The sequence below is a fragment of the Toxorhynchites rutilus genome, chromosome 1, assembly GCF_029784135.1.
Source record: "Toxorhynchites rutilus septentrionalis strain SRP chromosome 1, ASM2978413v1, whole genome shotgun sequence".
NCBI classification, from domain to species: Eukaryota; Metazoa; Arthropoda; class Insecta; order Diptera; family Culicidae; genus Toxorhynchites; species Toxorhynchites rutilus.
In genome coordinates this window covers 111,400,829-111,545,007 of record NC_073744.1, presented here as the reverse complement: position 1 = coordinate 111,545,007, position 144,179 = coordinate 111,400,829, and the positions used below count along the sequence as shown (strand labels likewise).

The window sequence follows — 144,179 nt, the reverse complement described above, 5'->3', positions numbered from 1 at the left end:
TTGGTCGTGCGAGGTGTATCTGGTCGCCAGATCGAATTTAGAAAACTCCCTTCGGGCCCGAGGAAGACAGCCCAATGTGCCGGTGAGAGATGTGTTGGCTCGGTTAGACCTTGATTACATGTCCCATATATATGTTTTCCTTAAAGCTATAGATCTTCGTGTGTGATTGTCCCTACATCCTTATACCCTCCTTTCCTTCCTTTGCGGGTAATTCGTCCCCTTGCTATAAATAGTAGAATAAGTTGAAATGTAAACACACTATAGATATACGAATAGATTTATGAAATGAGTGTTCATCAACATTGTTACAATTTCCTTATATCCCATCCTTCTCCTAAAAATATGTCACCCTCCTAAACTCGAGTACACCGCGAGTAATCGGTTTTCCACCTTACTAACCATAGATGTAAGAAATTTCTTTATATATAGAGTTTTAAAATTATATTTAAGAATTCGGCTCCTTGAAACTTAAGTAACTGAGCCTGTAAAAATAAACGAATTAATAAAAAAAAAACTAACCGGGCAATCAGTGGATCCCAGGTTTGCGTGCGAGACACCGCCGCTTCCGACGGCGGGTCGGCGGTGTACTCGGATCACGTCATCTTGGCGACTTAGGCCGCCTCGATTCCTTATCCTCGCCAAATGGGGACTTCGTCCCCCTTACATTGTCCTCAGAATAAATTTCGAAAAACGAGAGCAAGAGAATAAATTTATAATAGAAATGTGAGGCATTTATACACATGATGTTTTTCCCGCGCCAAATATTTCTAGCCTACTACACTTTTTCTAAGTGGTTGTTTCTGTTGCAGTTGTTTACTGTGGCGATTTATTCCGGTCACGGTATAAAACTACCCTAAAATTTTGGTTTCATTCTAAACATTATAAGAAAATTGGCATGACATTTTCGGTGTAGCAATAATTTCGTCTTCGCCCTTTACTACGATCATTCTTAAGAGAAATTAGAGGGAGCGAGAGTTCGAAGAAGAATGAAAATTGGACAAAAACAGTCAAAAAGCACACACCCAAAGTAGCCTCATCAGTACGATTGCTCCAAGTTCTGAACTTTAACCATCACATAGGACGTGTGATGAAATGAATAATGTATCACAAATCGAAAAAATCAATTCTTTTCATTTTAACTTTAAACAATGGTTCAATTATAATTTTTTCACATTTTAGCGTAGCATGGTACAGCCGAATCAATGAAGTCAAGTTAATATATTGAATAAATTTGATTTTATCTCAGTTTAATCATTGGCATACAGCTCTAAACATCAGTTAAATACACTCTATGATTAGTATAAATTTAGATAACTTAATACCGTTATTTCCAGTTGAATGAATATGCATAATCTTACTTTCAAAAGTAACCTATGCAAAATACCTCAAATCAATTACAATCCATTGGATGCACTTATGGGTAAGTAGAGAAATAGTTCAATTATACTAAACCGCGAGCTTAATGAGGCAATTAGACCTGACATCAAAAAAAAGTGTGGCGAATCACACGATGAAGAACAGACATACCTATTGGCAGACTTCTAAATATAACTAACAACAGAGCATTGCAATAGCATCCAAGAGTGGTTTACATCATAAACGCACATAATTTCACTTTCGATGAGCGAACACCCCTCAAACTTCTGCATTTTTTTCCTCTCACTTCACGGCTCAATTTCGTGCCAGACACTTTCCAAAGCCAGAGCCCGCCAATGAGGCAAATCAACATCAATAATTCGAAAAGCGTCGGAAGCTAACGCTAATTGGGTATTTCGATGGTTTTTATTCTGTGACCAATCGCATTGTGTTATTGATGTTTTAGTTATTGCACTGGGTTATGTCGAAGAACTATTGCCTTAGTAAGAAATAAAAAAAATGAATAGCTCTAAGATTTTGTAAAAAGATTTCTAAATTAGTTAAAGGAAGGAAGACGTCGTTAATATCCAATTGAACTTCACTAGTCTAACCAGGCACAATTCACGCTTTTGGAAATTTCAGTTGCTTTAATTAAAAAAAAATATGTATCCATAATGTAAAAATGACAAAAAAAAACAATGTAATTCTGCACCGCTAGTGACGTGGGATAACAAAGTCTCTTGCTCTATTTTGAACGCCACCAATTTTTGTAGCTCCTATTTCATACCCGAAAAGATAATAAAACATAGAACAAGACCGTAAATCTATTACACTGTTACGATTTACTCTGGTGCGGCTGCTCTCAGCCCCCGAGGATATAATTTGCTGGTTCCGGAAGGGAACGCAATCAAAGCCCCTCGGCCTTATCTATGACCGTACAGGGGTGGACGCGAAAGGCCTCTTTTGGGTCCTCGGGTCTCAGGGTCGTCGTGTGAGTTGTGTGGGAAAGCTTTCGGATTTGGGTTAGCGAAAAGAAGTAATTTTCAGGTTAATGAACAATATTTATTGACTCACGGATCCTTCTCCGGTTACTGGTTGATATCGGTCTTCTACTCGATTGGTGGCGGGTACTGGCGGGTGGTGTTCGGTTACGGCGTGGTCGGGAATGGCGTCGACGAGGTGGTGGTCGATGTGGGATAACGGCGATCGGCAGCTAACGTGATGTGAAGTGGCAACTTCCTTGTCGTCCTTGGTGGTTAACGAGATGAGCGTGACGAAAAACCTCGTGACAACTGGCCTGCGTAGCTCCTTTACGGTGAGCCGTACCAGCACGGGGCTGATGAGGGCGAGACAGGCAAACTCTTTTCGCTGGTCCTTGGCGTTTAGCTGAACACCTTGATGATCAGCGACCAGTGTTATTTTAACCGGTTTCACCGCTTAATATGTCGGATTCACAACGTGGTATTACACACCGAAATAATAGATAGACTTGAAATAAAACTTAGATCGGTTCGATCGGTCTGCACGCTTCCTCGGTCGAAACCCAAGAGCCCTCAATTCCTTTCTCGAACCTCCTCCTTTCCTTCTTCCCGAATTCTTCCGTTCCAACCATTCCACTTTCCTACCATTCCAACCTGTCATCTAGTCCTGCTCATCGTAGCCACCTAGTGGTTATTTCCACCCAACCACCCATCATGGCGGGGATTCAAAATTTAATAGGGTTTTCCCGTTGGTTTGGGATCCCCACACTTTGCTGTCGTCGAACATTGTTTTTTCTAATTCGACCACCCCTCCCGTAAACCAAATAGTGAGAATCAAATTTTCCTTTTTTATGTGAGGTTCTAATTGTAACAATATATGGTTACAATCCGCCTGTGGTCGATGAAAAAAAGAAATGAAATATTTATTTTTTTTCTAAATAATAATCTTTTACAATCTCATGTTACCTTATATCAACAAAGATGGTGCGTTCAAGCAATTTTGACCTTCAAAAAAAACAAAAGCGAGTCGATTCAGAACAATAATAATCATTCATACAAAGAGGACACTTCACGAGTACTTCAATAGTCATGCACAAATCTAATGAACGTAAATCTAATCGAGAAATTACATCAAGTTTCAACTTATCCGTATAACACACCAAAATTTCGGACAAACAAACGATATTATCTGCTTACTCCTAATTTTCATCTTATTCGCTACAAAATTTACCTAAAACTAACATGCACTATTCTATAAATTGAAACGCGACGTGAATTTGGTAACACATAACCGGACCACCGTGATCCATTATTTGTACGACACTGTGGTGATCGGTCCAGAGCAATATCAGTCATCTCGATTCTCTAATCAGTCGGCTACTACCTACGCTACCGATCTTCACAGGAACGATTTATTCTGCTCGAATTTTGAGCTATTCGAGTTCTTCGTAATTGATACTCGGTTTTCGATTGCATACTATCTTGATTCGCGACTCTTATATTAGTAGTTGGATTTCGACCAGTCTTTTGTCATTTACCGAACTACGTGGGAATAGACGCGCGCGCTATCGATCTGGTCCAGTCATTTTTTCCCTCATGTGCCCTCGAGGATATTTACCGTGTTACGTTTAATTCCCCGATGATGGTCAGTATCTACGAGCCCCGCGGTTGGCTTGTAGAACCGTCGGATGCCGAGGAAAAGAGAGTTTGGTAAGTATCCAAAGAGTAATTGTTCTTTAGGCGAACAGGCATGAGCTTAATCCATAAACTCCATTGTTCTTTTCAGGTCATCTATTCAGTGACTTAGAACGGTATTGGTCAACTTAACAATTGAACGTTAAATCTTATTTGTCTCTTCATTTTAGGATTTGCCTGCTGGCTTTAATAAATTCGCCGGTCAAATGCCTATATTGCGACCGGAGAAATCAGCCAACTCATAAGAAGAGTTTCCATGCCTAGCTATCACCGTGCAAGGTACATATTGAGCACCTAATTTAGCGTTATAATGCTCTTTAGCATTTGATAATTTTGTGTTGCGCTTATACACACTATCGCCAACATTAAATGGTTTGCCGTCCGTCGATGGCGCAGATTGTAGTTATGCGACGATATCTGGTAAGCCTTCTTAAGATTTTTAGTAACGATTTCGAAAATTCGGGGTCTGGTTTCCCTGATTCGGGTAACTCTAGCCTCCAATGACTTTTCGTCTTAATTTTGGAAGCCGTCATAATCCTTTCCAGAGACAATGACCTCTTGAGCTCGGGTTACGAAGAACGGTGTGTACCCTGTAGCGGAGTGTACTGTCCCATTTATGACTAACTCGATCTCGGACAATTTTGTGTCCCATGAGCGTTGATCGTCGCGTGCGTAGACACGGATCGAAGTGTTTATCGAGCGATTCACGCGCTCAACAGGATTAGCTTGCGAGTGATATCGGGACGTAAGCCAGTGTTTCACTCCGAACTCTTCCAGTAGAGTACCAAACTCTTTAGACACAAAAGTGCTAGCGTTATCAGTGAGCAATATCGACGGGACGGAATTGCGGAAAAACCATTGGTCCCGTAACACAGTCTTCAATGTAGACACCGAAATGCAAGGGAAAGCGTGTAGTTGAGTCCATTTGCTGAATAAGTCTGTTATAACGAGGATATACTGTTTTCCTGAACGTGACCTTGACAAAGGGCCTATATAATCAAGAACTATGACCTGCCAGGGTTGGTTCGAAAGGCGTATATCTCCCATCAGCGGAGTGGTTGACGCATTTGGTGGTTTTATCTCCCGGCAAACATTACATTTTTGTACATGTTGCCGGACATCATTGGTCATTTTCGGCCAATAATATTTTTGTCTGATTTTGGAAATTGTTTTGTCTATTCCGATGTGCATAAACTCATCATGGGAAGATTTTGACGAAGGACTACGTCTAACCGGAAGATATAGGGGGTGAAATGGAAATCTAGGCACTGAACAAGTAGGAAAAAATGCAAGATTTGGAACGCTTATAATTCGAGCATTTCTCAATAGATCGCAAAGGTTTTTGCATCAATTGATAGGAAATATATCTACGCATCTATCATAACGAATAACATTTCATTTTTCTTGATATAAATAATTGAATAATTGTGAAATATCAAGCATTGTCAAAATGCACTATGTGCCCATTTTTGATTGGTCCATTTTATGCTCCTCAAATCGTACCGACCAAAACGGGCAACCAGAGCAGCAGCCAAATAGAATGAAGCACGATTGGAAAGGAAAAAGAAAAAAATGAACGAAACATTGGTCGCAGTCTCACACATGCGTAATTCTCGAGCCAGCCAGTCAGCTTAAAAATCCCCGCTCCGCTGCCGTAACGACCATCATTCTTTGTGTGGACACCGACTAGACAACATCGTTGCTGGACGGGCTGGACGGCGAGGGATCGAGTGCCTTTCTCAAGGCAAGAGGGCGGAGGTGGTAGCGCTGGAGTAAAGTAGAGTAGATTTTCAAAGGGCCTTTCTCAAGGCTAGAGACGAATAAACTGCAAAAGTTTAAAGTCTCTATAATACAAGACCTTCCTTCCGTAACGATCATTCTCATTCAAACCGTACACCACATCGGTTCGCATCACAACACATCAACAAACCAACCCAAGCAGCCATGTCTGGACATGGTAAAGGAGGAAAAGTGAAGGGAAAGGCAAAATCCCGCTCAAACCGTGTTGATCTGGAGTTCCCCGCAAGGGTAGCTAGGCCGAGCGCGTTAGTACCAGTGTACCAGTCCACCTAGCCGGCGTTATATAGCTTCGGCTGCCGAAGTGATCGAGTTAGCTGGCAAAGCTGCTCGCGACGATAAGAAAACCCGCATTCGGAACAGAACACATTCGGTTCGGTGGACATCAAGACAACAGGCAGTTGCAGCGAGTGGCGAGTGGCAAACGCAATCGCAAAACGGCATCAGGTAGCAGAAGAAAAAAGTTTGTTCTTTATCTTCTTCTTCTTCAATGGCACTAACGTTCCTAGAGGAACTTCGCCGTCTCAACGTAGTATTACTTGCGACATTTTTTTTTTATTAGTACTTAGTTGAGATTTCTATGCCAAATAACACGCCTTGAATGCATTCTGAGTGGCAAGCTCTAGAATACGCGTGATCACAGTGCAAGTCGGAGGAAATTTCTTTGACGAAAAATTCCCCCGACCAGAACGGGAATCGAACCCGAACACCCGGCATGTTAGTTATGACGCTAACCACTCGGCCACGGGAGCACTGTTCTTTATACAAACTGCTTTGGTGGCAAATCCAGAACAAGGCGGCATCGAGGGCGTTCGAAATGGTTTTTTTCAAAACCACGAGTACTAAGTTTTCTAAATTGGAACCATTCCATAAAACAAGGCGCTTTTCAGGGCCATTAAACCTTCCAACAAAGAGTTTAGGAAATACAGTTCAATGCTTTCTAAAACAATATCCAAAATAATAATAAAACACAAATTGATTTTTTCATAATTTGTTTGCCAGGATATGATGAGTATGTGAATTTGGCAGTTGTTCTGAGCTTATTGATTTTCACCAATTCTTAAATTGCTTCTAGATTGAAAGTACAGTAATTTACACTTATCTCGACATTTAGCTAATTGGTCGGACCAGTAATGCGACATATTTAGTTGGACATTTTTGTAAACATAGAGTTCGGGGTCCAAATTATGACCCCACATTGAAAGTCGACACTGTACCACTGTCATCGCAAATGTTCAATTACAGGTTAAAATTACCTCCAATCCGATACTGAATGGTGATAATGCGACGTGCCATTGAATGTAATTTACTGTAAAATATGTCACAAGCTGGATGGGAAGAAATTTTCCAACTGTGAAAGCTGTGGCGAGTGGCAAATGCAATCGCTAAACAGAAAGGTTTAGCCGAACAAGATGGGGATATCGAGTGATAACAAAACAATAAACTCTTTAGATTGAAGATAATTTTGTGATCCTCAAAAGGACCCTTTTTAGCCTGCATGTGAATCCAACGAGCGAACAAATCGTAATGAATGTATTTTTTTGCCATCGCTCCTTTTTAACGCTCATTCGTTCGTCTCGTTGGACTCGCCCCTCTGGCTGAGTCTGCCGATTTGTCTCTATCCTAGAGTATAAAACACCCGGACCCCAAAAAAAATATCTTATTTTCTTTCAAACCGTAAACCCGTGTGGTTGTACGGCATCGGCATCGGCATCGTGGACGTAATAAAGGAGGACAAGTTAAGGGAAAGGCAAAGTCTCACTCGAACCGTGCAGGTCTCCAGTTCCCTGTTGGTCGCATTCACTGATTGCTCCGCAAGGGTAACTAGGCCGAACGGATTGGTGCCGGAGCACCAGTATACCTAACAGCGATTATAGAGTTTCGGTCGTCGGAGTGCTCGAGTTGGCTTGCAAAGCATCTCACGACAATCAGAAAACCCGCATCAAGAACAGAGCAGCTTCGGTTCGGCGCTCATCAAGGCAACAATTAGTTTCAGTGAGTGGCAAAGTGTTTCTCCGGCACGTCGCATTAAATGTAATTTACTGAACAACATGTCACAAGCTGGATGGGAAGAAATATTCCAACTGTGAAAGCTGTGGGGAGTGGCAAACGCAATAGCTAAACAGGAAGGTTGACCCGAACAAGATGGGAATATCGAGTGATAACAAAAACACAACACCAAAGGTTCTTTTCAGAACCATCAACATATTCATAAAGTGTAACCAGTAAACTAATCCATTTTTCAGGTAGATAGGTCACGTAGGAGAAGAAAATAAAACAATATATTTAAAATATATATTTAACAAAAGCTGTCCCCTTTGTATAGTCCTACGTCACTCCGGTTATGTCCCCGACATTACCCACCCGTCTTTTTTTTCCAAAATATATATTTTTATAAAGGCTCATATGGCGTTAGCCTCACGGGGCCGGGAGTTCAATACTTTGACAATTTTTCTTATTATCTATGTTAGTAATATGTAACCGATTACTCGCGGTTGGCTCGAGGTTAGTATTACAAGTGTTTTCGTAATTGGGATGTTGCTGTCTCCAATGCTCTGTACGTGTGCCCGACACGGGATACTTCCTATTGGAATGCAGCTGACCATTAATCAGCAACGCCCACCTAGTCTGTACCTCATATCTAGCGTGGTGCGTCTTTCTCGACTCGAGGAATCCATCATCGAATGGTCACTAGCCGGCGCAATCATCAGTTCGTGTAGAGTTGTCATGAGCGGTACAACCTTTGGCTCTTGTTGAATGATCAGTGGACTGCACAACCTTTGGCCCGTGTGTCTGTAAAGAGTGTGTATGTATTGCCGCGACTAAGTAAAAGTTTATCGATCGGATAGGAGGGATATGAAACGGGGACACAACGAAGGAAACATCATTAAACGTTGACATCGGCGTTTCTGAGGAACAGGTATAGATGAAGCAGAAGATCAGGATCACGGCTACCTAAGATATCCCGGACGGGGATCTCCGATTGCCTTGTCCTTGTCTGCCATGGGAAGATGAAATAATTGATTTTCTAGAATCGGGACTAGGGACGATTTTCCAATCGAACCTGTGATCAGAAGGATTATTGGTGAAAACGTAGTTCATCAGCTGATTATCCTGAATCCGGAAGTCAGGATAATCTTCAGGGGCTTCACACACCTTTCGTTTCAAGGTGTGGTACCAGGACGATTCAGATTCCAAGGAAATTGCGCATACCCTTCGCGAAAGTGCATCCGGTACCACATTTTCCTTGCCACGACGATAAATAATTGTAATATCGAACTGTTGGAGGTTTAAGCTCCAGCGGCTCAATCTGGAAGATGTCTTCCATTTTGTTCGTATAAATGTCAAAGCTGAAGAATCGGTTACGAGTACGAAATGACTTCCTTCCACGTAACCGCGAAAATGCTCAATTGAAAGAAGGGCGGCCAGTCCTTCCCTCTTTGAGGAGGCCAAGCCCCAACCTCTTTGAGGAGACGAACGTGATTTTCAAACGTCTCCGTGACTATGACGATATCATCCAAGTACACGAAGGCGTTTGGTTCCAGCACACCCTGTCCCAGAACTCGGTTCATCAGTCTGACCAGTGTAGCTGGGCTATTGATGAGACCGAAAGGAAGTCGGGTGAACTGGAACATTCCCTTCCCCTGCACACTGAACGCACAGTATTTACGGGAGCCACGGGCCAATGGGATCTGAAGGAAAGCTTCAGTCAGATCAATAGTACTCAAGTAACGGGCCCGTGGTAATCGACCAAGAATGCGTCCAGGGTGGGGTAGAGGATAAGCGTCACGTACGGTTCGCTCATTGAGTTTCCGAGCGTCCAGGCATATTATTATCATTATTATTTATTCACTCTCATAGCGTAAGACTGCAGTCTTTTTGGTGCTATAAAGTTATGAAGTATGGTATGAAGTGCGTTGGTAATTTGTAAAATAATAACAATCCTTCTAATACTACAAACTAACTATTTCTCGACCGATTGAAATAATCCATACATTGCTTCATGAACACGAATGATGACTCTTGATTTTGGAGATTACAGGGAAGTGAATTCCATAAAACAACACCTCTCACAAAGAATGTTGTGCCATAGAGCGACGAATTGTGGGCGGGTATCACGAACCGCCGAATTCTTGTACTTCGAAATGGCTTCAATTTTTCATATAGATATGCGGGTATTCTTGTTGTAATCATTTTATGTAATAATATACAAGATCTAGCTTCAATAAAATTGTGGAATGAATATCCTAAGAGTGAGTGTTGTAAGTGTGAGACAGAATCCATTCGACCCAAATTAAAAATAAATCTTACGCAAGAATTTAGTGCAACTCTGAGTCTGTCTTGAACTCGGATTGCAGCACAACTAATTAAAAAATCACAGGATATAAAATGTGGCAATATGAAGCTTTTAAATAATTTGAGTTTAGTCGAATAATGCAAAACGTGTTTTTTTGAGTGCAATGTTCGAAGACATGAATAAACTCTACCACATTGACTCAGTATGTGCTTATCCCAATTAAAATCGCTTTGTATAATAAAACCTAAACTTGATGCGGAATCTACAAAGCTAATTGTTTCGTTGCCGATGTTTATGTTTGGAAATTCTTCATTCATATTACGTCGAATAAACAATGCTTGCGTTCTTTTAGCATTGAGTTTCAATAAATTTTGAAATGACCACTTTCTTATTGCTTCAAGGTCTTCATTAATTATGCCACTAGTTTCATTCATATTTCTATTATTACAATTGAAATATAATTGTACGTCGTCTGCAAATAAATGTATGGAAGAGTTCCTGATCACACTTGGCAAATCATTGATGTAGAGACTGAAGAGAATTGGGCCTAGAACAGAGCCCTGAGGAGCACCAGAATAAACTGGCAAAAAACTGGATAATATCTGATTACAAGAAACTGCTTGTTGACGGTTGACCAAATATGAATGGACCAAAGAAACTGCGCTCCTGTTGAAATTGAAAGTATTTTCCAGTTTGTGGCACAGTAAAAGATGCGAAATAGTGTCGAACGCCTTAGAAAAATCTAAGAGAATTAACACAACCCTATTGCCTTTATCTAAAATAACACCAATGTCATCACAAATTTTGAACATTGCAGTTTTAGTGCTGTGGCCGGAACGATAGCCAGACTGAAAGGGCGATAATAGATTATTATTGTGAACATAGGAACATATCTGGTTCTTCAGCAACCTTTCGAAAACTTTGGACAATGCGTTCAAAATGCTGATAGGGCGCAAATTGTCTAATGAAGCTAAATTAGACTTTTTTCGGAATGGAATTATTTTAGACATTTTCCATAATTTGGGATAAATGCACGTGTCAATAATTTTGTTGAAAATGCGAGCTAATGGTTCTAGTAGTAAAGGTAAAATACTTTTAATAAAACTAATGGGGATATCATCGAGACCAACAGCATTCGATGTAACTTTGTGTACAGCATTAATGATTTCGATTATTTGCAACGGTCTGAAACAAAAGCTATTGTGATTATTGGCACTGGAATTGGTCATAGACTGAATAGGCGATGAAAAATTTTTCTGAAACGATTCATTAATTTCATTTGGACTGAAATTGCATTCAATATTTGAAGAAGATTTTCCAAGTCCCAACTGTCGAATTTTCCGCCAAAAGTCTTAGTTGAGTGTTGTAGTAATCACGCTTGGCTTGAGCAATTAATCGATTAGCTGTGTTTCTTAAAACTTTGAATCTGTTAAAATCATGGTTGTTCTTAGTTGACTTCCATTTTCTGTACATACGGTCTCGATCGATCAGTGCTATCTGAATTTTAATATTGAACCATTGATTTTTCATTTTGTGATTTGTCTTTGCTTTACGCAAAGGTACACAAGCGTCACGAATGCATTTCAAACTATTATTGAACATTCCTACCAAATCATCTGGATGACTAATAGAATAAAAATGGTTCCAATCAAAATCGTTAAATTTGCTAAGAGCTGCATTTAGATCGATCGTCTTGTAATCTCTATAGAAAAATTCCTTATTAGTCAATTGTACGTCATAATTCACTGATGCATATATCATGTCATGATGTGAAATGTTGGGAACACTGATTTGACCAAATCTTAGTACATTTTCAAAATTATCAGTGATCAAAAGATCTAGCTGGGAAGACCCTGTTGAATGGAAAAAAGTTGGTTCTTTTCCAACATTGAACAAACATAGTGATGTGAGCGTAGCATGAAAACGTTCAGTTTTTGGGGTTCGATTCATTAGATTGGTGTTAAAATCGCCGATTAATAGTATGTTGTTATGTATACTTTTAAAAGAAGTAAGCTTTTCGTGAATAAGTTCTGAGCAGTCGAGATCAGGATGGTTGTATATCAATCCAATGAGTATGATATCATTGAGGGTAGATAATTCAATGAAAATGAATTCTGTATGTTTTTCACGTATTTCGACACAAGAAGATTCCAAAAGTTTATACTTGAAACATTTTTTCACATATATCATAAGTCCACCACCTGTTTTTCCAATTCTATCGCTTCTTATAGTGTTATATCCATCAATTGTTATTGTATCATTACTTCTCGATTCATTCAGCCAAGTCTCACACACACAACCAACATCTACACTGGACACACTCAATATTTGACTAAACTCCTCAAATTTTACCATTTGTCTGGCACACATACTTTGCATATTCAAACAGCACATCGAAAGCTTATTTTGAATGAATGCCGATTTTAGTACAATTCCTGGCAAACAAATCTGTGGAGAGGCATTGTCGCAATTGGTACTAGCCATAGTCGGAAACAAACATGTTCAAAAAGCAATGTAACATAAATAATCGGTCAGGAATTGAACTATAACATATTACAATAAACATTTTCTAACTAGCCATTTGAGGCGCAAATGGACTTGAATCAATATTAGCACAAATTTCTATTATATGATTCTTTACAATCGATTAAACGCACTATTACACAGCGAAAAAAATTAACTAGTCATAACACACTAGCCATCAATGGATCCATTGTAACTTCATTTGAATAGAAACAGCATCAGTCATTCACAGCAGTGACGTCCATCCAGAACCCATCCAGTGCGCATCGGCAGCAGCGGCAGCAGCGGCAGCAGCGTCAGCAACGACAATACAGCAAATGACTTTTAGGAGAGGAGACAATGGATTGTTTTAAGGATGGATTGGAAGGACCGAGAGCGCTTGGAAGGAAAGGTGAACATGTTTTAAAACTGCATAACTTTTAGGAGGGGAACAATAGGATGAAACAAGGAAGGAATCAACAGGAAAACAAAATCTTAATAGGAAAGGTTTATTGAATAATCTTCATCAGCTGATCCATGGTTTCGACACAACGGTTCTCACTTTCTGGATTCCTTTTAACACAGACGATTCCATCTCGAGTGATCACTGAGTGCAGCTTGCCATCCTTCTTCGCGGAGAGAGCCTTGCTTTTAATCGCCCTATCAGCAACAGCTAGGTTTTCGTTTACGAAAAACCTGTCCTTCGATTTGAATCCCAGTAAGTTCAGCGTTAACGATCTTGATCTCATGTACTTAAAATAGAAGTCATTGCGTTGATTTGAGATGGCGAATTGCAGCAATATTAAGTACGATTTCCCCGGTTGCATGGTAGCCTTGTGTAAACGACGAATATCCACAGCCGGAGCAGCAGCGAAAGTGAGTTCCAGAGCATGGCAGCATTTCTCAAAATATTCCATAAGATTTTCGCCCTGCACGAATGGTACTCCACTGATGAGAAGATCATTCAGATTCAGCGAACGTGTGAGATTTTTTTCGGTGTGCTGTATACTCTCTTTGTTATGGTTCACACAACAGCTTAAATCGGCGACAGATTTTTCCAATATACTATAAACTTGTTCCAGGTCCTTCTTAATTTCCATTTTGAGATTGTAAATGCAGCGTTCATCTGTTTTGAGAGTTCATCCTTCGTGGCGGAAAGCTGCTCGGATATTCGAGTAGCTAACTGGGAAATGGTCATATCATCGTTCTCACTGTTTGCCGCTTCATCAGGTTTCATATTGGTACCGCATTTAACGACATTTCTCCTTGTGCTCATGTTGGCTGAGATGATGAGATTCTTTGAGGTACAATAGGCGGGATTTAATTTGATACTCTCAGCTTTTTGTTGATGTATTATTCAGGAATAAAACCAGCTCGTTTTAACAGATTTACAGCGATATCTGGTCGTGACAAAACTTTCACAAGACGACTGATTTTACACTTGACTGACAGAATCACACTTGAAGAAACATACAACAGATTTCCACACTTTTCAAGCTATTTGCGCCAGCTACCAAAATTCTAGCTGCACTTCATTACCACCATATTGTCTAATACTACCAGAGGATTTTCGAACTGGTACGATATTTAACGACCATTCTGAGTTTGATTCCTCGATAATTCCTCGAGCAAGAAGGCGGTCTATTTCTGCAAATAAACCTTCTTGTATCTTTGGTGCAATCGGATATGGATACTGTCGAACTGGTTTAGTAGTAATAAATTCAGGTGCGAGCACAATGTCATGTACAATAAGCGGAGTAGTATCTAGCCTTTCAAGAGTAGCAGTTTTAAAGCATTGCTTAACCTGTTTAAGCACTGTTTCTTGTGTATTTGTTAATTTTGTCCGACCCTCCTCATCTCGGATCGGGCTATGCTGTTTCGCCGAAACAGTACAAGTTGAAATAGATGGACGGATGCCATATGTGCGCCAAAATTCTATGCCACAAATGCAATCGATTGCTAAATTTGGGACGTAAAGTGTGGGCAACACTTTGACTTTGTCCATGAATGTGTATGGAACTAGCACTTCTCCAGCAACCTCTAGGGATACGCCACTAGCAGTGACGAGTTCAAACGTATCAACAGGTTCACGAATACGTACATTTCTGAATTTGTTGAACACATGTGAATTAAACATTGTGCGATGGATTCCACTGTCTAACAGTGCAGAAACCGAAACATCAAAAATATTAATGTTACCGTGTGGACGCTCATCGTCATCATCTGGGGAGGTCAACGTGATTTTATTGACCTGAGTTACGACATTATCATGGTGGGATTCTGATTTATCACTTCGCAAGTTGTAAAATTGTCCAAGTTCCGGGCAAGGGTCTCTTTCATGGGCGGAGGAGTCCAACGACTTTAGGATTCCCTTTCCAAAATTTTTATACAGTAGGGACAATATTTGTACACTACGCCAGGAAAAGCGCAGATCTCGCAAAACAGCCGCTTCGGTAAAGTACATTCTAAAGTTTTATGTTCCTCTCCACAATTGAAACACTCACCTTTTGACGGAGGTCGATAATTTTGTAGTAATCTACCAAACGGCCTCTCAGATTCTAAATATGATTTCTGTTTAACCTGATCCGGCTTCGGACTAGGTTGACTATTTAGGTTTGTAATCATTTTTCGGGGGTTTGTTCTGAATGTTCGGCTTGTGGTTATTTCCAGGCTTGGAATATCGATTACCATTATTTTCCATTTGCTGATTTTTGTTGTAAAAAGTTTTTGATGGCTGTTGGTTATTTCTACCACTGTTCGTTACAACACAAGCTTCCTTTTTGTGGTTTTCAAAAACTCTAGCGAAGGCCGACGAATCAGCGGCGTCGAGATCATGTCCTAGCGCAACAAGTTGAGCTAGAGTGCTAATACTTCTGCCTACCAGCAGCTTACGGAATTCGTATCGTAAGTTCATCTTTAGTACTTCTAGTTTGTCTGTCTCGGACATTGGTTGAGACATACTACGGAACAGCTTCTCCATTTGAAGATAGTACTGTTTTTTTTTTCCAAAATATATATTTTTATAAAGGCTCATATGGCGTTAGCCTCACGGGGCCGGGAGTTCAATACTTTGACAATTTTTCTTATTATCTATGTTAGTAATATGTAACCGATTACTCGCGGTTGGCTCGAGGTTAGTATTACAAGTGTTTTCGTAATTGGGATGTTGCTGTCTCCAATGTAGTACTGTTGAAATGTCTCGTTTCGTTGTTGTCGATTCTGATAAATTTTTACACGCAATACCGCGTCCAAATCTGGATGTCGGAATGCTTTTCGGAACTCTTCGACCAAATGGTCCCAGTTCCGCAACCGATTTTGACTGCGCATAGCAGTGTACCAGTTCAGGGCTGGGCCATCAAAGAGATGGATGGCTGAATCGAATAACTCTGCTTCTGAAACGTGTTCGGAAAGAGCCATTTGATTCACGTTCTCTAGGAATTCATTCATTCCTAGACCTTGATCATCAGCTTTATACTTCTGAATCTTCCACTGAGAGACCGGTATTACCTTGCGCTTTGGAGAAATAACGGGCAACTGGCTCCTTTGAGGATAATTGTAAAACTGGGGCATCGTGGAGGGAGGCCAAGGTGCCGAAGCGAATGAGACGGTTGGTTCTGTTAAGGGCACTCGAGGAAGGTCCCACCACTGCGATGTTACAGTGTTGAACTGATGGTTCGATGTTGACTGAGGATTGTTGAAATTAGGTGCCAAATTACTCGAAGAGTTAGTGGACCACTTCGGGTACACACTGGGTGGGTTGTAGTAATCACAACGAGAAGGAAATTGCTCCTGGGCAAACAATCCATTCATTGTGGATGTCGCGAGAGTTGCACGCGGTGCCGGAAACGGGATGGCTTGACTCACCGCTGTAGTATCAATCATCGTTGATCGAGGGAGTGGTTTCGTATATGTACTTCGCTCGTTAGTTCTCATGTTAAAAAAAAGGATCTTTGAAAGAACAAGGTTCTCGGAAAAGTTCAGAAATATTATTTTTTGGTATCGGCGAGGGAGGCTTTCGAGACTCCTGTAACTGAGTTTTCAGAAACCGTAGCTCCACCGACAATTCTTTGAATAGATCATTAACGTCTTTCATCACCGACGTAAACTCATCCTTGGTGATAAAATTCGGTTTGCGTTTAGGAATTGTTCCCGTGTAGCGTGGTTGTTCGGACTCTGTCGTGGGAGGTAATTCATTCTCAGTAGGAAGGTTAGGAGTAGGATTTGCCACAGCACTTTCCTCTCGTTCACTACCTGAAGGTAAATCAACATCTGCGAAAATATTGTTTTCGTTTCCGAAGTATTCACTGAACAATGTTATCGTTTCATAGTACATTTCATTGCAACTCGATAACAACTTCTCATCAGGGCAATGATTTTTAATCATTATTAAACGATGGCCTAAAAGGAGTAATCTTGCTTTGCAGTGATTACTATTTTTAGAATTTTTGACTAAAATTTGACCGATTTCGTCCAAAACTTATTGACAATATTCTATGTCCAGTTCCGGGTCGTGATCATACCGTAACAAATACTCATGTTTGGATCTCTCATATTTCAGGATTTGACTCAATCTACGGCGACGTTTACAACGGGAATCATCATCAGGAATAACGACGTCACGAAGAAGCAACTCGTAACCGAGCTCACCCGCAGTTAAATGATCGATACGAAGTGTGCGGTACAACGCACAGAAATCTGAATCCGAAATACGTGACATTGTAACGTTCAGTCACGTAATTCGAATGTGAAAATAAATACGATTCGGGGTGGGAGTTTAGGTTGGCGAAACAATTATTCCGACACGTTTGTGTATCCGAAAACACCGGTATTTATACGAAAATTTGTGAAACTGTATGGAATTTCTTTGAAAGGACACTTTATATCCCGCGAAATCAATCCGAAAATATCTACTCGTTCTGGTTTTCTTCGATTGAAAGGTTAATATTGTTGGTCAACCACGTACTTTCACTCACGGTCGCGAAATCTTTATAACACTTTCACCATCTTTGTCTCAATTTTTTGACGTGGGACTACGTCTAACCGGAATATATGGAGGGTAAAATGAAAACCTAAACACCTAAACACCTAAACATGCAGGAAAAAATGAAAGATTTCGAATGCTTATAGCTCGAACATTTCGTACTGGATAGGAGAGATGTTTGCATCACTTGATAGGGAATATTTCTACGCATCTATCGCAACTAACAAAATGTTGTTTTTCATTAAATAAACAATTGAATAACTGTAAAATATTAGGCGTTATCTAAACGCCCTAACTGCATCGTTTTGATTGGCCCGATTTACGGTTTCCCTAACACAGCCATCAAAACCAAGCAGCCTTGGGGAAATCGGCATTGCAAATACATGAAAGTAGGGGGACTTTTGTTCTCATCGAAAAATGTTCCCTAACACAGACTTTAAAACCAAGCAGCGAAATCGGCATTACAAACACACGAAAGAGCCAAGAGGCGAATGAACTGAAAAGTTTAAACCCTCTTAAAGCCAAAAAGAAGAAGAAGAACACACGAAAGTAGGGGGAGCTTTTGTTCCCACCGAAATGTGTTCCCTAATAGAGATTTCTAAACCAAGGTGCCTGGAGAAATCGGTATTTCAAATTCATGCAAGTCGGGGGTATTTTTGATCCGACTGGAATGTGTTTCCCTAACACAGACTTCAAATCCATGGAGCGTGAGGAAATCGGCATTGCGAATTCATACAAATCGGGTTGGTTCGACAACTCGCAAGCAGATCGGACAAGTTTTTAATCGATCCAACAAAGGTGTTTTTTTCACATCGAATAATAGTGTTCTTTTTCACCGGTTGCGCTTGCGAGTGGAGCGAAGTTTAAAGTGGTGCGCGCTGAGGATCCAAATCAGACACATTCATCACACACGCCACACAGCCGCGGCAAGTAGAAATTTATTTTTCTTTTGTTTCCCTATCATTCCTTCTACCTTCTGTGCACGATTTACACCATTGTTCAACTTTGTGTTAACCAAATCGGCAAACGTTGGCATTAGGGGTGATCATTATTTCTTATATACCGTTGAACTTTTATTGGAATTTTTTTTTCATTTTATCATTTTATTTAACATAAAATAAATTGAATTTAATATTCGCATCATAACCCTATAAAAAATATTTTTTTCACTTATTTATTTATTTTGATTATCATTATATTCTGTTCATATCGAACAGTTGACCGATTTTTTTGATATGGCTGAGGGCGGGAAGGATCCCCCATCGACGCTATTAAATATTTCCGATACCGATCCTCCTCCTGAAGAGCAGGAAGATGAAGCTGAAGTTGAGGAAGAAACTTCTGTATATGAAGTTGGAAGTTCCGAAGATGAGGACATTGACGAAAAACAGGATTTTCCAAAAGAATACCATGAAGGCTCCAAAGGCCCATTCATTGTATACTTTAGACGAAAATCTAAACCTCTCAATGTCATTCGTATCTCGAAGGAACTTACTCAGAAGTTTTCTGCAGTTACCGAGATTACACGGATGGGGCCAGACAAACTACGAGTTGTCGTCTCAAGCAGGACCCAAGCGAACGAAATCACGCGCTGCGACCTCTTTGCGATTGAGTATCGCGTATACGTGCCCTGTTGCAACGTCGAAATAGACGGCGTAATAACCGAAAAGGGTTTGACTCGAAAAGAGATTATCGATGGTGTCGGTCGCTTCAAGAACTCTTCACTAAAAACTGTGAAGATTCTTGCATGCGATCGACTGAAATCTGTGTCACAAAAAAATGACAAAAGGGTTCTCAATCGGACAAACTCTTTTCGTGTGACTTTTGAGGGTTCCGCCCTTCCAAACTACGTTGCAATAGGTGCACTTCGTTTACCTGTTCGGTTGTTTGTACCCCGGGTAATGAAATGCAACAAATGTATGCAACTCGGTCACACGGCCGCCTATTGTTGCAACAAAAAACGTTGCGCAGATTGTGGAGAGAGCCATGATGAGAATCCTTGCCCGAAAGAGCGCAAGTGTCTTCATTGCGGCGGGACTCCTCATGATCTTCCTCAATGCCCGGTGTACAAACAACGAGGGGAAAAAATCAAGCGTTCCTTAAAGGAACGTTCCAAGCGGACTTATGCAGAAATGCTTAAGAATTCCGTTCCAACGACTCAGGACAATCCCTACTCCATTCTGCAGAACGACGAGCCTGTTGCTGACGCTCCCAATGCAGGAAGTTCCGGTACATCGCAGGGTGCCGTCAGGAAAAGAAAAATTACTTCTTTTCCTTCACTCCCCAGAAAGACGACCGAAACTTCCCAAGTTGGAATGAAAACTCGAATTGAACGTGCTGAGAATAGACCGAAGCAAGTACCTCCTGGTTTAAGCTGTTCTTCCACGCACCAGGGGTCCTCAACACTTCCCGGAGCAGCACCCACCCGGTCTGTTCCATTTTCGCGGTCGAGGCAACAGCCACAATCTGGTTTGCTTGCGCTTTCTGACCTGGTGGACAACATTTTAAATGCTCTAAATATAAATGACCCTCTTAAAAGCATAGTATTATGTTTGCTTCCGATTGTGAGAACATTTTTGAAAGAAAAATGTGGTTTTTTAGCAGCGTTCATTTCCCTCGATGCCTGATTCAGTGCAAGAGGTCAAGGATTTGACAACTGTAATACAGTGGAATTGCAGAAGCATCATCCCTAAACTAGATCAATTTAAATTTTTAGCTCATAGTTCTAACTGTGATGTATTTTCCCTCTGTGAAACATGGCTTTCTTCAGCCGACGAGCTGAATTTCCACGATTTCAACATTATTCGCCTCGATCGAAATGACTCGTTTGGTGGCGTACTATTGGGGATCAAAAAATGTCACTCCTTCTATAGAGTCACTCTCCCATCGATGATAGGCATTGAAGTTGTCGCTTGCCAGACACAAATCAATGGCAAAGACTTCTGCATTGCCTCGATATATATTCCTCCAAGAACCATGGTCGGCCGCCATCAGTTTTTTGATATCATCGCGGCATTGCCGGAGCCGCGGCTAATCTTAGGTGACCTCAACTCCCATGGAACAGCATGGGGGTCACACTATGATGACAGCCGTGCCACGTTGATTTATGATCTGTGCGACAACTTCAACATGACAGTTTTAAATACAGGGGAAGCAACTAGGATAGCCAACCCTCCTGCACGGGCAAGTATGCTAGACATATCACTTTGCTCTTCTTCATTATCCCTGGATTGCACGTGGAAGGTAATCCAAGATCCCCACGGTAGTGATCACCTGCCAATAATTTTATCGATCGCCAATGAATCAGGTTCTCGTGAGTCAGTCGATATTGCGTATGACCTCACGAAAAATATTGACTGGAGAAAATTTGCAGAAATAATATCTGAAGCACTTGTTTCAATGCATGAACTTCCTCCACTCGAAGAGTATAACTTTATATCGAGTTTGATTTACGAAAGTGCACTTCAAGCTCAAAAGAAACGTGTTCCTGCTACCACTTTCCGACGTCGTCCTCCATCACTTTGGTGGGACAAAGAGTGCTCAAAGGTCTACCTTGAAAAATCATCCGCTTTCAAAAAATTCAGGAAAACTGGATTAGTGGAATGGTTTCGAAAGTACCAAGCTCTAGAAGCCAAACTAAAAGGTCTGATTAAAGCAAAAAAGCGTGGATATTGGCGGAAGTTCGTCAATGGTTTGTCAAGGGAGACAGCTATGAGCACTCTTTGGAATACGGCTAGGAGAATGCGTGGCCGGAACCATACAAATGAAAGTGAGGAATACTCTGACCGTTGGATTTTCAAATTTGCAAGAAAGGTTTGTCCCGATTCCGTTCCTGCACAAAACGTCGTACGCGACATTCCGCTCCAAGGCGATTATGAGAATTTTTCGATGGTAGAATTCTCAATTGCACTTCTCTCATGTAACAATTCAGCTCCAGGGTCGGACAAGATTAAATTCAACTTATTGAAGAATCTTCCCGACTTGGCAAAACATCGTTTGCTGAACTTGTTCAACAAGTTTCTGGAGCTGAATATAGTCCCGCATGACTGGAGACAAGTGAGAGTGATAGCCATACGGAAACCCAACAAGCCGGCTTGCGATCACAACTCGTATAGGCCGATTGCAATGTTATCCTGTATTCGTAAATTGTTAGGGAAAATGAGTCTACTTCGTTTGGACAAGTGGGTCGAAACGAACAATTTGCTGTCAAATACGCAGTTTGGCTTCCGCCGAGGTAAAGGGACAAATGATTGTCTCGCGCTGCTATCTTCTGAAATCCAAATCGCATTTGCTCACAAAGAACAAATGGCTTCCGTTTTTCTCGATATCAAAGGGGCATTTGATTCAGTTTCCATGGAAATTCTCTCAGAGAAACTTCATAATCGTGGACTTTCACCAATTCTGAATAATTTCCTGTACAATTTACTCTCAGAAAAGCACATGTTTTTCAATCATGGCAGCTTGAAATCTTCTCGTTACAGTTTTATGGGCCTCCCACAAGGCTCCTGCCTAAGCCCCCTCTTGTACAGTTTTTACGTCAATGATATAGATGATTGTCTAACTAGAGATTGCACGTTGAGACAACTTGCAGACGATGGAGTTATTTCCATCACGGGTACTAATCCCGCCGTTCTGCAAAATTCCTTGCAAGATACCCTGAACAACCTGTTCACGTGGGCTCTCAAGCTGGGTATCGAATTCTCTACGGAGAAAACTGAAATGGTCCTTTTTTCTAGGAAGCACGAACCCTCCCAATTCCAGCTTCACCTATCCGGCAAAACGATCAAGCACTCGATGTTTTTCAAATACCTTGGAGTATATTTTGACTCTAAATGTACCTGGGGAATACACATTGCGTATTTGAAACAGAAATGCCAGCAAAGAATCAATTTTCTCCAAACAATAACCGGAACATGGTGGGGTGCCCATCCAGGAGACCTCATTCAGTTATACAAAACAACGATATTATCAGTGTTAGAATATGGCAGTTTTTGCTTCCGATCAGCTGCCAGGGTTCATATTCTCAAGCTGGAGAGAATACAATATCGTTGCTTGCGTATAGCCATGGGGTGTTTGCATTCGACACATACGATGAGTCTCGAAGTTTTTGCAGGAGTACCCCCGCTTACTCTTCGGTTCACAGAATTATCCTACAGATTTCTCATCAGTTGCAAGATCATGAATCCATTGGTGATTGATAACTTCGAAAATCTACTCCAACTGACTCCTCAGTCAAGTTTTATGTCTCTATACCATGAGTACCTTACCCATGAAGTGCACCCTTCACCGGGCATCTCCAACCAAGTTTGCTTCCCATACTTTTGCAATTCCTCTGTTAATTTTGATCTGTCCATGCGACAAAAGATCCATGGAATCCCAGATCATCTACGCTCCGATTACATTCCGGAGATATTTTCGGCAGAATATGGGAAAGTTAGATCTGATAAAATGTTCTTTACTGACGGTTCATGCATAAACGGGTCCACTGGCTTCGGCATCTTCAATGAAAATTCCAGTGCCTCTTTCAAACTCAAAGATCCTTGTTCCGTGTATGTCGCTGAACTGGGTGCGATATATTACGCATTAGGGATCATTGAAACATTGCCCATCGACCACTATTTTATTTTTTCAGACAGTCTCAGCTCAATAGAGGCAATCCGCTCAATGAAAGTTGATAAACGCTCATCTTATTTCCTAACAAGAATAAGACATCTATTGAGTGTTTTGGTCGAAAAATTATTCAAGATTACCTTAGCATGGGTTCCCTCTCATTGCTCGATTCCGGGGAATGAGAAAGCGGACTCGCTAGCTAAGGTGGGCGCTTCAGAAGGCACACTTTTTGAAAGGCAAATTACTTATAACGAATTTTTTCACATTCCTCGTCAGGACACACTCGTTAGTTGGCAGCGCATGTGGATTGAAGATGAGTTCGGTCGTTGGTTACACACGATTATCCCTAAGGTTTCGACGAAAGCTTTGTTTAAGGGATTGAATGTCGGTCGTGATTTCATTCGCGTGATATCTCGGCTTATGTCCAATCACTACAACCTAAACGCGCATCTCTATCGAATTGGGCTCGCAGCAAACAATCTTTGTGATTGTGGCGATGGCTACCACGACATCGAGCATATTGTCTGGTCGTGTATCCGGTTCCATGCTGCTCGCTCTCAGCTCTCTAGAGCACTGAGAGCAAAAGGCAGACAATCGGATATCCCCGTCCGGGATATCTTAGGTAGCCGTGATCCTGATCTTCTGCTTCATCTATACCTGTTCCTCAGGAACGCCGATGTCAACGTTTAATGATTTTTCCTTCGTTGTGTCCCTGTTTCGTATCCCTCCTATTCGATCTATAAACTTTTACTTAGTCGCGGCAATACATACACACACTCTTTACAGATACACGGGCCAAAGGTTGTGCAGTCCACTGATGATTCAACAAAAGCCAAAGGTTGTACCGCTCATGACAACTCTACACGAGCTGATGATTGCGCCGGCTAGTGACCATTCTATCCTGGATTCCTCGAGAAGACGCACCACGCTAGATATGGGGTACAGACTAGGGGGGCGTTGCTGATTAATGGTCAGCTGCATCCCAATAGGAAGTATCCCGTGTCGGGCACAGGTACAGATCATTGAAGACAGCAACATCACAATTACGAAAACACTTGTAATACTAACCTCGAGCCAACCGCGAGTAATCGGTTACATATTACTAACATAGTTATAAGGCAAACATTGTCGAAATATTGAACTCCCGACCCCGTCAGGTTGACGCCATATGAGCCTTAATAAAAATATATATTTTGGATAAAAAAAAAAAAAAAAAAAAAAAATCGGGGGTATTTTTGTTCCGATTGAAATGTGTTTCCCTAACACAGACTTCAAAACCGAGGTTTCTGGGGAAATCGGCTCTGCAAATAAATGCAAACTGCGAGTACTTTTGTCCTCGCTTGCCTTTGTGCAGAGTGGAATATGTCTGTCCTAACATGATCTTCTAAACTTAGGAACCTGGGAAAATCGTGCAGACACTAGAAGCGAATGAACTTCCCAGTTTCAAGCAAATTCGAGATTCGGGAAGTATGTACACTTTTGGGATGTAAACTTCAGAGGGAAATGTAAAATAAAATAATCGTTTGATAATTTTTTTTGTCTTTATTGGAAAGATTTTCAGCCTTAGGCTGGTTCATCAAACGTTTGATAATTCTTCCGTACATATATTTTGTTCTAGTCATCATACCAAACGTAAAAGGTCCGTCATTAAATTTACTTGTAACGAAGAACAATCAATCACAATAAATGAATTGACTTTACATGGCATTTGTTCATTTTTTTCACTCACAGAGCAAATATATTGAACTCAATTGAATTTGGAAACTGTTTCATTCAATCAAGAATTTAATCAATACAAACGAATGATTGCTAAGCTAAGGTAGTTCCACGTCAACCTTGCGGTTATATCATAGATATAACCCACTCATTTTTTTTTATAAGATTTTTTCTTCACTTCACACTGACCAGGGCGGATTATTGTTCACTAGGAAGCTAATATTTCGTGAAAATTTGATTTTCGCGAAAGATTCCCCACACCTCGAAAAAAATATTCTAGGAATATTTTTCTCTGAGAAACAATTCAGTTGTTGTTTTTTAGTTGGGCGCCAAATGTTACGATTTACTCTGGTGCGGCTGCTCTCAGCCCCCGAGGATATAATCTGCTGGTTCCGGAAGGGAACGCAATCAAAGCCCCTCGGCCTTATCTATGACCGTACAGGGGTGGACGCGAAAGGCCTCTTTTGGGTCCTCGGGTCTCAGGGTCGTCGTGTGAGTTGTGTGGGAAAGCTTTCGGATTTGGGTTAGCGAAAAGAAGTAATTTTCAGGTTAATGAACAATATTTATTGACTCACGGATCCTTCTCCGGTTACTGGTTGATATCGGTCTTCTACTCGATTGGTGGCGGGTACTGGCGGGTGGTGTTCGGCTACGGCGTAGTCGGGAATGGCGTCGACGAGGTGGTGGTCGATGTGGGATAACGGCGATCGGCAGCTAACGTGATGTGAAGTGGCAACTTCCTGGTCGTCCTTGGTGGTTAACGAGGTGAGCGTGACGAAAAACCTCGTGACAACTGGCCTGCGTAGCTCCTTTACGGTGAGCCGTACCAGCACGGGGCTGATGAGGGCGAGACAGGCACACTCTTTTCGCTGGTCCTTGGCGTTTAGCTGAACACCTTGATGATCAGCGACCAGGGTTATTTTAACCGGTTTCACCGCTTAATATGTCGGAATCACAACGTGGTATTACAAACCGAAATGATAGACCTGAAATAAAACTTAGATCGGTTCGATCGGTCTGCACGCTTCCGCGGTCGAAACCCAAGAGCCCTCAATTCCTTTCCAATTCCTTTCTCGAACCTCCTCCTTTCCTTCTTCCCGAATTCTTCCGTTCCAACCATTCCACTTTCCTACCATTCCAACCTGTCATCAAGTCCTGCTCATCGTAGCCACCTAGCAAGATGCTAAACTATAGGTGTTTCGTTCTTGACACTTTCATGACAATACGTGAGACGAGTTGCGAGACGTAGCTTTCTGCATTGTTTACTTTTTGTTTGGTTGTGTCGTTATGGTTTCATATCAACTCGCTGAGGAAAACAACTGAAGAAAGAAATAAGCAAATATATATTCGTGAAAAATAGTGTACTAGAGCTGCAATGAGGTATTTATATTACATATTATTCAATAGTTTTGGGGGACAGTGAGGATTTGAAGAGCTTGTGAGTGTGATTAAAGTGCTATAAGTCTAAGAAATCTGTTGTCCAACTCCTCCACAGATAATCGTTCATCTCGCGGTTCTCTATCATGCCAAAATTATATTGTGAATATCTTATTTTCTTCAGATGCCGTATTATTGTGCAGTAAAAGGATGCGGAAACAAGGTCCGCATAACGAAAAACAACCCGGACATTGTTTACCACACTTTCCCCCGAGATGGAGATAGACTTCATAAATGGATACTTTTCTGTGGCCAATCGAAGGATTGGAAGCCTCAGAAAAATCAAGGTATATGCTCACGTCATTTCCATAGCAGCAGCTACGATGACCGACATCAAATGCGCCATGAACTTAATGGTACGAGAAAATATAGGATGTTGAATTCCAAAGGTAAACCTTTTTTCTGTAGATTGCCTCATATGTATCAGTCATTGCATGTCGAACCGATATAGTGGTTCTCCGATTTTCGTGGAAAGTGGTAGATTTGTTCTTTATTGTAAAATATTAGACCCGTATTTTCTTGTTTTTTGATTAGGGCTGTATGGTATACGTTGCAAATCGTGAATATTGTCACTGGATTAAGGACATCGTTAAACTTTTGACTAGTCTCTAATCGATCCTGCGTCGCAATAATAAGAAATTTCTCACTGTGCAATTTTTCGAAATGACTGGTATACTCATACTCATCATCAGTGCGGAAATACTCTCGGCATACAAAGCAGCAGCGCAAAGAGGGGTCCAAATTATGTTTCAGCGTATGTTCCACCGTAGTCACATAACGAATTTCCGATAGAGGTCGATTCGCCACTACCATCTCTTTAATTTCCTTCAAAACTTTGTCGTTTGGTAAAATTGCATCCTGCATACGCAGGAACTTGTTTTGCTTTTTGGAAGTCAACTCTGAAAAATCAACAAATATAATCATTCTTCAGCGGAATAAACATATCAAACCGACCGAACGATTCTATTTCATGCTTTTGCCCTGGTGATAAAACAAGAAAAAAATTAACACTCTTTTATATGCTCAATAAAACCACATACGATTAAAACGCTGCTGCATAAATTTATTACTAGTGTGCTCCATCTTCATTATTTGAGGCAACTAACTTTCAGTACTACTCGACCGATTCAGATGATCAACATATCAGATTAAAGCCAATTAGCTTTTCCTTCGAAAAAAAGTGCGTTTGCAAATAGTTTGGATTTTGTTATCGTAATTGTTGATTATATTTGATATTTTTTTCATAGCTTCGGACTAGAGGGCGCTATATTTTTTTATATTTTTTCTTGAAAGCTTTTTTACATAATATATCCTAAAATCGAAGATGTGATTTTTTTCGGGCCTGATTCTCGAATACACTACGAATACACTTCACGGTGGAAACGGAATGAAACGTATTCGCGATGACAACGGTATGGTGTCGACATCTGGATACGAGATTAGTTTCCCACTAAACTTATCATTATAATATCAAATTATCTTCAGATGAAATTTTTGTATGAGATTATTATACCACATGAAGAAAACAAAGTTTTCCACTCACATTAAACACCAGTTTGATACGAAGAAGTTAATTTTCATTAATGATTTTTTATTTGAATAGTGCTCATTCTGCCTGAAAATTCATCACTATCTTCAACACTTCACTAACTCGTAAAACGTAGTTCAATGGCGTGCCGTTTATTTCGTTTCCACCGTGAAGTGTATTCGAGAATCAGGTCCTTCGTTTTTGAGTTAAAATTTTTCAAAGTTAACCGAAGGTTAAAAAAAATCGAATTTTTCCCCCTTTTCTCCACTGCAAAAAATCATAACTTTTGAGCTACTGGACCGATTCAGATGATCGACATATCTAATTAAAGCCAATGACCTAGGTCATCTGAATCGGTCCTGTAGTTCAAAAGTTATGATATTTTGAAAAAAGTTTTTTTTTATATCTGTATTATAGTGATTTTCAACTCATTTGGCTGGTTCGTCACTTTTACTCCCATTTTTGGAAGAATGTCGGGAGTGAGAATTGAACCCGTGACCTTCAGCGTGAGAGGCATGGATGTTACCACTACGCCAGATCGCCTCCACATTTGAAAAAAGTCATTTTTGGAAATAAGACGAAAACGTTATTTTTTCGGACCACCCTAAAATGGAAATGAGCACCCTAATGAAAAAATAAAAAATACTGATCAAATATTCTGCGATAACAATACAGCCACTTTTCGCGAGAATCTGATAACCACTATATCGGTTTGACATGGAATAGTGGTTCTCAGATTTTCGTGAAAAGTGGTAGATTTGTTCTTTATCGCAAACTATTAGACCCACATTTTTTATTTTTTCATTACGGCATTTCCATTTTAGGGTCCTTTTTTCATGTATTTTTCTTTGTGTCTTTTTTCATTTTCGAGTTATGATTTTGCGACACTGAGTGGTGCCTCGACATGTCGCATTAAATGTAAATTACTGCATATTGAGCTTATAATTACACTATTTTAGCTATTCCTACAATGCAATCTTCGAATTCGTTCGCAACCCTGGATGATGTGTCTATTGAAGAACAAGATGTAATCGCGTTTGACACTTGTGAGTATATCACGCGTAAATGAAAGCATTATTTATTATAGAAAAGTACTCATGCTCAACATTTTTTATACTAGGTCTACAACAATCTAGATTTGAAGAAAATGGTTTGAAGAGTACCAATATGCTTTATTTGGAACTCAACGAAGCTTTGAGTACAATCGACGAACTCAAAAAGAACATAAAGATACTAGACGAGTATAAGCAGCAAGCAGTAGCACACATCACGGAATTGCAGAATACATTACAAGAAGAACGCCAGCTCGCTCAAAGAAATGAAGAGCAAATTGAAACATTGAAAAATGCGAATATGATTTTGTCGTCAACAATGGAAAAACAACGCAAATCATTCAGCAAGCATTTGATGGAACTTGAAAAGAAAAAGAAAATTTGTGAAACAGAACATATCGATAAACCTGACATTATTGAACGGTTATATGAAATGTTGAACGGTGTATTGTCGAAGAATCAGTTGGATGTTATACTTGGACGAAAGCAAAGACCACGTTGGACTTCCAATGAAATCTCAACAGCATTCGCCATTCGCTATATGAGCAAGCGGTGTTATACGTTTATTCGTAAAGATTTGCATATTCCGCTTCCGGGACTAACCACACTCAATACCTACGCTAACCAATTGGATCTTCGTAGTGGCATACTTTCCGATATTCTACGTTACATGTATGTTGTCGGCTCGGACATGCAGGAAAGACAATTGGCATGTATTATTACATATGACGAGATGAGCGTGCGTCAACTCATAGAATATGATCAAAGGGCTGATGAGGTTATTGGGCCATATAAATACGTCCAAGTATTGATGGTACGTGGTTTATTCGCTAGCTGGAAGCAAATTTTGTTTGTTGCGTTCGATCAACCGATGACGACTCAAATCCTTCAGAAAGTAATATGTGAGCTCCACGCTATTCGTTATAATGTGGTGGGGATAAATTCAGATAACGGACCCGGAAACACTATATTGCGAAAAAATCTTGGAGTATCTATCGATAAAACGTATTTTGAACACCCAGTCACAAAAGAAAACATCTATGTCTTCGGAGATAGTCCACATAATTTAAAATTATTAAGGAATTGGTTTGTTGGCGAAGGAATTATCTGGAAAGACAAAATAATTAATTCACGATTAGTAAGGATTCTCATTCAAGAGAGATGTATTTGTGAGCTAACACATATTTTCTCATTGAATACTGGACACATCGATCTGACTGCTGTCGAAAAACAGAACGTAGCAAAGGCCGCGCAACTTCTATCGCACACTACAGCAACAGTTTTGAAACAGCGTTTCATGCAAACGAGTGAGGAAGAAGAAGCTGCTCTCGTTGCAGATTTCATTGAAATTTGTAACAGCTGGTTCGATATTTTCAATTCGCGCAGTCCTTTCGCTGCAATAGAATTGAAAAGATCATACTCCGCAACTGATAACCAAATCGAAGCTTTGGACCGAATGCTACAAATGCTACAAAATTGTCAGCCGATTAAAAAAAGTGGTACAGTTTGTACGTCATTAACAACGTTTCAACAATCAATAATTATTTCAATAAAATCATTAAAATGTTTGTTCACGGATATGCAGCGAAAATATGATATTAAATTCATATCAACATTTAAGGTAAACTGAACTCTATATAAACTCTATATAAATCCGAGAATTATATGAAGCCTTTTTCTGAACTGTATTTATTTTCAGTTGAATCAAGATTTGCTCGAGAATTTATTCTCTCAGATACGTTCCAGAGGAGGACTCAACGACAGACCAGCACCGCTAGACGTTTTACAGCGGCTGCGCCTCATCATTCTAGGGAAAACCCCCGGAATAACTCAAAAAAACGTCAATACTTATGACAAAAAACATGGTTCACACACAGAAGTAGAAGATGAATACATTACCACGATGTTGTTCCAGAGGGCACAAGTAGATATATCAGAAAATTCGGATCTACCTGTCTCGGAGGATATTTCAAATCAGCCATCTGATGAATGTAATGAATCAGTGATTAATTCTAATAACTCTTTTAAACAAATATGTTATATCCTACAGTTTCCATTATAACATTCGATAACACGTCGAGGGAGCAAGAGAACAGCGATATGTCTCCACCAGTTTCGTTTATGGAAATAGACCAAGAAAAAGATGGTTTCGTATATCTCCTAGGTTGGGTCGCACACAAATTAAAAAAAACACACCAAGATCTTGGAGACAAAACTGCCAATCTATCGAGCCGTCATGTACCATCTTATTTGGCTAATTTATCATACGGTGGATTGACAGCCCCCTCTAGCATATTCCAGGTAGTAGGTATAGAAATGGAAAAAATATTTGTTTCTAGCCTGGGTAGTAATGGTTTCAGATTTAAAGAAAATGTACTGTCAACAATTGTTGAACGGATTATCGAAGCTTATCCGAATTTCGATATCACTGTGGTTAGAACATATATTAAAATTAGAATAATTGCCAGAATACGTTATTGTAATCTTCAATTACAAGGATTAACAGAACCTGGTCGCAAACGAAGAAATGAGATCGAAACGAGGAAAGCATCAAAGAAATATAGAAGAATGAATGCACTGTAAAGAGATCCCTATATATTTACTAGACATAAAACACATTACTAAACCTAGGGAAAAAAAAAACATTATTTTGTATAACAGGGTGTTGAATCAAAATCCGAAAAAAAAATCCCTGATATTCCTTGATTTTCCAGTAATTTTTCAGAAAAATTCCTGATGTAGACTAGTAACCAAATTCTCTACTAATATTCTAGCTGTAGTTCCTGAAACATTCAGTTAGCCTAAACAATGAAATTTAAGAACGTCTATCGATATCTGCCAATAAATGTATTGTTTATTGTTTTTAACTGAGTTAAATGACGACTGAGAAGATTCGTATAGGATTTAAAAAATGGATAATACAGTTCAAAGTTATCTTGAAGAAGTCTTAAACACTAGTACAGATTGAGTCATTTTCATTTTTAATCGGATCAATTTCATAAAACTGTTACGATTTTAACGAAATGCTTTATCTTGCAATCTTTCGACTCCCTTCCGTGCGTTTTTGAAAATTTCCTTCGCTATACCTCTAGAGATTTCGCTTCTGCTTTTCGTAGCCGTTTCAATAACGTTGATTTTTATGACGATAAAGGAAATGAGAATTTCTAACTAGTTGAATTGACTAGCTCAACTTTTTATTAATGCTGTCCTTCCAAAGTGAAGTATAGCATCATAAACATGTCGCATAGCACAACTCTTTCCTCCCACATGTTTTCATAAAAAACATTCGCTATTAATGGAAAAGCCCTCGCAACGATAGGGTTTCCACACGAGAGACAGAAGACCATTTTTTGGAAAAAATTTCCGTAAACCTATCCTTTCCAAAAATGCTCCAGTCGTTCATTTATCAGATCATAGTGAGCAAACTTGTTTTTGTTGCTAGCAATCATAAATCTGCTGGAGCTTCTCTGATACGTTCAAAATCCGTCAAATATCAATAGTCAAAAACTTCTCGAGTCGTTTTCCCTCCAATTTTATATCGGAATCAATGACGGAAAGATAAAAAATACATTAACGCTTCATAAGCGTTGAAACCAGTGCTTCACATCCCAGACGAAATTTTAAGCTTTATCTGTCGTAGCTGGTGAGTTTTTAATCCAATCAATCCCTTGATGAACTGTGTAAAATGTTCAATCCAAAATTACCCAAATTCAAGAGTTTTTCTTCGCCATTTTGAAAGACCTGTTGCAGTTCGCGTAATATGACTAATTCACGTTGATACTGACACAAGAAGAAGTTTGTTCAAATATATAATTCCCATGCCTTCTTTAAAAGTTGCAAGTTGATATCTGATGCTTGAGAATGTCCCAAGAACATTGACGTCACATAATGATTTACCACCTTCTTCTCTTCTTCATCCCATAACCTGACGTTCAAATCTATTTGCAGCCTCTTTGTAGTCTTGTTCAAAGACTGGGTGAAACCAACGATAAAGTATAACTTGCAAAGTTCCATCGAGCTCAGATTTAGAATTCGGAGCAAAGCCAAACATCATCATAAAGCTCATTTTTATCACGCCCTAGTTAAACCTTCTCAGTTTTCTGGCTATCATGAAACATTTTTCTCAATAGAACCATGTGCGAAGTGATTTGTGACACATAATTGTTTCCTGACACTACAGGATCTCAAGCATGGATGATTTTCGAGCATGAATTTATCTATAGTATTCGAAGAAAAAAAAGGAAGAGAATTGTTTGAAGCTGATACTGCTGTCAAATGACAGTAAAAACAGCGCGAATGTAAAAGCCATTTACTTTTGCGCTGTTTACACATCGGAAGGACTAAGTTCACTTACAGGCAAATGCAAACAACATATACTGAAAAACCTAAAGAGAGCCAAACTAGTCAAATACAACTTTTTTGGTATCATTATATTTCTAATTATAGCTATAATCAAAATTCAAATTCGCGGAATTTGATTTTTTCCAGATTGGTGACGAAATTTCCTGACATTGTTTGAATTCCCTAATTTTCAAGGTTTTTCAAGGTCGTCGACGCCCTCTATAAGTTCATTGATTCGGAAAATCTGAAGTAAATCAAAACCTTTGCCTTTGTACGATTATATGTACCTAATGACTAATTTCTACTCTAGATTTTTTATCATGTCCTAATACACGTTGAAGTAAATGAAATTAAATAATCCAGTATATCCCGCTTACTGTCTTCTGAAGTGAAGACAGTGACTGTGAAGATTGCTTTTGATTACACTTTTCAGTAGTTCTGCTTTTTTATTCAACATTGTTTAAGAAGCCATACCAGCTGCTACTGATTATTTTCCTGTAATATATGGAAAATTAGCAACACAAAAGTAAAATTAATTCAAAAAGTAAACACGAACCTGTTGCAATCATCGTCAACCTCCTTGTGCTCTAGCATTTGAGCAAAACCAATTACTTTCAACAACTCTTTCCGGATCTTCTGGCGTGATCGATAGTCGTGATTCCAACAGTTTATTTCACCTGTAATATATTAGCAACACAAAAGTCCACTAATTTGAAAAATAAACACGAACCTGTTGCAATCATTGTCAACCTCCTTTTGCTCTAGCAAAACCAATTACTTGTAACAGCCCTTCCGGATCTTCTGGATCTGGTAATCTCGCAATCAGCGCTATTTCTTGTCACCGTCGCCGTAAGTACTTTTTTCCCCGCCGATAGGATCCAAACAGAAGTACATCTTGCTTGGAAAAAAAGCATTGAATGCGCGGCTAGAAGCTAAAACATACTCAAAACATCCTTCTGCACTGTTTTTAATTCGACCGCTGATTGTAGATATCTGAAAAAGTAGAAGCAATTATGAGAAATTGTTATACGAAAAAATCCAGAAAATTACCTACCTACAGTAAAGCGCGAGCAGCTATTTTGCCGACGAATGCATTTGTCACCAAAAGATATGATATGTTTTGTAAACAAATTTGTTTTTTCACGAGCAATGGCCGAACAGCAATTTTGACATTGCGGTCCACCTATAGTATAGCACCTTGGCCACCTAGTGGTTATTTCCACCCAACCACCCATCATGGCGGGGATTCAAAATTTAATAGGGTTTTCCCGTTGGTTTGGGATCCCCACATTTTGCTGTCGTCGAACATTGTTTTTTCTCCTTCGACCACCCCTCCCGTAAACCAAATAGTGAGAATCAAATTTTCCTTTTTTATGTGAGGTTCTAATTGTAACAATATATGGTTACAACACCCATACCTCGCTTTACGGCTTAGATACGTTCCAAAATCGTCCGCAAAGCGAAAAGCCGTGTAAGGAATCAACTATTCTGATACAAGTTCATACAAATTCAGTCGGATCGGTTCCAATTTTATTTGTAACATGGATTCTAAATACACTTTACTTTTTTTATTCCAATATTTTTGCCGATTTTTCCCTGTAATCCATTTTGTGCCAAAATGATGCATTGTTATACAAATTGAAGGTTGAATAACTTGTGGTTGGCCCATAGCAATAATGTTTCCGTGGTCGAGTGGTCAGCGTCCCACGTTATCACACCAAGGGTTCGGGTTCGATTCCCGTTCTGGCCAGAGGATTTTTCGTCGTCTGACTAGTATTGTGGTCACGCGAATTCTAGAGCTTGCCACTCCAGAATACATTTAAGGCGTGTTATCTGTCATAGGTCAACAAACATCAAATGGCATCACGGAAAAAACGTCGTAGAAAATTACCCAATTGGGAATTTTCTCTTAAAAATTTGGGCAGAAGTAGTTTAGAGTGTATTATTTACACTGTATGTTTATCACTTGCAATTTTTCGAAAATTGGAAAGAGACGTCATCCGAAAAGCAACGTCGCGAACTGATTTTGCGCAAACACCTGGAAAATACTCAACTCTCTCATCGGGACATCGGAAAACAACTCGAAATCGTACAGTCAAAGGTGAATAAACGTTACTACGAAACTCTGAGCATCGAACGGAGAAATGCGGTCAGAACGGTTGTTCCACCAGGATCACAAGCGTGTCGTTATAGCGTTCAAGCGGAATCCCAATGTCATGGATGTGGCCTAAAATTTGAATCTGTCCATGTTTTCGTTCAGAGATCCAAGGACCGCTAGACAATACATACGTACAAAGTTCAGAAGGCTCCAAATAGTGACGAACGGCAAAATATGGTGAGAAAGTCAAGTGCCCGGAAACTGTACACCCAGATATTAACGAAGCCTCGTTGTCTCATCATCACTTCCGGCATCTTCCAGGGCTACTGGAATTTGGAGCACACCTTTAATTCTGCTGTCGTTATAAAACTGCGTATTCCATGATCTTGAATTGATTATTTATGAAAAATGTAAATCCAAAATGATCGCCATCACAAAATGGGACATTTTTTTCAATTCATCGATATGAGTATCAAACGAAAGGGCTTGACTAGTAGAACATACTTAATTGTGAAAAACCACATTTTAAATGTACTGTTGAAAAATCAATATTTTTATGTCGTCTATAGTAAGTTCTTCTAACATATCGTCCAGGTCTTCACTTGCGTATAATTCCTATAACCTTAATCGGAACTCGATGAGATAATACTCAAAACTTTTCTTCTAACGCTTCGTCATCACTACTTTTCTCGCTTTCAGATTTACTATTACGCCGTCTAGTGAACATTTTAAGGACGAAAAAACATTTTTTTTGGAATGAACAGGAGCTTATCCGTAATACGCAATTATTATTCTCATTCTCATAAAAACGAAAATTACAACTTGCTTCTTCTTTTAGCTTTTTAACTACCAAGCGCAAAGAACAAAGAAAATGGAAACCTAAACACAGAACACGTAGGAAAAAATGCAAGATTTCGAATGCTTATAACTCGAACATTTCTTACTGGATCGGAAAGATGATTGCATCAATTAATAGAGAATATTTCTACGCATTTATCGCAATTAATAAAATGTTATTTTTCATCAGATAAACAATTGAATAACTGTAAAAAAAAAGTTAAGCGTTATCTAAACGCCCTAACTGCCTCGTTTTGATTGACCCGAATTACTGTGTCCCCAACACAGCCATCAAAACCAAGCTGCCTTAGGGAAATCGACATTGCAAATACATGGAAGTAGGGGGACTTTTGTTCAAACCGTAATGTGTTCCCTAAAAGAGATTTCAAAACTAATTCGCCTGGAGGAAATCGGCATTGCAAATACATGCAAGTTGGGGGTATTTTTGTTCCGACTGAAATGTGTTTCCCTAACACAGACTTCAAATCTATGGAGTGTGGGGGAATTGGCATTGCAAATACATGTAAGTCGGGGCATTTTTGTTCTGATTGAATTGTGTTTCCCTAACAAAGACTTCAAATCCATGAAGCGTGGAGAAATTGGCATTGCAAATTCATGCAAGTCGGGCTTATTTTGGTTCCGACTGAAATGTGTTTCCCGAACACAGACTTCTGAACCAAGGGGTCTGAAGAAATTGGCATTGCAAATTCATGCAGGTCGGTGGTATTTTTGTTCCTACTGAAATTTGTTTTCCTAATACAGATTTCAAAACCAAGGTGTGTGGAGAAATCGGCTTTGAAAATAAATGCAAACTGCGAGTACTTTTATATTCGCTTGCCTTTGTGCATATGTTTCCCTAACACGGTCTTCCAAACTTAGGAACTTGGATAAACGTGCAGACATTAGAGGCGAATGAACTTTCAAGTTTAAAGCATATGTAGTATAAAAAGTAGAAGTTGTTGATTCATGCAAGCCGGGGGTACTTTTGCACCCGCATGTTTTGTTTTGCACTCCGAAAAGCGTTTTCCTAACACGGACTACAAAAGCGGGTACGAACACACCTTTTTCGCTCGGTTATTCAAGATTACATTGAAGGATATGCTTCCATATGTTCTGCTCACTGACTACGCATACTATTTGATTGTTAGGAAAAATGTTGATAACCATTTGCTGCGATAACGCCTATTGATTAAATAATATGTGTTCGATGTACATGTCAAAATCGAAAATGAGCGCCTGAAGTTCATCAAATCAAGCAAATTAGCGTTTCGAGAATTACGTACACTTGAGAGATGCAAACTTCAGAGAGTAAAATAAAATAATCGTTTGATAATTCTTCCGTTCACCTATTTTGTCCAAGGCATCATACCAAACGGAAAAAGACTGTCATTAAATTTACTTGTAACGAAGAAAATAATCTATCACAATGCACGAATTCACCTTACATGGCATTTGTTCAATCTTTTTACTAATAAAGCAAATATATTGAATTCAATTGAATTCGGGAATTGTTTCATTCTATCAAAAATTTAATCAATACAAACAATTGCTAAGCTAACAATACATATGATTGCGTTGTCCTTCCCCCCCAGCGCAAACATCGAGTAAAATAAAAAGAAACGCACCTACTTTATTCGATAAATTGTATAGTTGTTTTACTATCTTCACTATTTATGAAATATTAAAAAACTAATGGCATAAAATATAACCTATCTAGCAATAGCAATGTTGCGTAATATGCATTTGAACTCCCTTAATTTTTTGTTACATTTTTCGTAGAGTAACTCCCCTATATTGAAATCAATTGACGTAGTCCTACGTCAATAAAAAAATACATATTTAAATATAGTCGATTCATATTACTTTACATTTTGATGTTCATATTGGTTTGAATTGAAATAACAATTTGTTTATTCTTGAAAGCCTACCTTCCTCCAAATATTATTCAATATTTATCGATAAATGTTATTTGGTGTGATAAAATTTATAATATGTTTAGCTTTTTTGTATCCATTCAACGTAAAGCATTGATGGTATATTTCAAAATAATGTTCTATTAATATATTGGATCTGATTCTGTTTCTGTCATAATTTATTGTTTGGAAAGTCTCTCTGAATCAATCATAGCATAGTCATTGAACTAAATAAATTTAACTGACTGTCACTTTTTCATCATCCACATTAACCATGGATATGGGGCTCATTTTCGGATTTCGATTTTACCTCAGCCTTGTTCATATCCTCGTACTGACTTCTTAATAAGGTTCCCGACGAAAAATAGTTGATTAAAGGCCTCTTATTTTCTGCAATTAGTCACTTCTATCGATTTATTTAAGGAATTACACCATCATCTATTGTTTGCGAAAAATTGATGACTATACATGACATTGACGGTTTACATTCTATTGAATTTCAATTCGAAATCTGAATAACAAAGATATCATTCACTATTTCGAAAGTTAACTATCTCTCAGTACTATTTCATAGTGGCAAAGACACAGTCATTCTCTAGTTTAAAAGTCTCAACAAAGAACAAAGAAACAGAACTACTCCTTGGGTAAATCCAACAAAAAACAGCGAATGACATTGCATAACACGTGAAGTAATCAGCACGAGAAAGAGACTTTGCAGTTCAATCATGCTGAACCTTTTTTGGTATTCGGATAAGTAATGCGAAAAGAATTTGCTCTTTTTTCGCGTGCAACGCCCAACTGGTCCAATGTTCGTTATGGTTTCCATGTCGGCAAGAATTGCCCTGGGTGAAAGGTTCTTTTATTCTGAAACAGTAAAAAGCCGCAGCACGACTGCTGCTGGTTGAGCTTGGCATGGAGATTTTCATAATTGCATTTCAACCTATAGGCGACAGTGGTTGCATGAAAGAGCACGACGTCAACTTTTTTTGAGAGATCGATACGGAAATACGCCCGCCACCTCGTCTATCAAGGACAGTAGCTTGGAAAGCATATAGCAAATATGCTCCTACGAATAAATTTGCAACAATCGCGTCGTTCGTGGTTGAACACTGCATGTTTCAGACGGGAAAATATGGGCCAATTGAGACCGGTTTGTTTGCTAGAGGTGTGAGTTGTGTACTTAAACTATATTGTGTGGTCGATGGTTCGAGGGTGAATGTATCATGAACAGCAATGTTCTTGTGATACCAGAACTTATTTATATTAATACAAAAACTCTATTATATGTTCTGTAGCTTTTGTTTATTTTTCTCTTTTTTTTTATATATCTACATTTCAGATGATATTGTTTGTTTTGTTTGAAATCACTCCGTATTGTTGGTCAAGCTATTAAGTATAGTCAATTTTATCTTTTTTTTCCTCTGAATAAGTTCTCACTGTAAAACTCATTATTCGAAATAAATAGAAGTAGTAAAACATGGATAACTCTAGTGGAGACGATCTGGGTTTTTTTTTTTTTTTGGCAGACTTATCTCACTTCTTAACTAGGCGAACCTAGCCAGAATTTTCACCTGCCCCCGGGCTTCTGAATGCCAAAGGGGGACTAGGCTCTGCGGAATGCACGTATCTGCATGCTCGTGCTGTTTCAGTCCTGACCGAGAAATTGTCGGACAATCGCGCAGGTGCTAAGGATGACCGACTTTTGGATGCCGGCCAATTCCTTCTCCATATTCAACACCTTTAGCGCTTCCAGAAGTGTCTTCGGGACAATTCCAGTTCCAGAGAGAACGACTGGAACAATTCTTGGGACCTCCCTTAGCCCCCACAGTTCCTTGAGCTCCACGGCCAATGGTCGGTACTTGCAGATTTTGCGACCGTGGGTCTCCTCCAGATTCTGGTTCAGTGGAATAGCGACATCGATGATGGTGACTTTGCGGTCGCTCTTGTCGTAAACCATTATATCTGGGCGGTTGTGGTGGATCGAGAGGTCGGTCAGAACAGTGCGATCCCAGTACAGCTTGAAACGGTCATTTTCCAGGACAGGTGCAGGCAGGTACCGGTAGCTTGGTACGTTGTCTTCCAGTAGAGCACATTGGAGCGCCAGTTGTCGATGAACAATACGGGCCACGTTGTTGTGGCGCTCGGTGTAGGCTGCGTTGGCCAAAACGGGACAGCCTCCCATAATGTGTTCTATGTTTTCACCTGGTTGATGGCACATCCGGCAAATGTCATCAACGTCTTGATGCCAGACGTACCGCCTGCAGTTTCTCGTCGGCATTATCCTGTCCTGGATGGCTATCATGTCGGCTTCTACTACTGAAGAGAGTTCACCACGCGTTAGCCACAGATTAGATGCGGCCTTGTCGACGTGTGGCCGATCCAGTTGATGGGGGTGGGCACCATGCACTGCCTTCTGCTTCCAAGCTGCAATCTTCTCCTCCACTGTCTGCAGATTGCAGTTGAGTTGGTACTCCGCTTGCGCCAAGTGCAGAGCGCTGTATCCTCTGTCGGCGGCGCAGACAGCCCGGTATAGCGCGTTTTGGTTGGCGCGTTCTGCGAAGTACTCGCGCAGTTGTCGTACCTGGGCAACACACAGTGCAGAAATGTCGACGATTCCAAGTCCCCCTTCTTTGCGTGGTAGTGAAACTCTCTCCAGTGCCGATTGAGGATGGTGCATTCCGGCCTCTTTGAATGCTTTCCTCATCCTCCTCTCAAGGTCCTCTAGGTCAGTTTTGCTCCATTTGACTACACCAAAACTGAAGGTCAGCAGGGGAACCGCGAATGTGTTGATCGCGCGTACCTTGTTCCCCGCGTTGAGGAAAGTCCTCAGGACACAGTTCACTCGACTCAAGAACTTGTCTCGCAGCTCCGTCTTGATGTCGGAGTGGCGAATCCCGGTGAGCTGTCGGAATCCAAGATATTTATAGGATTCGCCACGAACCATGTCTCTTATAAACTCGCCGTCATAGACCTCGTAGCCTCCGGATTCGGTAAGTTGTCCTTTCAGCAGGTGGACACAGCGACACTTGTCGAGGCCGAACTCCATACAGATGTCCCTGCTTATGTCTTCGACAACCCGGATAGCTACACCTAGACGCTGACGTGAATCAGCGTAGACCTTGAGATCGTCCATGTAAAAGGTATGGGTCACTTCTTCGTGGGCGCCGTCGCCATACCTTATTTTATAGCCATGACCGTTTCTATTGAGCGTCCTACTGAGGGGGTTCAGTGCCAGACAAAACCAAAGCGGGCTGAAAGAGTCGCCTTGGAATATCCCCCTCTTTATCTGCAGCGTTCTAGACTGCAACACATTTTCCCCATCACTAAGGTGCAGAGACGTGCTCCACTGCCTCATCGCATGCTGCAGGAACCTAACGACGACGGGATCAATTTTGTAGAGCTCCAATACCCGGACGAGAAACGAGTGAGGTATGGAGTCATAAGCCTTCCTGTAATCGATATAGGCCATGCTTAGGTTCCGCTGATTATAAACCGACTGGCCGACTATGGTTGCGTCGATGATGGCCTGGTCTTTGCAGCCATGCGTATTTTTTCTGCATCCTTTCTGCTCTTCTGCGATGATATGGTGTTGTTCGCAGTGGGCAGAAACTTTGGCGGTTATGATGCTGCTTAATATCTTGTACAGACTCGATAGGCACGTTATCGGCCTGTACTTTGATGGGTTCAATGTGTTGCTGTCTTTCGGGAGGAGGAATGTGACGCCACGGGTGGCGAATTCAGGGAGGTTGTGTGGGTCACGTAGCACCTTGTTGAAGCACTCAGCTATCTTTTGATGTGCGACGGTCAGCTTCTTGTGCCAGAAGTTCTGAACACCATCGGGGCCCGGTGCTGCCCAGTTCCTCAGGTACCGCGAGGCTTCGCGGACATCGTTCTCTTCGACGATGATAGCTGGCATCTCTCCAATTTCACCACAACTCTCCTCCTCCCGTCTTAACCACATTTGCCCGTCGCGATGTTGTACTGGGGTCTCCCAAATACCAGCCCAGAAGTTCGTCACATCGCTAATATCTGGCAAACCTTCGCGGTAGTCGGGCTTCTCGTCGCTAATGTGGTCGTAGAACGCTTTTTCGTTATCTCTGAACATCCGATTTTGTTCCTGGCGCTTTGCAGAGTCAGAGTAACGTTTCAGCCGTTTAGTTAGGACGCTCAATTGCTGTACCAGTGTGTCGAGTTTTTCCGTCAGCTGGTGAGCTCCCAGCTGGCGAAGTTCAGTAGGCCGCACGATCACAGCAACTTGGCGACATAATTTCGCCGATCTGCTGCCTCTTTTGTACGCCATCAGTCTTCCAATTGCGGCGCGCTTGTTTAGGATCCGTTGCTCCAATCTCCTTCGCCATGGAGGCTCACGCCTTTCACGGAGATGTTGGAGCAGTCCGCCTCTTGGCCTAATACGGTATCCTAAACTTTTGGCGGTCGCCACAGCAGCACAGTAAACTTTCAGTTGCAGCTCCTCCATGTTCTCAGCATCAACCAAGTGCAGCGGAAGAACGTGCTCGTTCATGAGCTTTACTGCACTTGTCAGCCTGCGGGAATGCTGCAACTTCGGGATCCTGGGGCGCGACAATGGGTCTGTGTCGCGGAACTGTGAGATCGCCTCGTCGTAGTGGAAGACCAGATCGCGTAGTAGTTGTTGATCTGGCTGTGGGTCTTCCGGCTCAGGGGGTTGTAGTACTGTGGCCTCCACTGGTGCTGATTCGCGTGCCCCACTCGCGAATGAATTGCTCAGCCGTACTGAACTTCGTCTCGACACATCGCTTGCTCTGTTGTTCCTGGAGCTTATTTCTCTCTGCACCTGCTGCTTGATCTCGTCGATTTGCGTTTGGGAGAGCATGTTGTTGCGTACTATCGCTCTACGCCTCGCGTTCATCGCGTTCTGATCAAGCCTCCCGACGAACTCTGGATACGCTTCCTCGAACATTGTTAGTATTCGAGGGCGACCGCTCATGTCCGTCTCCAAAGCAGTGCAGATGTAATAGGCGCGGATCACGAATTCATTCATTTCGTGTGTCCACATGATCCGGCGCCTAGTGGTACCCACAAGTGTGGACGACTGTCGTCTGGCAGTCGCAACACGTCTCGTAGGCGCAGCGTTTCTTGGGTGATGTCGATGGCTGCTGTTTCCGTGTGGCGGTAGCTCTTCGGGTTGAACCCGGCTGGTGGCCCGCTCTTGCACATCGCCCTCCAGCCGCTGGCCGCTCGCTCTTACGCCCGTTCCAGGACCAGCTCCAGTTCGGGGACCCTCCTCGGGTGATCGCATTCTAATTATTCTTCGTGATCGTAGCTCCATTTTATTGGGTGTATCTCCTTTGCCCGGGAGACAGCGGGTTGGCAAGGCCTCCATGACCCGGGAGGCCTTCCCCGGGAGAGATATAGCGCTCTGACTCGCTCGCACCCCCTCACTTAGCCACTTTCGACACCCGTTCTCGGAGCCAAGACCAGGTGTGTGTTTCCAGTTCACGCCCGATCTAAAAATGTCGTCATATGATCTTCGTGGAGGCGTGAGATAGGAACATTTGAGACCAACAGGCAGGCTCCTACCCTATGTTGATCCCCATTTGAGAACTAACTTTTTTTTTTTGGCAGACTTATCTCACTTCTTAACTAGGCGAACCTAGCCAGAATTTTCACCTGCCCCCGGGCTTCTGAATGCCAAAGGGGGACTAGGCTCTGCGGAATGCACGTATCTGCATGCTCGTGCTGTTTCAGTCCTGACCGAGAAATTGTCGGACAATCGCGCAGGTGCTAAGGATGACCGACTTTTGGATGCCGGCCAATTCCTTCTCCATATTCAACACCTTTAGCGCTTCCAGAAGTGTCTTCGGGACAATTCCAGTTCCAGAGAGAACGACTGGAACAATTCTTGGGACCTCCCTTAGCCCCCACAGTTCCTTGAGCTCCACGGCCAATGGTCGGTACTTGCAGATTTTGCGACCGTGGGTCTCCTCCAGATTCTGGTTCAGTGGAATAGCGACATCGATGATGGTGACTTTGCGGTCGCTCTTGTCGTAAACCATTATATCTGGCCGGTTGTGGTGGATCGAGAGGTCGGTCAGAACAGTGCGATCCCAGTACAGCTTGAAACGGTCATTTTCCAGGACAGGTGCAGGCAGGTACCGGTAGTTTGGTACGTTGTCTTCCAGTAGAGCACATTGGAGCGCCAGTTGTCGATGAACAATACGGGCCACGTTGTTGTGGCGCTCGGTGTAGGCTGCGTTGGCCAAAACGGGACAGCCTCCCATAATGTGTTCTATGTTTTCACCTGGTTGATGGCACATCCGGCAAATGTCATCAACGTCTTGATGCCAGACGTACCGCCTGCAGTTTCTCGTCGGCATTATCCTGTCCTGGATGGCTATCATGTCGGCTTCTACTACTGAAGAGAGTTCACCACGCGTTAGCCACAGATTAGATGCGGCCTTGTCGACGTGTGGCCGATCCAGTTGATGGGGGTGGGCACCATGCACTGCCTTCTGCTTCCAAGCTGCAATCTTCTCCTCCACTGTCTGCAGATTGCAGTTGAGTTGGTACTCCGCTTGCGCCAAGTGCAGAGCGCTGTATCCTCTGTCGGCGGCGCAGACAGCCCGGTATAGCGCGTTTTGGTTGGCGCGTTCTGCGAAGTACTCGCGCAGTTGTCGTACCTGGGCAACACACAGTGCAGAAATGTCGACGATTCCAAGTCCCCCTTCTTTGCGTGGTAGTGAAACTCTCTCCAGTGCCGATTGAGGATGGTGCATTCCGGCCTCTTTGAATGCTTTCCTCATCCTCCTCTCAAGGTCCTCTAGGTCAGTTTTGCTCCATTTGACTACACCAAAACTGAAGGTCAGCAGGGGAACCGCGAATGTGTTGATCGCGCGTACCTTGTTCCCCGCGTTGAGGAAAGTCCTCAGGACACAGTTCACTCGACTCAAGAACTTGTCTCGCAGCTCCGTCTTGATGTCGGAGTGGCGAATCCCGGTGAGCTGTCGGAATCCAAGATATTTATAGGATTCGCCACGAACCATGTCTCTTATAAACTCGCCGTCATAGACCTCGTAGCCTCCGGATTCGGTAAGTTGTCCTTTCAGCAGGTGGACACAGCGACACTTGTCGAGGCCGAACTCCATACAGATGTCCCTGCTTATGTCTTCGACAACCCGGATAGCTACACCTAGACGCTGACGTGAATCAGCGTAGACCTTGAGATCGTCCATGTAAAAGGTATGGGTCACTTCTTCGTGGGCGCCGTCGCCATACCTTATTTTATAGCCATGACCGTTTCTATTGAGCGTCCTACTGAGGGGGTTCAGTGCCAGACAAAACCAAAGCGGGCTGAAAGAGTCGCCTTGGAATATCCCCCTCTTTATCTGCAGCGTTCTAGACTGCAACACATTTTCCCCATCACTAAGGTGCAGAGACGTGCTCCACTGCCTCATCGCATGCTGCAGGAACCTAACGACGACGGGATCAATTTTGTAGAGCTCCAATACCCGGACGAGAAACGAGTGAGGTATGGAGTCATAAGCCTTCCTGTAATCGATATAGGCCATGCTTAGGTTCCGCTGATTATAAACCGCCTGGCCGACTATGGTTGCGTCGATGATGGCCTGGTCTTTGCAGCCATGCGTATTTTTTCTGCATCCTTTCTGCTCTTCTGCGATGATATGGTGTTGTTCGCAGTGGGCAGAAACTTTGGCGGTTATGATGCTGCTTAATATCTTGTACAGACTCGATAGGCACGTTATCGGCCTGTACTTTGATGGGTTCAATGTGTTGCTGTCTTTCGGGAGGAGGAATGTGACGCCACGGGTGGCGAATTCAGGGAGGTTGTGTGGGTCACGTAGCACCTTGTTGAAGCACTCAGCTATCTTTTGATGTGCGACGGTCAGCTTCTTGTGCCAGAAGTTCTGAACACCATCGGGGCCCGGTGCTGCCCAGTTCCTCAGGTACCGCGAGGCTTCGCGGACATCGTTCTCTTCGACGATGATAGCTGGCATCTCTCCAATTTCACCACAACTCTCCTCCTCCCGTCTTAACCACATTTGCCCGTCGCGATGTTGTACTGGGGTCTCCCAAATACCAGCCCAGAAGTTCGTCACATCGCTAATATCTGGCAAACCTTCGCGGTAGTCGGGCTTCTCGTCGCTAATGTGGTCGTAGAACGCTTTTTCGTTATCTCTGAACATCCGATTTTGTTCCTGGCGCTTTGCAGAGTCAGAGTAACGTTTCAGCCGTTTAGTTAGGACGCTCAATTGCTGTACCAGTGTGTCGAGTTTTTCCGTCAGCTGGTGAGCTCCCAGCTGGCGAAGTTCAGTAGGCCGCACGATCACAGCAACTTGGCGACATAATTTCGCCGATCTGCTGCCTCTTTTGTACGCCATCAGTCTTCCAATTGCGGCGCGCTTGTTTAGGATCCGTTGCTCCAATCTCCTTCGCCATGGAGGCTCACGCCTTTCACGGAGATGTTGGAGCAGTCCGCCTCTTGGCCTAATACGGTATCCTAAACTTTTGGCGGTCGCCACAGCAGCACAGTAAACTTTCAGTTGCAGCTCCTCCATGTTCTCAGCATCAACCAAGTGCAGCGGAAGAACGTGCTCGTTCATGAGCTTTACTGCACTTGTCAGCCTGCGGGAATGCTGCAACTTCGGGATCCTGGGGCGCGACAATGGGTCTGTGTCGCGGAACTGTGAGATCGCCTCGTCGTAGTGGAAGACCAGATCGCGTAGTAGTTGTTGATCTGGCTGTGGGTCTTCCGGCTCAGGGGGTTGTAGTACTGTGGCCTCCACTGGTGCTGATTCGCGTGCCCCACTCGCGAATGAATTGCTCAGCCGTACTGAACTTCGTCTCGACACATCGCTTGCTCTGTTGTTCCTGGAGCTTATTTCTCTCTGCACCTGCTGCTTGATCTCGTCGATTTGCGTTTGGGAGAGCATGTTGTTGCGTACTATCGCTCTACGCCTCGCGTTCATCGCGTTCTGATCAAGCCTCCCGACGAACTCTGGATACGCTTCCTCGAACATTGTTAGTATTCGAGGGCGACCGCTCATGTCCGTCTCCAAAGCAGTGCAGATGTAATAGGCGCGGATCACGAATTCATTCATTTCGTGTGTCCACATGATCCGGCGCCTAGTGGTACCCACAAGTGTGGACGACTGTCGTCTGGCAGTCGCAACACGTCTCGTAGGCGCAGCGTTTCTTGGGTGATGTCGATGGCTGCTGTTTCCGTGTGGCGGTAGCTCTTCGGGTTGAACCCGGCTGGTGGCCCGCTCTTGCACATCGCCCTCCAGCCGCTGGCCGCTCGCTCTTACGCCCGTTCCAGGACCAGCTCCAGTTCGGGGACCCTCCTCGGGTGATCGCATTCTAATTATTCTTCGTGATCGTAGCTCCATTTTATTGGGTGTATCTCCTTTGCCCGGGAGACAGCGGGTTGGCAAGGCCTCCATGACCCGGGAGGCCTTCCCCGGGAGAGATATAGCGCTCTGACTCGCTCGCACCCCCTCACTTAGCCACTTTCGACACCCGTTCTCGGAGCCAAGACCAGGTGTGTGTTTCCAGTTCACGCCCGATCTAAAAATGTCGTCATATGATCTTCGTGGAGGCGTGAGATAGGAACATTTGAGACCAACAGGCAGGCTCCTACCCTATGTTGATCCCCATTTGAGAATTTTTTTTTTTTTTTTTTTTTTTTTTTTTTTTTTTTTTTTTTTTTATAGAGGTGAGGAACGCTCTTCCAGCCTTATCTGGGAAGGGATAACCCAGACGTCGAGGGGGATCGCACCCACAAAAACCAAGCCCTCTACTCGTAGCCTCATTCCCCCCGGGACCACATCTAGGCGACTACTTCAGGGGGCGGCTGTGCTCATGCACTTCACGAGTTTTCAACGCTAACTAGCGTTGATCCTTCCCTTTTTCTCTATACATCTCATTTACGTTTCCGTTGTACTCCGCCACGCACATCCGCAGCACAGGCTTCCTTTTACCCGTCGAGACGTGTACCGATTAGGAATTGCCCTCCAGCTTGACGCGCAACCCGTCACAGTCACCCTCGCGGGGTTTCTCACCTGTCGAGACGTGAACCGATTAGGAAGCGCCCTCCAACTTGACGCGCGCCCCGTCACAGCCACCCTCGCAGGATTTCTCTCCCAACGGAGCGCCGATTAGGCAGTGCCCTCCAACATAACGCGCACTCCGTCACAACGACTCTCGTGGGGTACTACACTTTGCAACAGCCCTCGCATTTGTTCCTCTTCTATGGTCAGGGGTTATTACTACGCTGGTCGGCCCTCCACTTCCGCTGTAGCTCGGACATGATGTGTATGATTACACTGTTCACAGCGTTCCAGGTGCCCTCGTCGCGACACATTTTCTCTACTATGTTCCCGGCATGAAGGGCAGGCAGCCCCTCGCGTCTTGCGGTGAACCTGGGACACACAAATACCACGTGTTCTGGTGTTTCCTCCACATCTTCACACTCCGGACAGAGTGGCGACGTTGCGTGCCCGAACCGGTGCAAATATTGCCTGAAGCAGCCATGTCCAGACAGGAACTGTGTCAGATGAAAATTCACCTCCCCGTGCTTCCTGTTCAGCCAGGTCGATAGTACCGGTATGAGCCCATACGTCCACCTGCCTTTCTCCGCCGTGTCCCATTCCTGCTGCCACTTCAAGAGTGATTCTACTCTCGCTGTTTTCCGGATACCCCTGATTTCCTTTCGTCTGTAGCACTCTCTGTCTTCCGCCAGAGTGATGCCAATAGGGATCATGCCGGCGATAACGCAGACTGCCTCCAACGAGATCGTCCTATACGCGCTCGCAACTCTCATCGCCATGAGCCGAAACGTACGGTCCAGTTTTCTACGATTCCGGTGGGTTTCGAGAGCCGCCGACCAGGCTGGTGCTCCGTACCGCAGTATGGACGAGGATACAGCAGCCAGGAGACGCCTTTTGCTACTGCAAGGTCCTGCGTTATTCGGCATTATTCTCGCTATCGCGCTAATGGACTTCTCTGCTTTCTCGCAGACGTAGTCGACGTGGTTGTTGAAATTCAGCCGGTCGTCGATCATAACTCCCAAGTATTTCAACCTACGCTTAGAAGTTATCACGTGTTCCCCGACTGTGATTTCCGCTCGCTGCACGGCTTTGCAGTTACTCACCAACAATACTTCCGTTTTATTATGAGCAATCTGCAGTTTCGCTGCTTGCATCCAGTTCTCTACTGAGACGATGGACTCGATTGCAAGCATCTTCACCTCTTCGAGTGTCTCGCCTGCCACTGTGAGAGCGATATCATCCGCGAAGCCCACGATCTCCACGCCTTTGGGAAGCTTCAGATTCAGTACTCCGTTATACATTACGTTCCAGAGCGTTGGGCCCAGGATAGAGCCTTGTGGTACTCCGGCCGTTATATTCAACGTTGTCTGCCCCGTGCTCGTCTCGTAGACTAGGACGCGGTTCTGGAAGTAGCTTCCTAGAATTCTGCACAGGTACCCAGGAACCTTCATACGGTGTAGGGACTCGGCAATGGCTTCCCAGCTAGCGCTGTTGAAAGCATTCCTCACGTCGATCGTTACTATAGCACAATGTCGGTCGCCCCTCCGCTTTTGCTGTGACGCCTTCTCTGCCTTTTCAACCACTGTCCGGATAGCATCAACGGTGGACCTACCTTTCCGGAATCCAAACTGCATCTTTGACAGACCATGGTCACTCTCCGTACATTTCGTCAGTCTGTTGAGGATAATCCTTTCCAAGAGTTTCCCAAGAGTATCCAGCAGGCATATAGGCCTATAGGATGTTGGTACCCCCGGGGGCTTTCCTGGTTTTGGCAGCAACACTAACTTTTGGATCTTCCATTTCTTAGGAAAGTGACCATCATCCAAGCATTTCTGTAGCACTATCCTGAAAATGTCCGGGAACGCCTGAATCGCCGTTTTCAAGGCCGCGTTGGGGATTCCGTCGGGGCCGGGCGCTTTGTTTACCTGCAGTCTCTTCGCCACTGCTACCAGTTCTTCACTGGAAACTTGAGAACGTTCGGTAGCTATTTCGGCGTACGGTGTCGGTGGCCATATCGTAGGATCATGCATCGGAAATAAACCCTCCACAATGACCTTCAGCTTCTCGGGACACGATTCGACGGGCGTCACAGGTCCTCTGATCATCGCCATCACGACTCGATACGCGTTGCCCCATGGGTTGGCATCTGCATCTCGGCACAGCTCCTTGAAACAGTTCGCTTTGCTCAGTGTAATTCCCCGTTTCAAGGCGGCTCTAGCTGCTCGGTACACCGTATTTCGTTCCTCTCTATCAGCGCTATTTCGTGCTCTCTGAACGCGTCTTCTGGCTTGAAGACAGCTAGCGCGAAGGTTGCGAAGAGAGTCGTTCCACCAGTAAGCTGGGCGTCTTCCATTTTTTGGTACAACTTTCCTCGGCATGGTAGTGTCGCATGCTCTCACCAGTAGATCTGTCAACTTTTCTGCGTTCCAATCTGAAGCTCCGCCAGCTAGACGAAGTGCTTCGACGAAAAGGTCATTGTCGAAAGCATTCGTCTTCCACTTCCGCTCACAGCTTGTTGTCCTCCGAACTAGCACGTGGTTTCGTTGACCGATTCTGTACCGGATCGCCTGGTGATCACTGTGCGTATACGACTCGCACACTTTCCACTCCGTACTCGCCAACAGCGACGGACTGCAAAAAGTAACGTCGATGATGGATTCGCGCCCATCTTTCCGGAAAGTGCTAGTGGTACCTTCGTTTAGTAACGTTACTTCCAGCTTTGCTAGAGCTTCCAGTAGACTGTACCCTCTGATGTTGGTGCATCTACTTCCCCACTCCACAGCCCACGCGTTGAAGTCGCCTCCAATGACGATCGGTGTTCTGCCGATTAGTTCCTCGGTCATTGCGTCTAGCATCTGGTGGAATTGCTCAGTTGTCCATCTCGGGGGTGCGTAGCAACTACACATGAAGATTCCATTAATTTTGGCGATTACGAAACCTTCATGTGAACCTCCAACCACTTCCTGGATAGGATATCTGCCCATCACCTGTATTGCAGCAATCCCTAAGCTATCCGTCGCCCAGCTGCCATTATCACGGGGTACTCGGTACGGCTCCGCTATGATTGCAACGTCGCATTTTGTCTCTGTTGTCGACTGCCACAACAGTTGCTGAGCTGTGTTGCAATGGTTCAGATTGATCTGAATTATCTCCGTTACTGCGATTCTGCTAACGCCTTCTTATACGAGGGACACTTGAAGCTTCCTGTCGCATGGTCGCTGCCGTTCTCTGGTTTGCAGAGCAAGCATTTCGGTTGCTTCGTGCAGTCTCTCGCAACATGCCCTTTCTCACCGCATCTCCTGCACAGTTCAGACCTGTCGGGGCCTGTGCAGCTTCTTGCCTGATGTCCAAAGCCCATGCACTGGAAGCATCTCTCCATCCGCTTGGCCACCCGGGGCACCATCTTCAGCGAGCAAACCGACCAGCCAACTTTTATTTTGGTCGTTTCTACCATCTTATTGGCTGCGACTGTTGAGAGCCGTATCGACGCCGTCTGCGTGCCACCATACGCCTTCCTCATACGGATCGTCATTGGTGTATTGTCCAGCTTACACTGTTCTATTAACTCGCGCCTTAAGGGGGGACCCCGGTCTGGAAAATCGAAAAAATCGAATTTTCTTTTTTTGCATTTTTGGGAAGCTTATGCCCTCAGAAATGTTGTCCTAAAAGGATTTTTCGATATTTGATTTCGTTGGAAAATTACAGCCAAAAGTATGAGGTGACCTCAAGAAAAGTAGCAGTAGCCGTTTTGCTAGCTTTTTGGTTGCTCTCATACTCTCTCGAACACATACATACATACGCACACATACACAAACATACACACACATACAAATACACACATACACATACACATGCAGACTTATACACATACACATACACATACAGAAACACACATACACAGTTATAAATAATGGAGGATGTAGAAGGGTGAAGTATCAGCTGTTTTGCCGATTAGTGAAAGATGGTAATTTTAGTTTTTTCTGTACATACATATATTTATTTTGTTGGAATTGTATTTGTATTTGTGTAGGGAGCTTTCTAAATTGGTGTTGGTTATGCTGTTTGTTGTTGTTCAGTTGTTCACTCGCTTGTGTTTGACAGGTATAAAAATAGACAGTTTTACAAATTTTGCCTAAACATGAGTCCGAAAAGTGTGTATCGCGATACGAAAGGCTCAAGAATTGCGAGACCACACCGTGTATCCTTAAAGCGAAAAAATTATCCAATAAACAGATATGGAGGAAGAATCGAGAATACAAGTCGATCGGCGAAGAAGCTAAAAGCACCAAAGTTGTCTGACATTGCTGTGAATGATTCTTTCGGGTATCGCATAATCAATTTTTTGACAGTTTTTTCTGTCGTTTCGAAAGTTACGAAATGTAAAAAATGTGATGGAAATGTAACATTTTCCGAGGAAAGTTGCCGCGGACTTGGATTTAAACTGGTGATCAACTGTCCGTCTTGTAAACCAACATATGTTTTTTCGAGTCCTTTAATCCGTGGAAAAGCATATGAAATCAACCGCCGAATCACCTTCGTATTTAAGTTACTGGGACTTGGCTATGCTGCGCTGGAAAAGTTTTGTGGACTAATGGATCTCCCAAAGCAAGTCGCGGAGAGCACGTACGACAATATCAGTTCCTACATTTTCAAAGCAGCAGAAGTTATCGGTGAAAGTTCTATGGAAAATACAGTCGCTGATGAAACAAAAATGAGTGGAGGAAGCAGAGACATCACGGTTTCTGGAGACGGCACTTGGAAGAAACGTGGGTATTCTTCACTATTTGGAGTGTCGTCCTTGATTGGGTATAACAGTGGAAAAGTGGTTGATATAAATGTAAAATCATCGTACTGTAAAGAATGCGAGACCTGGAAGAAATTGATGGGAAGCCCGGAATACGATTCGTGGTTAGAAGATCACGCGAACCACTGCAGCAACAACCACGAGGGATCAGCTGGAAGAATGGAAGTTGACGCGATTCGGGAGATGTTTCTGCGCTCCGAGGAAAAGTACTCCGTTCGATATACTAATTACGTTGTTGATGGTGACAGCAAGACTTACAAGGGAATTGTCGACAGCAATCCGTATAAAGGCGTCAACATTGTAAAGAAGGAATGCATAGGACATGTACAGAAGCGAATGGGAACTCGACTGCGAAGTGTTAAAAAGAACAACAAAGGCCTGGGAGGAAGAGGAAAGCTGACCGATAAACTAATCAATGAATTGACAGTTTACTACGGTCTAGCAATTCGACGCAATTCTGACAGTAAAGAGGAGATGAAGAAGGCGATTTGGGCGACATTTCTTCACAAAGTTTCGAACAACAGGCATCCACAACATGACTTATGTGATAGTGCCTGGTGCTCATATCTGAAAGCAAACGAATTGAACACATTGAAGGATTATGATCACCACGAACCTTTGCCGAAAGATGTGCAGGACGCAATTCGACCAGTCTATGAGGACCTTTCGGCAGACAATTTATTGCAACGATGCGAAGGGGGGTTTACGCAGAACAATAATGAAAGCCTCAATTCAGTTATTTGGTCAATCGCTCCAAAATCCAAGCATAGTGGCAAACACACTGTTGACTTCGCTAGTTATACAGCAGTTAGTTTGTTTAACGATGGCTATATTTCTGTTTTGAAAATGATGAAATTAATGGGAATGCTGATTGGACCGAGCTGCCATGCGTTATATTTGCAACTGAACAAAAAAAGAATTTCCAAGGCAGAAGTGAAGAAATACGAGAGCAGTAAGATTGCTCGACAAATGATTGCTGCGGCCAGAAAAAGTGCTGCGGACAGCTTCCTGGAGGCCGAAGGCGAAGTGTATGGAGCCGGAATAGCTAACTAAAAGTTGATCATTTCTAAAAGTGTATTATTTTGTGTTACAAATACATTAATATTCCTCAAACATATGTTTTCCGTTTCTGATCCGCCATTTTTCATTCGCCATTTTGCATCCGCCATTTTGTTTTTTTTTCATAAATTTGTAACGGACAGGTATTCAGCTACTTAAAGAAAAAAAGAAACTCATTTCAATATAATCTACTTCATTTATTGCAACGCATTGCTGACCGAAAACTTGAAAAAAACTTTAAACGCGTTTTTCTCGAAACCATGTTTTTTCAACTGGTGGTATCGATATCTCAGGATCTACTCGACCGATTTGGCTGAAATTGGCATCTAAAAATGTAGAAATGAATTATCTAAAGTGTTACATAGCCGTGTTTTGATATTTCATTTTTTCGATTTTTTATGAATTTTTAAACAGCGATTTTTTATGAAAAATTACGTATTTTTAACAAAAATGGCCGCCATTTTGGAAATTTTTCGAATTTTAAAAAACCTCTATGTAACACTTTAGGTATTGTCCTAAGGATTCAAAATATTCATTGGAATTCGTTCTACGACCCCCCGTTTCTTCAGAACCGATACCACCAGTAAGGTATCTTTTTCAGACAACATCTACGCATCCAGCTCTAAACAGCGTAATAATCATTATTCGTGCACTCAAAAAATGGAAAAAACATCTTCAAATATACCTTCAACAATAACCAAAATACCCGAACACTTCACTTTATTCCTAACATCCGAAAAAAAATCATGAAGATTCATCATTTTTCGACCTTCCAGACAGGGGTCCCCCCTTAACTCCTCGTCTGTCGTGATTTCGTCGAGATTTCTGCATTCGACCACTGATTCCTGGGATAGAGCCCTCACCTTCGCCTCCTCACCGAGCGACTTCGCAACCAGTTCCTTGAAGGCTGAACTTTTGACCGCCGGATCCCTCTTGAGCTCGAAGAGCATCTCTCCTTTCTGGGTGCGCCTGGTTTTCACCACATTCTCTCCCAGTTCTTTCAACTCCGGATCGTCTCTCACTTTCCGCAGGAGTGATGCGTAAGTCACTCCTTCCTTCACCTCGACGATCAGAGCATCTCCCTTACTTCGCTCGCGTCTGGGCCTGGTTTTTTTTGTCTCCTGCACACCTTTCTTCTTTTCTTCTTTCTTCTTCCGTTTCTCCGTCTGTTTTTCGACAGTTCGCCATCCACTGCCTTCACCTTCCTTTTTGTTTTCCAGGTTGTCATTTTTAACCTTCTTCAGGTCTTCTTCATCCCCTGGGGTATCCCTCTTCCTTTTGTCCGATCGTGGGTTTCGTGGCGTCTTAGGCGTCTCCTGTATCTCGACGGACATCTTCTCCCTTGCTTCAGCGAGTGCTTTTTCAACAACCTCTGCTCGCGTGATCATCTCCTTCTGTTCGCGGTCAGCAGCCGTAACGGCGGATTTGATGCTTGTGACTAAATGTTTGATCTTAGTATGGACATTGTTTTTGTCCTTAATGAACTCGTAGAGCTCGTTCACTTTTTTCTTGACCTCCATCAAGCTTGACCTCCCGACCTGCAGCCCTTCTAAAGAAGTGGTGGTGTTGGCTTTATGCACTTGTATCAGGCTAGTCTCTCCTTGTTGTGGATGCTGTTGGTGTCCTATAGGATTCGCTATGGTTGTCTGGTTGCGAATTGGTGATCTCTGGAGCTTACCGCTCCTTGCGAACACGCTCGCCTCTCCCGTTGGTGTGTCTTCATTACCGTCGTTTCGTCTGTTGAATTGTTCGATGATATTCATGTCTGTTGGGTCCCAACTTCGGGCCGCTATCTCCGCTCGTTGTACATAGTCGCTATCAGTGATCCCATGGTTGTCTATGCAAGCAGTGAGGCCATGCAGGGGTTGACACGGTCCTTCATAGGGACCGTGTTCAGAGCCAGATCAGCGCAAGTCAGGAATGTGACATCTGACGCCTAGTACCTAGTGCCTGAGCCTAGACGAGCATTGAACGTACCCGAAGACTTGCCAAGTTATTACCGGGACGGGGGCAATCGCACTATTAGCCTACACGCCGTTTCAGGAAGGTGTCACCCTTCCTTACTCAGGGAACAGGATAGCACGACTGTCAGCCTTTAGCGTCGTGTTGAAATCGTTTCCGTATCGTGTCCGTTTTCTATGTCGTAACCAGTATGTCGTAATCAGGATCTTACTGGCGTCAATCCTGATGTGCTTGGCACTCCTTTCGTGGCTCCTGTACACGGTATTTCCCCCGTGCAATCTCCAATAGGCTTTACCGCGCCCTTACTCGCGTTGTCACCCGATTAGTCGCCTCATACGACAGGGACAGGGACCAAGACCCGAAGTGCTATTCTAGGCCGGCAACTCCACGGCCATATCTGGGTTAGTGGATAACATCCGTACGTCTCACGCTAAAGGTCACGAGTTCAATACTCACTACCGACATACTTCCTTCGTCGAATTTGCCACAGTTATCAAAACAACTTCTATAAACTAGTTCTAAAAAAACTTTTTCAGAAAATTTTTTCGCTGGGGGTCTGAGAATTGTGTATAACGTACCTTTATTCGCTTCGCTAGTTTTTGAATAAATTAGATGGCATTGAAAGGGGGTCTCCGTAGCCACATTGGTTGCGCGTTCGCTTAGTAAGCGATCGATCGTGAGTTCAAAACTCAGGACCCTCATTGACCATCTTTGTGTTGTTACAGAATAGCTTCGTCCACGCAACAATCATCAACGATGGAGATCGATCCACGGTCGAAATAAGATCGATTCATCCATACAACTGCTCTGCTCTGCAAGACACATCAGGCTGCTGTTCTATAAATAACTCAACAATGATCAATCAACTGTCTCCGCTGTCCGGTGGTCCAACTGGATAATGGAAGAACAGACAGAATACTCTTACGCCTAAATGGCTACTGTGTGAATGTACCATATGTAATGGTATAGAAGGAATACTGGCGAACGGCAACTGTGTAATGTGCTAGTTATAGATATGATAACCATGTGAACATGTACACGATTAAAATTCGGCTCTGTTACAGCTGAAATGCTAATGAGCCTTAAATAAATAAATGGGATAAAAAAAAAAGATGGCATTGATTGGTTTATTCTGACCTACAAAATCAAAGTTTGACGGCTGTGTGACACTAGTAAATGAAGTCCGGTTGAACTAATATTTTGCATAGGGAAGTTTTTCGTGGGAATCAACATTTTTAAGAATGTTCCGTTTGAAAATCCAAAGGTCACTTTTTTCCCATACATCTATTGCGTTTTTTGCATTTTGATTCAGATGATCGACATATCAAATCGAGTACAATGAACTAGTCTTCTTTGAAAAAATATTACATTTGCAAAAAGAAAATGGATTTCGTTTTAGTACTTGTGGAATCGAAACTCAATTCAAAACTTTGAGCGCTTTGAGGCACTCCTAAATCATATCTGATTAAGTTGAAAATTTGCACAGGTCATTTTTTGGGTCAATAAACAAAATGTACATGGTATATGGTCGGTTTTTGAAATTAGACTGACACGACCATTTTATATATATATATATATATATATATATATACATATATATATATATATATATATATATATATATATATGTATATATATATATATATATATATATATATATATATATATATATATATATATATATATATATATATATAGTAGGGTGGCAACGAAAATGGTCTTGTCTAATTTCAAAAAAAGACCTGTGCAAAGTTTCGACTGTTGCGTTGCACACAACAGCACACAACACAAGCACACAACAAAGTGTATAACCGGTCCGGTTAGAATGCAGAATATCTACTAAATTTCATTTCCTCGAATGAATGAGAGTTCGCAAAAATCACATCACTCACCACAGTGCAATTAAATTCATTTATTGTTTTCAACTTACAGTTACAGTTACTTACTGCCATACAAATTAAACACAAATTTCTACATTACTCGGGAATTAATCAAGCTAATGAAACCAAACTAGGCATATTGAGGTTTTAGGGTGCAATAAATGTTTTTAAGGAGGTTAGATACTCCTCCCCCCTCTCTAAGGGGGGGCTGCCATACAAATGAAACACAAATTTCTGCACTACTCGAGAATTAATCAAGCAAATGAAACCAAATTGAGCATATTGAGGTTTAAGGATGCAATAAATGTTTCTATGGTGGTTAGACTCTCGACTCCCCTCTCTAAGAGGGGGCTGCCATACAAATGAAACACAAATTTCTGCATTGCTCGAGAATTAATCAAGCAAACAAAACCAAATTTGGCATGTGAAGGTTGTAGGATGCAATAAATCTTTCTAAGGTGGTTAGACACTCCTCCCACTCCCGGGTGGGCTATCATACAAATGAAACACAAGCTCTGCATAACTCGAAAACTAATCAAGCAAATGGAGCCAAATTTAGCATGTGAAGGTTTTACAGGGCACGAAACGTTTCTATGGTGAATACACTCCTCTTACCTCTCTAATTCTAAATTTTGGGTGGGACGAAGTTTGCCGGGTCAGCTAGTTCAATAATAAAAGGAGATGACATTATAAAAAATCTAAGTGGAGCCATACTTTTTAAGATAAAGGGGTGGTCCAAATCACCCCAACTTACACTAGAAAGCTTTAGAAAGCAAAATCAACAGTAGAGTATCTTTTTCTCAGCACTTTTCGGTAAAAAATAAGTTATGGTCTCTACTAATTTAGTTTCTGGGAAAAAGTATAGAGTGTACATATTTTCAATCTGATAGATTGATCCTGCTGGTGGATGGATAGTCAATGTTAAAACAATAGATCGTTGATGAGAACGTGCAAATAATTCAAAATAAATTATTTCATAGTTATGTTATGAAGAGCTTATTAAGGTTTCTTTTCTATATTCATCTATCCCTTTATTTGTATTATAATCACGAACAACTTTAGAATTCTGTAGAATTCTGGAACGTGCAGCTGTTAGGGGGAATTTATATTTTATGAGCAAAAACTCACAATTGAAAATTCGAAAGTTTGCGGTGCGTGTATGTTTGCATAAACATTCGACATAGTGAAAAACTTGCTTTGTGACCAATTGTACTAAAAAACAAAAACCTTTGCAGCAATGTATTATTTGCACGCTAAACACCAAGTATAAGGTTATTGCCAGTACGACTTGACACGCTCCCGAATTGGTTTCTCAGCCTCAGTACATTCACTTTCATCATATTCGCTAAATAGTTTGCGAAGCTGATTTTTTTGACTTTTCCAGAGTTAGCACTACCACCTAGTAGGCCATTCTCTAATTGCCAAGTGGATCAATCAAACTTCACATTTCACGTCTCAAGTTTCCCGTTCCCCTGGCATACATTGGCACTAGCATCACAACACCAACTTTAGCTTAACACATGAGAAATAGTTCTGCAGGGTGTGTTTCGTTGTTTTATTACTTAGTGCATATATTAGAGAATGACCGGTCGATGGGGTGATGTTGTACCACCCGTGAACTCAGTTTCGGTTTGCGGGTCGTTTACGTTTCATTTCACAAGTTTGTTCGTGTTTATTGGAGGTTTGTTAAATTTATAGTTTATTTTAGCACTTCATTTCATGACAGACATGACAATTATTTCTTCATATTCAACAATTTTAAGGTTTGATTCAGTTAGAATCCGGAATTACTGTTCATTTTAAAGCAGCGGTCGTAGTAGGCGTAGTAAGCGTTTGTTTTGAAAAAAGTTTTGTTTAGTTATTTCGCTTAAAATGACTGAATCGGCCGTACATGATGTGCTGAAATGTTTCCGTGAACGTACAACTGTTGTTCGGATGGATCAGGTGACGCGTCGTAGTGGACCTCACTATCGGAAGCTGAGACTAAAGGAATTGTGAACAATTAAGACAAACCCGGGACTCTCGGACTACGGTATTGTCAAAAACATAACTCTATCCAAAACACCATCCGGAGAATCTGTATGCGAAAATGTTATCGTAATTTCCGTGCCTGTAAGTAACAGGACGCCGAAGCAAAATTTGGTGTTTAAAAGACGCGCTCGAAAGTTGTACAGCAAGGTATTGACAAAGTACGTAAGATGCATGGCGATGGATAACGAAACATGCGTGAAGATGGACTTTGGACAGCTCTTAGGCCTGAAATACTATAAAGCCACTGCCAGAGAACATTTTTGCTGATAAATTTGCCAGCATTTTTTTTTTTGATTTGGAGAGGGATTTGTAACTGTGGACAAAAACCAAGGTTCTCGTCACAAACAAGATGATTGACTGAAAAATATAGAGGGAAGAGTGTCTGTAGAAACATCTCCTTCCGTTTATTAAGGTAAAGGCTCCGGTAATGTTTTGGACGGATTTGGCAAGCAACCACTACAGATGCTTCGGTGGTACCATGACAATGGAATTAATTACATTGATAAAGACCTCAATCCTACCAATTGCTTCCAATTCCGTCCGATCGATACATATTGGGCAATTGTCAAGCGGAATTGAAGAAAGTTGCTAAAGTCGGGATGCTGCAGAAATTAAGAGGTTGTGGAATAAAACGGCCGCTAAGGTTAACCAACAGAGAGTCCAAACTTTTATGGAGGGTATCCAAAAGAATAGTACGAAAATTTATCAAAACTGTAACGGATTTTTTTTAAATCTGAAAAGGACAATAAAATAATATTTTGACGTAGGACTACGTCTTTAATTTCTATACAGGGGTGTAAGTTCAAAGTTTCGAAAACGAAAGCGTAACACCGGAGCAGTGGCGTCGACTGGAGGGGTGCCGAGGTGGCGGATCGCCCCCGGGTGCATGATTTTAGGGATGCAAAATGAATCAAATTTATATGAAGAAATTGGATTAATATTATTTCTTACTGGGGGGATGCAAATCGACTCTTCCGCCCCGGGTGCGACACCTACTCTTCTCTGGGTGCAAATGTGTCTACTTTTCTGGCGAAAGGAGGGGTGTAAATAAACTCTTCCGCCCCGGGTGTAAAAGCTTCATTCGACGCCACTGCGCCAGAGCAATCAGATTTTGAGCGTCAATACCTCCTCAACAATTGAACGAAATGGTATGATAAACTCTTCATTCGAAAGATAAAATATCTACGCGTTATATGCTTGTTACTTTTTGAGCTTGAGCTTGAGCTTGGGTAGACTGTACAATTCGTAGTTGCTCTCCGTGATTGACCTGAACCAGCTAAATTGCACAAAGAACACACTGAATGACGCTTGGGACTAGCAAATCATTCTCATTGTGCAAGTCTCGGTTATTCGAGTTTTAGTAGTCAATAACGATGCCGGCCACGTCCTCACGGTCACCAGGGGAAGAGAAGGAATGTTAGTATGTTATTCGCCGCCCGAAGGTTAGAAGGGTTGCTCTGTGGCGTGGTTTCCTAGCGATTATAATGGAAGGGATAGTTGTTAGTGGGAATGGATAAGAAGAATCAGGATTCACTGTGGTGAGTGATGTGATTCTTGCGAACTCTCATTCATTCGAGGAAATGAAATTTAGTAGATATTCTGCATTCTAACCGGACCGGTTATACACTTTGTTGTGTGCTTGTGTTGTGTGCTGTTGTGTGCAACGCAACAGTCGAAACTTTGCACAAGTCTTTTTTTGGGTCAATAAACAAAATGTACATGGTCGGTTTTTGAAATTAGACAAGACCATTTTCGTTGCCACCCTACTATATATATATATATATATATATATATATATATATATATATATATATATATCATTCTCATTATGCAAGTCTCGAGTCCCTCAAAATCTGATTGCTCCGGCGCAGTGGCGTCGAATGAAGCTTTTACACCCGGGGCGGAAGAGTCTATTTACACCCCTCCTTTCTCCAGAAAAGTAGACACATTTGCACCCAGAGAAGAGTAGGTGTCGCACCCGGGGCGGAAGAGTCGATTTGCATCCCCCCAGTAAGAAATAATATTAATCCAATTTCTTCATATAAATTTGATTCATTTTGCATCCCTAAAATCATGCACCCGGGGGCGATCCGCCACCTCGGCACCCCTCCAGTCGACGCCACTGCTCCGGTGTTACGCTTTCGTTTTCGAAACTTTGAACTTACACCCCTGTATAGAAATTAAAGACGTAGTCCTACGTCAAAATATTATTTTATTGTCCTTTTCAGATTTAAAAAAAATCCGTTACAGTTTTGATAAATTTTCGTACTATTCTTTTGGATACCCTCCATAAAAGTTTGGACTCTCTGTTGGTTAACCTTAGCGGCCGTTTTATTCCACAACCTCTTAATTTCTGCAGCATCCCGACTTTAGCAACTTTCTTCAATTCCGCTTGACAATTGCCTCATATGTATCGATCGGACGGAATTGGAAGCAATTGGTAGGATTGAGGTCTTTATCAATGTAATTAATTCCATTGTCATGGTACCACCGAAGCATCTGTAGTGGTTGCTTGCCAAATCCGTCCAAAACTTTACCGGAGCCTTTACCTTAATAAACGGAAGGAGATGTTTCTACAGACACTCTTCCCTCTATATTTTTCAGTCAATCATCTTGTTTGTGACGAGAACCTTGGTTTTTGTCCACAGTTACAAATCCCTCTCCAAATCAAAAAAAAAAAAATGCTGGCAAATTTATCAGCAAAAATGTTCTCTGGCAGTGGCTTTATAGTATTTCAGGCCTAAGAGCTGTCCAAAGTCCATCTTCACGCATGTTTCGTTATCCATCGCCATGCATCTTACGTACTTTGTCAATACCTTGCTGTACAACTTTCGAGCGCGTCTTTTAACCACCAAATTTTGCTTCGGCGTCCTGTTACTTACAGGCACGGAAATTACGATAACATTTTCGCATACAGATTCTCCGGATGGTGTTTTGGATAGAGTTATGTTTTTGACGATACCGTAGTCCGAGAGTCCCGGGTTTGTCTTAATTGTTCACAATCCCTTTAGTCTCAGTTTCCGATAGTGAGGTCCACTACGACGCGTCACCTGATCCATCCGAACAACAGTTGTACGTTCACGGAAACATTTCAGCACATCATGTCACTTTAAGCGAAATAACTAAACAAAACTTTTTCAAAACAAACGCTTACTACGCCTACTACGACCGCTGCTTTAAAATGAACAGTAATTCCGGATTCTAACTGAATCAAACCTTAAAATTGTTGAATATGAAGAAATAATTGTCATGTCTGTCATGAAATGAAGTGCTAAAATAAACTATAAATTTAACAAACCTCCAATAAACACGAACAAACTTGTGAAATGAAACGTAAACGACCCGCAAACCGAAACTGAGTTCACGGGTGGTACAACATCACCCCATCGACCGGTCATTCTCTAATATATGCACTAAGTAATAAAACAACGAAACACACCCTGCAGAACTATTTCTCATGTGTTAAGCTAAAGTTGGTGTTGTGATGCTAGTGCCAATGTATGCCAGGGGAACGGGAAACTTGAGACGTGAAATGTGAAGTTTGATTGATCCACTTGGCAATTAGAGAATGGCCTACTAGGTGGTAGTGCTAACTCTGGAAAAGTCAAAAAAATCAGTTTCGCAAACTATTTAGCGAATATGATGAAAGTGAATGTACTGAGGCTGAGAAACCAATTCGGGAGCGTGTCAAGTCGTACTGGCAATAACCTTATACTTGGTGTTTAGCGTGCAAATAATACATTGCTGCAAAGGTTTTTGTTTTTTAGTACAATTGGTCACAAAGCAAGTTTTTCACTATGTCGAATGTTTATGCAAACATACACGCACCGCAAACTTTCGAATTTTCAATTGTGAGTTTTTGCTCATAAAATATAAATTCCCCCTAACAGCTGCACGTTCCAGAATTCTACAGAATTCTAAAGTTGTTCGTGATTATAATACAAATAAAGAGATAGATGAATATAGAAAAGAAACCTTAATAAGCTCTTCATAACATAACTATGAAATAATTTATTTTGAATTATTTGCACGTTCTCATCAACGATCTATTGTTTTAACATTGACTATCCATCCACCAGCAGGATCAATCTATCAGATTGAAAATATGTACACTCTATACTTTTTCCCAGAAACTAAATTAGTAGAGACCATAACTTATTTTTTACCGAAAAGTGCTGAGAAAAAGATACTCTACTGTTGATTTTGCTTTCTAAAGCTTTCTAGTGTAAGTTGGGGTGATTTGGACCACCCCTTTATCTTAAAAAGTATGGCTCCACTTAGAATTTTTATAATGTCATCTCCTTTTATTATTGAACTAGCTGACCCGGCAAACTTCGTCCCACCCAAAATTTAGAATTAGAGAGGTAAGAGGAGTGTATTCACCATAGAAACGTTTCGTGCCCTGTAAAACCTTCACATGCTAAATTTGGCTCCATTTGCTTGATTAGTTTTCGAGTTATGCAGAGCTTGTGTTTCATTTGTATGATAGCCCACCCGGGAGTGGGATGAGTGTCTAACCACCTTAGAAAGATTTATTGCATCCTACAACCTTCACATGCCAAATTTGGTTTTGTTTGCTTGATTAATTCTCGAGCAATGCAGAAATTTGTGTTTCATTTGTATGGCAGCCCCCTCTTAGAGAGGGGAGTGGAGAGTCTAACCACCATAGAAACATTTATTGCATCCTTAAACCTCAATATGCTCAATTTGGTTTCATTTGCTTGATTAATTCTCGAGTAGTGCAGAAATTTGTGTTTCATTTGTATGGCAGCCCCCCCTTAGAGAGGGGGGAGGAGTATCTAACCTCCTTAAAAACATTTATTGCACCCTAAAACCTCAATATGCCTAGTTTGGTTTCATTAGCTTGATTGATTCCCGAGTAATGTAGAAATTTGTGTTTAATTTGTATGGCAGTAAGTAACTGTAACTGTAAGTTGAAAACAATAAATGAATTTAATTGCATTTGTATTTTTCAAAAATTATTTTTGATTATTTTTGATTATTTTTGCATGCTACGTGGAGTAATATGCAGGGCTCGACATAGTCATATTCAACTGAAGATAGTCAGCGAACTATAAAACAGGAAGTGGGTTATATCTATGGTATAACCGCAAGGGTGACGTAAGACTATCGTTGATTTAGAGATCATTTGTTTGAAGTTGAATCCAAATCCATTCTGAATGAATGAATGAATATTTAGGAGACTTCGAAAACGAGAGCGTTACGTTGGAGGCACAAGGTTTTATGCATCCAATATAGGATACGAAAAACCTTGTTCTGAAGAATAATCTTCAGAAGCTAACCTGCTAACTGTACTTGATTGACAAATCACAAACCCAAATGTATTATATGGATATTTTATGGATAGAAAACATTCAAATAAACTCATTCACATGAATGTAATTTTAAATTCCCAGAGGAACTGGCAGATTATTTTCAGTAACGATTAGATATTTCCACATTTTCCTCGATACTGGAAGCCCACTAGTGGTTAATACTAACTCGATAACCACCTGTTAATAGTGCTTGATTGAAAAATATTTGGTCACAGTGTTACATGAATAGAAAACATTCAAATAAACTCTTTCACATGAATGTATTTTTAAATTCCCAGAGGAACTGGCTGATTATTTCCCAGCAATGATTAGATCTTTCCGGAACTTTCTCGATGCTGAATGGCATCCAAACGGAAAGAATTCTGCGCGTGTATGTGTCGATCCTTCGCCGTCCACCTCCTCCAGCACGTTAGGCAACGATGTTGTCTTGTCGATGTCCTCACGAAAAATGAATGTGTCTCACCACCAGAATATCGCTTAAGTATGCTTTTTGTGTGTGATTGAATCGAGAGAAGGTGTGGTTTACGATGGCAATTTGGAAGGCAAGGGGAATGGAACAAGGCAATTTGGAAGGCAAGGGGAACTAGAGGGGAATGAACTCTCTGAGCTCGGAACTTTCGGCGACAGAGCAAGAATCGATTGCGGGCGCATACAATATTGGATACGGAAATATCCTACTGATGGGGAAAAATAATCTTCAGAAGCTATCCTGTTAATTGCGATTGATTGAAAAATCACAAAACCAAATGTATTTGGTCACAGTGTTACATGGATAGAAAACATTAAAATAAACTCTTTCACATGAATGTAATTTTAAATTCCCAGAGGAACTGGCAGATTATTTTCCGGATCTTTCTCGATGCTGAATGGCATCCAAACGGAAAGAATTCCGCGCGTGTATGTGTGTGTGTGTAGCGGCTGCTTCGAGATCTTCCCGGGGAACCGTTTGTGGCATCACTCTCCTCCTGATGGATTCATGTCTAGCCTAAGGTGCACAAACAGGCTCTTGGTGACACCATTCATCAGCGCTTTCATGATAAACGAAGAGCTTCACCACAACAGCGACAACATGCTCCAATCGCTGTTCAATTAGAACTGAGTGGATTTCCGAGCGGCGCTCGCTTATATACCGATTGGTGATTTCAATAGCCTGTTTTGAAAGCAATTTTAAAACTATTGAAACACGTTTTTGGATCAAAAGGTAACAAGTATAGAACGCGTTGACATTTTATCTTTCGAATGAAGTGTTTATCATACCATTTCGTTCAGTTGTTTAGGAGCTATTAACGCTCAAAATCTCGGTCTCCGGCGTAACGCTTTTGTTTTCGAAACTTTGATTTTACACCCCGGTATAGAAATGAAAGACGTAGTCCTACGTCAAAAAAAATCCCCTTCATATTCAATTGGAAATGACTTTTGGCTTCTTCAATAGTCTGTCGGGCGTTTAGGCACTATATTTTTCCGAGATGGAAAATGTTAGGTGAGAAGAAAAAAAACGATTCAAATCGTGACGGTTAGGTATAACCTGGGTCATGCGGATAGAATCAAATTGGTTGTCTAAAAGAATCCAATAGAAAAATCAAAAGATATCCAATAATAAGGAGGGGAAAAAAGTTCTACTTTTCTTATAGTAATCCACTACATAGAGAAAGTATTGCTATTAAAGGCAAATATAATTGAATTAAATAAAATGAATGAACTACATGCTTTTTATCAGTTAATGCTGGGTTTAAAATCATAAAAGCACAACTGACATTTTGGTAGATACTGAAGTTACTGAAGTTTCAGTATTATTCCAAATTACTTTACATAAACATAAGCATGTTTTTTTCGATGAAACACACACAAGTCCAAATCACCCTGCGTCAAAGTTTAATGTCCAAAACTCATCTCTTTTATTTTATTATATATTTGGTAGTTTGAACCTTGATGTAATGATTAAACATTATTGATTTGATTAGATAAAACAAGTGTAGCTCTGTGTACATTGTGACAATTTTTATTTAGACCGTATTGGTTTGGAAACATTAGGCGATTTGCTTAGGGGGACCAAAGTGCCCCCACCATGGCATCTTGGCGATCTGACTTGTTTTGTCATATTGAAAAATGATGGGAAAAGCCAGAGTGGCCCCTTATCTTGACATAAAACATTGTGAAAAAACACATACAAACGAGCAATAATTATGATCAAAACATGGATAATCAATAAAAAAGAATAAAAAGTTGGCATAGTCCATCGTGGGAAGTGTCCGGTTATCACTCTTGCTCCTGTAGTTCTCGTTGAATCCGACGACGGAAAGCTTCAGCAGATTGGTTGAAATCGATGAATCCGTAGAATAAATTGAATCGTGCTGACATGAAGCGAATTGGGTTATGTAACCCGTAGTTTGCAAAACAGGGCCCAAGGTGAAGAAAACTTCTTGAACGGAGTACTCTCTCAGGTGCATAAATATTCAGTTAAGCGAGAATAGCAGGACAATCTATTTCACCCAATAGTACTTTAGCTGTAAACATCGTTTAGTTAACCTTTCTTCTAGAATCAAGTGTTTCCAGTCCTAGTAACTGACATCGAGCTTCGTAGGGTGGAAGATTGATTGGATCATTCCATGGAAAATTACGTAGGTCATAACGGACGAATTTCTTTTAAATGGATTCAACCCTAGCAATCCATAAATGATAAGGACACCAGACAACCACGCCGAATTCCAGAACCAATCGAACAGCGTACCTGTGCAAGAGCGTTTGCCTTTGCGTGTTGAAGATGACTTCAACTTTGACTTTGACGTTGATTTTGATCGTTAACCGTTGACGTTTGCGTATGCGTTTGTTTGTGCACTTTCATTGTCTAACTCCACACGTGTCGTTCTAAGCCTAAGTTCTTACCACTCAAACATTATCCCCCTCTCACTTAAATCCTATCTGTTCACTATCAAACTTTATTCTCCTATTTCATTGTTTTTCGCGCACCCTTGGATGTATGCCAACGCTAGATCCGTTTTTAATCGAACCAGATGTCCGATGAAATGACATCGGAATACGATATTCGACTTCCGTTGGTAAGACACCTGCAACCAATACCCAAATCGTATGGGTTGTCCAATTTATTGTCATTCAATACTATTATCTGCTAACCGGAAGTCGAAATAAGATTATATTCTATGTTCTGGAATCTACGTTCATCTTTTGTTGACAAAACATAGAAGAAAGTTTATTTGTATATTTTGAAACGGTACTGAACATACAACGTAAATGTTCTGAACTCGGAAACAGCAAAAAGTCAGGTGACTACACAAAAGTATTTGACTGAAAACTACAAAATATTCTCCAACTGATGATTCTTGTTGGAAAGTTTCTCAATTTTACTGATACATCGTTTAATTTTGTGTGATACATGAAAACGTAAACAAAAATTGTTGTAGTGAGTCAAAATGTTGTCACGTCACGCTAACGGCTGTTCAATAAAAAATGAGAACGAGAACTTTCTGCTCCGTAGAATCAGGTTGCTCGTTTCTTTTCGCTCGGGTGCTGTCAGTTCGATCAAAGAAGGCGTCAAAACAACAAGCCATCCGCGAGTGCATTGTAACAGTTCTTCGAAAAACCTTGAAAGTCAAGGAAAAAAGTTTACAGTAGATCACTATCGGGACGAAAATGTGCTGGTGAGTACTGTTTACCGAATCCTGGCATCCCGGAACGTCGATCGGAAGACCGGTAGTGGCTGTCCGGCGAAGATCATGATGAAAATGAAGAAGGAATCTTTGAAAAAGCTGTTCGGCAACAAGGACGGTACGAGTGTGCGTGACGCCAGCCGAAAATTTCGCTGTTCCCATTCCTACATCCACAGAACCTTCAAGCAGGAGGGCATCGTATGTCGGAAGGAGACTAGGCCACCAGAGTACACGGACGAGCAGATAGCGACCGTGAAATCTCAGTGCCGATGGATGACGAAGAATTATCGCGGGACGTCGTTCGTGCTTGACGACGAGAGTTATTGTCCGATGTCAAAGTCCCACATTCCCGGCAATGACCGGTACTATACCAGCGACAAGGCGTCCACACCCCCCGGGGTGAAGTACAAACACAAGTATAAGTTTGAGAAGAATGTTATGCTGTATATTGCAATCTCCGACAAAGGGATTTCAAAGACCTGGTTTAACAGGCCGAGCGGACTTGCCATCAACCAGAAGGTGTACCAGGAGGAGTGCCTGGAGAAGATTTTGGTTCCGTTCTTAGAGGAGCATCGTTCTGATGGGAAATACGTCTTTTGGCCAGACAAGGCGTCTTCCCATTACGCAAAGAAGACGTTGGCGTACCTCGAAGAAAAACAGATACCATACGTACCCAAGAAATTGAACACGACCAGCTTGCCCCAGTGCCGTCCGATCGAGAGTTTCTCACTCAGTGCCCTGGTGTACCAGAATAATTGACGGGCCACGGACACCAAGCGGCTAACCACTAGGATCCGGAATTGTATCCGGTAGATGGATGTCAGTGCCATCCAGCGCTCTTGTGAGAGTATCTCCACCATGTTGCACCGTACCGCTGAGCACGGTCCTTTGCCAACATTCACTGACTTTTTTTGAAGAACAACCGTTATGTTTTTAATAAAATGGGTGGGTTATATCTATGATATAACAGCAAGATGGGACTACAATTGGCTTAGTAATCATTTGTTTGTATTGATTAAATTAACAATTAAAACAATTTTCGAATTCAAATGAATTTAACATATTTGCTGCGTACATTTTATTCATTGTGATAGATGCATAGAAACATTTATATAACTGAAGAAATTCTCATTTTTTATTGAACACCCGTTATAAGCGCAGCTGAATTGAAACCGCTTTTGTCACTGCTCCTGACGCATGCTCATATCACTCATGTCGCGGCTCCTTCTACTCATGCCACTTGTTATCGTTGCTGCCGCTACATGCTAGAACGATGGCCTTAGCACATCCGTTCTGCTCCGCGGTTAGAAAATGATGAAAATGAAAATGAATGATGTTTTCATAAAGCAACAACCAAACTTATTTCATTTGACTGGCGGTAGAATCACAAGGGGTTATCATCACATATAATTCTTTGCTTGTATCCAAATTATGTTCCGCTGTTACTCTGGTTGCTTCTATTGGTCGGACCCATTTGAGAAGCACAAATTGGACCGACGCACATAGTGTGTTTGGACAATGCGTGATCTTTCGCTACTATTCATTCGTTTATCTTAAGAAAAATAAAATGTTATTCATTGTAATAGATGCGGAGAAATACTTTCTATCAATCGATGTGAACATCTTTGCGATCTATTAAGAAATGTTCGAGTTACAAGCTTTCGAAATCTTTAATTTTTTCCTCCATATTCAATGCCTAGATTTTCATTTTACTCCCTATATCTTCCAGTTAGACGTAGTCTTACGTGAAAACAATAAATAAAAGAGACACTAAATTGAGAAGCGCAGTGCAGTAATGCACTTTGAAAAAAATGTAATGAAAAAACATGAATTTTTATTCTGCCATTTCGAACAAAACTCCTGAGTTTCAATATTATCCCCAAGTGACGGTACCCATATATTGAATTCGGCACATGTTCGACTCGTATTTCGCCGTCACCGCTAGTGGTAGACGGACCGGGGGCTTGAGACACAGACCACCGATAAAAAAAAGAAACAGAAAAAAATTAAAAAGGTGAATTGCTGAAAACTGGTCAACAGACTTTGGCTACGGTTTTATTCGTAAACAGACATCGGACATCACGGTAGTGATTTTGTGTAGCGTGCGCGTTTTCAGTAACTGCTACTACAATTTGCGCCTATGTCGCTATTGTCGTTTTAGTCTTAGTAACAGTCGTCGGTTAGTTTAACTTGGTGTTCCAGCATTTATTAGTGATCAATAAGCCAACGGACGCACGCGTTGCATCGGCAGCTGTGATCACTGCATCGTAGTGGCGCTTCGAAAGTGAATCATAAGTGGATAGTGGATTGGAATAGTGCCGGGAAATTGAAGACATCATATCGCAGCAAAAAAAAATGAAGCGGTTTGGCGAATTGATTCTATGTTTGGGGTTGGCTGCAGTTTGTAAGTAATTACTTTAAAGTTTTACTTCCCCTGTAGAGTGAGGCTTTATTACACATTTGGCCATTGAAATACAAATATTCATCGATGTTAATACTTTGTCTTCAGACTTCAATACATTGTGTAATATAATAAATAGTCTCGCAACTCGAAGCTTTAAAGTTCATATCGCAATTTAAACATCAGCTTGCAATTGGGGAAAAGGACGTTAGAATTACACACCTTCCTCTCATTTACGCCTTAGCACGATTTGCGTTAGACAGTGATTATTACATAGAGATATAAATAATTGAATAGCAATCCCGCGCCAGTTTGTGGTTTCGACGACGTCTCACCTGGGGAATACATTCACTTGAGTGCGTGTCAATGCGAGACCAAAACGGGTTTCTCGCTTGCATATCGGCACCGCCATTGAGGTCTCTCGATAATCTAACGCAGCGGCGCGCAATGGCTGCATCGAATAAACTGAAACGAGTAGTGTTAGCTAAAATTTGACACTCAGTTCTAATGGGTGGAGTTGATAATATAGGGTGGTTCATTTATTTAATTTTTTTAACCCTTTATAAGGTTGTGGCAACTATATTGTCACCAACAAAACATTTTTTTCGCCGCACTTGGAATATTAACTCAATATTTTGCTTAACCAAAGACTTCTAAAGGTATTTGACAATACCCCAATTTTTTAAGGGCTGCTAAAAATATAATCTGTTGTGTAAGATAATGCAGTTTCTTCAATAAAAAATGGTTGAACAGAAAAATTCATATTTTCATTTTTTTTCATTGTAAATCTATTTAAGAAAAAACTTTTCGCTGCACTACAAATATTGTTTAATTTTTGCATAACCAAAGGTCCAATAAAGTTAGCTTACAAGGCAGCGGCAAACAGTGTTTTCGAAAATAACGGGCAATGTTTCAATAGTTTATTTTTTATCAAATGTAAATATGTGCTCTTCCTCATGTAAGGAGTATATTCTCTGAAATTTGAATCGATTCCTTACCCAGTTTCCACGGTCTTATAAAAAGTTAAACTCATATAATATCCCAGCACTGGCGTAGAAGAAATGGACCGATTCAAGGTACTTAATTTTGGATTCTTTTTTAAAGGGGTCAAATAATTCTACATTTAGAAAGCGAAGTTACTTAAACATTCCAAGCCTTGTGTGAAAAGATTTAAAAAGAAAATTTAAAAGAGCCGTTGCTTTCGATTATTTCTATGGAAAACATTTCCACTTCGGTGCCATTTTCACAAATATACTATCTTCTAGTAGAAAATGTAACACAGGTTCTATCGATTTGATTGAGCAGAAACACGTTTCCAAAGATAGCCTTATGATAGCTATATCTGCGGGGAGCTAGAATCTGCTTTTCGTGCTCAATCATGTATAACGCAATAGTAATGAAGTATCAAATCAGTCTTGTCTTGACGTAGTTTCAGTACCACTTATCTACTCTCATAAAAATTAAAATGGTCGTCATGAATAAATACTGTTCTGTTTCACTGAACAGAATGAATTTCTGATTTTGTTTCAAACAAAAATTAAAGATTTCTAATTTTAAAGGGAAGCTGTAGCAATAATCCAACAAACTTGTTTTTCTCGCACCATGCCATTTGCTGCACAAACAAGTTGCAAAATTTGCCTCTCGTCGCTAGTTGCAACCTGTTTGAATATACGAGTATGTTGCTCAGTTGCTGATCTCTTCGAAATGGCACGTCCTGCATATACTAGCGTAAAATTGAACTATAAACAATGGTTGAAGGTTATTTATTCTTGTAGCGGCTATAATGGGTGAAGTTTCATTAATGACTAAAAGGTTAGTTTGCTCAATGAAACGTGGTAGACGATATTGCCTTTTTCACAAGCACCCGATTGCATTGTTTTCACGCGAGGGTGAACATCGGCGTTCGAAATGTTTATTTTGCAAAACGATCGAAGAATCACTTACCGGCCAATGATTGGGTAATTATCTATGGAAAATTATGCATCCGAGAACACGTGACGTCACGTTTGGCTACATCGATCACACGATAATTACCGACAATCCATTTTGAGTGTGAAACGTGAAAATGTGAAAATACTTATGATCAATTGCAGTCCCAATTTGATGACATAAGTACATGGTGGATTTAATGACACATGACTGGACGGTTGCATGGATCAGGGTTCTACCCCACTATGTACCAAAACTTTCCAGTTTTTCAACCAGTGCTATCAAGCGACGAGTTCAAAAACCAACCCAAAATCAGAGCGGCTATAGCAGCTCTACTTTCAAATCTCGGGCGTACTCCACAACGTGGCTAGCCTTCAAACAATGTGCGAAGCGAATATGATTATACAACTTGAAAAAGTATTACCCTTCTAAATAACACGGAGAGGAGACCTTGAAAAAGCAGTGGTTATTATCGGCATAGAAAAACCAGTATAGGTTTCCGCTCTCCCTTTCTCTTCGCGTTTTGGTGCGATCAAGTTTAAAGTGTGGCAACCAGTTTTACAATACCATTCATCCGATCATCTGCTTCGAAACCATATTATGACTTCTCTCTGTTCAGGTTCCGTTATATTTTTAGCGTACTTTAAAGAAAACCTTCCGGCAATGGTTGAGCAGCTAGGGGCTTCGATTCTCGTTTGAGCCGGGGGATTGGTCCGAATTTCAACGCGTATTTTTGAACTTAAAATTCAATAATACAATCAAAGCATGTTATTTAGAAATGAAATTACAAGACATACTAATAAAATACTTCATTGATTCTGAAATGTAATATTAATTTGATCAGTATTTCGTTCTACTTAACCTTATCCCAATATAAAACTTTCATGAGTAATTCTCTTTAATCCCTAGCTACCAAGATGGCCCTTTCATGTGGTAACTTATAAAGAAGATTGAAGTTAATAAAACAAATACTAATAACACTAGGAAATAAATTTCAGCTTCTCTACAATAAAAACGAGCGAAGAGTTGACGGAGTGTTAACTGCTCTATATTCCTACGCAAATACGATATGAAAAAAGAATTAGTAGACTACTTTTTCTAGCCATCCAAGAAATCATACACATGATTTAATCTATCTGAATGTTGCAGGTTTACGTACGCATTTTGACGAAGTTGAGTTGCTATTATTTAACAAAAACCCGAAAATACTAGTTATGGTTGAAACAGATCCAACAGGAATGTCTGGTCTAAATGGGATCACGATGGTTGAATACACAATGTTGAATCGTTTGCCCAGATCTGCGTATACTACTCTATGCACATTTCGAACTCGTTGAGTTTTAAACTAATATCTAGTGATATGAGTGGAGAGAATTGCAGGTTGACCACTCACTTTCAATTTTTGAATTCCCGCATTTTCTCGACTTTTTCCCGCATCATTTCAAAAAATCCTAGACTCAAAAATGGAAATTTAATAATATTGTATCGTTAGTTGAAAAAATGATTTTTGAACCAAGAATTGCGAAAATGTTTTTACCTTATTGTTTCCAAGTTCCGCATGGGGCAAAAATTGGACGGTGTGTTTCTCAGCAACAGATTTTGGATTGGATGTAGGATTCAGGACGGCAATGTTTCAGAAATATATACACCTGGAAACAGAAGCGCTTTAAAACGTATCAGTTCCATTCCACCTCTACTTACCCAGAATATAAAAAAGTTTCATTTTTTAGACTAACTGACCAGAACCTCATTAATCACATCTAAATATATTTTGAGCATGTCCCGGATACCCTCTATGATTAGTTCATGAGTTGAACCAAATATCAATAATGGACTCTTCTATGCAATAGAAATTCTAAAATTAATTCAATGTAAGTCAAATTGAGTTACATGAATCAAATCTCATCCATATGCCTGAACAATCAGAAAGAAAAAAAAGCAAACATTTTTTATAGCTCATTATATAATTCAGTAAGATATGAGGATTTGTTTAGGTTTTTATTTAAAGTAACAGCTCGTGCATTATTATTTCATTATCAGTCGCAAATAAAATTACACAGAAGACCTGTCTTGTTAAAATAACGCTAGACAAAAATGCTTAGCAAGAACAGGAGCATATGAGACGAGATGAAGTAAATAACACGAAGTAAGTAGCACTTTTTAATGACCCTGAATCTGACTCCTTTTTCTTTGAAATGCGTTCTATTTTTACTCCAGAACCTTGATTTATTTTAAGGACTTGTTTCAGCCCGTATGCTGGATCTACATTTCAAATATCAACTACTATTTTTTTCAAAGATACGAATGTTTTTGGATGCCATAGAAAATCATAAGAGAAAAGTGAATTACAGGCAAACCTTTTTTTGTGCGGTAGATAGGGACCGCATAAAAAAGTTTTCCTCAAGAAAACAACTCAAATCCGCGCCATTCACCGTTCAATTTCCTTTTGTTTACCTGCTTTGCGATGGGACACTTCCTTTTCGGTTGCGCGTGGCTGTTTTGTGCTTTTAGTTGCATGTCGAAACGTGTTGCTGTTAGAAATCATGTCATGCAAAAACTTAGAGCATTTAATGACAGGAGGGGAATGATTTCAGATGGGGATAATTGAGACTTAAATATGTTTTTTTCGCATTGAAATGCATATAAACCATCGAAAAAAACTAAATGGACGATAACTTCATCAAATATGCTTCTTTTCATACACCGCACAAGAACAGAAAACCGCACAAAAACAGATTTTACTGTAATCGTATTATTTTTATTTGAGCATTTTAATGTTTTCGTCCGTCAACGCTGCAACTCTCTGAGCGTCAGCCAGCATCTTCATTTTTTTAACCTCAAGTTCTTTCACTTCTTTTTCTGCTTCCCGCTTTCATTTTGCAGCGATTTTTTTCTCATCTACTTCAGTTTTCTTCGCTTTTAAGAACTCCACGTATCTTGAGTGAGCATTGTAACCGTAATGGATGAGCGATTTCATTACGACAACACCAGTAACTCCTCCTGCATTCGTGATTGCATCATATACGATTCTCTGAGCCGTAAGACTCTCCTCGGTTTGGTTTACTATCAAGCACTTTTCGTTGATAGAAAACCTTCTCTCCAATGATGCATTGCAGTGCGATAGAATCAGAACTTTTTTCACAAATAAGGTCAAATTTGGAAACTCAATCTTTGACTGAATGAAAAGTTCCATCCAAAAGTTGTCCAATCTTTGATCTTTCTTTCGATATGCAGATAACATAATTTTAGCAGAAGACGTTGAACACAATTGTCCGTATTCATTCTTTACTTTATCTGCACATGCGCCAGGTAAATGTTGTTTATCAACAAATACTTCCAAGCATAACTCCATCCGTTTCTTTGCTATAGCCGGAAAGTTGGAAATCACATCCGGGTTAATACACGTCAGGTAACGAGTGATGGGATATGTCAAAGGTGATCGTATGAACAATTTCTTTAAAAATCCGCAGTAGAAATCACGACAGCTGGTACGAAATATTAGGACATCTACGGAGACGAATGAATTGTTAGATTTAAAGTCTCCGTAAACAAAGAAAAAGAAGAAGAAGAAGGACATCTATATCGGAAATTTTGGCGATATCCCTCTCTGTTTTGACTGCGGATTTCGTTGCATATCCAACATCAATATTTCCAGGTAGCAGAAGATTAGTTTCGGTGAATTCAAGTTCACAAAGTGATTTAGGCTTCACTTTCAGCTGTTCGGGCTTCATAATTTTCTCCATAACAACTCTTACAAGTCCCGTTAGGTCATCAAAAAGGAAAGGAACCATCGGTGCCTCTGACTGATATTCACGCAAAAACGATTCAACTGTCGATGCTGCCGTAACACAAAAAGGTCCCAACAGCCTATAATCCACAGCATTGGCGACAATCTCGAATACCTTTGACCGGAAAACTGATGCAAAACTCCGTTCAAAGTTTGGATGACTCTCCTTAAGCTTTTTCTCCTCTTGTTTCCTTACCTCGCCGACAAACCGTCTGAGATGTGGTAACAGTTGAACTGCTCGTCCCGCAACACGTTTGTTCTCCACCCAGCGAACATCACAAAACTTCAACGGAAATACAGTTGAACCCGTTACTGCCGTGTAATCTGCCCTTATCAGAGGAATGTTTTTAAACAGACTGTACAATGCTCTCAAAAAGTCATCCAAATTCCATTCGGTTTTCCGTAGCCCCTGCTTGAAAGAATTATGAGCAGTATGCAGTCCGCAATTTCCAATGTTGAGAATTTCGTACGACGGGTTTGATGTAAGTTTTTGAAACTCACTTGTAAAATTCTTAAACATTTTCCAGTTTACTGCTGGGCCATCCATGGAACATTGAATTACTTTTTTCAACAGAGCAGGATTTTTTGAAAAACACACCTTCACGCTGCTAGAAGGTCGTTCGTTCGTGTCGATGACAAGAATGCGGAACCAATGTACCTTGTTTTAACTTGATCTGTACTTTTATTCCAGAATCGTACACCAATGTCCATTTGCTGCTTCTGAGCTACTTTATTCAGCGTTTCATCGAAACCTACGACGAATTAACTGCAATCCTGCAGTAAGTTGAAAAGGTCATTTAAAAAATACGGAGCAATTCCGTGAGTAATCAAATAACCAATTTTATTTCTACCCATTTCCATACGCTTAGCAATCTGGCTGTCAGGGAACATTGTTTTGAAGATCGAGACATTGGCACCTGAGCTACGATAAGAACTGTGTGTGTACACAGTTTCCAAAGCCCATATAATTTCAGCCGTGATCACCTTTTCATTGAGTACAAATTTGTTGATAACACTTACAGTTTCTTGCAGTTTCATCGGTGCTTGACTTGGGCTTTGAATAACTGGTGCTTCTGTGGCGGTGATGGTTACGAGGGCGTTCGAATCAAACGGATTATCTGAAAGCTATAATAATGTTTTCGATTCTAAAAATGTTAGTTAATTGAAATAGTTTAGTAATTACCTCCATTAGTGCGTATGATAACAGGACTTCGGATAGTTGTACTTTCTGTGGTAATGACATTTACCAATCAATCGGATTACCGAACAGAAATAACAACATATTGGATATATAACGAACGAAGATTGATTTATTGGACTATTTACCCGATCTCGCTGGCGTTTTTGAAACGGAAAAGCTACTGATTTGCAGGTTAGTTTGCCGTATTTGAGTTGTGCGTTGGTGTCCTTTACTTTTCTCATGACTTGTGAAAGCAACTTTACCCATGGAATTAATTTTAAACATTTTTTTATTAACTTACGATTACACCACTTGCAACGAGCTGAACCTGCATCATTGGGATCAGCAGTGCACCACGGAAACTGCTCTTCATACCGAGAAGGATAAGTCCTTAATCTAGAACTCGACATTGTACTGGATTCGCGAAATGAAATTCTGAAAGGCTCTCTCTTCTAAAGCAAAAATTATTATTGCAGGCGCGTACTGTTTTACTCGTTTTCCTAGTATCGCAATGCGAAAAATTTGAGTGAAACTATCGTGTTCTCTTTCTTGTCCCATCACACACAGGTGCCCGAAGAACTTTATAGACACTATACTGACATTTAACGCACGCACACTAATGGCAGTGCGAGTAAGACAGAAATTTCGATGAAAACAAGACATCCTTCATCTTGGTACACCAAAAAGAGAAAGTTGTTGCATCTCGTGCGACGTTTCAACGCTCCAAAACACATACAGTAACATTTTAGAGCTTCGAAAAACACTGTGGCAAAAAAATCCCGACTTTTTCCCGATGGATTTTGATTCCCGATTTTTTCCCGCATTTCCCGAATGGGTGGCCACCCTGCAATTGGTTCATGGCTCTGAGGTGTCTGGAGTCTACGCTGGAATTTACCGTTGGCCTAGCAGTAGTGACAAGGATTTTTTAGTATTTTTAGAAGATGAAAATTCTGTTGCATGGAGAAAAACGAATTGTTATAACTGGCGTTTTTAATTTGATTGATTGAACAGAACATACAAAATCCGCTGAGTTCAAAGGAATTATCTATGCCACGGGTTCAAACAAAGTGTTACTGATCACACCAGAGTTACAAGAACAATTTCTACTACCATTGATCTAATTCTTACACATTATGACAATGGGGTGATCGAGATTTTCATTGACAGCAAAATTTCGGATCATGAAACAATCGGTATGATTCTCGATCGTTTTGACGTAGATGTTTCTGAGATAAAAAAAAAGCAAAAAACGCATAAATGTTGGAGTGACTATTCGAAAAGTACATTATTATCTATTTTACAGAACAAACTAATTACCATTGGAGAACAAACCTCTCTTCATGAGACTGCCAAAAAAAACTAGAAGAAGCACTAATTGAATGTCTGATATTCCAACATTAAGACATAGTGGAAACAAGTTTTGTTATAATGCTAAGTTGGCTTCCATGAAACGAAAACGGGATCAATATCTGATAATAGCGAAACGTACTAAAAGCATTGATAACTGGAAAACGTACAAGATATGGAGAAATATTTATGTGCATGAATTAAAGAATTTGAAAAATAAATTTGTCCAAAATAAAATTAGTTCAATTCAACAAGATCCAAAGAAGCTGTGGAAGAAAATCAAATTGTTCTGCAATCCAGGAGGCAGTAATGACATAGGCATTGTTTTTGATGATGGTACGCTCAATGACACCTTAACAGCAGAAAAACTAAATAAATATTTTACGTCAAATGTACAAGAAATACACAGAATCATTCTTTTTTCATCGAGACAACTCAATTTTACTTTCGTTAGCCTGTCTTCCCAGTTGAGATGTTTCAGAGCCATTAACACGGAAGCACTGAGGAGGTTGGTGATGGATTTAAGAAACAGTGCAGGAGTTGAATATGTCAGCAAAAGAATGTTGATAGATGCTTTTGATGCTATCAAAGAGCATCTTCTTACATAGTAAATGGATCAATGTTCCTTGACGAATTTCAGCATAGTTGGAAAAATTTTATCATCATACCTATTCCTAAAATCTGTTATAGAGGTATAGAGACTGTAAATCGTCAGCGGAACCAGTTGATTTGGGTGTCCCTCAAAGAAGTGTTCTGGGGCCATTATTGTTCTTGCTCTACATAAATGATATTGAACAGGTGTTAAACTATAGCGACGTGAACTTGTTTGCTGACGACACAGTAATATTCGTTGTGGCAGATACTTTGGAAGATAGTTACATGAAAATGAACCATGAACTGCAATATCTAAATGACTGGTTGAAGTGGAAGAAGCTAAAATTAAACATTAATAAAACTAAGTACATGATTGTATCGACACGTCTTATTGAAAGTAACAACTTTAATATAACTATTCATGGACAATCAGTGGAGAGGGCGTCATCAATAAAATATCTTAGTGTTATTTTAAATGAAACACTGCACTTTAACGAACACATAAACTACACAATAAAGAAAGCAGCTCAAAAAGACGGAGTACTTTCTGGAATAACTCGATTTCTGACCTTTGAAAGTAAAATGATGATCTGCAAAGCATTGATTGCTCCGCATTTTGATTATTGTGCATCCGTTTTGTTCCTTGCAAACTTGCAAGCTTGATATTGAAATGTGATCGGCGAACTCCACGGAGATTTATGTTAGAATGCCTACAATGGATGTCAGTTAGTCAGAGAATAAAATATTGCACGCTTACGTTTATAACAGTTCGGCTAAAAAGTTTATAAGGTAACACAGTAATATCACTTTTTTGGTAAAATTCAATTCTATTATTCAACATAATTGCCTTCGAGGGCGATACAGCGATTATAGCGATCTTGCAACTTGATACCATTTTTATAGTACTCTTTCAGTTTTCCCACAAAATAGGCCTCAGTTTCGGTAATCACTTCATCATTAGTCCTATATTTCCGATCGATCAAGAATTTTTTCAGATTGCAAATTTTCTTGACATGCCATGGACGAAACGCGATCACGTAATGCCTTAATATGTTCTTTTGGCAAAATTTCTATGTCTGTGACAAAACCAGTCCGTCCTTTCATTTTTTTTATCTTACTTACCGGTTCAGTCTGATGCTATGAACAAAAATCGCGATGAGGCTAAGTACTTATCGGACCGCCCTCGTATAACGTGAAACGTTAAAGTCAAACCCCATAGAAACTGCATTGGAAGCACACTAAAGGTTAGCTACTGCTGTATACACCCATACCTCGCTTTACGGCTTAGATACGTTCCACGAAACTTGGCCGCAAAGCGAAAAGCCGTATAAGCAATCAATTATTATAATACAAATTCAAATTTGTCCAAATTTGATCCAAATTTGTTGAATATGTAACATGAATTATCATTCAAAATGCATTTTTGTCGTTTAAATCAAAAATAAATACATAAAAATACATACATTTGTACATAAAAAATAACATCTTTATGTTACATCAAATATATGTCAAAGGTCAAAGGATGAATACATTAGAGTGTCAATGGATGTATGGGAAAAAAATGACCTCAAAGTTTGAGTCTTTGAAAACCGAAAAATCACACAAGTAAAAGCTTTTCTCAGAGTCAACTTTCGACAAAAAAAATTCGTGCAATTTGAAGACATTTGACATCAACATTTTTTTTTTGTGAACCCCGATGTCATGCCGTTATAGCGAAACATTTTAGGCCGTAAATCGAAAACGTGTCTTAATTGAAGAGGGCCGTTATAGCGAAATGCCGTATAAAGAGCGGCCGTCTAGCGAGGTATGGGTGTACATAATTCGTTCGCCGAAGTATGATTCGGAGGAAAGGGATACTTCGCAACCGTCGAGGTGGTACGTTCAGATTTAGATGATTTAAAATTTAAGGAGAATCGACGTTATCAGTGAACATCCGCAGCAAACATAGACTTCGCTAGCGCAGCAAATAAAAACGTCGAAAACGAGTGATGAAACCACATGCTGCTAAAAAAAATATCAATGAAACCAAAAGATATATGGATCTTATTCCTTTTTGTTATGATTTTAGTATTTTGGCACCAAGAAAAGAGTATCGATTGATCAATTTTAAAAATGTTCGTTGTTTTCTCAAAATAAAAACATCTAACATCACTGATCATACCGAGAAAAAGGGACAGAAGTCTCTCCAGTCTACAAAAAAAACATTTCAATTAAACTCGTGTACTGGAATAGGATATTATGATCGTCTCAACAGTGGCTGAAGCCGAGACGAGACGAGACGAGTTGCTCGTCTCGTTTCCTGAAATAGCGCCCATAGTCTCTCTCTCCAGGTAATGATCGACTGATATCGTTGTCATAATAAAAATTCTTCAATTTTTTGTACGGACCAAAACTTAGGCAGAATCGTTCAAATTCTAACTTTTCCTGATCCTGTTGTCTCTGTGTGGAGAAATTTCTCTTTGAGCTGATTGATAATCTTATCAAATTCTTTAGTCTTTTGTTTAGAGTTGGACTCCTCGTCTGCTCCATGTGAAAAGGAAAATGTATATACATATATATTTCTTTTAATACCTTTAGAAATATCTTTGAATTTTTGCTCAGGGTAACTAGCCTGAGTCTCCTCATCATTAACGTCAATACCGGCGATTCCCTTCTTGAATAACTCAATATTGTACGCTCTGGAATACTCTGGTAATTTGCTGTTTTGGGAATCTTGCGAAGATGCTGAAATGACTGAAATTGTTGATAGAATTTCTTGTAAAGGATTTACTACTGCTATCGGTTCATCTACATCAGGGTTAGAAGGTTGCTCTTATGTATTGTTCTGCTCCTCAGTATTGCACTTCTTCGGTTAAGAAAAGTATGGAGATAAACGACATGATCCGCAAATTTTTAAAGATGTATCTAAAAGGATATTGCATCCCATTAACTTAAGTTTCTCAATCACTGACACGGTTAAGAAACGTTTCATTTATTACTGTTTTTCGGAAACGGTTTACAACACGAGAAAATTCTGTTGCAGTCCGTTGTGGTATACTGTTATTCACTCTATAAGGATGATTTGTAGACTGATGAACGATAATTGAATCTGAGTAACTTTATATACATCTACAGAGGTACCGTAAATATACCTGACTTCATGTACAATCTAGGCATAACATAAACAAGTTAAAGGGTAGTAACACTATAAACAAACAAACAACGAATTGGTGTTAATTGAACTGTCACCCGAATAGCTGCAACCGGTTCGTTAAGCCCTTGCAGCTAAAATCATGTAAACTGGTATTCTGGAGTTCTACCAGTTTTTCTGGTGGACCGATTTCAACCAATTTTTTTAACGTAATCTTGGATAACTTTCCTGTCATCGTACAAAGTTTTTTTCGAAATATTGTTTTTTGACGAAATGACATTTTTTGCAGATTCAGTTTTTTCCCTCAAAAAACGAGACAAAAACATTCATCAAAATTTTGTTTTATAAAATATAAAAAAAAATCCTACGTACGATGACAGGAAATCCAGTAGAGAATCTGGAAAAAAAATCATTAAAATCAGATGGACCGTTCCGGAGGTGGAACTCCCAAAACATGGTTTCGAGAAAAACGCGTTTTAAAATTTGGATACATTTATTTCATTCATTTCACATCGTATCCTCAGTCTGCAATTCCTGGACTATAAAACTGTCCTTCAACGCTTAAAAGGTGATCTTCCTGTGGTTGTTTTGTTGCCAAATTGAACTTGCGGGTTTCTCTCGCTGCTTCTGACATCCACATCTCTGCTCGATCGATTCGTTCTTTGACCGATTTTTCGAAGAAATTGTTGCACTCCGGTTCAATTTCAAGCTCAAGTTCTTTTGTTATCTCCAAAACATCTTGTAGACCGTCATTGAAAATACAGGCTGCTATAGTTGCTGCAATTTCCAAAGTTTTCTTCCCACAATGAATGGTTTTTGAAGAATTTCGTTTGCATTTTGTGTGAAGCCTCCCAAGCATCTTTCCAGTAAGTCATCACGACTTAGCTCCTCGTATATTGGGCGAATTTCCATAAGGATATCCATTCCGTAAGCAAATGATGTATGCGTTGTGCGCATTCTTCACGTGCTTCTTACGCAGACTTAGGTTCACTAATTGGCTTGTAACTTCGAAACGGAGCATAGGGCAAACCTGAGACAAACACAACATTTGAAGCCAGAAATATTTGTTTTTTATTTTTTCAAGTTTCCATAGTGCACATAGTGTTATTTCACGTTACCATAGTACAAGTAACGTGAAATAACATTATTTCATACACATTTTATGTAAGACCATCAAACGGATAAGTGATACTAGTTGAATTGCATATAATCCCATTTTCATATGTATATAAAAGTTTGAATAACACTTCCATTTCCGAAGTATAAAGATATTTTCATTCATTTCACCTTTGACATCGTATTTCATTATTAAAAGAAACATGTTTTAATCTTTTGAAAATGTCAAAGCGCAATTGCATCAAATTGCTAGACTATCATCCATTGCAAGCTGATGAATATTCAAATACTTCCGATCCACACAGTCGGTGATGATCTGTTGATGACTGCACAAACAACCTTTACATTTTCTTGTTTGCTTGTTCCTCCCAACAGGTCGAGCTGCCGCTGTCCCACAGTGCCCTGAACCCCACGGCGAGCAAGCCTATCTGCATCCGGATCATTGCGACCAGTTCTTTCTCTGCACGAACGGGACGCTGACATTGGAAACATGTGAAAACGGTTTGCTGTTCGATGGCAAAGGAGCAGTCCATAATCACTGCAACTACAACTGGGCTGTAGATTGTGGAGATCGTAAATTCGCGACCGATCAAACTCCAATTTCGACTCCAGGTTGTGAATATTTGTTCGGTGTTTATCCTGACAGTCATGAGTGTTCCACCACGTACTCAAAGTGTGCTTACGGTGAAGTTCACCCGGAGCATTGTGAACCAGGACTAGTTTACGATCACCGCATTCATGGTTGCCAGTGGCCTGATCAATTATTGGAAGCGTGTAATCCAGAGGCTGTGATTGGATTCAAATGCCCATCCGCAGTGCCAGATAATTCGATTAATCATCGATTCTGGCCATACCCAAGATTCCCTGTGCCCGGAGATTGTCACCGTTTGATCACCTGTGTCGATGGTCATCCACGCTTGATCACCTGCGGCGAAGGAAAGGTGTTCAACGAGGATTCCCTTACTTGTGAAGATCCAGAAGATGCACCACATGCCTGCAGACATTAGACATACGTCTTGAGAGAAACAAGTCCCTAATTATTTATTAAATTTGTATAAAGTCCAGATCATTTCCATTCTTCCATACACAGTGTTATTAGTCCAGATTCCGTTTGTTTCCAAAATGTACAGAATTGTTACCACATTGACTGTTTCATCATTGTACTGTTTCCGTTTTATGTAAAATATTAAATCGAATAATAAAGCTAAGCAAACCTGAATCAATAACATTGTCTTCGTTGGTAAAATCTTGACTTTATGTCAGGAGATACAGCCCTTTGGTCACGTGGCTGACAAGAGAGCGGTATATGAAAACAGTACAGAAGTGAATTCCGCTGTATTGACCCTTTATAAGGTCGTGGTAACTAGGCACGGAACCGACTCAAACTTCACAGAACATGTTTCTTTGTTTTTAAGAGGCTTTAAACTTTGCAGTTCATTCGCCTCCAATCACAGAACATAATCCTTACATGAGGAGGAACACATATTTACCTTTGATAAAAAATAAACTTTTAAACAGTTGAAAAATTGGTGACAATATAGTTGCCACTGCCCGCTAACCTCGCTGTGTGCCGCTGCCTTTTAAGATCACAAAAAAAATTAAAACTATATTTCTAGTGCAACGAAGAAAAAAATTATACACACTTACAAAAAAAATCAAAAGTTTGAATTTTTCATCAAATACACCATTTTATTGAAAAAAAGGGGGTTGTATCCAAGACATGACCGCTTATGACGTAGGACTAGACATTCCATTTATTTAATTTGCTTGTTTCGGATATTACTTATAAATGCAAAGAAATTTCATAAATCACTCTTTCAAGTGTTGGTGAACCTGAAAAGGGTAAGTCAGGCCCTTGGCTTTGTAGAAGCAATTCTAGATGTAGCGATTCTTTCTTGTCCTTGAACAAGACAATACCTTTATTCCTTCATTTGTCCCTTTCAACGGGCACGCGGACCATCCCACTTTTACTTTACCTTTCTACACCAGTTTGTTCGCAGCTTCTCTCGGGAGCCGTATCGAGGCCGTTTGTGTCCCACCGTACGCCTTTCTCAACCGGATAGTCATCGACACACCGGCAAGTAGTGATTAATCGAATACTTCCTACAGAAATCGATTATTAAGAGAAAACAACGTACGTCAACTGCAGTTTTATCCTGAAAATCAATCATTATCTTTGACGCTCCCCTACATGTACTTGTGAACGAAGCTCAATTCACGCTGACGGCATTGCGTAAAAGATAAGTATTGATTTTCAGGTGGAATGAACAATTTTTTGATTCCAGATGGCTTTCTAGCAAATGAGAAATATTAATCTAACTAATTATTTCTCTCAATGTGACGATTAATCGATTAATCGATTTTTTGTGTCGATTAATCGTATCGAATAACACACTGCTGAAAAGTATTCGATTAGCTGATGAACGAATAATTTCAAAAATCGGGGATCACTACCGCCAAGGTCACATTGTGACTGCAACGCAATTTTCAATTTCCTCCACGGTCTTTATTTTTTTGCGTCAATCGATTTCGGCACTCCATAACAATTTTTCATATTAGAGAATATAATATATGTCATGAAACTAACTATAGAACAATTGAAAAATCTCAACCCCTATCCTAACGGAAATACTTACTTCTGATTGGTTGAAATTGACGACACATGCGGCGGTTCCATAACAGAGACATCAAAACCAAGCTGCCTGGAGGAAATCGGCGTTGCAAATACATAAAAGTAGGGGGAGTGTCGCAACCACTCGTTGCTTCTCACCAACTATCCAACGAATCAACTGTGGTAAGAGACCCCCTTTTTTGATAAGCCACTGCTAGGTGTGTGAATGTTTGATGTTAAGAAAAGACGAAAACAAACCCAAAATTGAAAAGGCGGTAGACGATTCAAAAAAGAGTATAAAATTTAAATTTTTAAGAATTTTGAAGTGACCGTAAGTGAATTAAAATATTAGATTGTACTGTACGGTTCACGAGGTTAGTTTACATAATAACATTTAATTGTAGTCTTGTTTTCTACTATCAATTTTACTTAACAGTGATTATTGAATTGAACTAGTTGAGGAGACAAAAAGACGATTGTGTAAACGACAAAGAGATACTAAACGTAAGAGAATCAAATATTATATTAAATAAGAGACGATTAATGTACTGACCCTCCTTTGACAGGATTTTTTTAATTTTGTGATAAAATAAACATTTTAAAAAATTGGAACACATCCCTTCTTTGTTACGATCGTAACATTTTAAAAAATTCGATTATTTCGTAATCTGAAAAAAGTCAAGTATGCCAAGAGGTACGCAACCAGGACGAAGCTGTGGTGCTTGTAATGGTCTAGATAATGATCGAATGGTATCCTGTGACGACTGTGGTCGGTGGTTCCACTTTACGTGCGTGGGCGTTGATGAAGGCATCGAAGAGGTAGACTGGAGTTGCTCCACATGCGACACGAAAAGATCAACTCAGGGCACGTCTGGCATTATAACAGTACCTGTACAAATAGAGACGAAGGACAATCAACAACAACAGAACGAACAACTAAAACAGCTCCAGAACATGGTAGTTCAGCTGCAAAGCAGATTTGAAAAACAACAACAGTCGTATGAAAAATTGTTGGAACAGAAAGATCGCGAGATGCAGAATGCAGTGAATGAATTAGAACGTCAATTAGAGGTACGAATGGAGCAAAGGGAGCAGCAAATTCGAGAGGAGCTGAGTGTTCCAAACACTGTGCTTCCGCCAAATGCAAATTCAACTGCTGTAGGGTCGAAAAACCGTGTTGCAGACGATTCGTGTAAAGCGATCGAGCAATTGGAAAGACAACTTCAGGAAATGATGAGCAAACAGGAATCGGAAACGAAGCGTCTTGAGGAACGGCTGAGAGCGGTAGAAATTGGTAACAGCGAATCTGTTCAAAGAAGAAACGATGGTTTAAATGCCGAAGCAGATCCATTCCACCCGAAAATATATTCAAACCTTCCGTCAGTAAATTTTTCACACGAGCTTAGCAAAAGTCAACTCGCAGCGCGGCAAGCGGTAACAAAAGAGCTGCCCATATTTGCAGGCAACCCAGAGGAATGGCCGTTATTTATCGCCACATATGAGAGCACTAGTAGGATGTGCGGATTCAGCGACGAGGAAAACATACTTCGTTTACAGCGTAGCTTGAAGGGGAAAGCCCTTGAAGTAGTGCGAAGTCGCTTATTATATCCCACGGGACTCGAAGGCGTGATGAATACGTTGCGTATGTTGTTTGGTCGTCCGGAGGTGATAGTTCACTCGTTAGTCTGTAGGATTCGAGAAATGCCGTCACCGAAAACGGAGAAGCTCGGAACACTGATCGATTTCGGCGTTGCAGTCCAAAATATGTGTGCAACTATTGTAGCCTGTGGATTAAACGAGCACCTATGTAATGTGGCGTTGCTCCAAGAGCTTGTCGAGAGACTACCACCCACTATCAAGCTTGACTGGGCAAAACATCGCCAAACACTGAATACTGTGACGCTATCAGATTTCAGTAACTGGTTGGGAACACTCGTTGAAGCAGCATGCGTGGTAACAGATCCGTCAGCAATCAGCACTTATATTGGAAGACCTGAAAAACGTAGTCGCAAAGAAGAGATGCACTTCCATTTCGATTCAGGTTCTACTTCAGCTTCAAGCTCAGTAACACCCATGAGAGTCACGTCCAAAACAAATAAAGTGTGCATCATCTGTCAAGGTGGATGAAGTAGTGTCAGCCTTTGCAAGAAATTTCAAGATGTGAATGTCGATGCTCGATGGATAGTGTTGAGAGAGAACAAGCTATGTCGGAAGTGTTTGGGTAAACATTTTGGAGCATGTACGATTAAACAAACTTGTGGAAGAAACGGTTGTTCCTATTTACATCACGCGTTATTACACGATGATTCCAGATATCAGAGAAGAGATAATTTCCAAGCATCTTCTCCCGTATCAAATGAAGAAACTTTAAACTTATTTAAAGGACCTGTCCGCTGACTCGTGCTACAATTTTCAACCTAGAATACTCATTGGTATGGACAACTGTCGTTTGGGTCACGCGTTGGACAGCAAAGAAGGATTGAAAAACGAACCGATCGCCACACGAACTCGTCTTGGGTGGATAGTCTTTGGACCTTGCCCTTCAGTGTTCACCTCGATGCCCAACACTACTGCCCATCATAGCTTTCACGTGTGTCCATGTTGCGAACGAAATGACACAGAGTTACACAGCACGGTGAAAGCATATTTTTCATTAGACAGTCTCGGTGTGGTGCACCCTATGAGACCGCTTCTATCTAAGGACGACGAGCGAGCAGAACATTTGCTCAAATCTCTAATCAAAAATAAAATCTAAAAGGTATGAGACGGGATTACTTTGGAGATACGAGAACATTCGATTACCAGACAGTAAGGCTATGGCCATGAGACGACTGGTGTGCTTGGAAAAGCGTATGCAGCGAGATCCTGGGTTGGCCGAAATATTAAAGAAGCAGCTTCAGAACTACCAGCAGAGCGGATACGTCGAGAAGTTGAGTGAGAGTCAGCTTGCTGAAGAATTCCCCCGTGTTTGGTATCTGCCGATATTCCCTGTGGTTAACCCGAACAAACCGGGTAAGGTGCGTATAGTTTGGGACGCGGCCGCAAAAGTAGCGGGAACTTCACTCAATTCCTGTTTACTTACTGGACCGGATCAACTTACCTCTCTTCCATCCGTGTTCCACCGTTTCCGAGAGTTCCGAGTGGCTATTACGGGGGATATACGAGAAATATTCCATCAAGTGAGGGTAAACAGGATTGACCAACAATGCCAAAGGTTCCTATGGAGGGACGGCAATCAAAATCGTGAAAGTGATGACATTCGGGGCTACGTGTTCGCCAAGTTGTGCGCAGTTTGTGAAAAATCACAATGCGCAACGCTTTCAGGATCGATATCCGAGGGCAGCTGAAGCGATAGTAAAAGAACATTATGTAGATGATATGCTCTCTAGCGAGGAATCAGAAGAAGATGCGGTTCGTTTTGTCCATAAAGAAGGTGGGTTTGAAATTCGCAACTGGCTATCGAACTCGAAGCGAGTGCTGCGGGAGTTGGAGGCTGAACCGGGAGAGAAAAATTTAAACCTGTCAAGTGAGATGGGAACGGAGAAAGTACTTGGGTTGTGGTGGTGCACGGGCTCCGATACGTTTACTTTCAAAGTATCCCCGAGGATTAACGTTGATCTACTTCGAGGTCGCATCATACCTACAAAAAGGCAGATTTTGAGCACATTAATGATGATCTACGATCCACTGGGTTTACTGGCAAACTTCTTGATGTTCCTGAAAGTATTACTCCAAGAGATTTGGCGTAGTGGTGTCAATTGGGATGATTACATCAGGAGTGAACAATTGGAGAAGTGGCGGATATGGTTGCGGGTTTGGCCACTAGTGGAATCTGTCAGTGTACCTAGGTGCTACCGAACAAATACAAGTATCAGAGAGCGGAATAACATACAGCTCCATGTGTTTGTTGATGCGTCAGAGAATGGATTCGCTGCGATTGCGTATCTCCGGTTTAAAGAAGACGATGTAGTAGAGTGTGCGCTTGTCGGTGCGAAAACACGAGTCGCTCCTTTACGGTTCATATCGATTCCAAGACTCGAGCTACAGGGAGCGGTAATCGGAGCACGTTTAGCCAGCCACATCATGGAGTCACACAAGATTCAGCCTCGGCAAAGGTTCTTCTGGTCAGATTCGCGGGATGATCTTTGTTGGTTGAATTCCGACCACCGTAAATATAGCCAGTTTGTAGCGGTGCGAGTCAGTGAAATATTGGAGTTGACCGAGCCAAATGAATGAAATTGGGTTCCATCGAAGCTAAACGTAGCTGATGACGCAACAAAATGTTACAAAAAACGCAACAAAAAGTTACCGGATCTGTCTCCTTCAGGTCGCTGGTTCCATGGTCCTGAATTTTTGTGGGGACCTAAAGAGCAATGGCCCATTACGCCATCGAATATTGATCACTCCATTGAAACTACTGAAGAAAAGCGTTCACATGTATTTCATCATTTTGCTGATCGTGCACTGTTCCTCTGGGACAACTTCTCTAGTTGGAAGCGTTTGCTTCGCCATGTGGCATTCGTAACACGCTTTCCTGCTAATCTACGTAAGAAAATAGCATAACAACCACTATGCTTCGGTCCACTGACGCAAGAGGAACTCAAGAGTGCGGAATTATTTATAATAAAGACTGTTCAAGGGGCCGAATTTTCAAGTGAGATAGAGATGTTGAAAAAACCAAATCCTGTGCCCTGGAGAAATGCGTTAACGAAAAGTAGCAAATTGTTTGGACTGAGCCCGTTTCTCGATGAATACGGGGTGCTGCGTATGAAGGGTCGCATAGATGCTTGCGAGTTTGTAGAAGAGTGCACGAAACGCCCGATACTACTACCCAGGCGTCATTCTATTACAGACCATATCATCTCCGATATTCACCAATGTTATTGCCACATTAACCACCAGACCACGATCAATGAAATCCGTCGGAGATTCTATGTGCCTAAATTTCGTTCAACGTATAAACGTGTGCAAGCGGCGTGTCAGTACTGCAAAAATCGTAAGTTGAAGCCAGCTGTACCAGAAATGTCTACCCTTCCATCCATGCGACTAAAAGCTTTCTGTCGTCCATTTTCCTATATTGGAATTGATTATTTCGGCCCGATTTACGTCGTTGTTGGCCGGCGGACTGAAAAGCGTTGGGGTGTTTTAATCACCTGCCTCACTGTTCGAGCAATACATTTAGAAATTGCCCACAGCCTCACAACGGATTCTTGTATTCTTGCCATCAGGAATTTCATCGCCAGGAGGGGCGCTCCACTGGAAATAATCAGTGACCGGGGCACGAACTTCATTGGAGCTAACCGTGAACTGAAAGAAGCGTTGCAGCAGGTGAATCATAATAAGTTGATGGAACACTTCATCACTACCGACACTAAATGGTCCTTCAACCCACCTGGTTCTCCACATTTTGGTGATGCTTGGGAGCGTCTCGTTCAATCGGTAAAAAAAGCACTAGCTCACATTCAAATTACACGCATTCCTACTGATGAACAGCTGAGAAACATGTTGGCCGAGATTGAATTAATCGTGAACTCACGGCCGTTGACCGAATTGCCGCTAGACGATGAGCTGTCCTTACCGCTCACTCCCAGTCATTTTCTGCTCGGGTCGTCAAATGGTTCTAAGCCCCCAGTTATATTTAATGACAGCAGTTACGTTTTGAATTTGAATACATGGAGAATGTCACAGGCCTACGCAAACAAGTTCTGGGAACGTTGGGTATCTGAATATCTGCCTACTCTAACGCGGCGAACGAAGTGGTTTTGCCAGGTGAAATCAATCGAGACAGGGGATATAGTCGTTTTGGTGGACGAGAAATTGCCGAGGAATTGTTGGCCGAAAGGGCAAGTGGTTCAAGCCATCCGATCCAAGGACGGCCAGATTCGCCGTGCACTGATACAAACTGTAAACGAATTATTGGAGAGACCAGCAGCTAAACTGGCAGTGTTGGATATTGGCGCTACCACAAGTACGTCGGATCAATGATCTCGAAGTACTGGGTGGTACACTCCCCGCAACCACTCGTTGCTTCTCACCAACTATCCAACGAATCAACTGTGGTAAGAGACCCCCTTTTTTGATAAGCCACTGCTAGGTGTGTGAATGTTTGATGTTAAGAAAAAACGAAAACAAACCCAAAATTGAAAAGGCGCTAGACGATTCAAAAAAGAGTATAAAATTTAAATTTTTAAGAGTTTTGAACTGACCGTAAGTGAATTAAAATATTAGATTGTACTGTACGGTTCACGAGGTTGGTTTGCAAAATAACATTTAATTGTAGTCTTGTTTTCTTACTAAAAATAATCTTACTATAAATAAAATCGCTAAAAATAAAGCGCGGTCGTCGTAAATGTTCGTATTCTTGACGTAAACACAAACATAGTGAGAGAGTGAGCAGTGAGCAGCTGCGATGCGTTTTTTGTGTGAGAGAGTGTGTGCGTCTGCGTGTGTTCGTTTGCGTGTACATTTGCGTGTATGTGCTTGTGTGTGCGTGTGTTTTTTTTTTTTTTTAAAGAGGTGAGGAACGCTCTACCAGCCTTACCTGGGAAGGGTTAACCCAGACGTCGAGTGGGGATCGCACCCACAAAAACCAAGCCCTCTACTCGTTGCCTTATTCCCCCTGGGACCACATCTAGGCGACTACTTCAGGGGGCGGCTGTGCTCATGCACTTCTCGAGTTTTCAACGCTAACTAGCGTTGTCCTTCCCTTTTTCTCAATATTTTTTTCTTTCCATTCGTTATTAATTCCACTGCGCTGATGTCCTCTTCGCAGGCATTTTGAATTTACCCGTCGAGACGTGAACCGATTAGGAATTGCCCTCCAACTTGACGCGCAACCCGTCACAGCCACCCTCGCGGGGTTTCTCACCTGTCGAGACGTGAACCGATTAGGAAGCGCCCTCCAACTTGACGCGCGCCCCGTCACAGTCACCCTCGCAGGATTTCTCTTCCCAACGGAGCGCCGATTAGGCAGTGCCCTCCATCCTGACGCGCACTCCGTCACAGCTACTCTCGTGGGGTATTCACCATTTTGATCGTGGCTTCATCCTTGATGCTCGTTCCTTCGAAATGTTCGCGGTGTTCCTCCATCCAGGCCACGATCAGGCGTTGTCAGGCAGGCCTTTTGCTGTTCTCCGCGGCAGTATCCGTTTACCTGTCGAGACGTGCACCGATTAGGAAGCGCCCTCCAACTTGACGCGCGCCCCGTCACAGTCACCCTCGCAGGATTTCTCTTCCCATCGGAGCGCCGATTAGGTAGTGCCCTCCAACATGACGCGCACTCCATCACAGCAGCTCTCGTGGGGTATACACCAGTTTGAAGACGCCCTCCTTGACACTCACTCCGTCGTAGTTATTAAATCGGCATCCGTTTACCTGTCAAGACGTGCACCGATTAGGAAGCGCCCTCCAACTTGACGCGCGCCCCGCCACAGTCACCCTCGCAGGATTTCTCTTCCCAGCGGAGAGCCGATTAGGTGGTGCCCTCCAACACAACGCGCACCCCGTCACAGCTACTCTCGTGAGGTACCATCTCTTGCAACAGCCGTCGCCGTTGTTCACCTTTCACCGTCGAACGTTGTCAGCACTTTAGTCAGCCCTCCACCTTCGCTGCAGCTCCGACATGATTTGTGTGATTGCACTGCTCACGGCATTCCAGATCATCTCGTCGCGACACATCTCCTCCACAATATTCCCGACATGAAGTGCAGGCAGCCCCTCGCGCCTTTCGGTGAACCTGGGACAGACAAAAACGACGTGCTCCGGTGTTTCCTCCATATCTCCACACTCCGGACAGAGGGGTGAAACTGCGTGCCCGAACCGGTGTAGATATTGCCTGAAACAGTCATGCCCAGACAGAAACTGCGTCAAGTAAAAGTTAACTTCACCGTGTTTCCTGTTCAACCAGGTCGAAAGTACCGGTATCAGCCTGTACGTCCATCTACCATTTTCTGCCGTATCCCATTCATACTGCCATTTGTCCAACGACTCCGCTCTCATCAATTTCCGGATACCTCTGCTTTCCCGTCGCTTGTAGCACTCGCTATCTTCCGCCAGAGTGATGCAGATGGGAATCATTCCGGCGATTACACACACAGCTTCTGTCGAAATGGTCCTATAAGCACTTACGACTCGCATGGCCATGAGTCGGAATGTGCTGTTCAGCTTCCTCCGATTTCGGTGGGTTTCCAGAGCCGCCAACCAGGCAGGGCCACCATACCTCAGTATCGACGAAGATACACTTGCCAAGAAACGCCTCTTGCTGCTGCTTGGGCCAAAGCTATTTGGCATGATCCTCGCCACCACGTTGATGGCCTTTGACGCCTTCCCACATGCATAGTCGACGTGCTGGTTGAAGTTCAGCCGGTCGTCGATCATGACTCCGAGGTACTTCACCGCCCGCTTCGAAACGATGGTATGTCCTCCGACCGATACCTCTGCCCGCAGCACTGCCTTACGATTGCTCACTAACAGCACCTCGGTTTTGTGATGTGCCATCTGGAGCTTTACGCTGTCCATCCAACTACCGATCATGTCTACAGCCTCAGTCGCCAACATTTCCACCTCCTGAAGCGTCTCGCCGATTACCGTTGTTACGATGTTGTCCGCGAAGCCCACGATCTCCACACCTCTGGGTAGCTTCAGCCTTAGAACACCGTCGTACATCGTGTTCCAAAGCGTAGGACCTAGGATGGAACCTTGTGGAACTCCCGCCGAGATATTCTTCACTATCTGTCCCCTGTCTGTGTTGTATACCAGGATCCGATTCTGGAAATAACTCCTCAGTATCCTGTACAGGTAGCTAGGGACTTCAATCTGTGTAGCGCCTCGGCGATGGCCTCCCAGCTGGCACTATTGAAGGCGTTCTTCACGTCAATCAAAATCACCGCGCAGTAACGGTCGCCTCTTCGTTTTTGTTTAAGCGAGAGCTGAGCTTTCTCGATAACTGTCCGAATAGCGTCCACTGTCGACTTTCCTTTCCGGAACCCGAACTGCATTTTCGACAATCCGTGGTCATCCTCCGTGCATTTCACCAGTCTGTTGAGAATAACCCTTTCCAAGAGCTTTCCCAAAGTATCCAACAAACAAATAGGCCTATACGACGCTGGATCTCCAGGTGGCTTTCCTGGTTTCGGGAGCAGCACCAACTTTTGTATCTTCCATTCCGCAGGGAAGAGACCGTCATCCAGGCATTTCTGCAGCACCACCCTGAACATGTCGGGGAAAGCAAGGATCGCCGATTTCAGGGCCACATTGGGGATTCCATCGGGGCCGGGTGCTTTTTTCAACTTTAGACCTTTTGCCACCGCGATGAGTTCTTCGTTGGTGACTTGTGCGTTCTCTGCTTCGTCCTCACCGTACAGTGTGGGTGCTGCGGAAAGAGTCCATTCACAATGACCTCGAGTTTTTCCGGACATAATTCCATGGGAGTCGTTGAACTACGGAATTTCGCCATCACGATTCGATATGCTTCACCCCAAGGATTTGCGTCGACGTCTCGACACAGCTCCCTATAGCAGTTCGATTTGCTCCTACGTATCTCTCGTTTCAAGGCGGCTCTGGTCGCTCGGAAAGACGCGCGGTGCTCCTCTCTCTCTACATCGGTTCGTGCCCTCTGGACTCTTCTTCTGGCTCGTAGACAGTTAGCGCGGAGGATGCTGAGTGTCTCGTTCCACCAGTAGGCTGGACGTCGTTCATTCGTCGGGTTCAGTCTTCTCGGCATCGCTGTATCGCATGCCCTCACCAATGTTCCTGTCAGCCCGTCGGCGCTCAGATGTCCTCACCGAGGAGCTCGCCGAACGAAAACCAGTCGTTATAGGAGGGGATTTCAATGCTTGGGCAGTAGAGTGGGGAAGCAGATGCACCAACGCGAGAGGGACTAGTTTACTAGAAGCTCTAGCCAAGTTGGATGTTACCCTGTGCAACGAGGGCACCACTAGTACCTTCCGCCGAGAGGGTCGAGAGTCCATCATCGACTTGACTTTCTGCAGTCCTTCGTTAATGACGAAAATGAGGTGGAGGGTATGTGAAGGATACACCCACAGTGATCATCAAGCCATCCGTTATACCATTGGCCAACGAAACTCCGTGGCAGTACGGATAAATAGGACATGCCCGCGCAGGTGGAAGACAAAAACCTTTGACAAGGACCTTTTCATCGAAGCACTACGCGTGGAAAGCGACGTCTTAAACATGAACGCGGATGAACTGACGGAAACGCTAGCAACAGCATGTGATATAACAATGCCAAGAAAAAGGGAACCCAGGTATAAGCGACCTCCAGCCTATTGGTGGAGCGAGGCACTTGGCGTGCTTCGGGCCAACTGCCTTAGCGCCAGAAGACGTTTCCAACGGTCAAGCATAGACACCAGAGAAGAGCGGAGAGTGGAATTCAGAGAGGCTAGATCCACTCTTAAACGGGCGATTAAGCGGAGCAAATCTAATTGCTTCAGGGAGTTATGTCGGGACGTGGACGTCAATCCATGGGGCAATGCTTACCGAATGGTGATGGCGAAGCTCAGGGGCCCAACGACACCTTCCGAAATGTGTCCCGAAAAATTAAAAATTATCGTGGAAGGGTTATTTCCGCAGCACGACCCAACGACCTGGCCACCCACGCCATATGGAGAGGATGAGGATAGCATCGAACGCAGAGATGTGACGAACGATGAGCTAGTTGCAGCTATCAAACGCCTAAAAACGAAGAAAGCGCCTGGCCCAGATGGAATCCCCAACGTAGCTTTGAAAGCGGCAGTCCTAGCATTCCCTGATATGTTCAGGACAGCCATGCAGAAGTGTCTAGACGAACGCTACTTTCCGGATCGATGGAAGGTACAACAGCTAGTACTACTGCCCAAGCCAGGAAAGACGCCGGGTGGTCCAGCATCGTATAGACCCATATGCCTGTTGGACACTCTTGGGAAACTTTTGGAGAGAATCATCCTTAATAGGCTGACGGAATGCACGGAGGGAGTTCGTGGAAATCAATTCGGATTTCGGAAAGGGAGATCCACGGTAGATGTCATTCGCATAGTGGTCGAAAGAGCCAACAGAGCATCCAAACAGAAGCTCAGAGGAAATCGATACTGCGCAGTGATAACGATCGACGTTAAGAACGCGTTCAATAGTGCCAGCTGGGAGGCCATCGCGACTGCGCTCCACACGATGAAAGTCCCAGACTACCTGTGTAGAATACTGAGAAGCTACTTCGAGAACCGTGTGCTGGTGTACGAGACAAACACGGGCCAGGCGCAGATTAAAACTACGGCGGGAGTTCCGCAGGGCTCTATCCTGGGCCCATCGCTCTGGAACAGTATGTACGATGGTGTACTAAAACTGAATCTGCCCAGAGGTGTGGAGATCATTGGCTTCGCGGATGACTTCGTTATTCTCGCGACAGGGGAATCTTTGGAACGGGTCAAAATGCTCGCGACCGAGTCGATAGACATGATCGGAAGGTGGATGCAAAGTGTGAAACTGCAGATAGCCCACCACAAGACGGAAATGCTGATTGTCAGCAACCGCAGGGCGGTGCAACGTGCAGAAATCACAATTGGAGAGCACTCGATAACCTCGAAGCGAGACCTAAAATACCTGGGGGTGCAGATCGACGATCGACTGAACTTCAACAGTCACGTCGACTACGCTTGTAAAAAAGCAACGAAGGCAATCAATGCACTGACACGAATCATGCCCAACAACTTTGGCCCAAGCAGCAGCAAGAGGCACCTCTTGGCTAGTGTCTCCTCATCGACACTAAGTTACGGTGGTCCAGCCTGGATCGCGGCGTTAGAAACTCAGCGGAACACGAAGAGGCTGAATAGTACGTACCGGCTCATGGCGATGCGAGTCGCGAGTGCGTACAGAACCGTGTCAACAGAAGCGGTCTACGTCATAGCCAGGTTGGTCCCCATAGACATCATCTTGGCGGAGGACAGCGAGTGCTATAGGAGGAGGGGAACCAGAGGAATCCGGAAGCTAATGAGGGCGGAGTCGATGGCTAAGTGGCAGCAAGAGTGGAGTGCCGCGCAAAACGGCAGGTGGACGCACAGGCTCATACCGACACTAATGGGCTGGGTGAACAGGAAACACGGAGAGGTTAATTTCCATCTAACGCAGTTTTTGTCTGGTCATGGCTGCTTCAGGCAGTATCTGCACCGGTTCGGACACGCAAGATCGCCTCTTTGTCCGGAGTGTGGAAATGTGGAGGAAACACCGGAACACATCGTATTCGAATGTCCCAGATTCACCACAGTGCGTGAGGGGCTGCCTACCCTTCATGCTGGGAACATCGTGGAGGAAATGTGTCGTGACGAGGGCACCTGGAACGCAGTAAACAGTGCAATCGTATATATCATGTCCGAGCTACAGCGGAAGTGGAGGACCGACCAGCATGCGGATAACGCCTGACCATAAGAGATGAATAATCGAGACGGCTGTAGTACCGGATAGTACCCCCCCCCCCCCCCCCGAGAGCCACCGTGACGGAGTGCGCGTCATGTTGGAGGGCACTACCTAATCGGCGCTCCGCTGGGAAGAGAAATCCTGCGAGGGTGACTGTGACGGGGCGCGCGTCAAGTTGGAGGGCGCTTCCTAATCGGTGCACGTCTCGACAGGTAACCGGATACTGCCACGGAGAAGAGCAAAAATGCCTGCCTGGCAACGCCTGATCGTGGCCTGGATGGAGAAACACTGCGAACGTTTCGAAGGAGCGAGCATCAAGGATGAAACCATGATCAAAATGGTGCATACCCCACGAGAGTAGCTGTGACGGAGTGCGCGTCATGTTGGAGGGCACTACCTAATCGGCGCTCCGCTGGGAGAGAAATCCTGCGAGGGTGACTGTGACGGGGCGCGCGTCAAGTTGGAGGGCGCTTCCTAATCGGTGCACGTCTCGACAGGTAACCGGATACTGCCGCGGAGAACAGCAAAAATGCCTGCCTGGCAACGCCTGATCGTGGCCTGGATGGAGAAACACCGCGAAGGATGAAGCCGTGATCAAAATGGTGTATACCCCACGAGAGTAGCTGTGACGGAGTGCGCGTCATGTAGAAGGGCACTACCTAATCGGCACTCCGCTGGGAAGAGAAATCCTGCGAGGGTGATTGTGACGGGGCGCGCGTCAAGTTGGAGGGCGCTTCCTAATCGGTGCACGTCTCGACAGGTGAGAAATCCCGCGAGGGTGACTGTGGCGGGTTGCGCGTCAAGTTGGAGGGCAATTCCTAATCGGTACACGTCTCGACGGGTAAATGGATGCCTGCGAAGAGGACATAAGCGCAGTGGAATGAAAAGCGAATAGAGAGAAAAAATGTTGAGAAAAAGGGAAGGACAACGCTAGTCAGCGTTGAAAACTCGAAGAGTGCATGAGCACAGCCGCCCCCTGAAGTAGTCGCCTAGATGTGGTTCCAGGGGGAATAAGGCAACGAGTAGAGGGCTTGGTTTTTGTGGGTGCGATCCCCACTCGACGTCTGGGTTAACCCTTCCCAGATAAGGCTGGTAGAGCGTTCCTCACCGCTATAAAAAAAAAAAAAAAAAAAAAAAAAAAACAAAAAAGAGTAGAGAGGCGCAAAGGTAAAGAGAGGGTTCTCAAATGGGGATCAACATAGGGTAGGAGCCTGCCTGTTGGTCTCAAATGTTCCTATCTCACGCCTCCACGAAGATCATCTGACGACATTTTTAGATCGGGCGTGAACTGGAAACACACACCTGGTCTTGGCTCCGAGAACGGGTGTCGAAAGTGGCTAAGTGAGGGGGTGCGAGCGAGTCAGAGCGCTATATCTCTCCCGGGGAAGGCCTCCCGGGTCATGGAGGCCTTGCCAACCCGCTGTCTCCCGGGCAAAGGAGATACACCCAGAAAATGGAGCTACGTTCACGAAGAGTAATTAGAATGCGATCACCCGAGGAGGGTCCCCGAACTGGAGCTGGTCCTGGAACGGGCGTAAGAGCGAGCGGCCAGCGGCTGGAGCGCGATGTGCAAGAGCGGGCCACCAGCCGGGTTCAACCCGAAGAGCTACCGCCACACGGAAACAGCAGCCATCGACATCACCCAAGAAACGCTGCGCCTACGAGACGTGTTGCGACTGCCAGACGACAGTCGTCCACACTTGTGGGTACCACTAGGCGCCGGATCATGTGGACACACGAAATGAATGAATTCGTGATCCGCGCCTATTACATCTGCACTGCTTTGGAGACGGACATGAGCGGTCGCCCTCGAATACTAACAATGTTCGAGGAAGCGTATCCAGAGTTCGTCGGGAGGCTTGATCAGAACGCGATGAACGCGAGGCGTAGAGCGATAGTACGCAACAACATGCTCTCCCAAACGCAAATCGACGAGATCAAGCAGCAGGTGCAGAGAGAAATAAGCTCCAGGAACAACAGAGCAAGCGATGTGTCGAGACGAAGTTCAGTACGGCTGAGCAATTCATTCGCGAGTGGGGCACGCGAATCAGCACCAGTGGAGGCCACAGTACTACAACCCCCTGAGCCGGAAGACCCACAGCCAGATCAACAACTACTACGCGATCTGGTCTTCCACTACGACGAGGCGATCTCACAGTTCCGCGACACAGACCCATTGTCGCGCCCCAGGATCCCGAAGTTGCAGCATTCCCGCAGGCTGACAAGTGCAGTAAAGCTCATGAACGAGCACGTTCTTCCGCTGCACTTGGTTGATGCTGAGAACATGGAGGAGCTGCAACTGAAAGTTTACTGTGCTGCTGTGGCGACCGCCAAAAGTTTAGGATACCGTATTAGGCCAAGAGGCGGACTGCTCCAACATCTCCGTGAAAGGCGTGAGCCTCCATGGCGAAGGAGATTGGAGCAACGGATCCTAAACAAGCGCGCCGCAATTGGAAGACTGATGGCGTACAACAGAGGCAGCAGATCGGCGAAATTATGTCGCCAAGTTGCTGTGATCGTGCGGCCTACTGAACTTCGCCAGCTGGGAGCTCACCAGCTGACGGAAAAACTCGACACACTGGTACAGCAATTGAGCGTCCTAACTAAACGGCTGAAACGTTACTCTGACTCTGCAAAGCGCCAGGAACAAAATCGGATGTTCAGAGATAACGAAAAAGCGTTCTACGACCACATTAGCGACGAGAAGCCCGACTACCGCGAAGGTTTGCCAGATATTAGCGATGTGACGAACTTCTGGGCTGGTATTTGGGAGACCCCAGTACAACATCGCGACGGGCAAATGTGGTTAAGACGGGAGGAGGAGAGTTGTGGTGAAATTGGAGAGATGCCAGCTATCATCGTCGAAGAGAACGATGTCCGCGAAGCCTCGCGGTACCTGAGGAACTGGGCAGCACCGGGCCCCGATGGTGTTCAGAACTTCTGGCACAAGAAGCTGACCGTCGCACATCAAAAGATAGCTGAGTGCTTCAACAAGGTGCTACGTGACCCACACAACCTCCCTGAATTTGCCACCCGTGGCGTCACATTCCTCCTCCCGAAAGACAGCAACACATTGAACCCATCAAAGTACAGGCCGATAACGTGCCTATCGAGTCTGTACAAGATATTAAGCAGCATCATAACCGCCAAAGTTTCTGCCCACTGCGAACAACACCATATCATCGCAGAAGAGCAGAAAGGATGCAGAAAAAATACGCATGGCTGCAAAGACCAGGCCATCATCGACGCAGCCATAGTCGGCCAGGCGGTTTATAACCAGCGGAACCTAAGCATGGCCTATATCGATTACAGGAAGGCTTATGACTCCATACCTCACTCGTTTCTCGTCCGGGTATTGGAGCTCTACAAAATTGATCCCGTCGTCGTTAGGTTCCTGCAGCATGCGATGAGGCAGTGGAGCACGTCTCTGCACCTTAGTGATGGGGAAAATGTGTTGCAGTCTAGAACGCTGCAGATAAAGAGGGGGATATTCCAAGGCGACTCTTTCAGCCCGCTTTGGTTTTGTCTGGCATTGAACCCCCTCAGTAGGACGCTCAATAGAAACGGTCATGGCTATAAAATAAGGTATGGCGACGGCGCCCACGAAGAAGTGACCCATACCTTTTACATGGACGATCTCAAGGTCTACGCTGATTCACGTCAGCGTCTAGGTGTAGCTATCCGGGTTGTCGAAGACATAAGCAGGGACATCTGTATGGAGTTCGGCCTCGACAAGTGTCGCTGTGTCCACCTGCTGAAAGGACAACTTACCGAATCCGGAGGGTACGAGGTCTATGACGGCGAGTTTATAAGAGACATGGTTCGTGGCGAATCCTATAAATATCTTGGATTCCGACAGCTCACCGGGATTCGCCACTCCGACATCAAGACGGAGCTGCGAGACAAGTTCTTGAGTCGAGTGAACTGTGTCCTGAGGACTTTCCTCAACGCGGGGAACAAGGTACGCGCGATCAACACATTCGCGGTTCCCCTGCTGACCTTCAGTTTTGGTGTAGTCAAATGGAGCAAAACTGACCTAGAGGACCTTGAGAGGAGGATGAGGAAAGCATTCAAAGAGGCCGGAATGCACCATCCTCAATCGGCACTGGAGAGAGTTTCACTACCACGCAAAGAAGGGGGACTTGGAATCGTCGACATTTCTGCACTGTGTGTTGCCCAGGTACGACAACTGCGCGAGTACTTCGCAGAACGCGCCAACCAAAACGCGCTATACCGGGCTGTCTGCGCCGCTGACAGAGGATACAGCGCTCTGCACTTGGCGCAAGCGGAGTACCAACTAAACTGCAATCTGCAGACAGTGGAGGAGAAGATTGCAGCTTGGAAGCAGAAGGCAGTGCATGGTGCCCACCCCCATCAACTGGACCGGCCACACGTCGACAAGGCCGCATCTAATCTGTGGCTAACGCGTGGTGAACTCTCTTCAGTAGTAGAAGCCGACATGATAGCCATCCAGGACAGGATAATGCCGACGAGAAACTGCAGGTGGTACGTGTGGCATCAAGACGTTGATGACATTTGCCGGATGTGCCATCAACCAGGTGAAAACATAGAGCACATTATGGGAGGCTGTCCCGTTTTGGCCAACGCAGCCTACACCGAGCGCCACAACAACGTGGCCCGTATTGTTCATCGACAACTGGCGCTCCAATGTGCTCTACTGGAAGACAACGTACCAAACTACCGGTACCTGCCTGCACCTGTCCTGGAAAATGACCGTTTCAAGCTGTACTGGGATCGCACTGTTCTGACCGACCTCTCGATCCACCACAACCGCCCAGATATAATGGTTTACGACAAGAGCGACCGCAAAGTCACCATCATCGATGTCGCTATTCCACTGAACCAGAATCTGGAGGAGACCCACGGTCGCAAAATCTGCAAGTACCGACCATTGGCCGTGGAGCTCAAGGAACTGTGGGGGCTAAGGGAGGTCCCAAGAATTGTTCCAGTCGTTCTCTCTGGAACTGGAATTATCCCGAAGACACTTCTGGAAGCGCTAAAGGTGTTGAACATCGAGAAGGAATTGGCCGGCATCCAAAAGTCGGTCATCCTTAGCACCTGCGCGATTGTCCGACAATTCCTCGGTCAGGACTAAAACAGCACGAGCATGCAGATACGTGCATTCCGCAGAGCCTAGTCCCCCTTTGGCATTCAGAAGCCCGGGGGCAGGTGAAAATTCTGGCTAGGTTCGCCTAGTTAAGAAGTGAGATAAGTCTGCTAAATAAAAAAAAAGGGTAGAGAGTAGAGAGTAGAGAGTAGAGAGTAGAGAGTAGAGAGTAGAAAATAGAGAGTAGAGAGTAGAGAGTAGAGAGTAGAGAGTAGAGAGTAGAGAGTAGAGAGTAGAGAGTATAGAGAGTAGAGAGTAGGGAGAGTATGAGGAGTGAAGAGAGAGTAGAGAGAGTGGAGAGAGTAGAGAGTAAGGAGAGTAGAATGAGTAGAAAGTAGAGAGAATAGAGAGTAGAGAGAGTAGAAAATAGGGAGAGTAGAGAGAGCACAGAGTAGAGAGTAGAGATAGTAGAGAGTAGAAAGTAAAGAGAGTAGAGAGAGTGGAGAGTAGAGAGAGTAGAGAGTAGAGAGTAGAGAGTAGAGAGAGTAGAGAGTAGAGAGAGTAGAGAGAGTGGAGAGAGTAGAGAGTAAGGAGAGTAGAATGAGTAGAAAGTAGAGAGAATAGAGAGTAGAGAGAGTAGAAAATAGGGAGAGTAGAGAGAGTAGAGAGATTAGAGAGTAGGGAGAGTAGAGAGAGCACAGAGTAGAGAGTAGAGAGTAGAAAGTGAAGAGAGTAGATAGAGTGGAGAGTAGAGAGAGTAGAGAGAGTAGAGAGTAGAGAGAGTAGAGAGAGTAGAGAGAGTAGAGAGTAGAGAGTAGAGAGTAGAGAGTAGAGAGTAGAGAGTAGAGAGTAGAGAGTAGAGAGTAGAGAGAGTAGAGAGTAGAGAGTATAGAGAGTAGAGAGAGTAGAGAGTAGGGAGAGTATGAGGAGTGAAGAGAGAGTAGAGAGAGTAGAAAATAGGGAGAATAGAGAGAGTAGAGAGTAGAGAGTATAGAGAGTAGAGAGTAGAGAGTAGGGAGAGTATGAGGAGTGAAGAGAGAGTAGAGAGAGTGGAGAGAGTAGAGAGTAAGGAGAGTAGAATGAGTAGAAAGTAGAGAGAATAGAGAGTAGAGAGAGTAGAAAATAGGGAGAGTAGAGAGAGTAGAGAGATGAGAGAGTAGGGAGAGTAGAGAGAGCACAGAGTAGAGAGTAGAGATAGTAGAGAGTAGAAAGTAAAGAGAGTAGAGAGAGTGGAGAGTAGAGAGAGTAGAGAGTAGAGAGTAGAGAGTAGAGAGAGTAGAGAGTAGAGAGAGTAGAGAGTAGAGAGTATAGAGAGTAGAGAGAGTAGAGAGTAGGGAGAGTATAAGGAGTGAAGAGAGAGTAGAGAGAGTGGAGAGAGTAGAGAGTAAGGAGAGTAGAGAGAGCACGGAGTAGAGAGTAGAGATAGTAGAACTTGAGCTTGAGCTTGGGTAGACTGTACAATTCGTAGTTGCTCTCCGTGATTGACCTGATAGTAGAGAGTAGAATGTAAAGAGAGTAGAGAGAGTAAAGAGTAGAGAGAGTAGAGAGTAGAGAGTAGAGAGAGTAGAGAGTAGAGAGTAGAGAGAGTAGAGAGAGTAGAGAGAGTAGAGAGTAGGGAGAATATGAGGAGTGAAGAGAGAGTAGAGAGAGTGGAGAGAGTAGAGAGTAAGGAGAGTAGAATGAGTAGAAAGTAGAGAGAATAGATAGTAGAGAGAGTAGAAAATAGAGAGAGTAGAGAGAGTAGAGAGATGAGAGAGTAGGGAGAGTAGAGAGAGCACAGAGTAGAGAGTAGAGATAGTAGAGAGTAGAAAGTAAAGAGAGTAAAGAGAGTAAAGAGTTGAGAGAGTAGAGAGTAGAGAGAGTAGAGAGTAGAGAGAGTAGAGAGTAGAGAGTAGAGAGAGTAGAGAGTAGAGAGAATAGAGAGTAGAGAGTAGAGAGTAGAGAGAGTTGAGCCGTGGAGCTGCCGGCCTAGAATAGCACTTCGGGTCTACGTCCCTGTCCCTGTCGTAGAAGGCGACTAATCGGGTGACAACGCGAGTAAGGGCGCGGTAAAGCCTATGGAGAATGCACGGGGGAAATACCGTGTACAGGAGCAACGAGAGGAGTGCCGAGCACATCAGGATCGACGCCAGTAAGATCCTGATTACGACATACTGGTATGACATGGAAAACGGACAAGACACGAAAACGGATAAAATGCGATGCTAAAAGCCGACAGTCGTGCTATTCTGCTCCCTGAGTAAGGAAGGGTGACACCTACCTGAAATGGCGTGTGTACTTACGTGTGTGTTAATAGTACGGTTGCCCCCGTCCCGGTAACAACTTGGCAAGTCTTCGGGTACGTTCGATGCTCGTCTAGGCCTTGGCACTAGGTACTAGGCATCAGATGTCACATTCCTGACTTGCGCTGATCCGGCTCTGAACACGGTCCCCATGAAGGACCGTGTCAACCCCTGCATGGCCTCACTGCTTGCATAGATAACCATGGGATCACAAAAAGGCGACTATGTACAACGAGCGGAGATAGCGGCCCGAAGTTGGGACCCAACCAAAATGGAGACAACCTACAAAACCAACGAAGAACGAAGAGAGAGTATGATGGATACAGGTGACCAAGCCAACGCGTTCATTCGTAGTAAAAAGCTCCTGCGATCGCCAATACTCAAACAAGTGGAAACACCAGGCCCTAGCGGCAGTAATGGAGGAATACCTGAGACCCAGCAAAGTCGGGGGATCAATCCCCTGTTCCTGCCAAAGTCCAGCGGTAGTTTAACCCAGGAAGGAGGGCTGACTGGAGATAGCATCCTGAGCACGATCATGTTGAGGGTCAAAGAACTCGACACCTTCGTGCAGGACAAACCCAACGTGCATAAGGAGATCAAGACCAGGATGTCGGGTATAAGATCTCTCTTGGGACGAGCTTTGAAGGAGCACGATGGACTCGTCGAAAGGACGAAAACCGCCGAGAAGGCACTCGCAGAAGCGTTGCAAAGAGCTGCAGCTGGACAGGTGACGCCAAAGATTCGTCGAAACGGTTCGGAAAAAAGAAAAAAGGATTCACCAGCAGAAGAAGAAATGTTCAAAAAACGCAAGGACGATCACGACAACGATGATCAAGACGATAGTGCCGCCCAGGGCGACAGCGAAGAGCTGGGTGACAGCGATGACCAGATCAGCACCGATAGCAAGAGAAACGACTGGAGCACGGTTACGAAAAGAAACAAGAAAAAACAAAGGAACGAAGAAAAAGAGAGGAAGAGAAAAGTGAAAATTGTGGAAAAAAATAAGAAAGAGAATGAAAAGTGGCAGGGGCCAAAAGACAAGAAGCCTAATCCTCGGCGGGCGAGAGACAAAGGCGATGCACTCATCGTCGAAGCGAAGGGCAACGTATCATACGCTGATCTCTTTAAAAAAATGCGAGAGGACCCTGGCCTCAAGAAACTGGAGGAGAGCGTGGTGAAGTCCAGGCGCACCCAGAACGGCGAAATGCTGTTCGAGCTGAAGAGAGACCCAGAAATCAGGAGCTCAGCATTCAAGGATCTTGTAGAAAGGGTTCTCGGCGATGGAGCGAACGTAAGGGCCTTATCCTCCGAGGCATCGATAGAATGCAGGAACCTCAGTCTGTTCACCATCGAGATAGACCTACGTCAGAAGTTGGAGGAGGAAAACATCCTGGGCAAAGTTCCGATGAAAATCCGACTACGAAAGGCGTATCGCGGGACGCAGACCGCAACGATTCGTCTCTCAACGGACGCAGCGAACAAGTTACTGAAGTTAGAGAGTATAAACGTCTGCTGGGCCGTGGGTCGTTTTAGGATCATTCCGCCTGTTCCCAAGCAACTGGAGCGATGTTTCAAGTGTTTAAACTTCGGCCACCTGGCGAAAGGCTGCTTGGGGCCAGATAGATCCAAACTGTGCAGGAAATGCGGAATAGAGCCCATCGCTCTGGAACAGTATGTACGATGGTGTACTAAAACTGAATCTGTCCAGAGGTGTGGAGATCATTGGCTTCGCGGATGACATCGTTATTCTCGCGACAGGGGAATCTTTGGAACGGGTCGAAATGCTCGCGACCGAGTCGATAGACATGATCGGAAGGTGGATGCAAAGTGTGAAACTGCAGATAGCCCACCACAAGACGGAAATGCTGATTGTCAGCAACCGCAGGGCGGTGCAACGTGCAGAAATCACAATTGGAGAGCACTCGATAACCTCGAAGCGAGACCTAAAATACCTGGGGGTGCAGATCGACGATCGACTGAACTTCAACAGTCACGTCGACTACGCTTGTAAAAAAGCAACGAAGGCAATCAATGCACTGACACGAATCATACCCAACAACTTTGGCCCAAGCAGCAGCAAGAGGCACCTCTTGGCTAGTGTCTCCTCATCGACACTAAGTTACGGTGGTCCAGCCTGGATCGCGGCGTTAGAAACTCAGCGGAACACGAAGAGGCTGAATAGTACGTACCGGCTCATGGCGATGCGAGTCGCGAGTGCGTACAGAACCGTGTCAACAGAAGCGGTCTACGTCATAGCCAGGTTGGTCCCCATAGACATCATCTTGGCGGAGGACAGCGAGTGCTATAGGAGGAGGGGAACCAGAGGAATCCGGAAGCTAATGAGGGCGGAGTCGATGGCTAGGTGGCAGCAAGAGTGGAGTGCCGCGCAAAACGGCAGGTGGACGCACAGGCTCATACCGACACTAATGGGCTGGGTGAATAGGAAACACGGAGAGGTAAATTTCCATCTAACGCAGTTTTTGTCTGGTCATGACTGCTTCAGGCAGTATCTGCACCGGTTCGGACACGCAAGATCGCCTCTTTGTCCGGAGTGTGGAAATGTGGAGGAAACACCGGAACACATCGTATTCGAATGTCCCAGATTCACCACAGTGCGCGAGGGGCTGCCTACCCTTCATGCTGGGAACATCGTGGAGGAAATGTGTCGTGACGAGGGCACCTGGAACGCAGTAAACAGTGCAATCGTATATATCATGTCCGAGCTACAGCGGAAGTGGAGGACCGACCAGCATGCGGATAACGCCTGACCATAAGAGATGAATAATCGAGACGGCTGTAGTACCGGTTAGTACCCCCCCCCCCCCCCGAGAGCCACCGTGACGGAGTGCGCGTCATGTTGGAGGGCACTACCTAATCGGTGCACGTCTCGACAGGTAACCGGATACTGCCACGGAGAAGAGCAAAAATGCCTGCCTGGCAACGCCTGATCGTGGCCTGGATGGAGAAACACTGCGAACGTTTCGAAGGAGTGAGCATCAAGGATGAAACCATGATCAAAATGGTGCATACCCCACGAGAGTAGCTGTGACGGAGTGCGCGTCATGTTGGAGGGCACTACCTAATCGGCGCTCCGCTGGGAGAGAAATCCTGCGAGGGTGACTGTGACGGGGCGCGCGTCAAGTTGGAGGGCGCTTCCTAATCGGTGCACGTCTCGACCTAAGTGGTGCGGACTCAATCCACTTCATTTTCAAGCAAATTCATGCATTTTTTCAAGCGATTTCTTGCAATAAATTCTCAGACCACCAGAGATGCCAGATTTACATATATGTTTGTAAATTTACAGACATATCTGTAAAATACTTTTGACATGGGGCTATGTCTTTGATTTTTATATAGGGGGTTCACTCTACAAAAAATATAATGATTCATTAAGTGTTTTCAAACGCATAATACTCAAAATCGTTATTGTGACATATATTGTGTTATATACCATTAAACAGGAAATTTATCCAGTATTTTATTGCTTGAAATAAACAAATATAGCAAAACAATTTGACTATTAAAATGGTTATGTTTTTTCGATTGCACTAACCACTCGCTTTCCTCCCCGACGGCTACATTCGGGCGTTAGCTCACAATGTGAGTCGGGCGTATCACAAGCTATTCTCCATTTTCGAACAAACAGGCATTTATTGTTGGCAGAATCAATGAAAGTATAATCTTGGAAGATAGTTTTACTCTATTATCCTCAAAGTTCAATCAATTCGGGCTCAAATAACGTCTTTATCGTGTAGGTCTTGCTACTAACAATTTATGTGATTGTGGTCAAGGATTTCATAATATCGAGCATGTTGTTTGGTTACGTAAAAAATACAATAAATGAATTTAACTGGCTGATGATTCAGAAATTCGAAAGGGTACACTCACGCATATCAGATTATAACATCTTGAGTAGTCGCGATCGTAATATTATGTTCTCTATATATGTCTTCCTTAGAAGCTCGAATGCACTTGCCCATTCTCCTTTCCCTTTTCTATACTTAAGCAGAACTCAGCATCCAATGAGATCAGTTCACTACAGCAACTACACGAACTTCCCAAGAGAGCACCCAATAGGATACTCAATATACATCACCTGGCCATAATGTTATTACAACCCCCTACAAATAATGGTAACGTGACAACGAAGGAGTAAATGCTTTTATTATCCTTAACACATTTTTGTAGTCATAGATTTACTTGGATTAGGCTTATATTTATGAAGATCTTAACTATTTAGACTTGTGTTTAAAAATGATAAATGATGATGTGCACATTATTGAATAGAATGTGGTTTTGGACTCTACCACGTTATCTCATCTAATCCGTAAAGGATACAAGTTCAGTTTCATTTGGTGTATCCAAATAGAAAAAAATACAAATTTTGAACAATAAAAAAAATCAATTCAAATGCAATTACTACACACAAACACAGGCCTATGTCAAGATCCCGTCCGTGCCCCTAGGCTCAGACCCATCAATGTTTTATTTTTGTTGCAGACTTTTTGGATATAACAATATTTCACAGGTTTCTGAAAAATGAGAGGCTCTACCCAGCAAACATTAAATCGTATAATTATGCACGTGCCAAGTCTTACAAGAAATCCGAATAAATCATAATCGCATATAATATCAATCAAAGTATGCATCGTGTATATTTGAAATCGCATAAAATGTAAAAACTCGATTTTATATACCATTATCAAATTAAGTCGCAATTCGCAACATCAATTTTATGATGTACATTGTCGTAAAATATATTTAATCCGCATCATATGCGTATATTACGCTGATGCAGTTTGTGTGTCGTATAAGCGTATAATTTAAATCAATTCAGTACTGTAGTAAATCGTGTTGCATGCTGAAGAAAATCATGAAACAGTAAATCATATTAGATCCTAAGAAAGAACATTTTACATCATATTGAAATGTCAATGAAATGCTGATGCACTCGAAAGTTTTAACCGCTGTTGAATTAAATTTCAGATAGCCGCGCGATACAGCTGGTGGATGATAATTCAGACGACCGGAGTTCGAACCCACATCGGAGCAGTTTTCACCAAACATCAATCTGTGCCATTTTAAACATTCATATTCTACTCCCAACACAAGTCAATCAAATAATTATTATTTCTACAAACATAAATACTCATATATAAAAATGGCGATTTGTGAGGCTATAATAAACATTTCACGAAAATATTTTGGGCCATTTGTTTTTGTTTCTATGTCTTTAATAAATCGTATATGAGTATGGCAAAAGTCGTATTTGGTGCTTTGACAATTCATGAATATATTCATACTAGATCGCAATTCAATTTCAACATAATCGCTATTATAGCCGGTCAAAGTTGCATATTCATCCAAACAAATTCGGTGAGCATTTGCAATGTATGTATATGGCCTCCACTTTTGCATGCATATGCCAACCAAATTTTAGGGCATATGATGTTATATATACGCTTGTTATGCGATTTAATGTTTGCTAGGTATTCATCAAATCACAATATTTTACTCACTGTATGACATTTTTCATAGTTTTAATACATAAAAAGTTTTTATATTCAGTTTATATCAATACACATGACGTTAGTCCTATTTTTTGAGTCATTCATTATCATTTTGCCGCCCGGCGTAACGACAGTGGTTATGTGCTCAAAATAGGTCGCACCGCAGTGATGTCGTGAGCATAGCATCGCTCAGTGGCCGATGACAGTACTTCGTATCTTTTGCATTCTGTTGGTGTTTTGTTCGGTAACAATAGCCTGTACACGTCCTTGTACACAAACCAAGTAAACCGAATTAGCGCTGCCGGCGCCCAGCAAATCATTTTCTAGCAAATATGCGGATGGCACATGTTGCTAATTTCCTTAAAAATGACTCTCCTAGAGGGGTATCTTTTGAGCAAACGACAATGAGTTGATTCTCAAAGCCCTAACTGAGCATCTTTGAGAAATATTAAGATTGACTACATCCAAGCGATAACGGAGACCGTTTCTTCCCAGTCCTTAAGCATCCCTTCAACCTCGCACTGTTAGCCTATATCTATCTATATAAATAAAAATGGAGGCCAAATCTATTCGTAAGCGGAAAACCCGAAAAAGGGATGGTCCGATTTTAGCCTTTATTTTTTTGTATTCATCTCTTCCCGTAGATCAATATAGTGGAGAGCAAAATCGGAAAATTTTCGGAAAACTCTGAAGGAATGTCGGAAAATTGAATTCCCATATGACCGAAAATTACAGCGTGATAAGCGTTGTTAGTCCATTCGATATTTGCGCTAGCGAAGTTGATCTTTGTTCAAAAGTGGAAATGGTTTTTCAGGCAAAACAACGAATTCCCATATCTTCTATCTATCCATATATCTATATAAATAAAAATGGAAGGCCAAGTGTGTTGTTAATCGCCAATTCCGATTAAGGAAAGGTCCCTTTTGAGTCGTCCCGACATTTTGTTGTATTTGTTGTATTCTGCCCATAGAACAATGCTATGATAAGAAAAAGTTTAGGAATTCGTTTTAACGAATTCATATCAAAACAATAATGTTGTGTGGGACGAAGTTAGCCGGGTCAGCTAGTATATATACAGCCATTCCATGTCAAATCGATAAAGTGGTTCTCAATGGGAAACATGATTTTTCGGACCACCGGTTAACTTTGAAAAACTATATCTCAAAAATGAAAAAATACTGTCTCTGAAACCGAAATATGTCATGTAAAACATCCTCAGCTTTCTAGAAAAATATGAAAAAATATAGAACCCTCTAGTCCAAAGCCACGAAAACAGTAAAAAACAACTACAATCGATCATTACGAAAATAAAATCCATTTTTTTGCGAGTTCAATATTTTTTAATAAAGAGCTAGCTAATTGGCTTCAATTAGATGTGTCGATAATCGGTTCAGTGGGGAAAAACAAAAGATTTTTCGGACCACCCTAAAATGGAAATGGTCATCCTAACGAAAAAATTAAAAAATACGGGTCTAATATTTTGCGATAAAGAACAAAACTACCACTTTTCATCATAATCTGAGAACCACTATAAAGATTTGACATGGAATGGCTGTATATATGCAAAATACACATATACAAAGTATACAAGAATATACAAAAAACAATCTTACGTGCATTGCGATGTACAAAGTATTAATGAATCTGTGAGAATCAACGTTAAGAGACATTTCTACAGATCCGTAACTTTAACAGACATTTCCACATTTTTAACAGACTTTCACATATTTTTACAGATATTTTTTTAAAAATCATCTGGCAACTCTTCGTTCCACTTTTCATCGAATGTTTTCAAAACGCAGGAGTAAACATTTACGTGACTGTGACTTCGTTTGTTTTTATTTCGTTCGGAAAAATATTATATCTGGGAAAGTGGACATTAAAAATGCGTTACTCAGTGAAGGCTGCCTGAATACGAGTGAAACGTTTTTACAAACGCGTTCAGAAACGTTTTTACAGACGCGCTGGGTCGATTTTTGCGGAGATGACAAACTAGTTCCGAATAATGGTTCCCGTATCTGTGGAGTAAGTACGATATTTGAATTATTGAAAACCAAAAGTGTAGCAAACCTTTCATACATATTTTCAGGATTATTTTGATACAAATACATCGTTACATTTCAACCGGAAAGGAAACCTCGTGAGAAACCGTAATGCCTTCTCCACTATTAAGCCGGTAGTTGACTCAGAAGATTAAGTCCATCATCAACACGAAGCGCAGATTGCTTCACCGTTACATTAATCACCAGCACTAGCGGATCATAATTACGTGGATTTCATTTGGCCAGCTTCATTAGCAAAGCTGTTTTCACCGACGTTAGAAAAAAAACGTCCCCAAAACATTTCACTATTGATATGTATGTATGTATCAAAACTCGCCAATGTCGAATTTGGCTCCCACATTAAAATCTTGGAGTGAACTAAGCGTTATTCGTAGGTTATGATATTATGTCAAGTTCTGATGCCTTGCAATATGAGATGCTCTTTCAGAAATGCAATGGTCGATTAAACAATTGACGGAAAAATGTAATTCGTTCATCTTAAAAGTTTAATTATTTTTGCCTTTGATAACAATACCTTTTGACGTGGGACTACGTCTAACCGGAATATATGGAGGGTAAAATGAAAACCTAAACACAGAGCATGCAGGAAAAAATGAAAGATTTCGAATGCTTATAGCTCGAACATTTCGTACTGGATAGGAGAGATGTTTGCATCACTTGATAGGGAATATTTCTACGCATCTATCGCAACTAACAAAATGTTGTTTTTCATTAGATAAACAATTGAATAACTGTAAAATTTTAGGCGTTATCTAAACGCCCTAACTGCATCGTTTTGATTGGCCCGATTTACGGTTTCCCTAACACAGCCATCAAAACCAAGCAGCCTTGGGGAAATCGGCATTGCAAATACATGAAAGTAGGGGGACTTTTGTTCTCATCGAAAAATGTTCCCTAACACAGACTTTAAAACCAAGCAGCGAAATCGGCATTGCAAGCACACGAAAGAGCCTAGAGGCGAGTGAACTGAAAAGTTTAAACCCTCTTAAAGCCAAAAAGAAGAAAAAGAACACACGAAAGTAGGGGGAGCTTTTGTTCCCACCGAAATGTGTTCCCTAATAGAGATTTCTAAACCAAGTTGCCTGGAGAAATCGGTATTTCAAATTCATGCAAGTCGGGGGTATTTTTGTTCCGACTGGAATGTGTTTCCCTAACACAGACTTCAAATCCATGAAGCGTGGGGAAATCGGCATTGCGAATTCATACAAATCGGGGGTATTTTTGTTCCGATTGAAATGTGTTTCCCTAACACAGACTTCAAAACCGTGGTTTCTGGGGAAATCGGCTCTGCAAATAAATGCAAACTGCGAGTACTTTTGTCCTCGCTTGCCTTTGTGCAGAGTGGATTATGTCTGTCCTAACATGATCTTCTAAACTTAGGAACCTGGGAAAATCGTGCAGCCACTAGAAGCGAATGAACTTCCCAGTTTCAAGCAAATTCGAGATTCGAGAAGTATGTACACTTTTGGGATGTAAACTTCAGAGGGAAATGTAAAATAAAATAATCGTTTGATAATTTTTTTTTGTCTTTATTGGAAAGATTTTCAGCCTTAGGCTGGTTCATCAAACGTTTGATAATTCTTCCGTACATATATTTTGTTCTAGTCATCATACCAAACGTAAAAGGTCCGTCATTAAATTTACTTGTAACGAAGAACAATCAATCACAATAAATGAATTGACTTTACACGGCATTTGTTCATTTTTTTCACTCACAGAGCAAATATATTGAACTCAATTGAATTTGGAAACTGTTTCATTCAATCAAGAATTTAATCAATACAAACGAATGATTGCTCAGCTAAGGTAGTTCCACGTGAACCTTGCGGTTATACCATAGATATAACCCACTAATTTTTTTATAGTGTTGATTATCATAAGAAAAATAACACTCCTGATCGTTGGATCTTTTTTGACATTTCAATTGGATCTTTTTTGACAGCCGTTTTGATTCAGTCCGCACTACCTAGGTCTCGACAGGTAACCGGATACTGCCGCGGAGAACAGCAAAAATGCCTGCCTGGCAACGCCTGATCGTGGCCTGGATGGAGAAACACCGCGAAGGATGAAGCCGTGATCAAAATGGTGTATACCCCACGAGAGTAGCTGTGACGGAGTGCGCGTCATGTAGAAGGGCACTACCTAATCGGCACTCCGCTGGGAAGAGAAATCCTGCGAGGGTGATTGTGACGGGGCGCGCGTCAAGTTGGAGGGCGCTTCCTAATCGGTGCACGTCTCGACAGGTGAGAAATCCCGCGAGGGTGACTGTGACGGGTTGCGCGTCAAGTTGGAGGGCAATTCCTAATCGGTACACGTCTCGACGGGTAAATGGATGCCTGCGAAGAGGACATAAGCGCAGTGGAATGAAAAGCGAATAGAGAGAAAAAATTTTGAGAAAAAGGGAAGGACAACGCTAGTCAGCGTTGAAAACTCGAAAAGTGCATGAGCACAGCCGCCCCCTGAAGTAGTCGCCTAGATGTGGTTCCATGGGGGAATAAGGCAACGAGTAGAGGGCTTGGTTTTTGTGGGTGCGATCCCCACTCGACGTCTGGGTTAACCCTTCCCAGATAAGGCTGGTAGAGCGTTCCTCACCTCTATAAAAAAAAAAAAAAAAAAAAAAAACAAAACAAAAAAGAGAGTAGTAGAGTAGAGTAGTAGAGAGGCGCAAAGGTAAAGAGAGGGTTCTCAAATGGGGATCAACATAGGGTAGGAGCCTGCCTGTTGGTCTCAAATGTTCCTATCTCACGCCTCCACGAAGATCATATGACGACATTTTTAGATCGGGCGTGAACTGGAAACACACACCTGGTCTTGGCTCCGAGAACGGGTGTCGAAAGTGGCTAAGTGAGGGGGTGCGAGCGAGTCAGAGCGCTATATCTCTCCCGGGGAAGGCCTCCCGGGTCATGGAGGCCTTGCCAACCCGCTGTCTCCCGGGCAAAGGAGATACACCCAGAAAATGGAGCTACGTTCACGAAGAGTAATTAGAATGCGATCACCCGAGGAGGGTCCCCGAACTGGAGCTGGTCCTGGAACGGGCGTAAGAGCGAGCGGCCAGCGGCTGGAGGGCGATGTGCAAGAGCGGGCCACCAGCCGGGTTCAACCCGAAGAGCTACCGCCACACGGAAACAGCAGCCATCGACATCACCCAAGAAACGCTGCGCCTACGAGACGTGTTGCGACTGCCAGACGAAGTCGTCCACACTTGTGGGTACCACTAGGCGCCGGATCATGTGGACACACGAAATGAATGAATTCGTGATCCGCGCCTATTACATCTGCACTGCTTTGGAGACGGACATGAGCGGTCGCCCTCGAATACTAACAATGTTCGAGGAAGCGTATCCAGAGTTCGTCGGGAGGCTTGATCAGAACGCGATGAACGCGAGGCGTAGAGCGATAGTACGCAACAACATGCTCTCCCAAACGCAAATCGACGAGATCAAGCAGCAGGTGCAGAGAGAAATAAGCTCCAGGAACAACAGAGCAAGCGATGTGTCGAGACGAAGTTCAGTACGGCTGAGCAATTCATTCGCGAGTGGGGCACGCGAATCAGCACCAGTGGAGGCCACAGTACTACAACCCCCTGAGCCGGAAGACCCACAGCCAGATCAACAACTACTACGCGATCTGGTCTTCCACTACGACGAGGCGATCTCACAGTTCCGCGACACAGACCCATTGTCGCGCCCCAGGATCCCGAAGTTGCAGCATTCCCGCAGGCTGACAAGTGCAGTAAAGCTCATGAACGAGCACGTTCTTCCGCTGCACTTGGTTGATGCTGAGAACATGGAGGAGCTGCAACTGAAAGTTTACTGTGCTGCTGTGGCGACCGCCAAAAGTTTAGGATACCGTATTAGGCCAAGAGGCGGACTGCTCCAACATCTCCGTGAAAGGCGTGAGCCTCCATGGCGAAGGAGATTGGAGCAACGGATCCTAAACAAGCGCGCCGCAATTGGAAGACTGATGGCGTACAACAGAGGCAGCAGATCGGCGAAATTATGTCGCCAAGTTGCTGTGATCGTGCGGCCTACTGAACTTCGCCAGCTGGGAGCTCACCAGCTGACGGAAAAACTCGACACACTGGTACAGCAATTGAGCGTCCTAACTAAACGGCTGAAACGTTACTCTGACTCTGCAAAGCGCCAGGAACAAAATCGGATGTTCAGAGATAACGAAAAAGCGTTCTACGACCACATTAGCGACGAGAAGCCCGACTACCGCGAAGGTTTGCCAGATATTAGCGATGTGACGAACTTCTGGGCTGGTATTTGGGAGACCCCAGTACAACATCGCGACGGGCAAATGTGGTTAAGACGGGAGGAGGAGAGTTGTGGTGAAATTGGAGAGATGCCAGCTATCATCGTCGAAGAGAACGATGTCCGCGAAGCCTCGCGGTACCTGAGGAACTGGGCAGCACCGGGCCCCGATGGTGTTCAGAACTTCTGGCACAAGAAGCTGACCGTCGCACATCAAAAGATAGCTGAGTGCTTCAACAAGGTGCTACGTGACCCACACAACCTCCCTGAATTCGCCACCCGTGGCGTCACATTCCTCCTCCCGAAAGACAGCAACACATTGAACCCATCAAAGTACAGGCCGATAACGTGCCTATCGAGTCTGTACAAGATATTAAGCAGCATCATAACCGCCAAAGTTTCTGCCCACTGCGAACAACACCATATCATCGCAGAAGAGCAGAAAGGATGCAGAAAAAATACGCATGGCTGCAAAGACCAGGCCATCATCGACGCAGCCATAGTCGGCCAGGCGGTTTATAACCAGCGGAACCTAAGCATGGCCTATATCGATTACAGGAAGGCTTATGACTCCATACCTCACTCGTTTCTCGTCCGGGTATTGGAGCTCTACAAAATTGATCCCGTCGTCGTTAGGTTCCTGCAGCATGCGATGAGGCAGTGGAGCACGTCTCTGCACCTTAGTGATGGGGAAAATGTGTTGCAGTCTAGAACGCTGCAGATAAAGAGGGGGATATTCCAAGGCGACTCTTTCAGCCCGCTTTGGTTTTGTCTGGCATTGAACCCCCTCAGTAGGACGCTCAATAGAAACGGTCATGGCTATAAAATAAGGTATGGCGACGGCGCCCACGAAGAAGTGACCCATACCTTTTACATGGACGATCTCAAGGTCTACGCTGATTCACGTCAGCGTCTAGGTGTAGCTATCCGGGTTGTCGAAGACATAAGCAGGGACATCTGTATGGAGTTCGGCCTCGACAAGTGTCGCTGTGTCCACCTGCTGAAAGGACAACTTACCGAATCCGGAGGCTACGAGGTCTATGACGGCGAGTTTATAAGAGACATGGTTCGTGGCGAATCCTATAAATATCTTGGATTCCGACAGCTCACCGGGATTCGCCACTCCGACATCAAGACGGAGCTGCGAGACAAGTTCTTGAGTCGAGTGAACTGTGTCCTGAGGACTTTCCTCAACGCGGGGAACAAGGTACGCGCGATCAACACATTCGCGGTTCCCCTGCTGACCTTCAGTTTTGGTGTAGTCAAATGGAGCAAAACTGACCTAGAGGACCTTGAGAGGAGGATGAGGAAAGCATTCAAAGAGGCCGGAATGCACCATCCTCAATCGGCACTGGAGAGAGTTTCACTACCACGCAAAGAAGGGGGACTTGGAATCGTCGACATTTCTGCACTGTGTGTTGCCCAGGTACGACAACTGCGCGAGTACTTCGCAGAACGCGCCAACCAAAACGCGCTATACCGGGCTGTCTGCGCCGCTGACAGAGGATACAGCGCTCTGCACTTGGCGCAAGCGGAGTACCAACTAAACTGCAATCTGCAGACAGTGGAGGAGAAGATTGCAGCTTGGAAGCAGAAGGCAGTGCATGGTGCCCACCCCCATCAACTGGACCGGCCACACGTCGACAAGGCCGCATCTAATCTGTGGCTAACGCGTGGTGAACTCTCTTCAGTAGTAGAAGCCGACATGATAGCCATCCAGGACAGGATAATGCCGACGAGAAACTGCAGGCGGTACGTCTGGCATCAAGACGTTGATGACATTTGCCGGATGTGCCATCAACCAGGTGAAAACATAGAACACATTATGGGAGGCTGTCCCGTTTTGGCCAACGCAACCTACACCGAGCGCCACAACAACGTTGCCAGTATTGTTCATCCACAACTGGCGCTCCAATGTGCTCTACTGGAAGACAACGTACCAAACTACCGGTACCTGCCTGCACCTGTCCTGGAAAATGACCGTTTCAAGCTGTACTGGGATCGCACTGTTCTGACCGACCTCTCGATCCACCACAACCGCCCAGATATAATGGTTTACGACAAGAGCGACCGCAAAGTCACCATCATCGATGTCGCTATTCCACTGAACCAGAATCTGGAGGAGACCCACGGTCGCAAAATCTGCAAGTACCGACCATTGGCCGTGGAGCTCAAGGAACTGTGGGGGCTAAGGGAGGTCCCAAGAATTGTTCCAGTCGTTCTCTCTGGAACTGGAATTATCCCGAAGACACTTCTGGAAGCGCTAAAGGTGTTGAACATCGAGAAGGAATTGGCCGGCATCCAAAAGTCGGTCATCCTTAGCACCTGCGCGATTGTCCGACAATTCCTCGGTCAGGACTAAAACAGCACGAGCATGCAGATACGTGCATTCCGCAGAGCCTAGTCCCCCTTTGGCATTCAGAAGCCCGGGGGCAGGTGAAAATTCTGGCTAGGTTCGCCTAGTTAAGAAGTGAGATAAGTCTGCTAAATAAAAAAAAGAGTAGAGAGTAGAGAGTAGAGAGTAGAGAGTAGAGAGTAGAGAATAGAGAATAGAGAGTAGAGAGTAGAGAGTAGAGAGTAGAGAGTAGAGAGTAGAGAGTAGAGAGTAGAGAGTAGAGAGTAGAGAGTAGAGAGTATAGAGAGTAGAGAGTAGGGAGAGTATGAGGAGTGAAGAGAGAGTAGAGAGAGTGGAGAGAGTAGAGAGTAAGGAGAGTAGAATGAGTAGAAAGTAGAGAGAATAGAGAGTAGAGAGAGTAGAAAATAGGGAGAGTAGAGAGAGTAGAGAGATGAGAGAGTAGGGAGAGTAGAGAGAGCACAGAGTAGAGAGTAGAGATAGTAGAGAGTAGAAAGTAAAGAGAGTAGAGAGAGTGGAGAGTAGAGAGAGTAGAGAGTAGAGAGTAGAGAGTAGAGAGAGTAGAGAGTAGAGAGAGTAGAGAGAGTGGAGAGAGTAGAGAGTAAGGAGAGTAGAATGAGTAGAAAGTAGAGAGAATAGAGAGTAGAGAGAGTAGAAAATAGGGAGAGTAGAGAGAGTAGAGAGATTAGAGAGTAGGGAGAGTAGAGAGAGCACAGAGTAGAGAGTAGAGAGTAGAAAGTGAAGAGAGTAGATAGAGTGGAGAGTAGAGAGAGTAGAGAGAGTAGAGAGTAGAGAGAGTAGAGAGAGTAGAGAGAGTAGAGAGTAGAGAGTAGAGAGTAGAGAGTAGAGAGTAGAGAGAGTAGAGAGTAGAGAGTATAGAGAGTAGAGAGAGTAGAGAGTAGGGAGAGTATGAGGAGTGAAGAGAGAGTAGAGAGAGTAGAAAATAGGGAGAATAGAGAGAGTAGAGAGTAGAGAGTATAGAGAGTAGAGAGTAGAGAGTAGGGAGAGTATGAGGAGTGAAGAGAGAGTAGAGAGAGTGGAGAGAGTAGAGAGTAAGGAGAGTAGAATGAGTAGAAAGTAGAGAGAATAGAGAGTAGAGAGAGTAGAAAATAGGGAGAGTAGAGAGAGTAGAGAGATGAGAGAGTAGGGAGAGTAGAGAGAGCACAGAGTAGAGAGTAGAGATAGTAGAGAGTAGAAAGTAAAGAGAGTAGAGAGAGTGGAGAGTAGAAAGTAAAGAGAGTAGAGAGAGTAGAGAGTAGAGATAGTAGAGAGTAGAAAGTAAAGAGAGTAGAGAGAGTGGAGAGTAGAGAGAGTAGAGAGTAGAGAGTAGAGAGAGTAGAGAGTAGAGAGAGTAGAGAGTAGAGAGTATAGAGAGTAGAGAGAGTAGAGAGTAGGGAGAGTATGAGGAGTGAAGAGAGAGTAGAGAGAGTGGAGAGAGTAGAGAGTAAGGAGAGTAGAGAGAGCACGGAGTAGAGAGTAGAGATAGTAGAACTTGAGCTTGAGCTTGGGTAGACTGTACAATTCGTAGTTGCTCTCCGTGATTGACCTGATAGTAGAGAGTAGAATGTAAAGAGAGTAGAGAGAGTAAAGAGTAGAGAGAGTAGAGAGTAGAGAGTAGAGAGAGTAGAGAGTAGAGAGTAGAGAGAGTAGAGAGAGTAGAGAGTAGGGAGAATATGAGGAGTGAAGAGAGAGTAGAGAGAGTGGAGAGAGTAGAGAGTAAGGAGAGTAGAATGAGTAGAAAGTAGAGAGAATAGATAGTAGAGAGAGTAGAAAATAGAGAGAGTAGAGAGAGTAGAGAGATGAGAGAGTAGGGAGAGTAGAGAGAGCACAGAGTAGAGAGTAGAGATAGTAGAGAGTAGAAAGTAAAGAGAGTAAAGAGAGTAAAGAGTTGAGAGAGTAGAGAGTAGAGAGAGTAGAGAGTAGAGAGAGTAGAGAGTAGAGAGTAGAGAGTAGAGAGAGTAGAGAGTAGAGAGAATAGAGAGTAGAGAGTAGAGAGAGTTGAGCCGTGGAGCTGCCGGCCTAGAATAGCACTTCGGGTCTACGTCCCTGTCCCTGTCGTAGAAGGCGACTAATCGGGTGACAACGCGAGTAAGGGCGCGGTAAAGCCTATGGAGAATGCACGGGGGAAATACCGTGTACAGGAGCAACGAGAGGAGTGCCGAGCACATCAGGATCGACGCCAGTAAGATCCTGATTACGACATACTGGTATGACATGGAAAACGGACAAGACACGAAAACGGATAAAATGCGATGCTAAAAGCCGACAGTCGTGCTATTCTGCTCCCTGAGTAAGGAAGGGTGACACCTACCTGAAATGGCGTGTGTACTTACGTGTGTGTTAATAGTACGGTTGCCCCCGTCCCGGTAACAACTTGGCAAGTCTTCGGGTACGTTCGATGCTCGTCTAGGCCTTGGCACTAGGTACTAGGCATCAGATATCACATTCCTGACTTTCGCTGATCCGGCTCTGAACACGGTCCCCATGAAGGACCGTGTCAACCCCTGCATGGCCTCACTGCTTGCATAGATAACCATGGGATCACAAAAAGGCGACTATGTACAACGAGCGGAGATAGCGGCCCGAAGTTGGGACCCAACCAAAATGGAGACAACCTACAAAACCAACGAAGAACGAAGAGAGAGTATGATGGATACAGGTGACCAAGCCAACGCGTTCATTCGTAGTAAAAAGCTCCTGCGATCGCCAATACTCAAACAAGTGGAAACACCAGGCCCTAGCGGCAGTAATGGAGGAATACCTGAGACCCAGCAAAGTCGGGGGATCAATCCCCTGTTCCTGCCAAAGTCCAGCGGTAGTTTAACCCAGGAAGGAGGGCTGACTGGAGATAGCATCCTGAGCACGATCATGTTGAGGGTCAAAGAACTCGACACCTTCGTGCAGGACAAACCCAACGTGCATAAGGAGATCAAGACCAGGATGTCGGGTATAAGATCTCTCTTGGGACGAGCTTTGAAGGAGCACGATGGACTCGTCGAAAGGACGAAAACCGCCGAGAAGGCACTCGCAGAAGCGTTGCAAAGAGCTGCAGCTGGACAGGTGACGCCAAAGATTCGTCGAAACCGTTCGGAAAAAAGAAAAAAGGATTCACCAGCAGAAGAAGAAATGTTCAAAAAACGCAAGGACGATCACGACAACGATGATCAAGACGATAGTGCCGCCCAGGGCGACAGCGAAGAGCTGGGTGACAGCGATGACCAGATCAGCACCGATAGCAAGAGAAACGACTGGAGCACGGTTACGAAAAGAAACAAGAAAAAACAAAGGAACGAAGAAAAAGAGAGGAAGAGAAAAGTGAAAATTGTGGAAAAAAATAAGAAAGAGAATGAAAAGTGGCAGGGGCCAAAAGACAAGAAGCCTAATCCTCGGCGGGCGAGAGACAAAGGTGATGCACTCATCGTCGAAGCGAAGGGCAACGTATCATACGCTGATCTCTTTAAAAAAATGCGAGAGGACCCTGGCCTCAAGAAACTGGAGGAGAGCGTGGTGAAGTCCAGGCGCACCCAGAACGGCGAAATGCTGTTCGAGCTGAAGAGAGACCCAGAAATCAGGAGCTCAGCATTCAAGGATCTTGTAGAAAGGGTTCTCGGCGATGGAGCGAACGTAAGGGCCTTATCCTCCGAGGCATCGATAGAATGCAGGAACCTCAGTCTGTTCACCACCGAGATAGACCTACGTCAGAAGTTGGAGGAGGAAAACATCCTGGGCAAAGTTCCGATGAAAATCCGACTACGAAAGGCGTATCGCGGGACGCAGACCGCAACGATTCGTCTCTCAACGGACGCAGCGAACAAGTTACTGAAGTTAGAGAGTATAAACGTCTGCTGGGCCGTGGGTCGTTTTAGGATCATTCCGCCTGTTCCCAAGCAACTGGAGCGATGTTTCAAGTGTTTAAACTTCGGCCACCTGGCGAAAGGCTGCTTGGGGCCAGATAGATCCAAACTGTGCAGGAAATGCGGAATAGAGCCCATCGCTCTGGAACAGTATGTACGATGGTGTACTAAAACTGAATCTGCCCAGAGGTGTGGAGATCATTGGCTTCGCGGATGACATCGTTATTCTCGCGACAGGGGAATCTTTGGAACGGGTCGAAATGCTCGCGACCGAGTCGATAGACATGATCGGAAGGTGGATGCAAAGTGTGAAACTGCAGATAGCCCACCACAAGACGAAAATGCTGATTGTCAGCAACCGCAGGGCGGTGCAACGTGCAGAAATCACAATTGGAGAGCACTCGATAACCTCGAAGCGAGACTTAAAATACCTGGGGGTGCAGATCGTCGATCGACTGAACTTCAACAGTCACGTCGACTACGCTTGTAAAAAAGCAACGAAGGCAATCAATGCACTGACACGAATCATGCCCAACAACTTTGGCCCAAGCAGCAGCAAGAGGCACCTCTTGGCTAGTGTCTCCTCATCGACACTACGTTACGGTGGTCCAGCCTGGATCGCGGCGTTAGAAACTCAGCGGAACACGAAGAGGCTGAATAGTACGTACCGGCTCATGGCGATGCGAGTCGCGAGTGCGTACAGAACCGTGTCAACAGAAGCGGTCTACGTCATAGCCAGGTTGGTCCCCATAGACATCATCTTGGCGGAGGACAGCGAGTGCTATAGGAGGAGGGGAACCAGAGGAATCCGGAATCTAATGAGGGCGGAGTCGATGGCTAGATGGCAGCAAGAGTGGAGTGCCGCGCAAAACGGCAGGTGGACGCACAGGCTCATACCGACACTAATGGGCTGGGTGAACAGGAAACACGGAGAGGTAAATTTACATCTAACGCAGTTTTTGTCTGGTCATGGCTGCTTCAGGCAGTATCTGCACCGGTTCGGACACGCAAGATCGCCTCTTTGTCCGGAGTGTGGAAATGTGGAGGAAACACCGGAACACATCGTATTCGAATGTCCCAGATTCACCACAGTGCGCGAGGGGCTGCCTACCCTTCATGCTGGGAACATCGTGGAGGAAATGTGTCGTGACGAGGGCACCTGGAACGCAGTAAACAGTGCAATCGTACATATCATGTCCGAGCTACAGCGGAAGTGGAGGACCGACCAGCATGCGGATAACGCCTGACCATAAGAGATGAATAATCGAGACGGCTGTAGTACCGGATAGTCCCCCCCCCCCGAGAGCCGCCGTGACGGAGTGCGCGTCATGTTGGAGGGCACTACCTAATCGGCGCTCCGCTGGGAGAGAAATCCTGCGAGGGTGACTGTGACGGGGCGCGCGTCAAGTTGGAGGGCGCTTCCTAATCGGTGCACGTCTCGACAGGTAACCGGATACTGCCGCGGAGAACAGCAAAAATGCCTGCCTGGCAACGCCTGATCGTGGCCTGGATGGAGAAACACCGCGAAGGATGAAGCCGTGATCAAAATGGTGTATACCCCACGAGAGTAGCTGTGACGGAGTGCGCGTCATGTAGGAGGGCACTACCTAATCGGCACTCCGCTGGGAAGAGAAATCCTGCGAGGGTGATTGTGACGGGGCGCGCGTCAAGTTGGAGGGCGCTTCCTAATCGGTGCACGTCTCGACAGGTGAGAAATCCCGCGAGGGTGACTGTGACGGGTTGCGCGTCAAGTTGGAGGGCAATTCCGAATCGGTACACGTCTCGACGGGTAAATGGATGCCTGCGAAGAGGACATAAGCGCAGTGGAATGAAAAGCGAATAGAGAGAAAAAATGTTGAGAAAAAGGGAAGGACAACGCTAGTCAGCGTTGAAAGCTCGAAGAGTGCATGAGCACAGCCGCCCCCTGAAGTAGTCGCCTAGATGTGGTCCCAGGGGGAATAAGGCAACGAGTAGAGGGCTTGGTTTTTGTGGGTGCGATCCCCACTCGACGTCGGGGTCACCCTTCCCAGATAAGGCTGGTAGAGCGTTCCTCACCTCTATAAAAAAAAAAAAAAAAAAAAAAAAAATCTCAAATGGGGATCAACATAGGGTAGGAGCCTACCTGTTGGTCTCAAATGTTCCTATCTCACGCCTCCACGAAGATCATATGACGACATTTTTAGATCGGGCGTGAACTGGAAACACACACCTGGTCTTGGCTCCGAGAACGGGTGTCGAAAGTGGCTAAGTGAGGGGGTGCGAGCGAGTCAGAGCGCTATATCTCTCCCGGGGAAGGCCTCCCGGGTCATGGAGGCCTTGCCAACCCGCTGTCTCCCGGGCAAAGGAGATACACCCAGAAAATGGAGCTACGTTCACGAAGAGTAATTAGAATTCGATCACCCGAGGAGGGTCCCCGAACTGGAGCTGGTCCTGGAACGGGCGTAAGAGCGAGCGGCCAGCGGCTGGAGGGCGATGTGCAAGAGCGGGCCACCAGCCGGGTTCAACCCGAAGAGCTACCGCCACACGGAAACAGCAGCCATCGACATCACCCAAGAAACGCTGCGCCTACGAGACGTGTTGCGACTGCCAGACGACAGTCGTCCACACTTGTGGGTACCACTAGGCGCCGGATCATGTGGACACACGAAATGATTGAATTCGTGATCCGCGCCTATTACATCTGCACTGCTTTGGAGACGGACATGAGCGGTCGCCCTCGAATACTAACAATGTTCGAGGAAGCGTATCCAGAGATCGTCGGGAGGCTTGATCAGAACGCGATGAACGCGAGGCGTAGAGCGATAGTACGCAACAACATGCTCTCCCAAACGCAAATCGACGAGATCAAGCAGCAGGTGCAGAGAGAAATAAGCTCCAGGAACAACAGAGCAAGCGATGTGTCGAGACGAAGTTCAGTACGGCTGAGCAATTCATTCGCGAGTGGGGCACGCGAATCAGCACCAGTGGAGGCCACAGTACTACAACCCCCTGAGCCGGAAGACCCACAGCCAGATCAACAACTACTACGCGATCTGGTCTTCCACTACGACGAGGCGATCTCACAGTTCCGCGACACAGACCCATTGTCGCGCCCCAGGATCCCGAAGTTGCAGCATTCCCGCAGGCTGACAAGTGCAGTAAAGCTCATGAACGAGCACGTTCTTCCGCTGCACTTGGTTGATGCTGAGAACATGGAGGAGCTGCAACTGAAAGTTTACTGTGCTGCTGTGGCGACCGCCAAAAGTTTAGGATACCGTATTAGGCCAAGAGGCGGACTGCTCCAACATCTCCGTTAAAGGCGTGAGCCTCCATGGCGAAGGAGATTGGAGCAACGGATCCTAAACAAGCGCGCCGCAATTGGAAGACTGATGGCGTACAAAAGAGGCAGCAGATCGGCGAAATTATGTCGCCAAGTTGCTGTGATCGTGCGGCCTACTGAACTTCGCCAGCTGGGAGCTCACCAGCTGACGGAAAAACTCGACACACTGGTACAGCAATTGAGCGTCCTAACTAAACGGCTGAAACGTTACTCTGACTCTGCAAAGCGCCAGGAACAAAATCGGATGTTCAGAGATAACGAAAAAGCGTTTTACGACCACATTAGCGACGAGAAGCCCGACTACCGCGAAGGTTTGCCAGATATTAGCGATGTGACGAACTTCTGGGCTGGTATTTGGGAGACCCCAGTACAACATCGCGACGGGCAAATGTGGTTAAGACGGGAGGAGGAGAGTTGTGGTGAAATTGGAGAGATGCCAGCTATCATCGTCGAAGAGAACGATGTCCGCGAAGCCTCGCGGTACCTGAGGAACTGGGCAGCACCGGGCCCCGATGGTGTTCAGAACTTCTGGCACAAGAAGCTGACCGTCGCACATCAAAAGATAGCTGAGTGCTTCAACAAGGTGCTACGTGACCCACACAACCTCCCTGAATTCGCCACACGTGGCGTCACATTCCTCCTCCCGAAAGACAGCAACACATTGAACCCATCAAAGTACAGGCCGATAACGTGCCTATCGAGTCTGTACAAGATATTAAGCAGCATCATAACCGCCAAAGTTTCTGCCCACTGCGAACAACACCATATCATCGCAGAACAGCAGAAAGGATGCAGAAAAAATACGCATGGCTGCAAAGACCAGGCCATCATCGACGCAACCATAGTCGGCCAGGCGGTTTATAACCAGCGGAACCTAAGCATGGCCTATATCGATTACAGGAAGGCTTATGACTCCATACCTCACTCGTTTCTCGTCCGGGTATTGGGGCTCTACAAAATTGATCCCGTCGTCGATAGGTTCCTGCAGCATGCGATGAGGCAGTGGAGCACGTCTCTGCACCTTAGTGATGGGGAAAATGTGTTGCAGTCTAGAACGCTGCAGATAAAGAGGGGGATATTCCAAGGCGACTCTTTCAGCCCGCTTTGGTTTTGTCTGGCAATGAACCCCCTCAGTAGGACGCTCAATAGAAACGGTCATGGCTATAAAATAAGGTATGGCGACGGCGCCCACGAAGAAGTGACCCATACCTTTTACATGGACGATCTCAAGGTCTACGCTGATTCACGTCAGCGTCTAGGTGTAGCTATCCGGGTTGTCGAAGACATAAGCAGGGACATCTGTATGGAGTTCGGCCTCGAAAAGTGTCGCTGTGTCCACCTGCTGAAAGGACAACTTACCGAATCCGGAGGCTACGAGGTCTATGACGGCGAGTTTATAAGAGACATGGTTCGTGGCGAATCCTATAAATATCTTGGATTCCGACAGCTCACCGGGATTCGCCACTCCGACATCAAGACGGAACTGCGAGACAAGTTCTTGAGTCGAGTGAACTGTGTCCTGAGGACTTTCCTCAACGCGGGGAACAAGGTACGCGCGATCAACACATTCGCGGTTCCCCTGCTGACCTTCAGTTTTGGTGTAGTCAAATGGAGCAAAACTGACCTAGAGGACCTTGAGAGGAGGATGAGGAAAGCATTTAAAAAGGCCGGAATGCACCATCCTCAATCGGCACTGGAGAGAGTTTCACTGCCACGCAAAGAAGGGGGACTTGGAATAGTCGACATATCTGCACTGTGTGTTGCCCAGGTACGACAACTGCGCGAGTACTTCGCAGAACGCGCCAACCAAAACGCGCTATACCGGGCTGTCTGCGCCGCCGACAGAGGATACAGCGCTCTGCACTTGGCGCAAGCGGAGTACCAACTCAACTGCAATCTGCAGACAGTGGAGGAGAAGATTGCAGCTTGGAAGCAAAAGGCAGTGCATGGTGCCCACCCCCATCAACTGGACCGGCCACACGTCGACAAGGCCGCATCTAATCTGTGGCTAACGCGTGGTGAACTCTCTTCAGTAGTAGAAGCCGACATGATAGCCATCCAGGACAGGATAATGCCGACGAGAAACTGCAGGTGGTACGTGTGGCATCAAGACGTTGATGACATTTGCCGGATGTGCCATCAACCAGGTGAAAACATAGAGCACATTATGGGAGGCTGTCCCGTTTTGGCCAACGCAGCCTACACCGAGCGCCACAACAAACGTGGCCCGTATTGTTCATCGACAACTGGCGCTCCAATGTGCTCTACTGGAAGACAACGTACCAAACTACCGGTACCTGCCTGCACCTGTCCTGGAAAATGACCGTTTCAAGCTGTACTGGGATCGCACTGTTCTGACCGACCTCTCGATCCACCACAACCGCCCAGATATAATGGTTTACGACAAGAGCGACCGCAAAGTCACCATCATCGATGTCGCTATTCCACTGAACCAGAATCTGGAGGAGACCCACGGTCGCAAAATCTGCAAGTACCGACCATTGGCCGTGGAGCTCAAGGAACTGTGGGGGCTAAGGGAGGTCCCAAGAATTGTTCCAGTCGTTCTCTCTGGAACTGGAATTGTCCCGAAGACACTTCTGGAAGCGCTAAAGGTGTTGAATATGGAGAAGGAATTGGCCGGCATCCAAAAGTCGGTCATCCTTAGCACCTGCGCGATTGTCCGACAATTTCTCGGTCAGGACTGAAACAGCACGAGCATGCAGATACGTGCATTCCGCAGAGCCTAGTCCCCCTTTGGCATTCAGAAGCCCGGGGGCAGGTGAAAATTCTGGCTAGGTTCGCCTAGTTAAGAAGTGAGATAAGTCTGCCAAAAAAAAATGGTTCTCAAATGGGGATTAACATAGGGTAGGAGCCTGCCTGTTGGTCTCAAATATTCCTATCTCACGCCTCCACGAAGATCATATGACGACATTTTTAGATCGGGCGTGAACTGGAAACACACACCTGATCTTGGCTCCGAGAACGGGTGTCGAAAGTGGCTAAGTGAGGGGGTGCGAGCGAGTCAGAGCGCTATATCTCTCCCGGGGAAGGCCTCCCGGGTCATGGAGGCCTTGCCAACCCGCTGTCTCCCGGGCAAAGGAGATACACCCAGAAAATGGAGCTACGTTCACGAAGAGTAATTAGAATGCGATCACCCGAGGAGGGTCCCCGAACTGGAGCTGGTCCTGGAACGGGCGTAAGAGCGAGCGGCCAGCGGCTGGAGGGCGATGTGCAAGAGCGGGCCACCAGCCGGGTTCAACCCGAAGAGCTACCGCCACACGGAAACAGCAGCCATCGACATCACCCAAGAAACGCTGCGCCTACGAGACGTGTTGCGACTGCCAGACGACAGTCGTCCACACTTGTGGGTACCACTAGGCGCCGGATCATGTAGACACACGAAATGAATGAATTCGTGATCCGCGCCTATTACATCTGCACTGCTTTGGAGACGGACATGAGCGGTCGCCCTCGAATACTAACAATGTTCGAGGAAGCGTATCCAGAGTTCGTCGGGAGGCTTGATCAGAACGCGATGAACGCGAGGCGTAGAGCGATAGTACGCAACAACATGCTCTCCCAAACGCAAATCGACGAGATCAAGCAGCAGGTGCAGAGAGAAATAAGCTCCAGGAACAACAGAGCAAGCGATGTGTCGAGACGAAGTTCAGTACGGCTGAGCAATTCATTCGCGAGTGGGGCACGCGAATCAGCACCAGTGGAGGCCACAGTACTACAACCCCCTGAGCCGGAAGACCCACAGCCAGATCAACAACTACTACGCGATCTGGTCTTCCACTACGACGAGGCGATCTCACAGTTCCGCGACACAGACCCATTGTCGCGCCCCAGGATCCCGAAGTTGCAGCATTCCCGCAGGCTGACAAGTGCAGTAAAGCTCATGAACGAGCACGTTCTTCCGCTGCACTTGGTTGATGCTGAGAACATGGAGGAGCTGCAACTGAAAGTTTACTGTGCTGCTGTGGCGACCGCCAAAAGTTTAGGATACCGTATTAGGCCAAGAGGCGGACTGCTCCAACATCTCCGTGAAAGGCGTGAGCCTCCATGGCGAAGGAGATTGGAGCAACGGATCCTAAACAAGCGCGCCGCAATTGGAAGACTGATGGCGTACAAAAGAGGCAGCAGATCGGCGAAATTATGTCGCCAAGTTGCTGTGATCGTGCGGCCTACTGAACTTCGCCAGCTGGGAGCTCACCAGCTGACGGAAAAACTCGACACACTGGTACAGCAATTGAGCGTCCTAACTAAACGGCTGAAACGTTACTCTGACTCTGCAAAGCGCCAGGAACAAAATCGGATGTTCAGAGATAACGAAAAAGCGTTCTACGACCACATTAGCGACGAGAAGCCCGACTACCGCGAAGGTTTGCCAGATATTAGCGATGTGACGAACTTCTGGGCTGGTATTTGGGAGACCCCAGTACAACATCGCGACGGGCAAATGTGGTTAAGACGGGAGGAGGAGAGTTGTGGTGAAATTGGAGAGATGCCAGCTATCATCGTCGAAGAGAACGATGTCCGCGAAGCCTCGCGGTACCTGAGGAACTGGGCAGCACCGGGCCCCGATGGTGTTCAGAACTTCTGGCACAAGAAGCTGACCGTCGCACATCAAAAGATAACTGAGTGCTTCAATAAGGTGCTACGTGACCCACACAACCTCCCTGAATTCGCCACCCGTGGCGTCACATTCCTCCTCCCGAAAGACAGCAACACATTGAACCCATCAAAGTACAGGCCGATAACGTGCCTATCGAGTCTGTACAAGATATTAAGCAGCATCATAACCGCCAAAGTTTCTGCCCACTGCGAACAACACCATATCATCGCAGAAGAGCAGAAAGGATGCAGAAAAAACAGGAAGTGGGTTATATCTATGGTATAACCGCAAGGGTGACGTAGGACTATCGTTGATTTAGAGATCATTTGTATGAAGTTGAATCTGAATTCATTCTGAATGAATGAATATTTGGAGAACTTCGAAAACGAGAGCGTTACGTTGGAGGCACAAGGTTTTATGCATCCAATATTGGATACGGAAATATCCTACTGATGGGGAAGAATAATCTTCAGAAGCTATCCTGTTGATTGCGATTAATTGAAAAACCACAAAACCAAATGTATTTGGTCACAGTGTTACATGGATAGAAAACATTCAATTAAACTCTTTCACATGAATATATTTTGAAAATTCCCAAAGGAACTGGCAGATTATTTTCAGTAACGATTAGATATTTCCACATTTTCCTCGATACTGGAAGCCCACCAGTGGTTAATGCCAACTCGATAACCACCTGTTAATAGCACTTGATTGAAACATATTTGGTCACAGTGTTACATGGATAGAAAACATTCAATTAAACTCTTTCACATGAATATATTTTGAAAATTCCCAGAGGAACTGGCAGATTATTTTCAGTAACGATTAGTTATTTCCAAATTTTCCTCGATACTGGAAGCCCACCAGTGGTTAATGCCAACTCGATAACCACCTGTTAATAGCACTTGATTGAAACATATTTGGTCACAGTGTTACATGGATAGAAAACATTCAAATAAACCCTTTCACATGAATGTATTTTTAAATTCCCAGAGGAACTGATCGATTATTTTCCGGATCTTTCTCGATGCTGAATGGCATCCAAACGGAAAGAATTCCGTGCGTGTATGTGTGTGTGTGTAGCGGCTGCTTCGATGGTCATCTTCTCTTCTCCTGAAGGATCGGCTTCTCTGTGCTCCCTCACAGTTTCAAACAAACTGCGTTTCAGGGCAGATATCGATCCTTCGCTGTCCAGCACCCTCAGCAACAATGTTGTCTTGTCGATGTCCTCACGAAAAATGAATGCGTCTCACCACCAGAATATCGCTTAAGTATGCTTTTTGTGCGTGATTGAATCGAGAGAAGGCGTGGTTTACGATGGCAATTTGGAAGGCAAACTAGAGGGGAATGAACTCTCTGAGCTCGGAACTTTCGGCGACTGAGCAATAATCGATTGCGGGCGCATACAATATTGGATACGGAAATATCCTACTGATGGGGAAAAATAATCTTCAGAAGCTATCCTGTTAATTGCGATTGATTGAAAAATCACAAAACCAAATGTATTTGGTCACAGTGTTACATGGATAGACAACATTAAAATAATCTCTTTCACATGAATGTATTTTTAAATTCCCAGAGAAACTGGCAGATTATTTTCAGTAACGATTAGATATTTCCACATTTTCCTCGATACTGGAAGCCCACCAGTGGTTAATGCTAACTCGATAACCATCTGTTAATAGCACTTGATTGAAACATATTTGGTCACAGTGTTACATGGATAGAAAACATTCAAATAAACTCTTTCACATGAATGTATTTTTAAATTCCCAGAGGAACTGGTAGATTATTTTCCAGCAATGATAAGATCTTTCCGGAACTTTCTCGATGCTGAATGGCATCCAAACGGAAAGAATTCTGCGCGTGTATGTGTCGATCCTTCGCCGTCCACCTCCTCCAGCACGTTAGGCAACGATTTTGTCTTGTCGATGTCGTCACGAAAAATGAATCTTCAGAAGCTTTCCTGCGAATTACACTTGGTTGAAAAATTACAAAATCAAATGTATTTGATCGCTGTGTTATATGGTTAGAAAACATTAAAATAAACTCTTTCACATGAATGTATTTTTAAATTCCCAGAGGAACTGGCAGATTATTTTCCACAAATGATTAGATCTTTCCGGAACTTTCTCGATGCTGAATGGCATCCAAACGGAAAGAATTCTGCGCGTGTATGTGTGTGTAGCGATGTCTTCCCGGGGAACCGTTTGTGGCATCACTCTCCTCCTGATGGATTCCCTCCTGGCCTAGGGTGCACAAACAGGCTCTTGGTGACACCGTTCATCCGCGCTTTCATGATAAACGAAGAGCTTCACCACAACAGCGACAACATGCTCCAATCGCTGTTCAATTAGAACTGAGTGGATTTCCGAGTGGCGCTCGCTTATATACCGATTGGTGATTTCAATAGCCTGTTTTGAAAGTAATTTTAAGACTATTGAAACAAGTTTTTGGATTAAAGAGTAATAAGTATAGAACGCGTAGACATTTTATCTTTCGAATGAAGTGTTTATCATACCATTTCGTTCAGTTGTTTAGGAGCTATTAACGCTCAAAATCTCGGTCTCCGGCGTAACGCTTTCGTTTTCGAAACTTTGATTTTACACCCCGGTATAGAAATGAAAGACGTAGTACTACGTCAAAAATTGGAACACATCCCTTCTTCGTTACGATCGTAACAGGGAGCTTTTGCTCCCACCGATATGTGTTCCTTAACAGAAACATCAAAACCAAGCTGCCTGGGGGAAATCGGCATTGCAAATACATGAAAGTAGGGGGAACTTTTGTTCCTACCGAAATGTGTTCCCTAATAGAGACATCAACACCAAGCTGCCCTGGGGAAAATCGGCATTGCAAATACATGAAAGTAGGGGGAGCTTTTGTTCCTACCAAAATTTATTCCCTAACAGAGACATCAAAACCAAGGTTCCCGGGGGAAATCGGCATTGCAATTATATGCAAGTCGGGGACATTTTTATAGTGCAAGTAAGGTGAGTGATACGATACTAGCAAGTAAAATTTAAATTTGGAGCTTTAATGTTGGTTGCTTCGTGAAATTACATATCAATGACTGATCGTGTATTGTGAAAAATTTAGCACAAGTGTAAGTATAAAATTGTATATGATAGCAGTTGTGTTAAAAATGTATTGATATATAAAACGATTTATTTCAATTTTCATAAATAAAAACCAAGGTGTGTTCCCGCTCGAGAACAGGTCGTTTGGTTCAAGCTGTCTGTTTTGTTGTGTTCATTTTCACCCAAGGAAAGTTTTTACGACGAGAAAAATTGGAAAAGTGAAGAAATATTAGAAAAAGTGATTTCCCATATAGTGTACATATATTGGTGTGTTGCAAAAGTTTTGGAAAGGATGGATCAATACTTATGCACTGCTTTCGGGGCCACATGTATATATTAAACAGTGGTCGGTAAATGGCTGAATACAGCGAACATATAACTCATTATGATGATCCATTTATGATGGTAGCCTATGATTCAGCAACTCCTATCTCTACCTCCCCGTGGTACCGACTGGGATACGAGCAACCTTCGGAAAGATCGAGTAACCAACCTCGGTGGGACCTTAGGTCGTATGCAGACAGAGAAGGGGGCACTCGGGCCCCAAAGCTTAAGGTGTGTATACGATCCGTGCCGATAGTTGAATGGTGGAAGGGGCGATACAAATATGAAGCCGCGAACGGACCCTGTGGGGTACCGGGGCAAACCTCACAGTAATGTTGCCCTTGCTGTGGTATGGCAGGGTAGTCCACAGTCGACCATATATTTTCCCTAGCGACTCGTGGGAACCACATGAAAAGCAAAACCAACCCAATGCGAAGATCGAAGCGTATTCATCACCCTAAGAAGTGTCCTTGTTGTGTTAACTCAGTGGCATCGTCGTCCTCATCGTCGTCCTCATCGTCATCATCGTCCTCATCATCATCGTCCTCGTCCTCGTCCTCGTCCTCGTCCTCGTCCTCGTCCTCGTCCTCATCGCTATTCCCTTCTCCGGTTATAGATATAAATCCGGATGAAGAATCGAAGAGCGAGCAGCAGTGGTCTGACCACCCATTAGCACCGTCATCGCCATCCGAAATGACACAAGACCCACTGTACGAAGAATCGAAGAGCGAGCAGCAATGGTCTGACCACCCCTTAGCATCGCCATCGTCATCCGAAATGACACAAGACCCACTACACGTGGAATCGAATAGTGAGCAGCAATGGTCTGACCACCCCTTAGCAACGCCACCCTTATCAGTATCATGGGAACCACTAGCATCGTCATCCAGAGTGATGCAACTACCCCAGTCCCCTTCTGTAGACATAGAGTCGTTTGATACACAGCAGACGATCCAATTAGACTCTCTGAAAGAACTCAGAGTTGTCCTAGAGCCGATAGATGCTAGTCAATATGATATACAAACCATAAGACTATCTAGAACTGAAACAAGAATGTTCATCTTGCACCACTACGACATGGGTGATTCAGTGTCGGACACCCTCTTGGCATTGAATTCCACATATGGACAAACTGTTACTCGTAGAACGGTTACGATGTGGTACAAAAGGTTCGATACCGACAGGAACTGCGCGGATCGTCCACGCAAAGGCCGTCCGAAGGCAATCGATAACACAGCAACACTGCTTGCTGATGTGAAACAAAACAGCCAGCAATCTACGAGGTCTATGGCCCAGAAATACAACTGTTCGGCAGCGACTGTTATGCGAACGTTGCATAAACTAAACTATGTGCCAAAAAGAATGGGATACCACCCACACAAGCTAGACCCAGTCAACCTTGCAAAGCGGGTGAAACTAGCCCAACGACTACTCAGACAAAGTGAACGAGACCAGGGTATGCTCGATAATTTGGTCACTTGTGATGAATCTAAGATACCCATGTTTGCGCCTCACAGAGGCATACATTGGATCGTAAAAGGCGCCATGCCGAAGACAATCGCCAAAGACAGGATGAATCGCAAGTGGAACATGCTCTGTGTGTTTTGGGATCGACGAGGCATTATACACTGGGAATTGCTAGACAAGGGTGTATCTGTTAACCGTAAACGATATCAGAAGCAGCTGGAAAAGGTGGCTGGTATACTGGGAGTGAGTAAACATAGGCCGGTACCCCTACTACACGATAACGCTCCGTGCCATAGGGCACATGAAACGATAGATAAGGCGAGGAGCCTGGGATTTAACATATTGAACCATCCTCCTTACTCACCAGACATCAGTCCATCGGACTACCATTTATTCAGGTCATTGAGTAATAAGCTTAGGAATAAACTCTTCAGGACTAAGGACGAGATGAGCGCATTCCTAAAAGAGTTCTTCGATAGCAAGCCTCCTACGTTCTATGCCAGAGGCATAGATTCCCTACCTGCGAGGTGGAAGCGGGTCATAAAATACGGTGGTAAATACTGCTTCTAGGTCAGTGTTATGTCATGTATGTTATGTGTTGTGTATCGTCCAATAAAAAAGAGAGAAGCCCCCCTAAATGTGTGGGGCTTCTCTCTTTTTTATTAAATTCCCCTGCGCCTTAATCTATGCAACACGCATTACATCTGGTTCTACGGCTAAGTCCCAGAAACGAGGTCATAAGTCGAAAAAATTCTAAGTCCGAACAATATTCTAAGTCCAAGAAATATGTTCCCGGATCACCCCCCATCGGAATCCGACCCACACCCGGCACTGGTACTGATTACGGTGTCCCAAGTTGCCCCGATCGAACGAGGTGTCTCTGCTAGCGGTATAAGCTGTGCACCATGTCCTGGAATGCAAAGTAGCATGTTTTGGCAAAGTCCCCCCCCCCAGCACAGCACAGCACAACAGTTTGTTCAATTTCTCACTGCGCGACCCAGCACGCAGTACGTGTAACAATGCCCCATCAGCATCGGCGCGGCACAGTAGCTTGTGCAGTATTGCCCTTGCGATGCGCTATGTGATGGGCGGGTGCGTCGTGTCCCGTAAGAGAGAAGTCCCACCGTGGTAGCTTAGTGCTGCCCGCGCTGGCTGCTTCTCTCTTTTTTCATTAAATCGCATTGCGCCTGGTAGTATGCAATCGTGCGTGTGTGTGAAATCATCCCATGGCCGGGAATAACAACTGTCAAGTGTTGTCCCCCAGCACAACACAGCACACAACAGTCTGCGCGAGCCAACGCCCGCAGTACGCAGCATCGGCGATAAGTACGATAATGCTATAACACCAAGTGCGTGTGTGAAGCCATTCCCCTCGCTGGATATTACTTTACTTTTTTTTTATTTCATCCTGCGCCTGGTAGTATGCAACCGCGTATGTGTGTGAAACCATTCCATGTCCTGGAATGACAAGTCTCAAGTGCACAACACCCGCACACCAGCACCCGCAGTACGCAATGTGTAAAACACTGCCCCGCCGACAATAACACTAAGTCCCAGAAAGCGTCCATGTCCCCCCAGCATACAGCACACAACAGCGCAACAGTTTGTTCAATTTCTCACTGCGCGACCCAGCGCGCAGTACGTGTAACATTGCCCCATCAGCATCGGCGCGGCACAGTAGCTTGCGCAGTCTTGCCCGGGTGCGTCGTGTTCCGTAAGAGAGAAGTCCCACCGTGGTAGCTTAGTGCTGTCCGCGCTGGCGGCTTCTCTCTTTTTTCATTAAATCGCTTTGCGCCTGGTAGTATGCAATCGTACGTGTGTGTGAAATCATTCCATGTCCTGGAATGACAAGTCTCAAGTGCACAACACCCGCACACCAGCACCCGCAGTACGCAATGTGTAAAACACTGCCCCGCCGACAATAACACTAAGTGCCAGAAAGCGTCCAAGTCCCCCCAGCATACAGCACACAACAGCGCTGCGCGAGCCAACCCCCGCAGTACGCAATGTGTAAAACACTGCCCCGTCGACCATAACACTAAGACCCAGAACGCGTCCACGTCCAGGAATGCAAAGTGTCAAGTGTTGGAAAAGTCCCCCACACAGCGCACACAACACAACAGCGCAACGGTTTGTTGAATTTCTCACTGCGCAAGCCAGCACTCGCAGTACGCAGTGTGTATAACACTGCCCCGTCGGCAATAACACCAAGTCCCAGAACGCGTCCACGTCCCGGAATGCAAAGTGTCAAGTGTTGGAAAAGTCCCCCACACAGCGCACACAACACAACAGCGCAACGGTTTGTTGAATTTCTCACTGCGCAAGCCAGCACTCGCAGTACGCAATGTGTAAAACACTGCCCCGCCGACAATAACACTAAGTGCCAGAAAGCGTCCAAGTCCCCCCAGCATACAGCACACAACAGCGCTGCGCGAGCCAACCCCCGCAGTACGCAATGTGTAAAACACTGCCCCGTCGACCATAACACTAAGACCCAGAACGCGTCCACGTCCAGGAATGCAAAGTGTCAAGTGTTGGAAAAGTCCCCCACACAGCGCACACAACACAACAGCGCAACGGTTTGTTGAATTTCTCACTGCGCAAGCCAGCACTCGCAGTACGCAATGTGTAAAACACTGCCCCGCCGACAATAACACTAAGTGCCAGAAAGCGTCCAAGTCCCCCCAGCATACAGCACACAACAGCGCTGCGCGAGCCAACCCCCGCAGTACGCAATGTGTAAAACACTGCCCCGTCGACCATAACACTAAGACCCAGAACGCGTCCACGTCCAGGAATGCAAAGTGTCAAGTGTTGGAAAAGTCCCCCACACAGCGCACACAACACAACAGCGCAACGGTTTGTTGAATTTCTCACTGCGCAAGCCAGCACTCGCAGTACGCAGTGTGTATAACACTGCCCCGTCGGCAATAACACCAAGTCCCAGAACGCGTCCACGTCCCGGAATGCAAAGTGTCAAGTGTTGGAAAAGTCCCCCACACAGCGCACACAACACAACAGCGCAACGGTTTGTTGAATTTCTCACTGCGCAAGCCAGCACTCGCAGTACGCAATGTGTAAAACACTGCCCCGCCGACAATAACACTAAGTGCCAGAAAGCGTCCAAGTCCCCCCAGCATACAGCACACAACAGCGCTGCGCGAGCCAACCCCCGCAGTACGCAATGTGTAAAACACTGCCCCGTCGACCATAACACTAAGACCCAGAACGCGTCCACGTCCAGGAATGCAAAGTGTCAAGTGTTGGAAAAGTCCCCCACACAGCGCACACAACACAACAGCGCAACGGTTTGTTGAATTTCTCACTGCGCAAGCCAGCACTCGCAGTACGCAATGTGTAAAACACTGCCCCGCCGACAATAACACTAAGTGCCAGAAAGCGTCCAAGTCCCCCCAGCATACAGCACACAACAGCGCTGCGCGAGCCAACCCCCGCAGTACGCAATGTGTAAAACACTGCCCCGTCGACCATAACACTAAGACCCAGAACGCGTCCACGTCCAGGAATGCAAAGTGTCAAGTGTTGGAAAAGTCCCCCACACAGCGCACACAACACAACAGCGCAACGGTTTGTTGAATTTCTCACTGCGCAAGCCAGCACTCGCAGTACGCAGTGTGTATAACACTGCCCCGTCGGCAATAACACCAAGTCCCAGAACGCGTCCACGTCCCGGAATGCAAAGTGTCAAGTGTTGGAAAAGTCCCCCACACAGCGCACACAACACAACAGCGCAACGGTTTGTTGAATTTCTCACTGCGCAAGCCAGCACTCGCAGTACGCAATGTGTAAAACACTGCCCCGCCGACAATAACACTAAGTGCCAGAAAGCGTCCAAGTCCCCCCAGCATACAGCACACAACAGCGCTGCGCGAGCCAACCCCCGCAGTACGCAATGTGTAAAACACTGCCCCGTCGACCATAACACTAAGACCCAGAACGCGTCCACGTCCAGGAATGCAAAGTGTCAAGTGTTGGAAAAGTCCCCCACACAGCGCACACAACACAACAGCGCAACGGTTTGTTGAATTTCTCACTGCGCAAGCCAGCACTCGCAGTACGCAATGTGTAAAACACTGCCCCGCCGACAATAACACTAAGTGCCAGAAAGCGTCCAAGTCCCCCCAGCATACAGCACACAACAGCGCTGCGCGAGCCAACCCCCGCAGTACGCAATGTGTAAAACACTGCCCCGTCGACCATAACACTAAGACCCAGAACGCGTCCACGTCCAGGAATGCAAAGTGTCAAGTGTTGGAAAAGTCCCCCACACAGCGCACACAACACAACAGCGCAACGGTTTGTTGAATTTCTCACTGCGCAAGCCAGCACTCGCAGTACGCAGTGTGTATAACACTGCCCCGTCGGCAATAACACCAAGTCCCAGAACGCGTCCACGTCCCGGAATGCAAAGTGTCAAGTGTTGGAAAAGTCCCCCACACAGCGCACACAACACAACAGCGCAACGGTTTGTTGAATTTCTCACTGCGCAAGCCAGCACTCGCAGTACGCAATGTGTAAAACACTGCCCCGCCGACAATAACACTAAGTCCCAGAAAGCGTCCACGTCCCGGAATGCAAAGTGTCAAGTGTTGGAAAAGTCCCCCGCACAGCGCACACAACACAACAGCGCAACAGTCCGGCACTGATATTAAGTCCAATTCGATAACACAATAACACCAAGGCAACATCGAGGGTAAGAATGCGCGTGTCAAGTGTGATGAAAAGTCTCCCCCACACAGCGCACACAACACAACAGCGCAACAGTTTGTTTAATTTGTCACTGCGCGAGCCAGCACTCGCAGTACGCAGTGTGTGCATCGGCCCGGCACTGGTATTAAGTCCAATTCGATAATACAATAACACCAAGCCAACATCAAGCACAGCACAGCACAACAGTTTGTTTTATTTCTCACCCGCAGTACGCAGTGTGTATAACATCGACAACGGCGCGTACATGACTATTGAAAAAAAAAACAACACATTCACACATTGGTCACACATCATCATCTTTACCTACGGGAAAACTGAAACTGTTGGAAAAAAGTTCAACTATTGAAAAAATGTCAACTATTGAAACAAGTAACCAACTATTGAAACAACCAACACCTTAGGCACGGCCCAAGTACAAGTACGAGTTCAATAGTAGGGTTACCCCCCATCGGAATATGACCGACACCCGGCACTGGTACCGATTGCGGTGCGTGAACATTTCCCGACCCAGCATGGTGTCTCGGCTAGCGGTACAAGTCTATCCAAGGCACTCCTATAACGATGCCCCCAGTGTGGTATATACCCATACCGAGGCAACGTTGGTATGACCATGTTTACACTATTGTGGGGAAAGTTGGTGAGTGAAAAGTTTGAGGCATAACTTGCGAAGCTTGTATGGATGTTCGGTAGTACGATGCCGTACGGGTGGGGTCAAGTTACTGTCGGTAGGGTCGAACGTCTATCGAATCCAGTGAGTCTGGTCGGCACCAGGGAGGGTAAACCTTTTGAGCTTGTATCGAATCCAGTGAGTCTGGTCGGCACCCGGGAGGGTAAACCTTTTGAGCTTGTATCGAATTCAGTGAGTTTCGTGTGTCGAACCCCTACCCTCACTACGTGGTGAGACGTACGTACTCCAGTGTGTGGTGTCGTGTCGTGCGTTGAACGTCGAAGGGGCATAAGGCGATTGTGGCTTTCTCGTGTGCCATGCGAACCCTGTGCAGTACGGTGTGTCGAACATTGAAATACCTCCCATGTAAGACGCATCGCATCAGTGCAGCTAGTAGCACCACACGGGTAGTTACCGCTCTCTCGCTCCGAGTTTTTTTTCTCCATTGTTATGCCTCCTCAGCGTATGCTGTAGGTATGCAGTAGGGGAAAAAAAGCGTGCGCTCGCTCGCTCGTCTGTGTGTGTTGGGTCGTTTACATCAATGTGGTGCAGCTACCTCGTGATAAGCGAGCGTGGACATGTGAACAATACCCCCTCTCACGCTTTTATGCGTGCTAGTAATTGTGTATGGGAATCTTTTGGCTAGTGTATGGCTATCGTGTATGCGAACGAGGAACGAATTTACCGAGGATGAACGTTGTGGTGATGTTGTGCGAAGTTAATATACATGCTAGACATAAGATAGGCATGTGGATGGGTCACATTCGACTGCAACGTGGTGCGTGAGCGATGATATGTGCGGGTAGTCACACTGATCGCGCATAGGATGGCTTCTATTGATTTGTTTCAAAAGAACCTTCCTCGAGGTGCACGAACTTTCTCAACACTTGAGATGCCTTATGCTAGACATAAGATAGGCATGTGGATGGGTCGTATTCGACTGTAACACGGTGCGTGAGCGATGATATGTGCGGGTAGTCACACTGATCGCGCATAGGATGGCTTCTATTGATTTGTTTCAAAAGAACCTTCCTCGAGGTGCACGAACTTTCTCAACACTTGAGATGCCTTATGCTAGACATAAGATAGGCATGTGGATGGGTCGTATTCGACTGTAACACGGTGCGTGAGCGATGATATGTGCGGGTAGTCACACTGATCGCGCAT

At 43.8% G+C, this 144,179-nt stretch overlaps 3 protein-coding genes and 1 long non-coding RNA gene across 5 annotated transcripts; 2 read left to right on the top strand and 2 right to left on the bottom strand.

Moving 5' to 3' along the window:
* Window positions 1-25,430: 25,430 nt before the first annotated feature.
* On the bottom strand, window positions 25,431-78,707 carry LOC129766948 (uncharacterized). Of its 2 annotated transcripts, XM_055767547.1 has the most exons (4): window positions 78,367-78,707; window positions 78,224-78,268; window positions 78,061-78,165; window positions 25,431-26,253 (listed from the first exon to the last, which is right to left on the bottom strand). In XM_055767547.1, exons 1-4 carry the CDS (start codon window positions 78,628-78,630, stop codon window positions 26,233-26,235), a joined length of 435 nt encoding a protein of 144 aa, XP_055623522.1. In that variant the 5' UTR covers window positions 78,631-78,707; the 3' UTR covers window positions 25,431-26,232. The 2 variants fall into 2 exon arrangements, 1 of the variants encoding a protein (XP_055623522.1); XR_008741480.1 differs by lacking the exons at window positions 78,061-78,165; window positions 78,224-78,268; window positions 78,367-78,707 and adding an exon at window positions 26,328-27,158.
* On the bottom strand, window positions 31,648-34,486 carry LOC129766966 (uncharacterized). Its single transcript, XR_008741481.1, has 4 exons — window positions 34,347-34,486; window positions 34,023-34,285; window positions 33,849-33,969; window positions 31,648-33,787 (listed from the first exon to the last, which is right to left on the bottom strand). It is a non-coding gene; the product is annotated as an uncharacterized LOC129766966 (long non-coding RNA).
* Window positions 70,882-85,633, top strand: LOC129766945 (protein obstructor-E). The gene is made up of 2 exons (XM_055767543.1): window positions 70,882-71,327; window positions 84,783-85,633. The coding sequence occupies exons 1-2, from the start codon at window positions 71,279-71,281 to the stop codon at window positions 85,412-85,414; spliced, it is 681 nt and encodes a 226-aa protein (XP_055623518.1). The 5' UTR covers window positions 70,882-71,278; the 3' UTR covers window positions 85,415-85,633.
* A 6,050-nt stretch (window positions 85,634-91,683) lies between these two features.
* Window positions 91,684-93,003, top strand: LOC129761329 (uncharacterized). The gene has a single exon (XM_055759047.1). The coding sequence runs from the start codon at window positions 91,684-91,686 to the stop codon at window positions 93,001-93,003; it is 1,320 nt and encodes a 439-aa protein (XP_055615022.1).
* The last annotated feature ends 51,176 nt before the right edge of the window (window positions 93,004-144,179 follow it).

What these genes read in the sequence shown, in the direction of transcription:
- LOC129766945 (XM_055767543.1), top strand. Translation starts at nt 71,279, where the DNA reads ATGAAGCGGTTTGGCGAATTGATTCTATGTTTGGGGTTGGCTGCAGTT. An exon ending in TTTGGGGTTGGCTGCAGTTT is followed by an intron (nt 71,328 to 84,782) that starts GTAAGTAATTAC and finishes TCCTCCCAACAG; the next exon opens with GTCGAGCTGCCGCTGTCCCA.
- LOC129761329 (XM_055759047.1), top strand. Translation starts at nt 91,684, where the DNA reads ATGTTGAAAAAACCAAATCCTGTGCCCTGGAGAAATGCGTTAACGAAA.
- LOC129766948 (XM_055767547.1), bottom strand. Translation starts at nt 78,630, where the DNA reads ATGTCGAGTTCTAGATTAAGGACTTATCCTTCTCGGTATGAAGAGCAG. An exon ending in TATCATACGCACTAATGGAG is followed by an intron (nt 78,166 to 78,223) that starts GTAATTACTAAA and finishes ACATTATTATAG; the next exon opens with CTTTCAGATAATCCGTTTGA. An exon ending in CGATGAAACTGCAAGAAACT is followed by an intron (nt 26,254 to 78,060) that starts GTAAGTGTTATC and finishes TTCTTTCTTCAG; the next exon opens with TTGTTTTCCTCAGCGAGTTG.